The sequence below is a fragment of the Mizuhopecten yessoensis genome, unplaced genomic scaffold, assembly GCF_002113885.1.
Source record: "Mizuhopecten yessoensis strain PY_sf001 unplaced genomic scaffold, ASM211388v2 scaffold213, whole genome shotgun sequence".
Classification (NCBI taxonomy): domain Eukaryota; kingdom Metazoa; phylum Mollusca; class Bivalvia; order Pectinida; family Pectinidae; genus Mizuhopecten; species Mizuhopecten yessoensis.
Genome location: NW_018403434.1, coordinates 1,287,395 through 1,431,573, shown reverse-complemented (window position 1 = coordinate 1,431,573; position 144,179 = coordinate 1,287,395). Strand labels below are relative to the sequence as shown.

Genomic DNA, 144,179 nt, shown 5'->3' with positions numbered 1-144,179 from the left:
TCCCTCCCAATCCAGTGACAGAGCGTCCACGACCCAAGCCCTTGGATCTGGAACCGGAGAGACAAACGTTGGCAACTGATTGTTCAGTGAAGTGGCGAACAGGTCTATGTGAGGCCTGTCCCACACCTGACAAATTCCCTCGAAAAGCGAGGGATTCAGTTGCCACTCTGTCAAAACCGGCTGGCGGCGCCTGGAAAGATTATCTGCCAGAACATTTAACCTGCCTGGTACATCTTGAGCACATTGCTGTGCTCAGAGAGCCGTCACCAGACCACTTTCCCTCGAGATAAGCTCCCCATCCAGTCATGGATGCATCCGTGTACAGGGTCATAGTGGGAACCGGCTTGGACAAAGGAACCCCTCGGATAACATTGTCCTGATGAGTCCACCAGCGTGCGTACTCCTTGACCGACTGGTTCAGAGGAAGCCATGCTTCCCAATCCCTTGAAAAGTGGCCCAGTCGTCAAGGAGAAACATCTGGAGGGGCCTGATGTGAAGTCTCCCTAAGGGGACCACATCGGCCAGGGCGTTGAGATATCCCAGAAAACTGAGAAACCAACGTACCTGGACTTGAGACCGGCCGATAAAGGTCAGAGCAAAAGCCCTGGCCTTCTCGAACTTCTCCATCGGTGGAAGGGCGATGCCCTGAACCGTATTGAAACGGTTCCCCAGAAAAACAAAATCCTGAGATGGGGAAACCTCCGACTTTTCTCTGGAAGGAATGAAGCCGACCTTGAGTAAGAGTTTCAGAACCAACCGGGTGACCTGTACCAGAGACTCTCTCACTAGGTGGAGCATGAGGGAGTCGTCGAAATAGATGTGAACATCTATTCCTCGAGAGTGCAGGAATCCCACGACCACCTGCAGCAGCTTGGTGAAAACCAAAGGTGCAGTCGTGAGCCCGAACGGCATGGCCCGGAACTGGAAGACCTTTCCGTTGCAAGTAAAACGGAGGTACTTCCGTGCCGACTTCTTGATGGGGATGTGGAAGTAGGCGTCCTTTAGATCTACTGAAGTCGCCCACATTCCCTCTCTCACGGAGGCGATAATACCCCGAGGAGTCTCCATCTTGAAGTGAGGAGAATCTACGTGCTTGTTGAAGGCACTTAGATCTATGATGGGACGCCACGCCCCGGACTTCTTTCGAACCAGAAACATTCTCGAGTAGAACCCGGGAGTGCATCCCGACATAGGAACCTCCTGGACCGCGCCCTTGGTAAGCCTGCTCCGGATCCCCCGGTGGAGTAAAATAAATTTGGCTCTGACGCTAAGGGCGGATCCCGCACCAACGGAATGCCTATTCCCTCCTTGATCACAGACAAGGCCCATGCGTCTTCCGTAATTTCCTTCCACTCTGAAAGGAAAGCAGAAAGACGACCCCCCACAGGAAGATTTGGTCGAGGCAGATCGAGACCTTGCCAGGCAAGAGAACCGTCTGCTGACCCGAAGCCTAATCCTGCGGGAGAAGAACCTAAGCTTTAGCCGAGAGGACTGCAGTCCTCCCGGCCAAACTAGTTGTCTGACACGACCAAGGAGGGAAGAAGAAGGTAAGGAACCCTTTTTCTTACCCCCAGGAGGGTTCTTACCCTTCTTACCCTTCCATTTGTTGCCCTTGAAGGGAGGCTTATACCTGGGCTGCGCAGAAGACTGCGAAGCCGAAGGTTTAACCTTCTTCTTAGGAGGCGCTGACCCCTGCGAGGTACTCGCCTTCTCAGCCTGAATCCTCTTCACCTGAAGTGCAGAGGCGACCGAGTCCTCCTTCAAATCCTTCTGAATAGAAGAAAGGGCCCCTCCAAAAAGAGTGGACCCTGAGAAGGGGGCAGTCAACAATCTGGAGCGGTAAGGCTCATCGACCGGGCGGTTTTTCAAAACTGAAAACCGCCTAGCCAACAAGACATTGACGAGCGATGACACCTGCGAAGCTGCCAGCGTTCTCAATGCCCCGTTCATGACAGAGGTCACTCTGTCCTGGATGTCGGCCTGCTCTGTTTCGATAATCCGACCCTCAGGCAAGTCGGATACCCTATATAGACAAACCGTCAGGTAGTCTATATAAGACAGAATCTCGATGGAGAGACGCAGCAGTCTCTCCTTGTGGTGTTCTTTGGGACCGAACACCACCTGGTCCACCGATTTACCGGGCCAGGCTGCAAGTTCCCTCGATTCCAGCTTAGCTGGTTGAGGGGCAAGCAGGCCATCATGTGTGGCATAGTCAGTGGCGTGCACTTCTGACAAATCGCCAACACTGAGCTGCAACCCAGCAAACCCAGGACAACGGATTGAAGAAGAATTCTTCTCTAAAACCCGAGACTGGGCGGTGGCCAGAGCTGAAGACACAGTAGTGCCTTCTGGCAGAGAGCGGTCCGACCGAGCGGACACCCGAGGAGCCACAAAAGAACCCAAAAGGGTGGTGGGCACGGGGACAGATGACGCCGAAGGTGGTGGGCAACCCCCCTCCCCAAAAACCCGGGAAACGTCGTCCCTAAGGCCCCGCATACCGGACAACACATGCTGGGCCTCAACCTCAGCATTATCAGGGTCACCCTCATCCTAGGCGTCCTCCTTAGAGGGCAAGCATCAGACGACTCGTTAAGACCAGCGTCTATATCCGAGCAACCAGGTGAAAGATGAACAACATCATCGTCCTCTGCCATACCCGCGCCCTCAACGTCCATAGCCTCCACACCATCCAGACCAAAAGCCTCGGGCGGAGGAAATGGGCCAGCTAGAGGGGCCAACTCGAGAGAAGGCTCCCCGTACCGGTATTTAGGTGCAGTGCGGCTAACGGCCGTGGCTGTAGGTTTACGCTTAGTAGCCAAAACCCTACCCTTGGACCCAGAGACCAACGAGCCGAGCCTGCCTGAGAGGTAGAAGTCCTAAAGGTCCCACACACCTTCTTAGGACCGGTCGATAAGGCCCCCGAAGTAGCAGAATGTTGGTGGCGGGGAGGGGGGCATGGGATTAAACCCATATCGCGGGCTGGGAGTGACCCCAGAACTGGCAAAACTGGCCGGATGCTGCCGCAACCTAAAACCATCCGCAGGCTGGTAAGGGCGGCCCAAGGATGGTTGCCCGCAGGCACCCGTATACCCTAAGCCAGGCGAAAACGGAGACCGGAAACCGGCCCCTTGTCCAGCAAACCCCCCAGGTTCCCGGAAGAATGAAACTCAAGACCGGACCTAATAGGACCGGGTCCGGGTAACTGACCGGGAGGATAAGCCTGACCAGCATTGGTGGCAGGATTAGTGAGCTGCGCGTCACTAATCCCGGTAGACACAGACAATCCCGAAAGAAAGTCTGTGGTCACACCAGGACCTGAACCCGAAAGAACAGGCCCGGCACCAAGACTGTCCCCAACGACAGCACCAACTGGAATGCCGGGATCACTGACAGTCAGTGACCGGCGGCCGGTAGTCCCTACCCGAAGGCAAGCGCGAAAGCTTACGGGCGTTCCCGGCCAATTCGACCCTGGGCTGTGCCAAGCCAGGGTCGGGCTGCCCCTCCCCTACTCCAGGGAGTTCCTGGACAGGAAGGGCCACCCCCTGCTCACGAGAGGGACTCGCCGAAGCGAGACCCCCCCCGACAGGAACAGAGACAGTACCACCAGACCCCAGAGAGCTAGTGGCACGACCCCTACCTCTCTGCTTCCCTCTCTTACCGGATTAAACAGACGAATCTCTCTTACGGTAAGTTGAGGGTAGCTTTGGAACAATGAAGTCCTTGTCTTGAGATTTAGTCTGTGAACAAAGTTCACAAGGCGAAACCTCACTGCAAGGACGGCACCTGGGACAAGCATCATGAGGGTCCCGTTCCACAAAGAAATGGGAACACCCATGAGCTCTACCACGTCGCTGTCCCGACCGAGACATACCCTCCAACGCGAAAATAAACAAAAATTTACAAGCAGATAAACACGGGAAAAAAATAATAAAATACGATAGTACAAAATACGCAACGTAGAAAGAATTTCACCCGTATTATAAATCAGAAAACGGTTAAAATAAATAACGTTTGCCGAAACAAACAACCGTCACCGAAATAAACAGATGTCGGAAATTAACCCACAATAATGACGGACCGTGGCACACCACCGGCACACGTGGAGTAAAATAACCGGCCGTAAAAGGCACAAAAATAATTTTCAACAACAATTAATTGTATTAACAAGGGCAGATGGGTATAAGGCACACAAACTGCGCAATAAATTGAGTTGACACTCGAACCAAACCGACAAAACAAGGTTTTGAAATGGAGCTAGCTCCGGGCGTCAGCAGGCAGCAGGCGCCATAAACGGAAGAGGGAGTGAGATTACTCCTTGGCTCTGTCGTCGAGATATGGGTTACGTCACGGTAGGGAGGGAGGGAGGGATATTTGAATCTTTTGTTTTTGGGCTTCAAAGATGGGTGTAGGTATTGTACATGCATACTAAAGTTATGGTAATTATTACTGAAATGAAAAACACTGTAAAAGTTGACCTTCATAAAAATGAAACACAAAAGGTTTAAACGTGTAGAAAAATGCATCAAAGTAGAATGATTTGGTTGTAAAATACATCATATTTTATCGATTGAGCGAAAATCATCATGTATTGATTGCAAAAAGAACTATATCAATTTAACTTTTCATAGACGGTACATCATAAAATCTATCATGTATTTGTTGAAAAGCAACGCCTTCAATCAAAACGTTGGACTGTAAATAGCTGATCACATGCAAGGAAATGAGGTTGGTCTTCCTTACTTAAAATGCAAGAATGCTCTACTGGAAGTTGTTTGTGGAAATATATTGACTATGATAAATAGGAAGAAGATTAAAAGTATGTATAATCATGTTATTGTATTGTTGGTGTATATATGAGTTTATGCTTACCACTGCCGTATAGATAATAGCCGAAAAGGCCACCACCAAAACAGATGCCCACATCGGGAAGTTGGTTACTTTAGGAAAAGAAAGTTTCAATGTACAACTCATAAAAAATACTAGTATAAACATGTTTATATGAACGTCTATCAATAATTACATTTATTCAAATAAATGATTTTATTTTTAGTATGTTTGTGGTCTAGTTAGAACATATTCTTTTTTTTACTATTTATGTTTTGATTTTGTTTGTTATTAATATTTATACAGATTTCTTCTTTCTCTTACCTGTTTCGATAGCAATTCCTGGTCCAAACAGTACAATCCCCATGTAAAATATCTTCATATGAAAATTTTAATTCAATATAAATGCACGAAAGTTAATCGTTACGAATCACTGGTTTGGAGCGATTTCTATCGTAGTATCATGGGCCAAATAAAATCCTACAAAGTAGGAGTTGTATAAACAACTTTATATTAATGATTTAAAAAATATTCTGAATAAAGATAAAGCGAAAGAACGTTTCTGTATTCCCATGGCTATTTATGTTCCGCTTGGTACTCAGTTTTCGTTTTAGTAATCTTTTGCTGAATCATTTGTAATATATATAAAAATATGATTGTAAATCTAGCGTAAAAAAACCTGTTATATTCAAAATGTACTTTACATGAATATTTTTGTAATATTTACGTCATAGAAAATTGTAAAAATTGTAATTTGTTTTATGTTAATAAAATAATATTACTTACGTTGTATAGAATTCCCATAATAGTAGCTAGGATTCTGGGTATTCTACTGTTAAACCTTCTCTGGAAATACTAGAAATATACAAATACATGTATGTAAAAAGGTTAAGATACAAATCATTATTAGAGATCATTATATTTTGTTATATTTTTTAGTTTAGAATCAAACTATATCAACTTGCTGGATGTGTCTTCTAAAAGATACAAATACAATCTGATTATTGTTCTCGTTATATACTTCCTTCTCCAAATATTCAGCGAGAAGCTGATAATGGAGGAAAACTTTAAACGAAGCAAAGGACAAAACTGATAACCTAACCTGCATTTATCAACACTTTTCCGGGTTTTTTTTGTTTTCAGATTACGATACTTTCCTCCAGTAACACATAGATGCGTTCCAAACTTACAAGAAGCCATCCAGAAACCCTAGCTGCATAATTTAAGTACTTATATATAATCTATTCTATCACTAACATAATCGGGATAAGGACTAAACAATGCCTTTTTACCTGATGTATTTACAAGATCTTTCATCTGAAGGAAAGAATGAAGCGTTAATGCTAGGGTAATCTCAGTATGTGCAACTGTATTTAGTAGAACAACGTTATCTGCATCTTTGGGCAGGCATAATTGCAATCATTCTAATTACCCAGATATGAACGACAGGACTCATGTCGATTTGATATATGGTTAAGACCATTTCATCTTATCAAAGCTACTGCGGCGTAAAACGTTAAGCTCAAATTCAGCATCATCCGCATCATCTTTTCAAGATAGCAACCATAGATGTATCACTGTTAAACAATTCTTCTTAGCCAGATTCACGGACGGATGTTCAGACGCATATACATAAATAATGTGTCTACACAACTTCGTTGACAAAAAATTATCATCTTCGCACTTTCAGTTCTACCATTCTTTTCAATTACAACATTTCCCTGGTATTATTATAGATACGTCAACATGTCTACCATGTCGAAAAAAATCAATTTTAGAAACCTTTACATGAATGTTATCACATTGGCATCAACAAACTAGAATAATTTGAAATGTATTAATATTGTTATGTTAGTGAAAATCTGCTTGGTATTTTGAAATTCCAAATTAATGAAAATGAAATGTTCTTTCTAAAACGCATGAAAGAGGACATTAAGTTATGGTGCTTTCAAAAGACAGGCCCTTACACCGAATGTCACATATTCCAGCACCAATATATGATCACGGTATGACACGACGAGACAATGGCATTGCTTACTCTGCATATATTTGGATATCCTATCCTATTGTATGTAATATAAACAAAATATCAAATAAATAAAAGCATATTCATAGCTCTTTATCATATAATATGATTGTGTTGGTATTGATATCATCAGTAAACCTCTTTTATTTCCACACTATGGTAAAACAGTACACGAAACTCGCTATTAAACTACGGACATCTAACCTTTACAGGTGAAGTAGAGAGTTTGTTTGGTCAAAGTCGTCGTTTCTCTTGTTAATCGTTGTTCCCCTAATTGCAAAGCGTAAGTGCTAATATAACAAAACAATGGGTACGATTAATCTTTCACATAAATCATCCATTGTGCAAATGTAAGATTCAAACAAAGGGATACAAATTGCGGGTACTTCTATCGCCGAATGTAACAAACCTATTTATCATTGCTCCTATAAAAAGCTTTCAACTAAGTAATAATGGTATAAACACATTGTCGTCGACGTCGGTAAGATTCGAATAAACACCAGTTAGATAATTGTCCGATTGTTCTTTTATTTTGTTCCTATTTTGCCCTTGTTATATCGAGTGTGGGTTTTGTTCCTATTTTGCCATTGTTATATCGAGTGAGATTTGTTCCTATTTTGCCCTTGTTATATCGACTGTGAGATTTGTTCCTATTTTGCCCTTGTTATATCGAGTGTGAGTTTTGTTCCTGTTTTGCCCTTGTTATATCGAGTGTGGGTTTTGTTCCTATTTTGCCCTCGTTATATCGAGTGTGGGTTTTGTTCCTATTTTGCCCTTGTTATATCGAGTGTGGGTTTTGTTCCTATTTTGCCCTTGTTATATCGAGTGTGGGTTTTGTTCCTATTTTGCCCTCGTTATATCGAGTGTGGGTTTTGTTCCTATTTTGCCCTTGTTATATCGAGTGTGGGTTTTGTTCCTATTTTGCCCTTGTTATATCGAGTGTGAGAATATGGCGCCCTCATTTTCCAGTTTAATAAGACACCTCGGTGTTTGAAATATACAACGTTTTATGTCAGTTAGATGTTAGATATGTGATGAGGAATTCATAAAGGTCTTGTAATTCAAATCAATAATAAGGAAACTTTCTTAATATTGTGGAACTGACGGCCGAATACAGGCGATATTTTATCTATGTTTTCTTCTTCTATTTCCGTTGCTGGAATGTTTTGGTTTTCTCGTAATTTTCTTCAAAAAAAAAGACAATCACTTACCTCATAAAAACTTGTTACCTTCAGTGGATAAATCAATGGTACTATTGAGACCAGCGCAAAGAGATTTGACACCGCCAATCCAACCGCTTACCAGATGAAAGGTATGCCATACACGTATATTTCGGTGGGATTGCCCAGAAGCATAATGGAGGATTGGAAAGAAACTGTCAGAGACAAAGCCACCGGAAATATTTTAAGTTTCCTGTTTCCCAGAACGTACTGCTCTAGATTGTTCTGTTTTGGCCCCCAGCATGCATGGTACACACCTATTCCGAGGGAAACTAGAAGCGTTGATATAAAGACGACGTAATCCATCGTCGCTAGTTTCTCCATGTTGAATCTGTCAATATCTGCTGTAAAAGACACGTTAGATTTATTATTTATCTGTTGTTTTGTTTCAGAATAATGTTCCTATATCGTATATTCACATTCGGAACGGCTTTGAAAACCAACAGATTCCGAAGTACACCTTTATTCGCACTAAAACATATATAATTACTCGTTTCATAAATCTCATATGAAATGGAAACTCCTGTAAGATCCTATAGATGTGCTGTCATATCCAGTAATCATAATGTTACTATATCCCATGCAGGTTGGGGAAAGAATAGACCTGCTGTACCAGCAACTTATCGTTAAAGGCGACCAATGTGGGGCCTCAGCGGAATCAGACATTCTTCAGTGTCTTCTGCTAAAGGAATATTGAAGAAACCGCAATTGATCTGCTGCCCCCATTTCAACATTTAGGAACTTTATATTTTCAATCTACTTCTAACTACCATTTGTTTCCTAGCGCTTTGCTTGGCAACATCACACTTCATAATTTAGTGTTAAACGTTAGCACAGGTAAGGAAGGCAATGGGTTCTGTCATCGGTCCGGGACATACAAAAGTTGCTATTCCCTTCTTCACGTTCAGCATTGGCGGTAATGACAACAACTGGTTCACCCGGATGCCTTCGGTAGTGTATTTCAGTGAGTTCGCACTATAAAATCGGCATCAGATCCGGCTATTACAAAGAGACATATACATCAACATACCCTGCCTCCTGCACACACACCCACATACAGGCATACACATGGAGGCAATTAAACGACCTTAGCTGTTGATAGGACGTTAAACCCTTTACACCTAACCCATAAATCGTCACTGGTGGCGAACCTATCGTTTGTGCTGTTTACAGGTTTCGCGCAAGTAACGTTCAAGCGAGGTGGTAACAAATATCTAGCCGTTGACGTGTATTTAAAGTTACAAACGCACTAAAACATCAAAACGACATTTTCTAAAATCTTATACTTTTCTTTAAACCTGGACAGTTCTCATCCTAACACTCCGTTGCTCGCCATTTTCGCCAGTCTCTCATAGCAGGTAAGAGCTCTTGCCGTTCGACATATGAAGTATTTGCATGCACGTTTATGAGAAACACCCACGTCGTTGCTGTGAACCACCACCGTCACATCAGAATTCAGTTTGATATTAGCATCCCAGGTCTACCTTCATCTGGAAACATTTGTGACGTATCCCGCATTGACCTTTTTTTCGACACTACACCCAATCACAAATCTAAATGTACGTCTTGATGCACTGTAGACATTGTCCCAGTACACTGTCAACTATCTACATTAACTGAACTGAGATGTTTACCACACGGCAGGTGGTTAATTCCTCATGGTACAGTGCTTGTGACTTGGTACACTGCACACTGTACTGCAATCTTACTGGTATATGTGATAGCGCGCTATTTCTAATATGAACTGTGGCAAAGCGGGGGACATGATGGATTAGTATTAGAACATATAAAATATGCTAGTAACACTATGATGGAGATAATTGTACATATAACATTATCGAAAGCGAAAGCTATCCAGAACATTATAAATATGGTATTGTGATAACTTTATTCAAGGGCGGGAAACGAGATAGATTATTAATGGATAATTACAGGGATATAACGTTAACACCCGTTTTACAGATTTTTTTAGAAAAGGTTCTGTTCTTTAGAGTTATAAAGAAATGCAATGAAATTAATTTCCCTCACAAATTGCAACAGGGGTTTAGAGAACAATGCGGTAGCATTACGGCTGCTTTCATTGTGAAAGAATCTATCTCTTATTATATTGAGAAGAGATCGAAAGTATATGCAGCTTTTCTTGACAATCAAAAAGCGTTCAACACTGTATGGATCAAAGGGCTAATGTATAAAGTGTATAAATTTGGATTCAATGGCAAATTTTGGAGAATTTTATATACCTCGTTTATTGATGTTAAAGCATCAGTGCTTTTCGAAGGCAAGAAAAGAAAGACGTACACTATAGGACAGGGGGTAGGTCAAGGTCGAGTTCTCTCTGCTTGGTGTTTCCTTGTTATGATAGACGACCTTGCTAGTGAGTTAGACAATTGAGGTCTTGGACTTACGATAAAAGATATACAGGTACCATGCGTGTTATTAGCGGACGACACATTAGTATTGTCAACCTCTATAGGGCTACTTCAAAAAGAATTAGATATAGTATATACATACTCTACTCGTTGGCGTCTCAACTATAACTCCACAAAGAGCTCTCTAGTAATATTTCAATCCCCACGTCGACGTGTGATGTCAGAAGAATGTGGGCCTATACAATGTAAAATTGGTTCCGATATAATTCCAATGACATCACAGAAAACGTACGCTGGGATAACGTTTACCCATAACCTACAATCAAGCAATAGTATTTTTGATGCTTGTGTGAAAGGAAGGACTAACCTAAATTCACTTTTAAGTATTGATATTCATCCCAATGGGCTGAACCCTGTATTAAGTTTTAATATTATTAAAAGTGTTATATATTCAAGTATGCTGTATGGTTGTGAGCTTTGGAATTCATATACTAAGAAAGATGTAGAAGAGTTGGAACGTACACAGAGATATGCATGTAGACGTTGTATTGGTCTTCCTAAAACTTCCTCCACAGCAGTGACTGCTCAGTGTTTAGGGTCATTTGATATGTGGAGCGAAGTGGAGAGAAGGAAACTATTATTTTGGAACAAATTGTGTTTAGGTGGTGCTAAGTTTTTATGGAAAACACTTTTTATTATTAGACTATGCCAATTTATGTATGGTAGTTCATCAACTACTCAAATAGGATTTCTGCCTGATATATATAACATAATGGTTAAATTTAATATAGAGAAATTTATCAATGACTATGTTCTAAATATATTCGTACCACCGATGTTATGCTGGAAACGTTTCATTAAAAGATTTATATATGATTTTTATTACATAAGGTCGACAGATAAACTAAATACACGTGCTGAACATAAGAGATATGCTGCTATCCATAGTGATCCGGGAATAAATCCAATATTGCAACTAAGCACTAAACAAATTTCTCAACAACATGTATGGAATCTAGTAGAGTTATTTAAATATTCAATACCTTGTGAGAATGAATTGGATATATGTAAGATATGTGAGAAAACAAGTAAAGATATTGTGTTGCATTTTATATTAGAATGTCCAGGTTTATACTTAAGCCGTGATAAAATGATGGATGGTGTTGTAAATGCTATAGAAGTATTGTCATATGTACAGTTTTCAGAACTAAGCATTAAAGACCAGTGCAGTTTTTACTTGGCGATCATTCATCTGTATACTTGACTGATATAGAGTGGGAAACACTAATGATAAATATGACTGGAAATATCAAAGGAATGATATGTGAGAAGGAGAGTTTTCTATAATTAACCTATTGATGTATATATAAGTGTATACGTATATATGTAAAAGATGTATGAGGAATAGGTATTGTAGTGAACATTTTGTAATATGAATTATATAATGCAGTTATATGAATGTCAAATACGTCATTATTTGATACATTTACTTCTCAAAACTGTTTATATATAAATTAAGACACATTTTGTAAAACTGATTTGACATATGAAATCTCCTAAAGGAGGAAATAAAGAATGTCGGTCTGTCTGTCTGTCTGCTTACCTTTGTTATCTTCTCTAGCTTGGTTCCTTTCATCTAAGTGAATTAAAATGAGTCCCATCCCCAGTTGGAGACCTAGGCATTAATACAATATGCATGTAAATGAATACTTCCTTTAGCTGGCCAATCAAATCTCTAAAATGATGAACCTATCAAATTAATGCCAACATGAATTATTGATTTTTATAACCATTGCTGCTTAGACTAAGTTATACGCCTGCGATATGGATATGTCTCACGCTTATTTCACTAAGTATAACAAGAGACCCATAGGCCTTAACGGTCAACTGACATCCGATTCAAATTAGGACTGTCATACAGGGGCCAATTCATACTTTTCGTCGGTCCGAGTGACCTTGCTGCATCGTCCATTAATCTTTCCTTGTGAACATAATAACTTTAGTAAAAATCAACCGATTTTGATGAAACTTTATATGCAGCTTTGTATCAATGAGATCTTGGATGAGTTTGAATACCGGACCAATTTGACCATAACTTACATGTACATATTTATTCCCCTTGGTAATTTTATTATTGTTGGACCCGGTGAACACGATAACTGAAATAAATGGGTGTGACTCCAATTTTGACCCAAGGGGTCTGTTTTGAACAAACTTGGTAACTGTATGTCTTCTGTTCTTGGTTAAAAGAAACAAGTAAAAGAGTAAATGAAAGATTTATTAAATATAAATCTACATTTTAATTGCACCTTGTCAGTTGCAAAAATTCGTCATGAATGAAAAAAAGGTTTACCACATGAATTTACATCTATTCTTGTGTAATGTCAATCAACATCACAGGGACAAATAACAAGAGGTCAAGAGGGCCTGTATCGCTCACCTGGATATCTAAGCAATCATGGCAAAACAGTCTCCAAGTGAGATCCAAGGGAATATGCCAGACCCAAAGGCCAATCCTTGTAGCATATCTGTATTAGATTTTTCATGCCCAGCAATTTTATGTATGGTTATTGGGTGGGGATCTCAACTGTTTCCAAACTGTGACTCTGAAACTAGGTCCCTTGGGTTGTGGCCAGACCCCAGAATCAATTCTAATATCTTGACCGATTCGTCTCTTTATGCCCAGCATATGTATATATAGCTTTGGGGTGGGGATCTCAACCGTTTCAAAGTTATGACCCAGGGGTTAAGTCTGCAAGGGTGGGGCTGACCCTGGGATCAATTCTAATATCATTCGTCTCTTTATGCGCAACAATTGTATATTATAGTTTTGGGGTGGGGATCTTAACCATTTCGAAGTTATGACCCAGGGGTTAAATCTCCAAGGATGAGGCAGTCCCCAAGGCCATCCTGGAAGCATATGTGCATTCATCTCTTTATACTCAGCAATTGTATATATGGTAATAGGGTCGGGATCTCAACTGTTTCCAAGCTGTGACTAAGAAACTAGGTCCCTAGGGTTTCGGTCAGACCCCAGGGTCTATTCTTATATAGTGACTGCATTCGCCTCTTTATGCCCAGCATTTGAATATATAGTTTTGGGGTGAGGATCTGAACCGTTTTAACGTTATGGCCTAAGGACTAAATTAATTTGTCTCCAAGGATGGGGCCAGACCAAGGGCCATCCTGGACGCAAATGTGCATTCTTCTCTTCATACTCAGCAATTGTATATATGGTTATAAAGTGGGGATCTCAACCATTTCCAAGTAATACATATTTTGTTTAGCCCCACCCCTTAGCCCGGGGGGTCAGCCCCACCATTTTTACAATTTTGATCCAGGCCTTCAATGAATGCTTCCGACCAAATACGATCGATATCCATGGCATAGTTTTACAGAAGAAGTCGTTTATAGCAATATAGCCAAATTGCCCCCTTTTTGCCCCGCCCCTCAGCCCCCTGGCGGGTCAGCCCCAACATTTGTACAATTGGACCAGGTGAGCTAATAATATAATGACAAAGGGCAATAACTCTGCAGGTTACTGTCAAATAATTACCTGACAAAGTTTCATTGAACTCCGTCAACATTTATTCAAGTTATCGTATTTACAAGGTCCAATAATATTATTATTACAAAGGGCAATAACTCTGTAAGTTACTGTCGAATAATTCCCATTTTCGAACTCGTCCGAGATGTTATTGACGTATGGCTGCATACAAAGTTTCATCAAACTCGGTTTAACATTTACTCAAGTTCTCGTGTTCACAAGGTCCAATAGTAATATTATTACAAAGGGCAATAACTATGTAAGTTACTGTCGAATAATTCCCATTTTCGAACTCGTCCGAGATCTTATTAACATATGGCTGCATACAAAGTGTCATCAAACTCGGTTAACATTTACTAAAGTTATCGTGTTCACAGGGTCCAATTATAATAATATTACAAAGGGCAATAACTTTGTAAGTTACCGTCGAATAATTCCCATAGGTTACCATGACCTATGGTCAGATAACCTAAAAAGTGATTTTGAATGTCTTTGTTTAAACGTCCTCGCAACTACCAGTGATATGAGGACGACAGCCTATGGAGACACCGCCGAAATTATATCGCAGATGGAAAAGAAATATATAAAAGAATATGGTCCCAAGTGATGTATTAGGGGCAGCAGGTCAACTTTGGGTTCTTGTTCCTTCCATGTCCTCCAAAGGGATGACAGGAAAAAACTTTCAGGGGGTCCACATTAGACGTCTCTTATAATATATATGCAATGGGACAGTAGGTCTATTCTTAGTTTCTCAATGTCCCCTTAACAGAATACGAGGAAGAAACCATCGCTGATTCTGCAGGTGTTCTCATTAGTCGCCTCTTCCGATTATGTGGTATGATACGGCAGGCCTATTTTATCCCCAAACCTGTACTAGTAGCCTGAATATACGTTATCAAGGAGAGGTCTGTTTGGCTCTCGGCAAGAACTGATTTTTGCATACATAATCAGTTCTTCCCCAAAATGCTTCAGTGAGGTAGCACTATAAATTCGGCATCAGTTCCGCGCTATCACAAGGAGACAGAAACGAACATATCGCAGCCTTCCAAATACACACATACACTACACGCATGCATCTTGCACACAGGGGAGGCCGTCCTTAAATGACCTTAGCTGTTAATAGGACGTTAAACAAAATCAAACAAACAAACTAAAAATCTTGCCCATTCATTTCTTGATGGCAGGGGTGAACATGCAGCGAACATGCAGCAAATCTACAAAACCACATATTCGTACAATATATAACATATTCCATACTTGCAGTTCCGCTCTAGAATTTTCCCAAAACAACAGTTCCCTACGTTCAGTTTCCAAGAGTATTCTACCATTTCTATGGTTGTAGATAACTCTTGGAAACTGAACATAGTAAACTATTGCTTTGGATTATACTCCATCCCTATGGTAATGGCAACAACTGGTTCACTCGTTGTCAGTATAATGTGACCGGGCGGGATGCTGTGCTGGCTGCCTTCAGCATGGTATTTCAGTGAGATAGCACTATTAAGTCTTTATCAGATCAGCGCTATCATAAGCAGTTGCACCAACCTGTCCTGCCCCTTGCACATACACACACACGCAAGCATGCATACACAACACACATGGAGACACGTCATTAAGTGTCCTTAACTGTTGAAAGAACAATAAAACAAAATAAAACTACATCATAGGTATTGTGTCGTATAATGTTTTCGGTACGCCCAAGTAGTGTCTCCATACATACATCTCGGTCTTGCAAATTTTCATAATGTATGTACTTAATGTACTCATTTTGTCAGGGTTGAAATGTGCTGTCTGCTTTTGCCTAATTCCAGGATCGTTCGACTCGATTGTAATTTTGTTTTCAGCGAAAGGGTGAATGCACCAAAAACAACCTCTCCAAAATTACAAATGAACACTTCTTGGCTACATTAGAACGCTATTAGATTACAGAATGTCGTTATCTAATTATTCAAAAATTGAGAATTAAATAGCTAATTTATCTATAAAGATATTTAAATACAGTAAATATTTTATGGCCATTTTGTTCAATATTCATCAGTGAGTGATACTTAGGTAAATAGTATGGAAATTCTTGTCCAATATGTTACAAACATATGTAGATAAACATCCAAAGGACACAGGTGTATGGCATGTATAAAGTTACACATATACTACTTTAGGATACATGATAAATCATTATTGAAACTACAGTTTTACGTAAACATATCCAAAATAAGTTCCTGCTACAAGTCACGGCAAATATAATGGGTCTGCTGCTTCTCTAGCAGAGTCAACCACCTTTTCAACCACCTTTTCACGCAACATATTCACAGTAAATACGAAGCAATAAAGGAATTGTTAAGAAATTTCGATTCCATGGCGAAAGCAAATCAGAAATCATTAATAACTAACATTATTTCCATTACAAAACATATGTTTATTCAGCTTACATCCAAACATAATCCGACCCAGGTCTGTGCTGTATCCATTAAAACGGTAGGACTCGTTTACAGTCACTATAAAATGCTCTACGTAAGCGGCAGTTGCGTGAATTTAATATTGCAATGACAAGTTAGTTGACAGATAATTGCCAATACGCCATATACTACATAGATATTTAAAATGGGTATTTTTTTTAAATTCATAGACCGTGTATTTATATATAATTAGTTCCCTGTTCCCTTAGATGTATATAACCATAAATGATGCCCTTTCAATCCTTAACAGGAAAGCGAGTTCTAAGGGCATTTTTTCTCTCATGATAATCATGGTCATGGTCTTGAATACTGTGAAAAAGTGTCGTGATTAAAATTCATGGTAGAGTCAAATTAGTGTAACCCTTTCCAGCTAAGCAACTTATGATACACCATCTGTTGTAAAAATCAGTACTGCCTAGACAAAATAATATATTCCAGTGCTGTAAACAACTTATTACCGACACATCAACCATGGACCCGAGCCTTCACGGGCTATCCACAAGTTAAAGATCATTTTATGAATACTCTATTTTATGTCTTTATCCTGGCTGATATATAGAGAATTAATGCATGCCTTTTCCCATATCACGCCGAGTATCAACCCGATACTCCAATATCAGTCCGAGTTGATACTGGGTGTGATATGGACAAAGGCATGTTTTATTCTGTTTATTACATACTTACTAATAAAAACCGGATATATTTACTATCTTGTGATCTATTGTACTTTTGAAATATTGAAAACGAAAATTGCCAACGATAAACACAACAAGAACTCGATTAGAATATATTTATTACCTTTGAAGTGATTTTGATTCAATGTAAAAGTTTCCCTAATTTAATACGAATCGCTGTCGCTGTAGATAATTCTGCTGTATCGCCTCTATGGGGCTTTGTCATTGTGATCTCTGGCAAAGTTGAAGATAATATTTTGAGTGACATTGGCACCAGCCAAGATATTTCGCGCTTGGTCTTGTTGCCGAACATTTGCAATAGGATTTGACTTGTACAGTTGTTATATTCTTATAAGCCTCGATCTCCCTGAAGGTTTCCGCAACTATTTCCTTCGAATATCATCTGGATTACCCGACTCCTGTCAATGTTCTCTAAATTTTCTGAGCTAATGGCTATATCTGAAGATGAATCGGGTTTATTGTAATTTGTGAGTATAGGAAACATTTCTTTCTATTGCTGGTGTGAAGCATGACTATAGTTGTTGATGAAATTTACATTCATAAGACCGGACGGTTGCTGGACTACTGTCGAAGGAATTCCTGAATGAACAAGGGACGTAATTGCTGTCTTGCATGCACTGTGGTTGAACTGTCTGCCCTCTATCCTAGCCTCACTACACGCAGTTTCTACAATGCTTCCTATTGTGTTTTAACCAATTGGCTGATTGACAAACCATCTATATCCCTTTTTCGCGGTTGATTGATAAATACAATTATTTCCTATAAATATTCAACATTAACTCCTGTAGAACGCTGTACATACTTCAATATCAGATACATGTATTCCAGTTTAGGCTGAAACTCATAATCTCCAATGATGTTAAAAGCCATTCTTTTCTCGGATAAGTGCCGCTGTATGCTTTCTTTGAATAATTTCAGGGTCTCGGGCTCATAATTATTTCTGTCAGATTTTTTCGCATTCATAAAACACCTTGCAAGGTATGTATTTAATTCTTGTTTTGGAAAGTTTTATGGATTCTGTGTCATTGTTTACTAAAATGAATGCCTTTAATTTCCTCACATCCGACTCTTTCTTTCTGACAGTATTTATGTTCCTCATGCTTGAAACAAAGCCGTAGATATCGTCTGCTGAAGCTGTAACGCTGAAAGCTTGAGGCTCTGTTTCCTTTGCCGTCACATCGTCAATTGTACCAATGACGGCAGACACAATCAGATATTCACAAACTCAAGAATTCTATTGCAAGAGACGCCAATGCTCGCTCCCCCATTCGTCGCCGTTTTTTCAGCATCAGTTATTGTTGAACTGATGGTAAACAAGGGTTCCAAATGACGTTGTTGGTGATAGATGGGGAAAAAATAGAAGTGTTCCAAAGGGGGTGTTATGCGGGTTTTGCGGGCTGATACGGGGTTTGGGGTATGATACGGCGAGGGCTGATATGGGTTAGAATAATTGTGTCGTATCACATATGCAAAAAAAAATGATATTTATTAGTAAGTATATAATACAAAACAGAATAAAACATGCATTTTTCCATATCACACACAGTATCAACCCGAGACTCCAATTCGGCCTTCAGGCTCATATTGGTCGAAAGTTGATACTGGGTGTGATATGGAAAAAGACATCTGTTATTATCTATGTATCTATTTCGCTGCATGACCTCTATTGAAACCTTGGACTGGTGTTGTCGTGTTGATGGACCATTCATTTGCCGAGTTTGCCGCGTTAGTTGTCTCGGACATAAGCTCTCAGTCCGTCTAGTATTTGCGTTCATTGTGTAATCTTTTGATAAAAATTCCAACAATGCTACTCATTTTTTATCCCAAAAAAACACTGGCGCTAATTTTGCAAGCAGAACATGATTGGGTCTTATTCTCTGGACCAACTCATTGACAACCTAGGTTCAAAGTAATGAACACATATTTTACCCACAGACACAACACGAATCCTGAATTCAGTTTTTGGGCTTATATAATTTTAAAAGTTCATCTTCTCACTGAAGCCGTTGTTGCCATTTTGTCTGCGTCGTCCGATTAAGGAACCCGTCGTGAGATGTCGCATGCCTTGCTGAAGTTTGATGAAACACTGCCATCTGAAAAGCTAAATATATCCACTATCTCAGACACATGAAAACGCCTGTCAGCATATAACAGCATACGTATTGTTTTGATCGCATTATATTTTATTTTAACGAATTGTTACTGGTGACAATAGCTGGCCGTCCTGACTGGTCTGCATCTTCTGTTGAATAATTGATACCGAAATATATGCGCGGCGGATGGATCAAAACTTAACACATTTGTTTAAACAATAAAAGGAAAGCACACAGGTTACAGACGTATTCATTCACCCTCGTAATATTAAGAATTGCTGAATTTAAAATTATAAGGCACGCAACAACTGAAATCACTGTATATGTGTGAAATTTGCCAGTATGTCGAAACCTGGTCAGGTGGTTGCGGATGATTATGAGTGCTAATAATTGTATGTGTGATAGTATATTGGCGAACGCTTAAATGAAATGGTTATAATAACGTTATCAAATATATATACCGTGTGTGTTCGAAGTGTGTGTTACCGCTGCTATAGGTCCCTGCAGGTAGGGCGTAAGAAATGTACCTGCTGCCTCCATTGTATGCTCGAAAGAGGCGACTGAATTTGGGATCTTATCTTTTCTTTCTAATGTTTCCATTGACAATGTCTCACTTTTGGCCTTAAGTTGAACGTTCGCCCCTGTGAGAAAGGTTTTTGGTTCTGTCCCCTTGCCGAAACATACCAGAATCTGTATAAATGGTAGTTTCTACTCCTGCTTAACGCTTAGCAATTTAGAAGTGGGACGACTGGTTCGCCCGTTGTCAGTATAATGTGACTTGGTGGGATGTCTTCGGCAGTAGGTTTCAGTAAGGTAGCACCATAAAGTCGGCATCAGTTCCGCGCTATCACAAGGAACCAACACGAACATATCGCAGCCTCCCAAAACACACAGGCGTACACTTCACGTATGCATCTTGCACACAGGGTAGACCGTCCTTAAATTACCATAGCTGTTGAAAGGATGTTAAACAATACTAAACCAAACCAAACCGCTGCTATTGGGACTTTGTGTTGTTATCCGGGTTAATTCTTAATCTAACTTCCTGCCGTACTTCACTAAACTGTGTTATCATTTGATAATCCCTCCTCTTGTAAACCCTTTCTTATTGGCTATACTTTCTATCAAAACATTCGTGCATATGTGAACTCCTGAAGTTGTACCGGTAGCTTCGGCTGGGTAGCTCCTTTTCTCTTTCTATCCTGTCTTGTTTTGTCACTGCTCATGACCGGTCCGTGGACCTAAGTTGATGCATTTGTGTTACTGTACTGTCCGGGAAATGCCTTACTGGGTGACAGCTGTGTATGCACTGCCATGTAGTGTGTGCGGGATATTTGTGTTACTGTAATATCCGGGGAAAGCCTTGCTGGCTGTCCGCTGTGTTTGTAGCTGTCATCTAGTGAGTGTTTACAGTTTTCCCGTATATGTCCAAGTAGTAGCCATGTTTGGGGCTGAATAGCTTGTGTCGTCTCTTAATGTACGTTCCCATGTCCTTTTTAATGAATGCATTAAATGTTATAAACTATGTGAGTTGTTAATGTCTCCGACTCCTGGCGCAATGAACCTGGGTAGGACTCGCTTCTATTACATATGTATATCCAAATACCGGACTAGATATGTTTGAAGTTGTTAAACATACAGATAACGCCATATGTCGTTTTACGGCCGCATATTATTGTCACTGAAATCTATCGGTTATATTAACATGTAGCATGTAATACTCGTCATGTGGTGAATCATAATAAGTATAGAACCATTCAATCAGTACATAAGCGCCACAACATTTCTTGATACATTGTCAGAACATTTCAGATTTGTTACAACTTCTTTAGATAAGTATAATCAGACGCATTCGGTCATAAAATCAAAAATACTGGAAATGGCGTGCACGAAGACAATTTTTTAAGTGTGGCATTAAAAAGTAGTCACATTGTGCTACATTGTCGGAACAGGCAGGGTAAGGTATATATTTCACCATACAACCTCTATTGAAACATTGACTTTTATTTGCCGTTCATTGTTAAAACGTACGGCAATAATACATCATATGGGACGCCATGGTCAATCGGTTAAGGCGTCTGACATTCTGCTACCACTAGCCCGTCACCACTGCGTCGCGGGTTCGAGACCTACGTGGGGCATTCGCCAGGTACCGGCTGTAGGTCGGTGTTTTTTCCCCGGGAACTCCGGCTTCCCTCCACCACCAAAACCTGGCACAAACAAACCAAACAAATACTTCATAAAAATTCATTACATGATACAGTGGTAATAAGTAATCTAGCAGATAATTTGGTCTTTACATATTTTTGCCACAGGAAATCTGCACCAACCTTTTGACGACTTTGTTGTTTGGTCTCAGGTTCGTAATGAGGAGCCAATGCTTCATACACAGCCAATGCACTTTTCATGAAAGGATAGTTTTTGGATTTTAGTATCTTCAAACTGAAGCCAGTATTGATCAGTGTCGGCAGATTTGGGTATCAATCTGGTCGTTATCTTCGTGCAAAATCCCTGAAATAAAAAATACCAAAATATATTCGCTATCTCAGACCCAGGAAGACATCTGTCAGACTATACAACCTTGTGTACTTTTAGGCAACACCTTGGCGTCCAGGTCTGCATCTTAAAAACGTGTTCTTCACTACCCCGTTTAAATTCAGATACATTTAATTAAGCGTCTGCACGACAGATGCAGATGGAGCGAAACCATCAATAGCTGTGGCATTTATTTCTTTACACTTATTTTTAGGGGGGAGGAGGGTTGTAGTTTGTTTTCCAGAAACAGTAACGGAAGGAAGGAACTCGGATAAAAGCTAAAATTGGCACCTGCCATGATCATAGTTATTGCTCTATAGAATGAAAACAGAAATGAAAGAATTGTTTTAGAGATCATGGCTTACTTCCTGACACTGTTGTTGAAGCAATATCAGAAAGCATATGAGACAAGTGCAAACTGGTTAGGCTGAACAGTTTTCGAATCACCCAATAATGATTGTAGTTCGTTAAAAGAACAATTGTACTATGCTACAAATTGAAACACGCTACATGTTAACGTGAATTCAGATTTTAATATATCTAATATGTGTTAAATATACAAATAAAACCATATGGCTATAGTGTATTACTAATTAAACCTAACAACAACCCATTATGTGATATGGACAAAAAATGTGAACGAAACTAACATTTTACGTAATATCCGTTGATGTGCTGAATCATAATGAGTTTAGAACCATCCCAGCAGTACATAAGCACGATTTAATTTCCTAATCCACAGGAAGTAGAATTAAGAATAGTTTCAATTCATTAAACGACTACGTTCATACAACGACAGTAAAGTAAAGAATATGTTGCAGACAGGTATAAAATGGGTTTACATATACATGTATATATGCAAAGTGATTCAAGTATCACTGATACATTATTGCATAGCGGAATATTTAATAAAAAGCATCAGCTATTCACCTAGTTTCAATATTCAAATTGAAATTCAACCCAGTATATATTAACATAGTACAACTTTAAAGAGCGTCGAGCTGAACGTGAAAGCTCCCACTTACTAAGCTTCGTATAACAACAACAAATATTGCGTTTTCCAGTTTACCTTTGTCACCAGAAACCTATCATGGATTTAAGGGGTTTTCCCCACGAAAGCATTTATAACATACGCCAAGTTTGTTCAATAATGAACCTGGGAAGGACTCGCTTTTATTACATATGTATATCCAAATTCCGGACTAGATATGTTTGAAGTTGTTAAACATACAGATAACGCCATATGTCGTGTTACGGCCGCATTTTATTGATATTGATACCTAAATTATGTAACGACATATGTGTTCGGTTATATTAACATGTAGCATGTAATACTCGACATGTGTTGAATCATAATAAGTATAGAACCATTCAATCAGTACATAAGCGCCACAACATTTCTTGATACATTGTCAGAACATTTCAGATTTGTAACAACTTCTTTAGATAAGTATAATCTTGAGGTTTTTGCAGTAAAACCAATTTTCATGATGTAATACTTTAGTATGCATATACAATACCTACACCCATCTTTGTAGCCCAAAAAACAAAAGATACAAATATCCCTACCTCCCTACCGTGGCGTAACCCATATCTCGACGTCGGAGCCACGGAGTGATCTCCCTTCCTCAAACCCCCTTTTATGGAGCCTAAAGGCAGCCGGGATGAGGAGGCAAGGGGAGGAATACAGGGTGGGACTCCATAAAGTTATGGTAAGTATTACATCATGAAAATTGGTTTTACTTCAAAAACCTCAATTTCATTTCAGTAATAATTACCATAAGGTAGGGAAAAGGTTCAAGGACCCCCCTAATAAAGCCCCGAAAGTAATTAAAAAGTGGAAAACCTCCCCGTGAAACGAGCAGGTGTACCACCGTGGTGCCTGATAGCATACTATTTAAAATCACTGAATTACTGTGGAGTAACAGCCACACACTGTGCAACCACCACCGGTCCAAGGGAATTCAATCCATCAGAATGAGAAGCCAAGGACCGGAGATAAAAATCCGTGAAGGTAGTCTGTCCGCGCCAGAAATCCGCGGACATGACCTCCTTAAAGGGGGACCCATTGAGGAGGGCCCATGACGCAGCAAGGGCCCTGATCTCATGAGCTCTCACCTTATACAACGCCCGAACCTGATCATCCGAGTGGTCGTAACCGTACTTGATGACCTGACAGATCCATCTAGACACTGACTGAGAAGAGATATCCTGTTGACCCTGCTTAATGGGCAAAAACAGACGAGATCGAGGACCTCGCCCCCCCCTGGTTTTATCGAGGTAAAACCTAAGCGCCCGACAGGGACAGAGCAACCTATCCCGTTCCTCAGCTCCAACGAAGGCAGTCAAAGACGGAATCTTAATCGGATCGGGCGAGAAGCCAGGAACCTGATTCTTAGCCATAAAGGCAGGATCAGTGAGAAGGGTAACGGCAGAGTAATTCCAGGACCACCGGAGGCAAGAGGGGTGAGAAGACAAGGCATGAATCTTACTCCTCCTTCGACCTGAGGCCAGGGCAATGNAGTGAGAAGGGTAACGGCAGAGTAATTCCTGGACCATCGGAGGCAAGAGGGGTGAGAAGACAAGGCATGAATCTCACTCCTCCTTCGACCTGAGGCCAGGGCAACAAGGAATACCACCTTGTAAGTAACAAACTTCAAGGAGGCAGACGCTAAAGGCTCATAAGGTGCCCGCATCAGCGATTCGAGCACCAGTGGCAAATTCCACTGCGGAGCCAACTGCCGGACCCTAGGCCTGTCCAACCCAAACCCCCTAATCAAGGCAGAAAGAGAGGAGGACGAGCCTACCTCCGACCTACCATGAACAGAGAGAACACTAGCAATGGCCGTGCGATAACCAGCGATAGTGCCAGGGGCAAGATTGCGGTCCCTAAACAGCCAAAGAAGGAAGTCCGCAATCACCTGGACAGTAGCCTTGATCGGATCAACCTTCCTGCCGACACACCAATCACAGTAAATCTTCCATCGTGACTGGTAGACGGCAGATGAGGAAGACCTAATTGATCGAGCGATGCGATCTGACACGTCCCTAGAAAAGCCTGCCTGAGCGAGGCCTCCTGAGATAGCTTCCAAGAGTGCATCGTCCTGGACCGAGGCTGGCGAAGGAGGTTCGCTCTGAGAGGAAGAGCCAGAGGCGACAAAAGCTCCGGAAACCAAGGCTGCCTCGGCCACAGGGGCGCTATCAGGAGGAGGGAACACTGATTCTCCCGAAACTTTTGCAGCACCCTGCCCACCAAGTTGAAGGGCGGGAATGCATATGCATGCATTCCCTCCCAATCCAGAGACAGAGCGTCCACGGCCCAAGCCCTTGGATCTGGAACCGGAGAGACAAACGTTGGCAACTGATTGTTCACTGAAGTGGCGAACAGGTCTATGTGAGGCCTGTCCCACACCTGACAAATTCCCTTAAAAATCGAGGGATTCAGTTGCCACTCTGTCAAAACCGGCTGGCGGCGCCTGGAAAGAGTATCCGCCAGAACATTCAACCTGCCTGGTAGATGCTTGACACAAATTGTCAACTGCATTTCCTGACAAAGAAGAAGAATGCGAATAGCGAGGGCACACGGGTGTGAGACCTGGTTCCCCCCTGTCTCTCCAGATACGCGACAACCGTAGTGTTGTCCGTAGCCACACAAACCACCTTGGAATGCAGGATCTCCCGAAAAGACTGCAGAGCCAACAGAACAGCCCTCATCTCGAGCACATTGCTGTGCTCCGAGAGCTGTTCCCCAGACCACTCCCCCGACTGGCAACGCCCGTCGAGATAAGCTCACCACCCTGTCATGGATGCATCCGTGTACAGGGTCATAGTGGGAACCGGCTTGGACAAAGGAACTCCTCGGAGACCATTGTCCTGATGAGTCCACCAGCGTGCGTACTCCTTGACCGACTGGTTCAGAGGAAGCAAGGCTTCCCAATCCCTTGAAGAATGGACCCAGTTGGCAAGGAAAAACATCTGAAGAGGCCTGATGTGAAGTCTCCCTAAGGGGACCACATCAGCCAGGGCGTTGTGATATCCCAGAAAACTGAGAAACCAACGTACCTGGACTTGAGACCGGCCGATGAAGGTCAGAACAAAAGCCCTGGTTTTCCCACGAAAGCATTTATAGTATACACCAAGTTTGTTCAATAATCATTACTAAGTACATTAATTACCAGCTCCTATTTAATAATGCAGTTACGTTTACTCATTCGTGCCGGCCCTCGTGCATGTCTGCGTGAGTGTGTTTATGGTGTATGTGTTTACGTTAGTGTGTTTACGTGTGCATGTGTCTGCGTGAGTGTGCTGTTTTATAGTTTTCCCGTTAATCAAATGTGTGACTGAACATTCAAATACAGACAGCGATAAAATGAGTTTTTGTGGCAAAGGTCACTTACTGATAAACCGTTAGCTGTTTTTTTCTATTCATTAGTTGATACAATTTTAACTGCCGAGCAATACAAGCACATTGAACACGGACAAACAAACAATATTTGAAATCTGTAGATTTTAAAAATATGACTTCAAAGTTATAATAAAAAACGTCAAAACGAGAAAGATAACAGGCATGACAATGCACACATCATCTTAAGTTTTGTCTCAAACATGGTCATTAAAGCGAGGGAAAACCGAGTGATTCTACGTTAGTCGCCTCAAAAGAATACTTTGTACGTTTCATCAGATTTTTTTCTGAAATTGAAGTTGACTTCAATGCGAGATATAAGTAAGTTTAACCGAAGACGCGATATTAAATCATGTTTCAATCACAAATCTAAAACATTATAAATTGCATATACATAAACCTGTTGATGATCGTCAGTAAATACTTATTCTCCGGATTATTAGCTCACCTGGTCCGCAGGACCAAGGTGAGCTTATGCCACACCGTGGCGTCTGTCGTCCGTACGTCCGTACGTCAACAATTCCTTTAAACGACCTCTTCTTCTTAACCACTGATTGGAATTCATCTAAATTTGACTGGAAGCATCCTTAGGTGGTGGGGATTCAAAATTGTACAAATGGTGGGGCTTAGGGGCGGGGCCAAAAGGGGTCAATTTAGCTATATTGCTTTAAGCGACTTCCTCTCTGGAACTAAGAAGTGTATATCAACCATATTTGACTGGAAGCATCCCTAGGTGGTGAGGATTCAAAATTGTACAAATGATGGGGCTGACCACCCACGGGGCTGAGGGGCGGGGCAAAAAAAAGTGTATTTCTTGGAAATGGTTGAGTTCCCCACCCTGTAACGGTATATACAATTGCTGAGTATAAAGAGATGATTGCACATATGCTTCCAGGATGGCCTTGGGGACTGCCTTGGGGACTGCACCACCCTTGGCGACTTAACCCCTGGGTCATAACTTTGAAACGGTTGAGATCCCCACCCCAAAACTATATCTACTAATGCTGGGCAAAAAGAGACAAATGCAGTCACGATATTAGGATTGATCCTGGGGTCTGGCCACAACCCTAGGGACCTAGTTTCTGAGTCAAAGATTGGAAACAGTTGAGATCCCCACCCCATAGCCATACATAAAATTGCTGGGCATGAAAAATCTAATACAGATATGCTACAAGGATTGGCCTTGGGGTCTGGCATATTCCCTTGATCTCATTCAGAGAATATTTTGCCATGATTGATTTGGTATCCAGGTGAGCGATACAGGCCCTCTGGGCCTCTTGTTAATTGATGTAAAACTGCTAAGTTTACTTTTTTAATCATATTTTGATAGCCCTTATTTACCTAGGGTTCAGGAAATGCTTTATTCAATCAATTTTTAATTTAAAATGTTCCTTATAAAAGTCAACGCACACATGTTAGCCCAAGCTTGGAGAATGGAAAAACTCGAAATGTACCGAAGAGGGTTTCAAACAGGGAATGTGGCACGGACCTTGGAATGCAATACAGAGTAGGATGATATTAGTTAAAACATGTGTGTCATATCAAATATTAAAAGAACAGGTTTATCAATACATGTAATTGCAAAATGATAAAACAACTGTTGTTTCAACCAACTTACTATACTTTTTGGTCAACATATATTTCAAGCTTTTTAATACTTGAAAATCAACAATAACGTTAATTATCCGTGTTCTTTTTGTGTCGGGATTAATTTACTGTATTTGTTTACTTTGCTCTTGAGCTAATAACTTTTAATATTTGAAGTGCAACACTAATGAGCTATGCCTAGATTTATACATACATACATATACTGACTTTTGACCCAATATAAATCCGACATCTCATATTTAAATCGACTCAAACATTGTTAGCTCCCCTGCTCTAAGGGCAAATGAGCTTTTGCCATGGTGCGTCGTCCGTCCGGCGTCATCCTTTTACTTTAAACAACTTCTTTTCAGTAACCAAAAGGCCTAGGATGATGATATTTGGCCAGAAGCATGCTGGGATGAAGAACTACGAAATTTGTCTTTATTAGAGGGCTACCACGTTTGTTCAAATGAATGACCTTGACTTATATTCAAGGTCACAGGGGTAAAAAAAAAAAAAACGTTAAACATCTTCTGAATAACCAAGAGGCCAAGGGTGATGATATTTGGCAAGTAACATGCTGCGATGAATGGCTACCAAGTTTGATCAAATGAATGACCTTCACCCATTTGCATGGTCACAGGGGGTCCAATATCTTGAAATGTTTAAACAACTTCTGAATAATATAAAGATACAGGGTAATGCTATTTGGTCAGAAGCATGCTGGTATGAAAGGCTATAAAGTATGTTCAACTTAATGTCCTTGTTTGAATTTCAAGGTCACATGTGTGTCACATGTTTAAATCTTTCAATAGATTCTTTTGAATCAAACACTGGTATTTTGCCTGAAGCTGTATTTTAATCTACTTTTAAGATAAAAAGTATAATAATAATACCAGGTGGGCGATTTAAGCCCATTGCGCCTCTTGTTTTTATATCCGTAGATTTCAGACAAAAAAACAACATGTCAACAGATACATATTCGAATCGCTCAGAGACACTGTATTTAACCGTAACACATTTTAGGTAGGGATTAAAATTGTGTGAAACACTTGCTGATTGGCTAATTTATTTTGGTCAGTCATCGCCTTTTCCGGATGTTATTTAACTGGTCCCTTCTGCCAGATAAAACACAAAGACACACACTGGAAATCCAAGGTGACATTTCTACAGTTTGATGGTCCGTAAGTGTAAGTTTTAGCAATGAACAGTTCCTATAATTATAAGTTATGTAATTCTCATGTAAATGCGACGCTTGTTGTTCTCAGTCGACGATTAATTAATCTTTTTGTGTGTTTGTTTTTAAATCATTAATTTGTACTTTCGCTTTAAATAGACTTATGCTGACAAAGTCCAAATGTGTATTATAACTATTTTGATGTCAATTCTGACTGATATAACTCGTAACTAAACGTTATTGTACCATTTATCAACATGTTCCGTGTCTAAATTGGTTTGTATAACAGTTTTATGCATTCTGATTATTGTCAATGTCATTGTGTATGTGGTCGTAGTCTTGGTGTTACATGTAGTATAACTCATGTAACTGTTTACTGTGTTTTTGAAGTGATTAACACTGCCCTCATCGGCAATTATATATAATAGTCCAGATTGAATAATAGTATATTGCGTGTATTCCATTCAAAAGTGTTACATGTGAATTTCAATAAAAATGCATTCTGTTACAGGAATGTGTCCCACTTTATTTCAAAAAATGATCTTCGTCAGTGGTTATTAAAGTATATATGAATGTTTCGGTATCTTTTCTTGACCGCATAAAACGGGTTATAATACATAATGTTGCTGCCATTGTAATAACGTAATAATAGGCCTTGTAGCTGAATGTTTCATCAGAGGTCGGGGTTAGTCATTGTTTGTGGTGATTAATCCTGACCTCCTCAGCAATTAAATCTATGAGCCAACTTTAATTAGTGTGCGTGATATTGCTTGTTCTCATTCAAAAATGATAAAAGTGATTGTCAGTCAAAAGACATTCTGCTACACAAATATGTCATACAGGCGGACAACCAAGCTCTAACTATCAAATCGTGTTAGGTTTACAAACAGTTTCTGATGCATTCTTTATCGTGCTTCACATTGATATTACCCAGTATTGAAGACTATTTTGTTTGACTCGGCTTTGTTGTGGAAATCTGTTTTCATATATATGTATATGTCGATTACACAGCTATATTGCGTGACAATCTATTTATGGGAAGGTAATAAAAGATTGCATTTGTTTTATTATTGTCGCCTTTGTGCCGTATGATATGTAGGGGACATATGACGATAGCATCTAAATATAGCTCAAATAAACGTAGATATGTGGATAAAAACGGGTGTGGGTACATAAGGTTCATGAGTGTGTTTTCGAAATATCATTTGTTTTAGTGAAGGTCGTGGATCGAGAAACAGATACTCCTGCTGTTACTTACCGAATGTATCGTAATAGGCGACTAATGTAGAAACCCCCTGCAGAATTACTTGGGATCTTTATCTTTCTCTCTATTTCTACATCCTTTCATTTCCTAACGCCTTACTTGGCAATACCTCACTTTTGGCTTTAAGGTTAAGCGTTCGCCAAGGTGAACAAGATAATGGGTTCTGTCCCCAGGCCGGGGACACCAAAGTTCTTTAAATTGTAGTTGTCATTCCCTGCTTAACGTTCAGCAAAATGGGTAATGACAACAACCGGTTCACCCGTTGTCAGTATACTGTGACCGTGCGGAATGCTGTGCTGGGTGCCTTCGGCATGCAATTTCAGTGAGATAGCACTATAAAGTGGGCATCATAACTGCGCTATCACAAGGAGGCAAGTACGCCAACATACCCTGTCTCCGGTACACATACACACATGCACGCTTACACAACACATATGGAGACACGTCCTTAAATGACCTCGGCTGGTGATAGGACGTTAAACAATATAAAACCACACCAAAACCAAATTCCTATAGTGGCAAATTAATGGCCAGACTCAAATAAATTATTATCTATATATAGAAGTATGTTTCGATATATTTTCTTGACCATACCTCACGGATTTTACTACATACATGTATCTTTCTCGTATTGTTGCTGTCATGGTAATAACCTAACAATATGCATTGCAGCTAGATTGTTTCTATGTGAGGTAGATCGACATATATTGCAAATAGAGCCTACGGATTTGTTTAATTGACGAAGCTGGCAAACGTGCAACTAACAATACAGAATTCATAAATTCGGAAACTTTGTTGAAGATTTTTTAACGTGTCACATATTGACCAAAAATGCCAGTTTTTATCAGTCCTGAAAAGATCCCCCATATATTAAGACTTGTGAACACATATCGGAGATTCCTTTAAAAATAGTAGATATAGTAGTGAAATTGCCACTGCATCACCACTATATACTACCAACCACGGGTTAGAAATACATCTAAATTTGTAAACGGTTTGTGTTTGATATATAACAAATGGTAACAAATGATACAAACAGTTATTACATTAAATTAGTCAACTTATTAAGAGGCCCTTTGTTAGACAGTTAGTTCGGTCCAAAATTTATGTATTGTGCAAATTAATTCCTGTTAATATTCGGTTCGGAAAGAAACTTGAAAATATACATCAATATGCAATACTATTGTATAGAAATTTGATGAACTAGAGCTATAAATACGATCTTTCTGTTTTTCATACTTTTGTAGACTGTTTGAGACTTTGCGATGGATACAGAATCATTTGAACATCGGAAACTGATTCAAAGACGGGAACAGTCAGTGCAAGTATTATTCGACGAACTTGATAATACTGAGCTTGATGGATGCAAATTTCTTTGCGAACCGTACATAGAATCTGCCTCCCTGGAGGGTATCAGAAATGGAAGCGAATTGGTCCCCTTGCTTGCGAGAAAAAGGAGGATTGATTTTGAGCAGCCTCACTTTGATTTTCTGGTTGAGCTTTTGTACAGAGTACACCGACTTGACCTCGTCATGAATCTTGGTTCATCTGCTGAAAATGTAAGGACGAAATATGGCAACATACAACACACAAATATGATTGCATTCAGGTAAGTTATTTTAATTATACGGCATGTGAATATATACATATTTCCTCTCTAGGGTTTCCCCCATTCATATACTTTATGTTATGAAGTTTTATAAGAAAAAATAAATCTCGAACACCATCTTTTAACTGTGATTCTGAAGCTGTAACCTTACGTCATCCGCAAGGCAAAAATGTAATGTTTTATCTTGATGTGTAAATGAAACCTGTAACTTAAATACCATTTGCTGACTTGTCACATCTTAAATATATGTTCTAGGTGTCTGTTACTATCCTTATCGTACGATCTGACAAATAAAAACCTGGAAGCAATATTGGAGATATTGAGAAGTGATGATGATATAGGGATTGGGAGGCTGAGCAGAATAAAAACAGTCCTTGATTTGTTTCGTCTCTTGATGAAAGAAGTAAAACTCAAACACGATGACTTTCAACAGCTCACCCAGATCGTTGACCTTATTGGACGCCAGGACCTCTTGTCAAAGATCCGTCACCATGAAGATAAGCTATTAGCACGTGTCAATCAGTGTCTTCTGATCTACTTAACATAGCATAATCTAGTGCGGTTTACTGTTAAGAAACTTTTTATAAGAAAGTAGTGACTACTTGCAATGATCATTTCTGCAGATAATGGGTAAGAATAAAACATGATGTACGTCAATGCATGTAGTCAAAAGTATGGGACCACTTGAAAAATCAGGAGTGTTCTTTTATGTCTATCGTTAAGGGGTCATTCGGGAAAACAGTATTAATCTTCTGCCTCATCTCATTTCTATTTCCTTCTTTACACTGTCAGGTGTTTCCCAAGGCATACGTCTCCATATGACCATTCTGTTGTGAGGACGTGAAAACAAAAAGGTTTAGAAAAGAATATAATGAAATGTGTATGTACAAAAGTGAAAAACGTTCATGATTCTTCTTTATCGAGAACTTATTCAGTTAAGGCTTTGCCACTCCTTAAAATTTACCATAAAAATGGTTTACATATTTAATGATTGTGATCACCTTTCGTCCATCGACCTGTAACTTTTCTAAAATTGTTGACCTCTTCTGAAGAACTGGTGAGTGGAAAGTTTTCAAACTTGGCAGAATTATCCTTGGTAGAAAACGCTATCAAATTGTAATATCGGGTTCCTACCCAGGCGGCAAGGCTCCAAAGCGGGGCCCCAAAGGGAAAATAAATAAAAAAAACAGTAAAAGGGGGAACACCCGTTCTTCTTTAAGAAAGGGGTACATACTACTTTTGCATGTATTTTTTTCCATTTTGAGCAGAAAATCGTTCAAAGTTGGTTCGATTAACTGTGATGATATTGTAAATTAGATAGTAGGTGCAAATAAGAGTATGCCTTGCCCCAGGGGCTTGCAGGTCCTCAGACTCAGATGTACAATTGTACTAGAATCAAATACTATTCATGAATGTAAGAATCCTCGGTAGCTTTATTTGAATTATAAAATTTAGTACCCCAGGGTCTTCCGTTGTCACTAAGGAAGGGGGTTAAAATCACTAAAGTTTATATAAATTTATTCCAACTTGATTTAATTATAATTGGATTGCAGTAATATGATATACGCAATAGGANGGGGGGGGGGGGGGGGGGGGGGGGGGGGGGGGGGGGGGCCAATAGGGAAAATGGCTAAAATTGAAAAACAAAAAACAAAATAAAAAAAAGAGCCTCAGATGTAAAGGAACATATATCATATTTCTTAAAAGCAAAATAGCTTATTTTAAGTGTGTTAACGGTGTTTTTTTTATTTACATGCTGATTTACTTTTTAAACCTTAAAGATGAAATGTACCTTTACTATTACACAGGTGACCGATAAGGCCCTTGGACCTCTTGTTTACTCTAGATGACTATAATCATATACATATAATGTGTATTTTTATCGTATTACCCCTAAGTTTTTCTACATCTATATCCTGGCACCAGAATCACAAGAATTATGTGGCAACATAGGGTATCCTTGCCTATTTTTGTGAGGTAATTGTAAGACATCAGTGTTTCTGACAACCACATAAAGATTATGATAAAGCCGTTCTTATATTCTATTTAAGCCGAACAATGTATGATGATGTTTCCAATAACCTCGATACAAGTGTACGACAAATCTAAATTAAACTGCATAATAATTTCATCTTGCTGGTAACAAGCATTTTAACTGGCTTAAACAATTATGTTATCAGCCCATATGGCGTCGCCGTTTGTAACGTCGCGTTTGATTGGCTGATACAACGGCGTAGCAATTTCAAAGAGAAAAAGAGTCTATCAACAAAAAACCGGAGTGTACTCTAATCATAGTTTATTTAGAGTAAACTCCGTTTTTTGTGTTATATCTCCATAACATTAAAATTATATTCAAGTTATTATACCTCTACTTTATTTACACTATATAAAAGTAATTGGTTAAATCGAATTTATCCCCACTTTTGCCTGACTGTTTTAGTCCTGTGTGTTAGTCTGGGAACTAAAACACACCTACACTCGGGTGTTTCCGCCGAGCCAATCAGGCGAGAGTTGGGCGGAGCTTGTTACCGAACTCGGAAGCGACGCGCGAGGTGGGCGGAGCTTGCTACCGAACTCGGAAGCATTTGGCTCCATTGCTAACAAAGGGGTAGTTGCGACGTGAAGCTATACAGCTTATGGTTTACAAATATTTTCTAGTTAAAACAATCTATCCAGTGTGTAGCGGTATAATAAAACGGTTAAAGTATGGGGTTGAGGCATATAGCAAGTTTCTGGTGTCCCTTGACCATGCCTATTTCCCTCGGCTTCGACTCGGGAAATAGACCTGGTCTCGGGACAACAGAAACTTGCTATATCCCTCAACCCCATACTTTAACTGTATATTAATCCTTAATTAGCATTGCTAACTACCTACAGAGATTGACCCTATATTTATTATTATTTAAACAAGGGTCATAGTAGGACATCATTTAAGTTATTAAACAAATGTCAATAGTGTTTTCGATGGTTTTGTTATTTCGTTCTGTTATGTTAAACCTTTCACGCTCTCGGCTTAATTATTCTAAGTGATATTCAAAATATGTTCCACATAATTTCATGAGCTCGCAAAAATGAAAAACCAGACCAGGAAGGTTCACTTTATACCATATTACTTCACATATGTTTGCAGACAAAAGTAGGCGCGCCATCACTCTCCACGCCTCCATCGATTCAATGCGTTCATCATATTGCAACGACACAGGCCGCAAAGGTGCGTTCTCTATAAATAACATATATTGTAACTAAAAAGACGAAATAAGGTTAAGACAACCAAATTATTTTATCAAATAAAAAGAAACGGATATTTGATTGTTAAGAGTTTAAATTACTCAAAGAAACCCCATAACTCCTATTAATTGTTCCGAATTAACATCAGCTGTAGGTTTAATGTCTCATGTATATGATGTTGATACTGTTTCAGCTATTTTCCCATGTCGTTACTCTAATGTATGAAATTACTTTGTGTATCTTTCAAGATGCCCATTATGTTTGATAACTTGAAAATTCTGGCATATTTATTCAAAAGTTATGTTAATGTGCTGTAGCTGATCTCTGTTTCTTGTTTTTTACAGCTTACAAGGACAAAGAGGTAAACACAGGTTTGATACACATATATAATATGGAAATACATAGGCCAATTGCGTGTATACCGGTGTATTGAACACAATGTTTTAGTCCCGTTTCAAGGTAGTTGTATCACTCGGTAAGATACTTGACCCCAGTTGCTTATATCTGTTGACCTACAGCAGATTATAATCAGGTCGGGGTTCAAATAGGGGACATGAAATTATTTTCTACTTATAACTGTATTACATAACACAGACTACGATTCAAATCAGGCATTAATGAATATGAACATGGATGTTAACGTGGGCATGAATGTAAATGTGACTTAAATGTGAAGAATTGACACGAATTTTAATATAAACATGAATTTGAACATCGACATGAATGTGAACATCGACATATATGTAGACAAGAGCAGGAATGTAAACATTAATAAACATGAATATATAGTTTGATTTAATATAGTATATAATGTAATATTTAAATTTCATAAAACTGCTTTAGCTAAGATAAACAATAATAAGAAAGTAAAATGAATGACTTATCGTAATTTTACCACTTTTGCTGTGTTTTGTTTCTTTTAATTGACAGACGGTTTTCATGATGGAAGAACCGTTGGTTTTAAAATATTCAAAACAAGTAAGTATTCTGCTCCATATAACAATTTTTTCGAATCCAAAATATATCAAACATGATCACCTGGAATTCAGATTAATAAAATCGTGGTTTTCTGGACATACTTTTTTAAATATAAATATAATCTTTTTTATATGCTTAAAAAATGTAATTGAAACGTTATTTTCTACATGTATATGGTAAATAGTTTTAATTTTGATGTTGTTTTGGGTCTATCCGTATCGCAGCCTTCCAAAATACACACACATACACTACACGCATGCATCATGCACACAGGGAAGGCCGTCCTTAAATGACCGTAGCTGTTAACAGGACGTTAAACAAAATCAAACAAACAAACAAACAAATTTGACGACGGGGACGTTTATATTTCAGTTCACATGTGTAAAGGAAATTTACCCTCACAAGGAGTGTTCGAGCCCCCTTCCGGGTCTACAAGGTTGGTAGTTTTTCCTTATCCTAGTAATAATCTTGCTTCTTCTTAGTACTAGTAGCTGAGAAGAATCTATCTCACTGGATCTTTTGGTTTGGTTTGATTTGGTTTGGTTGTATTTTGTTTAACGTCCTATTAACAGCTTAGTTCATTTATTGACGTGTCTTCGTGTATGTTGTGGATGCGTGCAATTGTGTATGTATGCTGGATACATGGTATGTTGCTGTTCTTGTCTCCGGATCTGATGCCGACTTTATAGTGATATCACACTGAAATACCATGCCGAAAGTACCCAGCACAACATTCCGCCCGGTCATGTTAACCTTGAACAGGGATAACAACTACACCGTATACATTTTAAGGACTTTGGTATGTCCCGTCCTAGGGACAGAACCAATTGCCTTTCTCACCTAGGTGAACGCTCAACATTAAAGTCAAACGTAAGGAATTGTCCAGCAAGGGACTGGGAAATATAAGGTAGTAAGAAGTAGAGAGAAATATTAAGGTCCCAACTATTGAATTTGTGAAGCAGATTTATTTTGGTCGCTTTTGTGTCCTCAAGTAGACGGCAAAAAGCAAATCCTTAATTCTGCAGGTGGTTTCCACATTAATCGCCTCTTAAGATACAAACAGAAGGTGTATTCTATTTCGATCACCGACCTGCAGGAGTGCAACTAAAAAATAACAAGTAAATGTTTTATCCCTGTGTTTTATTGGTTTCACCGTTCTTATTGTTAATTTATATCTACAAGAACTTTGAAATGATGTAATGTTGCACTTTCCCTGTTTTGTACATCCATGAATGTATGTCGGTAAGGAGCAAACATAATCAGCATGTCTCAATGGTATTTTCCGAGTAAAAATTATGTCATGATACTAAAGTATGGCTATCAATTAAAGTTTCTCATGGAGAAAGCATTAACAATATATTGTATCATCAATATGCATATTTAGCTTATCTTTGATGTAGGGTATCCATAAATGAATTCTTAATCCCGTGACAGGAATATGCAGAATTGCTTGTATGATATCTGAAATTTGATTTCTTCTAATTCAGGTTTCAACAATTTGTCAAGTTTGTTAGGAAAACAATATGGAAAAGAAACGCCAGCAAAGCATTCGCCAAATTTGTCATCGCAGGGCTTTGTAGCGTCGATAGAACATTTTGGTTTGTATTTTTCATTTCTTAACAAAAAGTCTACACATTTTAAATTTATATTGAGGTATTCTTGGTGCTCAACTTTTCAAAATGTTTAATAAACACTATTACAAAGCTACTTGCAACTTGTTATATATTTTAAAGATGTATTAAACATTTTCTTTTGACAATCTAAATTGTTTCCGTTTCACATTGCTCTGTGTTCATTTGCGCCAGACACAAGAGCTCCAGATCTGATGGACAGCGAACTACTCAGCAAAATGCCATGCGAACTTCCTGAACCAATGTTACCAGCCTATGACAAAAGTCAGTCAACCTTAATTAACATATACCTGATATAATCTCCATCAAACTTTATCTTCGACGAAAATAGGTTGAAGTGCACTCAGTTAAATCGTATTTCGGAGCAGTAGTTTATAAAATATTGAATTAAAAATACCGATATCTTATTAGTATAAGATTCTTTATATCTTTTTCTGCGGTCTGCTTGGCTTAGACCAGATACACTGATTATTGTCTATAACAGTTGGGGTTTTTTTGCAATTTGATATGCTGAGACTTAATTAACAGATATTTATACATTAATATTACATGTATATAAATCTCAAAAACTTGATATAACAGTTTATAACATTCCAAATGAAACTTAGTTTATTGATACACAAGGTTTTCAGGCCATGTACTATAAGGTTCTGCAGTTCAAATTTTCTGCGAATCTTAAGTCATCTTTAGTCCATTGTATTACTTTTTGAATAATTGCAATGTGCATCAATGTCGGACAAAATGAAGGTGAGAACTAAATAATGCCGCCATTTTAAAGAACGTTAAATGGTGCTGTAATGTACGGAAACCATTTTTATTTTACAATTCCTCGATTTGATTATGCGATAAAAACCAGTGAAAAAAGAAGTTTGGTCGCTGTGGCAATACAACATCGTGTAATATCACAGTGTGAAATCAAGATCTTGTATAACGTAACCTGAAAATTGGTTGCATCAATATTGTAGAATTTAACAAGAACGTAAAAAAACTTTAACAACCATCAAAAGACTATGCTCCCACGGACTTTGACCTTTGGATATATGATAATTCTCAGGGATCGACCTCAACGTAGGTAACTATTGTATCATAACTAGTAAAGGTCAAATTTTAACACTTGACAAATTGCAATAATGAATTTTTGTTATCTAATTATTTCCTTTTCTTACATTTTCCAAAGAGTGGTTTTCAAGTTCATCGATAAGAGACCAAGATGGAAAAGACACTCAAGAAGTAGCATCACCGGAGGTATCTCAGTTTCGATGAAGTTTTGTATGAACGACAACTTTCCACGTGTTGAAGTATAGATAATACATTGTGAATCAGATAAAAATGCGTGTCAGAATAACGATATGCATCAAAGCCTTTCTTCATTTATGACAATATGTTTACAGATGTATAATTACGAAATACGTACCTCTCCTATACCATTATATTTTTCATTTATTCAATGTATTCAATAACACAGGTACACATTGTATCAGGTTCTCTATTTTTTTTCTATCATCAGCTGAATTATTAGAATATTATCAGATAAAAACCATTTGATGAAGAAAATCTTAAGTTAAACTAATTTATTTTTTCAGCAAATTGTGTCTTTGCCACCACAAGGAGCGTCCTTCCTGTGATACTTTGAACAGTCAAATTGCGATGGTAATAAAATCATTTTTAAACAGCAATGAATGGCTGTTAACTTACAAGAGCTTGAAGTTCAGGGAATAAGGCGAGGTATTTTCTTTTCGTGGGGAGATGGATAATGTTTAGAAAAGGTTATGGTTATTAAAAATACCCTATATGGTAACACCGACACACACACTGTTGTAATTGATAACAATGTAATTATTGTAACATTTTCTTCCGTTTTCAATTCGATAACATGCTGGCTAATATAGCATTTTCACTAGATTTAGTTAACAACCACTTCCTCAACCTCTTTTAGCTCCGTACTCACTTTGTAATGAACCTCAATAATACTTAAAAAATAACTGCAAGCAAAAATGTTCCAATTGACAAATGTTTGTTTGGTATCTTAACTAATATTTAACTCAAACTGTCCTTCCACATGGCACTGTGACGATCTCTGTTGATATTTATTAGACACTAAGGTTCGTGATCAGATGGATAGAGAGGTGCTCAACGAAATGGCATGTGGGCTTACGGAACCTCAGTTATCAACCAGTGAGAAACGTAATACGATATTTCCATTAATCTCCCTGACATCGGTACGAACCAAACCTTAAACATGACGAGGTACATATGTATGGATGTCCGGTGTGAAGGAATCAACTGCATCATGTTGAGCAATATTACGTTATATAAGCTAAATAAGAAGCACAATTTGACAAGATACCAAATAAACTCAAGAATTGAGGCCGTATTTTCTGATACAAATAAAAAAGGAAGACCTGAATTGAGGGGCAATTGGATCCCTCTCTTAATGTAGAATAATACATAATTTCAGCTTCATATGCATCATTTATTCTTTTAGACACTTTCAGGTTCAAACTCCATATTCCTTCACTAATATTATCTTGTTATCATCTATCAGGTCAAAAAGACAAACTATTGATATGTCTTTCACCATAAAACAAACATATACACATACATATGTTTCGTCACATCTCCATATCCACAAAATCATTCAGTTGATAGAAACATTCTATCACATTAATCATTATTATCAAAATGCAAAAAGTACCATATATTTATACATTGTTTTTTTCTTCCCCTTTTTTATTTTGCTATTTTCTGCTCTCATCTTTTACAGTGAAAGACAAAAAGGAGTCCAAAGAAATAACACCGATGGAGGTAGCCAATTCTCAATAATGTTTTTCGCAAATTTAATTTTCCACATATTTAAGGTAAAGATAACGAATTAATATTCTAAAATCCGTCTACAGATATTTCTCGAAAAACCACGATGAAAAGCCTTGTTGAAGCTATACATCATGAAGTTAGAACGTTATCATGCGTGTTAAAGGCGCTTTTGCTTTTCGCGGTGGTCTGTATTTTGTTACTGTTTTCTTAAAACATCCGGTTATCTAATGACAATATTCAAATACAGAAACTCTATAAGTAACACGAATTTAAATTCTTATTCAGCCAGTTATGTCTCTGCCAACTCCAGGAGCGACGTTCCTGGGACACACTGAAGATCCTTCCAGTGGTAATTAGTTATCGTACTTTGTAAACGTCAACAATTTTATAAACATTAATTATCATATTTTATTACAAAATGTCTCGGATGTAGAACGTACTTGACGTACACAGCCAGTAATACCGATATATTATTTTATTCATGTTGGTTTCACACTATGGTATGAAGTTATTGTGTGATTCGTGAGGACAACGTTTATTTACAAGTAAGTTTGATTGAAAATGAACAGACGAACGCAAGTAAAGTTGGAAATTATCTCCCGTTGACTGTCAGTTTTGCTAATATAAAACTTCCTTTGTATAATATAGTACCGTCAGTTAGAGTTATTTTACAAAACTAGTAATATACTATAAAACAACTCTAACTGATTTAAGTGCAATGTTGACAAAGTTTTATATGCACATGCATTGTCACGTTACTAAGTAAAACAGGTTTATCCGAATTATTACAGAAGTAGTTAATAATGTGCTGATAAACATCTGTTAGTTATAAACAGGCCATATCACATCGGGTAATTTTTTGAATAACTATGTTTAACTTATTTGCCTCGATCACTGCTTCCTACTTAACTGAATGACGCGCGGGAATTTCGATTTACGAGGAAGAACATTCTTCTTCTTGGTGGTGATACTCGATCTATGGTGTTTAGATGTTACAGTCATTTCGATATACAAATGCTTCCTCCAAATATCACGATTGTGTATAAATAGTTGAACATCGATGGAATAAGATTATAATTGAAGGGTTTCTTCGAATAATAGATAATGAGGCTCCAGTCGGGTTTTATGGCCGCCCTCATGCTTTCGTTTGGAATTTGTCCCTCTCTTGGTTGGATACAAAGTTCGATACTCAATACCATGCTCATAAGTGTGACGTGTTGGTTTGTTGTCACCACCCCGAGTTGAAGAAGGTGACATTACAAGGATTCGATCTGAAGCTGGTATTGTTAATATCGCAGGGTTTTTTCATATTTCAAAGATATCTATAGCCAGTTTTATTATTGTAAGCATTTTGTATTCTTTTGTTTTACCTAATGGATAGTATATTTATCCTAATTGTAAAAAAAAAAAAACTTCCTATGTAAAATTGTAAAATGTTATAGGTTATGATAATTTGCGTCCTTGCGAAAAAAAGCTCGTTTGAATTTAGTAAAATCACCATTAAAACCAATTACAATCCAACTTTAATAGAATATATTTCTATTTCATATTTCAATAAACTTAACGATTTGTCATGTTATATTAAGCTCACCTGGCACGACGGAGCTTATGCCGTGGCGCGGCGTCCGTCGTCTAGCGTCAATATTTTACTTTAAACAGCTTCTTCCAAAAGGCGTAAGGTGATAATGTTTGGCCAGAAGCAAACTGGGATAAAGGGCTACCAAGTCGGTTCAAATAAATGACCGTCACTCATATACAATGCCACAGGGGGCAAATATGTTAAAAACTTTAAACAGCTTCTTCTGAATAATAAAAATGCCCAGGATGATGATATTTAACCAATATCATGCTTGAAGGAAGGGCTACCAATTTTGTCGAATAAATGGCCTTAACTCATATTCAATGTCACAGGGGGTCGGTTGCCTTAAAGCACTTTTAAACAACTACTTCTTTATAACCAATAGGACCAGGATGGTGATATTTGGTCAGTAGCATGCTTGGATGAAGGACTACCAACTTTGTTCAAATAAATTACCTTCACCAATATTCAAGGGCACAGTGGTCAAATATGTTAAAAACTTTAAACATCTTCTGAATAACCAAAATGCCGAGGGTGATGATATTTGGTGAGTTGCATGGTGGAATGAAAGTCTACCAAGGTTGTTCAAATGCATGACCTTCCCTCATAGTCAATGCCACAGGGGTCAAATATGTCTAAAACACATTTGAACAACTTCTGAATAACCAAAAGGCCCAGAATATTGATATTTGACCAGTAGCATGCTTGGATGAAGGTCTGCGAAGTTTGTTCAAATTGATATCTTTAAATTATATTCAAGGTCATAGGGATCAAATATGTTTAAATCTTTAAACGACTTCTGAATAACCATGAGGCCCAGAATCGCGATGGCCATTAGCATGCTTGGATGATTGGCTACCATGTTTGTAAAAAATAAATTACCTTGACTTTTATTCAAGGTCACAGGGGTCAAATATGTTTAAAATGTTTAAACGACTTCTGAATAACCAAAAGGCCAAGATTGTTGATATCTGGCCAGTAGCATACTAGGATAAAGGGCTACCAACTTTGTTAAAATTAACGACCTTTAATTTTATTCAATGTCACAGGGATCAAATATGTTAAAAATATTTAAACGACTTCTCCTAAATAACAAAACGGCCCAGGGTGATGATATTTCGCCAGTAGCAACCTAGGTTGAAGGGCTATAAAACTTGTTCAAATGAAATACCTTCAACCCGATTCAAGGTCCAAATATGTTCAAAATCAGTAAGGATATTTGGCCAGTAACATGCTTGGATGAAGGGTTATCAAACCTTTTTCATTTGAATGACCTTGGCCCATTTTCAAGGCCACATTTAGTCAAAATTGTATATACTTTTAAATGATCTAATCTCAATTAACACCAGATCTAGGGTGGTGATATTTTGCAAGTTGCATGCTGAGAAAAAGGGTTTTTGTTTTTTGATTGACTTATTGTTATTTACACTGATATTGTGTGCGTAGCTTTATCTAAGATCACTTTTAAGGTTACATATGCTAAATTAATAGCAGGTGAGCGATGCAGGCCCATTGGCCTCTTGTTTTTGTTTTAGGATACGTTAGTTCTGAACGTGAAAAACAACTCCCACGACCTCCTCCAGTATACAAGTATACAATGAGCGCCGAACCTCGAGGTACATTACTTTCATCCAGTTTATCAAACCTGTAGTGTAATAGTATAATATATGATATGAAGTCGAGTATCTGTACATACATAAAGTGTTTATAAAAGTGAATTGTGCGACTATGACTCTTCTCATGTCAGCTTTCTATCTCCTTTTGATAACCACTCGAACAAATATGACCTTTTCTAGCAATGCTTTAAAAAATATGCCTAGAAAAGGGTAATCATTTTATATATGTCTTTTGGCTGTTAAGGTTTCTGCTGGTATTGTTTTTATATAATACTCATGTAGTACAAAATATTGTATGTTATGTGTATCATGCTAGACAGGGGAAAATCTACATTTCCCACTTTTAATAACTAAAGCAATAAAACATAGTAAAGTGGTGTAAACTAACTAACTTACTGTATATTTTCAGGAAAATGCCTCGTTGTAAATAATCAAACGTTTAAGAATTCGCAAGGTCGGACTCACGAACGTAAGGGATCAAATATTGATGCAGGTACTGTGCTATTTTAGCTCTAAATAGTAAGTACATCTCAAGTAAAGGATCTTATTGAGGTGGAGAATGTATGCATTTATTATCGTCGTTAATCTTCACAAGTGACTCATACTTCAAAGACAGACATTTACTACCGTAGTTAATACCATGTTGCAATTACAAATATGAATACAAAGACAGCAGAAAGTCCGCCGAGCATAGCGTTTGCGGATTCCATCTAAACAGAAGAATAGTTAACATTGTTTATTTAAGTCACTATTGAATTAATTATACTTATTTACGCCATATGTCATCATATACAAATTAACTTGGTAGTATTTTTATGCTATATTAAACAATAAAACTGCATTGATTAATAAGTTGTATTTTTTTTCTTACAATGTTTCTAATTTGATGATGTTTGTCGTTTACAGACAGATTGATGAAAACCTTTTCCAGCTTAAAATTCGAAACAGAGCTATGTAACAACTTGTCCGCATTGGAGCTAGTACGTCTGCTTTCAGAAACAGGCAACAAAGATCATACAAACTTCGATTGCTTTGTCCTATGTGTGCTGACGCATGGCAGCAAAGGTCAGGTGATTGGTAGAGACTGGTGGGAGCCTGTCGACATAGAGGAACTGACGAAATACCTACAATCATCATATTGCCGATCTCTGGCTGGAAAGCCAAAGATAATCATCATACAAGCTTGCCAAGGGAAAAAACGACAACTATGTAGGTCTTGCCTTCAATTGATCAATAAGAAAGGCGTATCATTTAACAAACGGATGATTTTCTTCAAAAACGGAAATATTGTTTTTATGATGCGTTTTGTATGTAATATTTGAATTCATATTATCGGTTTCCTTGTATTGATTATATGTTGTATAAATGAAATTAGTCTTAAAGTCTTAAAGGACGAATTAGATCTAGAGGAAGTATTCCTTCAACATATCTGAAACAAAAAGGGTTACGTAATTTAGAAATGTACTGATTACTCAATATATAATAGATATACGCAACTTTTATGTCTAACTTATGATCCACTATGAACTCCTTTCCATCGGCCAATTTTGCCATCTGCTTAATATCTTAATAAGTAAAAAAAGATTTTGATTTATCTAAAACGTATTTTATATCAAGACTTATTTTACTACAGGTGGTGATGTGGAGGAAGATATTGTTCCTTTTGCAGCGCGAGTTCTTAGACCAACGACGAACACCGGGTATCATGGGGACACAGCAGACTTTGTCATAGTTAATAGTACTTGCCCGGGGTATTCATCGCTCAGGTCGCCACGCGACGGAACCTTCTTCATACAGACACTGGCGGATGCATTAGATCAACACGGGCAAAGGTAACATACACGTTTAGACAACGGTCGTTTTTATGAATACCTGTTCAAACACTTCATATACTATGTTTTATGATAAATGTCTCATTTTTAACGACATTATTGAAAAAGAAATGCCGACAAAACTACAACAAAAACCACAAATTCACACTCGTTAAAATGCCACATCTATGATAACGCAGTGTGCCGTAATTGTCCATCGCAACAGAAGTCTGTCCACACGTTCTCTGTTACGCCCTGTCTCATCACTAAAGGGACCATGTTTCTTTCGAATTTCGAGAACTTCACTGCTATGTTTGACAAGAATGAATTGGGCGTCATTAGTTAACGGCGCTCTCACTAACAATATAACTTGGAATTGATGCAGAGTAATGTGGCATACTGTATCTATTACCAAATAAAAGTGAAATCATGTGTGTGTTCATCTTATATTCCCACTTCCTTCTGTTATAATCAATATAAGTACTGGTTCTCAAAAAGTAGAAATGCTTATAATGCTTGACTGGGTACTGATATCTTCTGAACGACCGAATATTTTTCAACGAAATTTATATATATATAAAAGTAATATGACTAGTCAGTAGATCTGGCTGAACTCCTATTCCTAAGGTGATTTGCGTAGTGAGAGGATCTTACTTACGCCCAAAACATTTAATGCTTGTTGGGACCATAATGTCTGGACGGCTATATATCTAAATATATATCAGTAATTTCATTTTGTCGAGAAAGAACAAGATAAAAAAGATAAAGTGTTTAAGTGCATTACACGCGTATTTGTTTAATAGCTAGTAAAAGATATTTTCCAAATATGCTGATGCGTTATAAAAGTGGCTGAGAAGACCAATATTTATGTATTAACTTACTGGATTTTGATCATAACACGACAAAATATAAATTTTCATTCAGAAGTCTCAATCACGCCGGATAAATCTGAAGGCATAGCTTAATAAAGGGATAAGATGTACACCTGATTGTTTTTTGTATTATTATTTTACAGGTAAAGAGAGTAAAAGATATAAACTTTATCTATTTTACAATAATTATGAAAAGGTAATTTCAACTTTGGCCCGGATTTTACCACGTTACTGGAAGTACCATACTGTATTTTCTTTAAATTAATTAGATGATTTATTTAAACACATGTAGGTGGGATTTCATGACCATCCTTGAGGACGTGAACAAGAAAATGTCAAGGCGAATCACAAGGAAGGACGGCCGTGATTACATTCAAACACCTTCGCTTCACTCAACTCTGACGGCAAAGATCAATTTCATCTAAAGTTACCCGTACAAAAATATCGTCTGAGCACTGTGTGCAGATCACATTAACGTGTATTACTTTGTTATAGTTTTTATTACTTTTCTCATTTGAGTGTGTATATTAATTCACATGTTAATCAATATGTATTATTCTTAAAGTGTAAGATTCATACAATTTACTTCAATCACTTTTAACAACACTACCTTACTTACTTAAAGCAATACACTTTAGTATGAGGGCTGGATAATTGTGTCATTTTTAGTATACTTGTATTTGTACTTTTTATGTTCGCTTGTAGTTTAACTAATAATTGATCTTTGCTCGATTTTATTCCTAATGTATTTACGTGTTTTCTTGTTATTTTTAGTTTTAGTATAGCCTAGGAGCTTAGATCATAACAATTCAATGGTATTTAGTATCCTGATTTTGTGATTGTTTTCAAAAAGTGCGAACTCGTACAGAATTTGAAAAATGTACGATAACAATTCCAGTCTGGTATCGTTAGTCTGATAACTGTGAAAAAATCCAAGGTTGAAATTTTATAGTGAAAATAAGAATGCAACGTAATACTTTCATCTTGTTAGATATCCAACTAAAGTATAGCGATTATCAATTATCACTGTATCCATGTTTTTGTTGTCATAGTCCTTTGCTTTGTATGTTTGTAAAACTTTATAAGTGATAAGGTCGCATAGGATTTTTTTCATAGTGTCCACTAAGGTTTTCAAACAACAACGAATGCACCTGTACCACCTGAGGTAAACCATTCACATATAGCCCTCAAAAATTCAAAAAGTGTCTTTGATTCACATAATTGATAGCCATGTTAAAACATCCCTGAATGTTGCTGAGGAAAATTGTCTAAACTGTAAAAATTTAAACGTTAGACAGTTACGAAAGTAGAGAGATTGGGAATCTTGGCCTATGTCGAAATTTGTTGAGCGTTCGCCCCTGTGAGGAAGGCTTTGGGTTCTGTCCCCTGGCCGAGACATACTAGAGCCTGTAAAAAGGGTAGTTTCTTCTCCTGCTTAACTCTCAGCAATTTAGGAGTGGGACGACTGGCTTCGGCAGTATTTTTCAGTGAGGTAGCACTATAAATTCGGCATCAGTTCCGCGCTATCACAAGGAGACAAACACGAACATATCACAGCCTCCCAAAGCACACACGCATACACCACACGCATGCATCTTGCACACAAGGGGTGGGAGGGGGGTCATTAAATTATCATAGCTGTTGATAGGACGTTACACAATGCTAAACCAAAGCAAACCAAACACAAACCAAACCTAGCATTAACCGTTTACAATCAAATTAATTATCCTCATACTCACTGATATATACTCAATGACAGAAACCCATTTCGGAATATGTTTTTACCATAAATATTGTGTACTGAGGGACGGGGGCTAAAGACTTAGCTACCTATACCTCAACTGTACATCGGGTTTATTTTATCATAAAATATCTTTTTCTGTAAACACTACAAATTTGCTTGCGCTCTTTAATGATTCACATAGTTTTAACATGTATAACTAATATTGTAATGCACGTATGTGACAGTTTTATACGCATTTGACAAAACTGTGAGACGTGAGATGAAACAATTTTATCATGTCATAACTAAAATTTAATTGTTTCCTATTCAGCAAAAATGAATATTTCACGATAAACAAACGATATTTTAGTTTATTACTTCGATAATAAGTTCGAAATACGAAATAAAAATGTCAATAAATTTACTATCACGCACAAATGTATATTTGCTCAAAATATTAAATTCAACTAATGATCAAGAACCAGTAGCAGTGCTAACTTTGGCTTACTGTATCAAACAACGAAATTTTTAGAAATGTTCTTCCTTTACGTCGAATTCATAATTGTTTTTATTTGACGTTCATCGGAAAACCATTAAATAGTCTATTTATTACATTAAATGAAGCAAAGAATGATTAAGTTAATGATGTCGTTGTCTTTTAACACGTATACCTACTGCTGACAAACTTAATACAAAAATATTAATAAAGTATGAAAATTGTTTTGTTTGTTAATTCAGCGGTTGTTAATTCAACGGATTATATTGCGAAGGTGTAAAAACACGCTTGGTGAAGCATTAAAAGTGGCCCTCTCAGTGTTGTAAGAGACGTGAAACATATACATATAAATGTTAGATCAACATCATATATAATAAACGTCGAATAATAGTTATGCATTCATTCAATTTCTTATTTTGGCTATGTTTCGGGAAATTACACTTGTAAGTTACCATTTTAGATATGGCGATATCTCAAATTGAACTTAATACCACACTGTATATGACATTTACATATTTTCTGTGGTAATCCATTCACTTCGTAAAGCATTTTTTCACATATCATCTAAACAGTGACAAAAATAGAACATGTTGACACAAGGCAGCCAATGTTTTATGCTTATCAGTTAGCATAAGAAATATAGGGCCGGTGAAATTTTATTTAAGTTCTAGTCTACATTTCACGTGTTAGTATGAAATCGATCCAGGACTGGTACGATGATGTCATTGAAACAAAGTTGTACCCATTCGCATTAATAAATCGTTTTACATATTACGTGTAATATACTCGCAGGAATGCTTACAAAAGAGGTTTTAAATATAAATGAATTGCTAGGCAGGGGTTTATGATCCATCTTATCTATTTTTTCTTCAAAATGAAAATATATTTGCAGTATTATAAAGCTTCTGTCGCACTTTAAAGAGTCAAACAGTATTCATTTCAACCAATGGCCGCTTAAATAAATACGTTGCAAAAGTCAGAAATATTCTTAAGTTATGGAAACACGGATAAGGTCTCAACCATTAGCTGCACTGTTTAAATGGTTAAGAAGGAGACAAAAGTACCTGAATTATTGAAGTCTAAAACCAAAGACAAAAAAGAAATTAAATCACTTTTGAAAAACACGATTCCAGAAATGAGAATAAGCCTGACATTTTGGAATGTTACAACTGAAATCATAGAGTAAAAATTGCCAATAGCCATAAGAACCACATCTAATATTGGAATCGGGGTATATAGTGTATCCATAAATAGATCGTGGAACCATGAGATCAAGCCAAGGAGAAATGAAATGAAAATCTTAAAAAAAAGAGGTATTCAACATGAGGTATGAACTGTCCTACATTCAAAGCATAGTACATTTAATATCATGTATATGTGTAAATATATATATATCTAATTAACAATACAAAAAAGGGTTCACTTCTTTCTTTATCTATAAAATAGTTAAAAAATCTATAAAAGGGGTTTACTTCTTTCTCTTTTTTCTCTTAAAGTTCTTTATTTCCGTTGAAACAATTAAAATGACTATTTTTCGAAGGAATTGATGTATGTTCTTCATCTTCAGTTAATTTGTTTGATAATTGTTTTTTAATCTCATATCATATCATTCTTAAATATATTCCATGTTTTGATCTTGTTGTCGATGTTCATGTTTATTTTCTCTGTAACGTTGTCACTGTTGACAAAAGCATTAATAGATCATTTATGAAAGGAACTCATACCTCGTGAAACTTTTAAGAAAAAAAACAAAAGATGATCTAAACAAACAAGATGTCAGCAACAATGTTCTGAGAGTAAAGTTGCGACGGTGCCAGGCCGAGATTGGAACGCGCACCCTAACTGATTTAGCTACCTGACCAGCGGTAGTTTCTCTTACAAGTCTACATTCTATCAAAATTGAACCTAAGGCGAGGTAACTATGACAAATACAGTGGAATGCTTCAGTAATAATACTGAAATGAGACAGGTATCTTTAAACATCAAACATCAAAGAGTTAAGTTCTTGTAACAATAAGTGTAGATGTAGATTTCCAATCCGATATTCCTGATTCTTTCAGTTCTGTTAATATGAAACTCCGAATGCAGTAATAAATATATTAATTTTATTCAGCCTACAATTGGGAAACCAAGAACTGAATACCAAACTGGACAAAATGATAGCACAGATGACACAGAGGAAGGGCATAGGACTTAGTTCCCTCTTAAAACACGTAAAACACAAAAACATGAGGGTAAACAATAGACAAATGACAGCTACTTCAGAGGGTATTTATAATAACTCGAATTAGTCATGTATGGTGCAGTTATATGTTTACTTAGTTAAGCTTTCTGTGTCTAAAAACAAATTTTCTGTTTAAAAAAAAAGGTTATATTTCTTCGAGATTCTAGTGATTATTTTCCATATCATACTCTGCATAAAATAGTTTTAAAACAAGTTTTTATATATATATATATATATATATATATATATATATAAGTTCTGCGATAAGGCTGTTGATACAAGTAGAATATATCTGTCTTAACGTTTGTTTTAAATATCTTTCTATATGTTTTCTGTCAGGAACGAATTTCACTGTAATCTCCGGTAGTCATAGAGATATACATTAGCCATTTTTCTCGTGTAGCGTTAACAGACTTTCAGCCAATGAAATTCGCCTGTTCGACAAACCTTTTACAGGTAGGAGCAACTAGATCAATTAAGTATACAAGACATAGACATATTACTATCAATATCGTACACAAACATCCGAGTGTCTAAATGGCTCACTACCTGTATTAATCTCTGTACATGTTCTTTTATCTTAAAATATAATCTTATTAAAGGAACAGACAATTCATCGATATGCACATCTAATTGACAGCACGTGTCTAAAAATAGACATTATACATTATAGCCTACCTCTACCCGGATGTGAGACTTCCTAATTCATTTCGGAGAAATACAGCTTGTGTGTTAACACGTCTTGGATTAATATGTAACGTTATCTAACACTAAGGCCCGTGATGGATTAGTATATCACTGTAAACTGTCGGATGTTGTGCCGGTACAGGTAAGAATATCACATTTTAGTTTAAAAACAGTTAAGTAAAAGTTTAGAGGAAGTTTTCATACGTAACTATCACTGCATATACTGTCGTTTGTGTACATATGTGAGTATTATGTAATATTGTAAAGGACCACCCATTGTAGAACCTTTTCAACATAAACAAATTATTACAAACATACAAGATGATATAAATATGAAGTATGTAAAAACTAGTGGAGTGTAACTTCATAAACTACAATACGTATACATATCAACATGTTCATTACATACAATACCCGGGCACCTGTTCATACTCAATTGAGAAAAAAAGGTCATTCATTTGTCATACAAATTGTGTACCCTGCCGATTTTTGTCTTACCTCGACGAAGGGGCGATATATAGTACAACTAATGAATGTAGTGTCTTTCTGATGACAGCGACGGCAGCTTCGTCAAACATTAGCAATTAGTTGTTGTTTTTCTTCATTGACATATAAAGTTGACACGGCAAGACATATCCCGCGAAAACTTTGTTCATATTTATGTATCGCAAAAAGACCATTTATTAGCATACATTAAATATTGAATAAAGAATCAGGAGAAATATTACAGATAGGAGTAGTTTCATTAATCAAAACGATATTGTATGGCGAGGAGATATATTGATCTAACTTAATGTTACCTGTGACATGTTACATGTGAATGTTTACCTGTATGAATGCTTTGTTAATGTTAATTTTACCCGTGTTATATTTACCTCTCGATTTTTCTACAATTGTACATCAAGACGATCATACCTCGCTGGAAATTTCTGATTTGTTTTTTGTGCGTTTGTTGGTCTCCATTACTTGTATCACATCCTAATCATTATATTTGGCGTTCTTCTAAATACGAGTCTGCCATAAGTGTGTATGTATCTACGTAATCTTAAATTTGCTTCATGCTTGTGTATTAGATAAAATCATCTATAATTTTATGATATAACGAATATGACAATTATATATACATATTAGTTAATGGTTTTTTCTTAAGAAGCTAGAAAATAACATCATATATTTTCTAGCTTCTTAAGAAAAAACCATTAACTAATATTTATATATTATTGTCATATTCATTATATCCTAAATTATTTCCATAATAATTTCCATCAAATAAATACTTACATGTATCATATATTACTTTACATATGATATGCAGTTTCCAGGCAGTCCGTCAGTATGATTAGTTTGTATTTATACACTATTGATAAGAATAGTAGGTGTATCTCAAACATATGCCTAGTTAGTGCATTACCAAAATACTTGAAAACTGGCCAATATGTCCATGTTGGTAGTAATTTCAGTTTTGGTGTTGGTACACCGGATTTAAGGTGACTAGGTGATAGGAATACCAGATTAATGTTTGTAGGTTTGGTGTTGGTACACCGGATTTGAGGTGACTAGGTGATAGGAATACCAGATTAATGTTTGTAGGTTTGATGTTGGTACGCAAGATTTATGTGACTAGGTGGTAGGAATACCAGATTGATGTTTGTAAGTTAGATGTTGGTACGCAAGATTAATGTGACTAGGTGGTAGGAATACCAGATTAATGTTTGTAGGTTTGATGTTGGTACGCAAGATTTATGTGACTAGGTGGTAGGAACACCAGATTAATGTTTGTAGGTTTGATGTTGGTACGCCAGATTTGGGTGACTAGGTGGTAGGAATACCAGATTGGTGTTGGTGTACCAAATGTTGGGTGTCTAGGTGGTAGAAATACCATATTAAAGTTTGTAGGTTTGATGTTGGTACGCCAGATGTAGGTGACTAGGTAACTATCACTGCATATACTGTCGTTTGTGTACATATGTGAGTATTATGTAATATTGTAAAGGACCACCCATTGTAGTACCTTTTCAATATAAACAAATTATTACAAACATACAAGTTGATATAAATATGAAGTATGTAAAAACTAGTGGAGTGTAACTTTATAAACTACAATACGTATACATATCAACATGTTCATTACATACAATACCCGGGCACCTGTTCATACTCAATTGAGAAAAAAAGGTCATTCATTTGTCATACAAATTGTGTACCCTGCCGATTTTTGTCTTACCTCGACGAAGGGGCGATATATAGTACAACTAATGAATGTAGTGTCTTTCTGATGACAGCGACGGCAGCTTCGTCAAACATTAGCAATTAGTTGTTGTTTTTCTTCATTGACATATAAAGTTGACACGGCAAGACATATCCCGCGAAAACTTTGTTCATATTTATGTATCGCAAAAAGACCATTTATTAGCATACATTAAATATTGAATAAAGAATCAGGAGAAATATTACAGATAGGAGTAGTTTCATTAATCAAAACGATATTGTATGGCGAGGAGATATATTGATCTAACTTAATGTTACCTGTGACATGTTACATGTGAATGTTTACCTGTATGAATGCTTTGTTAATGTTAATTTTACCCGTGTTATATTTACCTCTCGATTTTTCTACAATTGTACATCAAGACGATCATACCTCGCTGGAAATTTCTGATTTGTTTTTTGTGCGTTTGTTGGTCTCCATTACTTGTATCACATCCTCATCATTATATTTGGCGTTCTTCTAAATACGAGTCTGCCATAAGTGTGTATGTATCTACGTAATCTTAAATTTGCTTCATGCTTGTGTATTAGATAAAATCATCTATAATTTTATGATATAACGAATATGACAATTATATATACATATTAGTTAATGGTTTTTTCTTAAGAAGCTAGAAAATAACATCATATATTTTCTAGCTTCTTAAGAAAAAACCATTAACTAATATTTATATATTATTGTCATATTCATTATATCCTAAATTATTTCCATAATAATTTCCATCAAATAAATACTTACATGTATCATATATTACTTTACATATGATATGCAGTTTCCAGGCAGTCCGTCAGTATGATTAGTTTGTATTTATACACTATTGATAAGAATAGTAGGTGTATCTCAAACATATGCCTGCCTAGTTAGTGCATTACCAAAATACTTTAAAAGTGGCAAATATGTCCATGTTGGTAGTAATTTCAGTTTTGGTGTTGGTACACCGGATTTAAGGTGACTAGGTGATAGGAATACCAGATTAATGTTTGTAGGTTTGATGTTGGTACGCAAGATTTATGTGACTAGGTGGTAGGAATACAAGATTGATGTTTGTAAGTTAGATGTTGGTACGGAAGATTAATGTGACTAGGTGGTAGGAATACCAGATTAATGTTTGTAGGTTTGATGTTGGTACGCAAGATTTATGTGACTAGGTGGTAGGAACACCAGATTAATGTTTGTAGGTTTGATGTTGGTACGCCAGATTTGGGTGACTAGGTGGTAGGAATACCAGATTGGTGTTGGTGTACCAAATGTTGGGTGTCTAGGTGGTAGAAATACCATATTAAAGTTTGTAGGTTTGATGTTGGTACGCCAGATGTAGGTGAATACGTGGTAGGAATACCAGACTAATGTGTGTAGGTTTGATGTTGGTACACCAGATTTAGGTGACTAGGTGGTAGGAATACCAGATTAATGTTTGTAGGTTTGGTGTTAGTAAGCCAGATTTTAGGTAAATAGGTGGTAGGAATACCAGACTAATGTGTGTAGGTTTGATGTTGGTACACCAGAATTAGGTGACTAGGTGGTAGGAATACCAGATTGCTGTTTGTAGGTTTGGTGTTGGTACGCCAGATGTTAGGTGACTTAGGAATACCAGATAAATGTTTGTAGGTTTGATGTTGGTACACCAGATTTAGGTGACTAGGTGGTGGGAATACCAGATTGATGTTTGTAGGTTTGGTGTTGGTACACCAGATTTAGGTGACTAGGTGGTGGGAATACCAGATTAAAGTTTGTAGGTTTGATGTTAGTTCACCAGATTTAGGTGACTAGGTGATAGGAATACCAGATTGATGTTTGTATGTTTGGTGTTGGTACACCAGATTTAGGTGACTAGGTGGTGGGAATACCAGATTGATGTTTGTAGGTTTGGTGTTGGTACACCAGATTTAGGTGACTAGGTGGTGGAAATACCAGATTAAAGTTTGTAGGTTTGATGTTTGTACACCAGATTTAGGTGACTAGGTGGTAGGAATACCAGATTGATGTTTGTAGATTTGGTGTTGGTACACCAGATTGTAGGTGACTAGGTGGTAGGACTACCAGATTAAAGTTTGTAAGTTTGGTGTTGGCACACCAGATTTAGGTGACTAGGTGGTAGGAATACCAGATTAAAGTTTGTAAGTTTGGTGTTGGTACACCAGATTTAGGTGACTAGATGGTAGGAATACCAGATTGATGTTTGTAGGTTTGGTGTTGGTACACCAGATTTATGTGACTAGGTGGTAGAAATACCAGATTGATGTTTGTAGGTTTGGTGTTGGTACACCAGATTTAGGTGTCTAGGTGGTAGGAATACCAGATTGATGTTTGTAGGTCACAGGGTGGAAGTTCTTTCACATTGTAGATAACTGGATGGTGAAACATCAAAAAAAGATAATATTGTTTTTAACAGAAGCAAATGACCATTATAAAATATAATAACCTGGCTCATATATTGATGATGCAACGACATATTAAAGTATATTTTTAAGTATACATTATTTCAAAGTCTCGTGTTGCATTTTGTTTGACTTAAGAAATATAACCATACTAGGAATCAATTAAATGGTATGACTTCAATGCGTAACACTACATAACTGGATGTTTCTAAACATTTTCTTCAGGTTGGTAAGTATGGATTATGAGAAGTTCTTTTAACACAACCAATGAAATTTTCTATGTGACGTTTCGATGACTAGTACGATATGTACACTGTCACCTTCATCAGACATACGCTTCATTGGTCATTTGTCTGATGAAGGTGACAGTGTACATATCGTACTAGTCATCGAAACGTCACATAGAAAATTTCATTGGTTGTGTAAAAAGAAGTTATCATAATCCATAACTGGATGTGTTTCGCCCTGACCAACCTATGTAACAAATAAAAAAGCGATACTTATATTTTCCAATGTGTCGAATTGCAACGAAATAATCCTACCTTATTTTGATGGCTTTCATATCAGCTATGAATGTTACGATTCACGTATTGGTGTCATCATTATCATTATAAGCACTCTTTCACTACTCCTTAACCATGTAATAAGTAATGGTGTGAAATGTGTATCTCTATCGTACCAATGACAGACATACACCTGTATCTCTTAACGTCCATGTGCTTCACAACTACTATTTTAAGAAATGGATTGACTGTCGAGTTCAACCCTTGTGAAACGGTAAGAACAAAGACATTTAAAATCGATAAATATGTCTCGTCAACTTAAGTGTGCTATTTAATTTCCGAAACAAGTCCGGTTGCTATGGAGTGTAGGGTTAGGCCATTACATAGTTGGGAAACCAGTGGGAATGCCCCCATCTTCCCAGCAGACGACACTATTGGTTGGTCACTTTGTTGCTTGGTAACATGACCGCCACACGACTGACTGGATGTTTATTGACGAAGAACATTTGTAGATATATATCAGTATCCTATTATAACGTGATAGCTTGAAATAAATGTATTTATGACTTTTAAAACCAATCTGAAAATATTTGTGCCACAAAAATTGGAAAAGAAATACGTATTTCCTAAATGAGCATAAAAAGTAAAGATCTATCACATTTGGATCATTTTAAAATATTAAATTAAAAAGACTATAACATTTTGATCATTGCTGTGTGCTTTTCATGATTTAATTTCCATTTTGTCTGTCAAAATCTATTAAAATTACATTATCAACAGTGTGTCAGTAATCTGTCGGTACGTGTAAATATCAAACGCAATAAACGAAGGGTATACTTGTTTAAATGTTTTGTGCTAGTCATAGTTGATAGGTAAGGTAAATATATGTATTAGTGATTGCACCTGTCTTTCACGGACTATGTATTGACCTTTGTAGGCTAGCGTGTGCTGCATGGGGTCAACTGTGTGCAAGTCTGTGAAGGTGAAATCTTTTTCGCCCGATAACGGTAAGTTATAAACTTTAAAGCGACATACGACAGTTAGTTTTTTTACAACAAAGGATAGAAACAAAGTAAAACTTTTACAATCATTCCGTCGGTATTAAGTGCATTGAACATAGTAAAGTTGTGACGTCATTGCTTGATTCTAGCATTTTATAGAAAAAAGAATACGATATTTACCTGCAGTTTTCCTTTCCAGTAATAAGCAGTGACAGTCCATTTTTCAGTTGAATAACGGAGCGTTACTGGAATAAAAACAGTTACAAATCAGAAAAATAATTGTTCACACAAATCAGCTAAAGACTAAAATCCACAATTTAACCACAAACAAAAATGTTTTACTAGATATCTGTACATGAAAATATCAATCAAATCTAATAGTAAAATATAACATCTACTGGAATATCACCGATGTTTATATTTGATCCAGGAAAATTCCAACCGTCCAACACTGTCGAATTTGTTAGAAAAAAACTAAATCTTTGGGAACATTTCATTATTATATCGACCTGTTATAAACGTATTTGATTTGAGAAATAATCCCATGAACATTACAAATATCTCTGAAGGAACGGACAAAACTGCAGCTGCTTTCGGAATAATCGAACCGATTTTCACATACACCGTTCCATACTTAAATGCATAATGTATTCAACAGAGACTTTCTGGAGGATAATTAATCAGTGTTACGAGTAAAATTGGTTTATGTCCTGGATGTTGCACGACTTAACTGAGACCAGTGTTTGTTACGGCGTTGGCTGCTTCACTCTCTGTTCCAGTAATTTCTTTATATCTATATCATCAATCATGCAATCTAAATGATATTATGATGTGTAATTTTTCGGTGTTTTTGCTCTGTTGAATTAATCAACATGACCCAACGTTGGTAGTCGTTAAACAATCGTGCTAAAAGTAGGATTGGCATGCCGTTTCAAAGTCATGTTTAGACCTATATTGTCATCTCCTGAGAATAACATCTATTCGTTTACACTGTTAGATCTGGACTGATTGACATATATACCCGGATTGTATTTTATAACCATTCGACATGAAAATCATGTTGTTCACTTCATAAGCAGTACATTGTTATATGTAAGTTATGTAGCCTTACCAAATACAGGTATCAGTGATCGATACAAGGGGATACTGGGTTTTAAATACGAGGAAGGCCTCGCTTTCCTGTTCCTATTCTAACTACAGTACCTTTTTATTCCTAGCGCCTTGCTTGGCAACACCTCAATGTTGGTTTGAATGTTGAGGGTTCGCCCAGCTGAGGAAGGCAATGGGTTCTGTCCCCAGGCCGGGACCTACCAAAGTCCTTAAAACTTTTAGTTGTTTTTCCCTGCTTAACGTTCAGCATTAAGGGAAATGGCAACAACTGGTTCACCCGTTGTCATTTTAATGTGACCGAGCGGAATGCTGTGCGTGGTGCCTTCGGCATGGCATTTCAGTGAGATAGCACTATAAAGTCGGCATCAGGAGGCAAAGTAAACCAACATACCCTGTCTCCTGCATACACACACGCAAGCACGCATACACTAAACACATGGAGGCACGTCTTTAAATGACCTTAGCTTTTCAAAGGACGTTATTTTTTTTAAACCAAACCAATCTCATTCCTGTATTTATAGTGCTATATTTTTTTATCATACTTATAGTTTTGAGATGATATTCCACATGGATACTAATCTCAAATGATATTTATCAGGAAAGGGTGAATAAATAATTCACAAAATTATTTATATTTATGTGTGCATATGTGATATTTTAATCAGATAATATTATCTTAAGTATACAACTTTATGAAATTTAAACCATATAAGAAGTAAGTATATCTACGTGGACCGTGTCGATAAAATTACCGGAAACCTGACGCATAAGTTCATTCAGGAGACATCACTTACAGCCCCCATGGTATAGTTGAGTTTTTATTATAATGTCACAATCCCACGCAGTATGTTTCGATATCTCAAATGATACATCAGACACCTGGCATGCAAGAAACGTATGTTTTTTTGGTAATGAAATGTTATATGATCAGTGTAATGGGACCATGCTTTAACGTTCTGTTTATACCTAAATATCGGAGACTGCATTTTTCATCTGACGGTTATGCCGTATGCTAAAGTTATTTCTTTATGATTGGTATTTTATCTTTTCTTGAACAAGTTACAGTAAAATTATAGTAGTACATCATAAGATACTGACACTTTGCATGGTAAAAATAACATGGAATGAAAGAGGCAATGTTTCAGAAGGGGAAATACATCTTCATAAACGAGGGCAAAATATAAATAAAGTCAAGCTTTACTTCGAAACACTAAAAAAGTGAAAGGAGAATAAGACCAGGTGATCCGGAAGTGTAAGTGTCTGCTGATTCACCGACCACACCCGCCATGTAAACCTAGGTCAAACCAAAGTAGTTATAGGAAACCGGAGACGTGACAACAAACGATTAGGTACATTAATGATCATAATAAAAATAACGACCTTCATATCACTCAAAGAATCCAAATGAGATCATGCTGGCGTCTGCTGATTCACCGACCACACCCGCCATGTAAATCTAGGTCAAATCGTAGTAACGTCACGTCCTCACATTGAGAAAAATCGGGAAGTGACAACAAAATTATCAGCTACTTTAATAACCATAATCACAAACATCGACCTTCATATCACATTAAAATATTGCATTTTCCCCCGAGAGATCCTGATGACAACCATACAAGTTTACTTCAACAATCCTCATTTTTGTTGTTTTTCTTTTTCTTGTTCACATATCAGCTTCTCACCTATACATGATTAAATTATTTATATATTTTAATATAAAGTGGTATTCCTACTAGATATCCCTACTAGTACAATATATGTTAGTTCGTTTATCACATCGTCATTATATTGGCCTACTTCATTATTTAGCTTGTTTTATGAGAACCAATTTCTGCCTCTATTTTCCTTTCAGTAGGCCGTTTTTACACAAGTATTTGTACAATTAATATGTTGGCAATGACCTTGCATTTTCATTACAATCGAGTTGAGAAACACCATATTTTTGTCTATACTACCTTTGATAATTTCCATAAGTACGCTCAATTTACTATTGTCATATATATTCCTACTCAAATCTTTAAAAACACACAATTATCACCATATCCCAATTTCCGTCCAACAAATTAAATATTTTTATTTATCTTTGGATATCAAATGTTAGTCCTCCAAGGTCGTCATATATCAGAAAGCATGCAGTGTTTTCTCTCCAAAATACGAATAGTGTTTAAAACATTTGTTTGCATTTTAATATCGAGTGCATACGGTGCGGTATGTTTTATGTGTTTGCTGCATCGACTTACTGTCTTTTTAAATTAGTGTTTCCTAACATGGACATTCTAGTGAAGATTGATACTCTAGCTTAGCCTGAATTAGTTTTGAACATGCACTATCTAACCCTACTAATGCTGTGTTAGCGGCTGCATTGACAGTGTACCTCTCTCTTAGCGAATAGTCCTTGACCGTTATGATCGTTGAGGTGGCATTCCAATTGTGTGTGCACATCATGGGTAAATGAGTCACTTGGTACTTCCCTGGTACAGCACTGTAGTAAAAATCTTTATTTTACCTCCTTACCTGTACAACAATATCATACAAACAAACAACAGGTAATATAATGCGTTACATGAATTAACCCGCTCGGTCGTTTATAAAATCTAAATCCAGCGTCGTGGAAAATTGTCCGGATTTCTAAACAGGGTTTTACAATAAGTGTATAAAAACTGTGTATTTCGTGGTAGCCCTCGATGAAAGTGTCTATTTCACTTGTAAAATGTAGTGTTGAATATCTGTGTTAAATATTCACTGACTACAAAACTATTTGTTATTATATATCCTGTTATACACATGAGGTAAAAATACACAAACTAATTTTTTAAACATTTCTTTACAAATATTGAAAGCGTACTAATCGCGGAAGCGTCGTATTTCATGTTATTTTATTGGAATTCCCTTTAACCATCGTTTCCATTAAGATATATTTTCGGTTAATTTATTTTTCTTAAACGGTAATATGTTATGTGAACAATGCATCCCAGCAAATTCTTCCCGACGTAAATAGTTGATTCCACCGTTACACAGCCACAATGAGACGTGTTTCTCAACTAATAAAACAGTTTTTCATCACATAAAAGAAGCCGAAAACAACTATCCAGGAAACCCAAGGCGTACAATATTCAAGTACATTAATATGTATAGAAAATGCAAAAAAAAGAAAATGCCGAAGTATCAACAAAACCATAATTCAGACTCAAAACCGATACAACTGGGGCAAACTATGAACAAAGGGAAGATTTACATGGAGACCCTAAAAAAGTATGGGGAAATAAGACGGTGTGTTCCGGAAGGGTAAGCATCCTCTGCTTCATTGATGACACCCGTTATATAAATCTAAGTTGAATCTAAGTAATGTCCCATCCTCATATCGGAAACTCGGGCAGTGACGACAAAACCACAAAGCACTTTACAGAGCATAACCAAGATGTTTACTTATAGTTAAACACCCAAGCAGTTGCTATACACGACTAATGATGTGATTACAGAAAAAATAACGACAATCATATAAAATATAACCGATCTAAAATACAATACATTTGTAAAAGTTAAGAAACAAGATAGAAGTTCTTTATTAGTATGAAAGACATTGCCATTCAATGCATCAATATTTCAAGCAAGCTATTAATAGATGTTAATAGAACCCAAACCATGGACGTTAGGCTTGTACAAAGCCTATTGTGGGGGTCAAATTCGAATACGGGTTTTTTAATATGCATAGTGGGGAAAAGTGACATTTCTAAATATTCATTAAAATAGGTGATAATAGATGGTTATATTCTTTGTTATTCTACAATTCATGCTCATGACGAGGTATTATCTAGGCTTTGACGGTTTAACATGCCGTATTGTTCGTGCCCTGGTGCTTGCTGGTGTATTACTTCCATCTCTATAATACCCGAGACTTAAATAAAACGTGTTACATGCTCTACAACTTCGATATGTGCTACGGAGTAACACCGTGAAATACAAGGAAGACACTCCTTCAATACAAATGTAACATATTCTGATCATTTAGCTGCATATGCGTAATAAGCTATTCCAATAACTAACATTATGCTCAATTATCTTTTAATTGTGATTAATATTGTTTATACAAAAAGGTTTTAAGCCTTGTGGTTAAAAGGGAATATAAATGATATATGTTTTAAACTTGATATAGAACTCATAGTTTGAAAATACGATATGTAAATGGGTGTGGAATGTGAGGAACACGTTCATATAAAATTCTATACATATATGAGTATGTGGCAGCCCAATATCTAACTTTTATAATAATATGTTTGTTCATGTTGATATTATATAACATAGACCGTTACAGATTTATATAACAATCGTTTCATGTCAAACTCTGACTCCTTCACAACACAGTCTATACTGTTAATCAATGTAAGGTGAGGAATAAGAAACATTTATTATATAAAAAGAGAACCTTACCACAAATGTACACATTTTTAGAATGCTTCCTTATCGATTAAACGACATATTCAATGCTCTTGACACTTCTTGCGTTCATAGCGCTTTAATAACGGCTTCGGTTTGGTTGCTTTATATAGTGAAAATGATTTGAACATTTAAATATCTATATAATACCTATGGTGGTGCCGTGTAAACGCATGCGTCACAAGATGAGTCTGTATTATACATTAATGTTCGAAAAAAATCTCCATATAAGAATATTTTATCAACGTAGTTTAATACCACACATTTACAACGATACAACACTTTTGTATTAAATGCCCATGAAAAACTTCAACGTTATTTCTTTAATGATTTTCAGTATCAAAACATGATGATTGTATATAACGAGATCTCGTTAACCCTTTCACCCCATGTAGCTTTATTAGACTCTGCCATGCATTGATATGGATGAGTCCATTGTGGTATACAGCGATGAAAGGGATAATGAGATTATTCACTGGAAGTAAGTTGGCTGCAAGTAACGTTGTAATGGCTATGAGTCATTGCCTTTCATAACGTCGTGAATGCACTTTTTTCACAGCTCAATATACATTTATACACATGACAGATTTCTATTATATAGACTATTTTAGGCATTAAATGAAGTACCGTTTCAAGACCGACACATCGTTGTACAGGTAAACAACACAAATCGTTCACTCGGTCAAAGCTCGACAAAGGGACATGTCGGACTTAAAAGAGCATTGTTTTGGTTAAAAAATAAAACGTTCTTTAGACAAAATAATTAATCTTAAGTTAAACAAAAATAAAGTTCGAACAATTTAAGGTTTGTTTGGCTTTCTGCATCACAAAACGTTGTTGTTTTCAAATAAGTGCTTCCTTTTCTGCATGTGTTCGTATTTATAGTGATTATATTAGTAGCAAAGTTGTTGACTTTGCTGTTGGACCATTGATTTAAGCAGGTCGGATGAAGCCTTGTGGCTGGAACCTATTTTGTCAGAGTTTTCATGAAATATTATTTTAAGTATAACGTATCAGTTATAGCCAGTTGTTGTAAATGTGTAACGTTATAAAAGGTGTGGCGCCTTTTACTAGGCGGTTTCAGGACGCTTCAGACATGGAGGTTTCATTCGGTATTACTGATAAGTCCCCGACGACGTAGCCTTATGGTGCGGTGTGGAAAAGGCTTGCTTTGTTTGGCTCTCTGCATCTACAAACGCATAATTCCCAAACAGGTACTTCGTTCCTTCGTATTTCTAGAGATTATTTTTATACGATCTCATCTCCTTCCAATCTTTAGTCACTATGTCATCGTTTCTCACAAGTTATGAGCATTTTTTTTGTTAAGAATTTGTTTTACACATGCCTAGCATTGATTTATACTTGATTAATATATATGCTTTTTTTTAGTTTCCCGTGATAGGCAAAGTGAACCAACGTTAGTAGGTGTGAGGCGGGAACCTGTAGAACACGGACATGAGGAAAGTTTATCGATAGAACTTAAGGATGCCGGGAAAACAGGTACTGTACTAATTCTACAATACGGGCATGCTTCTCAAAGTTTTGATGCCTCTCCTGAACAAGAAGGCGAATTCAATATTGAGGGACCTAATGTGGAAGACGACATGTTTCGTGATAACATAAGATTTTTAACGCGAAAATATATCATCGACTGAATCAACAAGTTATCACAGGTTTACGTTAACACGTATAACGGCAAGTATGCACAATAAATACGTTCTTGTACCTATTGTAAATGATGATAGGTAATCCAGATACATTTAAGAATGTATGAACAAACATGAAACATTCAACAAACATAATAAATAAGGCAATACACGATACTTTCATTAACAATTGTTCTAACTAACCACTTCAAAGGCATAAACACGCTATACAATTATAATCACAGACAGACAACACCTGTATATATTTCAGAGCACACCACATCATAACTAAATGTAAGTTTTTGAACTCATAGCTGTTATCTCCATGTATAACTTAGGCGTGTCAGAAACGCACCCGCCGATGTAACACAGGTAGCCACTGGCACTCAGAACACAGCTCCTGTATTAACAGTGTGTGACGTTTCACTTCTGACAGGCACTCTGTTTACTCCATAGTGTCTATGACCCTACATACCTAATATCGTGAGCACACGCAGATTTAGCAAATGTTTCTGTTTAAACATCTGGATCACTTTTACTAAATTATCATGTAGGTATTCTGTATGAACGAGAGAAACTGCAGTAAAACATCTGCATAACAATATCCACCCTTAGCTAATGCAACTTATCGTGCTTTCAAACTATAAGGTTAGAGTCGGTAGAGGTGCTCAAAGGTAAGGTGATCAGGCTATTAACGTTAGATGTGTCAGGTTGGTGGCACTAAGTGAGGTTAGCGATAGTGTTGAGAGGTTTTTGAGAGTTGTTAAACGTACAGATAGTTAAAAGAGGTTAGTGATAGTAATGAGAGGTTAATGATAGTTATGGAAGGTTAGCGATAATTATGACCTGCTAGCGATAGTTATGGGAGGTTACCGATAGTTATGAGAGGTTAGTGATAGGTATGAGAGGTTAACAATAGTTATGAGAGGTAAATGTTAGTTATGAGAGGTTACCAATAGTTATGAGAGGTAAATGTTAGTTATGAGAGGTTAGTGATAGTTATGAGAGGCTAGCGATAGATATGAGATGTTAGTGATAGTTATGAGAGGTTAGCGATATATATGAGATGTTAACGATAGTTATGAGAGGTTAGCGATAGTTATGAGAGATTAGCGATAGTTATGATAGGTTAATGATAGTTATGAGAGGGTACCGATAGTTATGAGAGGATACCAATAATTTTGATAGGCTAGCGATAGTTATGAGAGGTTACCGATAGTTATGAGAGGTTACCGATAGTTATGAGAGGTTAGTGATATGTATGAGATGTTAGTGATAGTTATAAGAGGTTAGCGATAGTTATGAGAGGTAACCAATAATTATGATAGGCTAGCGATAGTTATGAGAGGTTACCGATAGTTATGAGATGTTAGTGATAGTTATGAGAGGTTAGCGATAGTTAAGAGAGGTTAACGATAGTTATGAGAGGTTAGCGATAGTTATGAGGTTATAAGCCGTATACAATGGTATCACAACAAGATTTTTACAGTATACGTGAAGGGGACTTTTTTTGTTACATACGGAATAGTTGCTTGTCTAAGTATAGAGTACAGTAAATAGAGTGATTAATTGATGTGTAACACTAAATGGATTTTTACCACACAAATAGCATGGCATATGATATGTTTTCGGTTATTATGAAAAATAATTCTTCATACAGAAAAAAATTACTACAACGTTTTCCATCTTTCCAATACAATAATAATTGTCGGACATTAGCGGGAGTTACTCGTTTAGCCTTGTAGATGGTTAATACGAATAATTCTAAAAGATTGGAACCTCATATCTTGATCAACTATCAGATGTTGCCTATCCTATATACCCGTGCATTATACCATAAAAAGAAAAATTAAAGAAAATTACCATTCAGTTAAGGAATTATGTGTGTTGTCTAAACAGTGTCAATATGTACCAATGCTTCACTAGAGAACAAACAGTTATCAGACTAGACATCTCGTGACAGATGCATGCACCTTGTGATAGGTCACCTTTTTATGAATGGCCACTGATACAGCGTTTCTTCTATATCCGCAATCCTTGGGTATCCGAGTACAAATGGAATAAGGAACAATCCTTGACCTTTATGTCAGGTTACGATAGGTGCACTCAGTGTCCTCTGATTATCTCAAATTACGCCAACACTCATTGTACTGTAGCTATATCAGATTACTCTACTCTAAGTGTACTGTGGCTACCTCAGATTATTTCTAACCTCAGTGTATTGTGGCTGCATCAGATTACACCTATCCTCAGTGAACTGTGGCTACCTCCGATTACCCTAGCCTCAGTGTAATGTGGCTACATCAGATTACCCCTAGCCTCAGTGTACTGTGGCTACCACTGATAACACCTATCCTCGGTGTACTGTGGCTACCTTAGATTACCCCTAACCTCAGTGTACTGTGGCTACATCAGATTACCCCTATCCTCGGTGTACTGTAGCTACCTTAGATTACCCCTAACCTCAGTGTACTGTGGCTACCTCAGATTGCCCCTATCCTCGGTGTACTGTGGCTACCTTAGATTACCCCTAACCTCAGTGTACTGTGGCTACCTCAGATTACCCCAATCCTCAGTGTACTGTGGCTACCTCAGATTACCCCTATCCTCAGTGTACTGTGGCTACCTCAGATTGCCTCTATCCTCAGTGTACTGTGGCTACCCCAGATTGCCTCTATCCTCAGTGTACTGTGGCTAACTCAGATTGCCCCTATTCGCAGTGTACTGTGGCTACATCAGATAACCCCTACCCTCAGTGTACTCTGGCTACATCAGATTACCCCTATCATCAGTGAACTGTGGCTACCTCAGATTAACCATATCATCAGTGTACTGTGGCTAGATCAGATTAACCGTATCATCTGTGTACCGTAGCTACATCAGATTACCCATTCCCTCTGTGTACCGTAGCTACATCCGATTACCCATTCCCTCTGTGTACCGTAGCTACATCAGATTACCCCTATCCTCGGTGTACTGTGGCTACCTCAGATTACCCCTAGCCTCAGTGTACTGTGGCTACATCAGATCACCTCTATCCTCAGTGTACTGTGGCTACATCAGATTACCCCTATCCTCAGTGAACTGTGGCTACCTGAGATTACACCTGCCTTCATGGTGTTGAGGCTACCTCAAATTACCCCTACCCTAGGAGTACAGAAGCTACAGCAGATAAACCCTATCCTAAGTGTACTGTGGCTACCTCAGATAACCCCTAGCCTCAGTGTACTGTGGCTACCACTGATAACCCCTATCATCAGTCTATTGTGGCTACCTCAGATTACTCCTAGTCTCAGTGTACTGTGGCTACCACAGATAACCCCTACCCTCAGTGTATTGTGGCTACATCAGATTACCCCTAGCCTCAGTGAACTGTTGCTACCTCAGATTACACCTGCATTCAGGGTGTTGAGGTAAACTTCGATTACTCCTACCCTAAGAGTACAGAAGCTACAGCAGATAAACCCTAAGTGCACTGTGGCTACCTCAGCTAACCCCTAGTCTCAGTGTACTGTGGCTACCACAGATAACCCCTACCCTCAGTGTATTGTGGCTACCTCATATTACCCCTACCCTCAGAGTAATGTTGGTACCTCAGATATTACCTATCTAAATGCAGTGTCGCTAACTCAGGTACCCTCTAATCTCACACTTCAGAAGCTACCTAAGATAACCACTACCCTCAGAGTACAGAAGCTACCTCAAATTACCCCTACTCTCGGAGTACAGTAGCTCCCTCAGATTATCCCCACCTTACGTGCACTTTTGCTACCTCAAACTATCCCTACCCTCAGCGTACAGAGGAAACCTCCTTTAACCCTTAGCCTCAGAGTACAGTAGCTACGTCAGATCACCCATATTCTCTTTGTACCGTGGATACCTCAGATTACTCCTACCCTCAGAGCACAGTAGCTACCTCAGATTTCCGCTACCCTCAGTACACTGTGGTTACCTCAGATAACCCCTTCCCTCTGTGTACCGTAGCTACATCAAATTACCCATTCCCTCTGTGTACCGTGGCTACATCAGATTACCCCTTCCCTCTGTGTACCGTAGCTACATCAGATTATCCATTCCCTCTGTGTACCGTGGGTACATCAGATTACCCCTACCCTCTGTGTACCGTGGGTACATCAGATTACCCCTACCCTCTGTGTACCGTGGGTACATCAGATTACCCTTACCCTCAGTGTCCTGTGGCTACATCAGATTACCCATATACACAGTGTACTGTGGCTACATCAGATTACCCTAGCCTCAGTGTATTGTGGCTACCTCAGATTACCCCTATCCTCGGTGTATTGTGGCTACATCAGATTACCCCTAGCCTCAGTGAACTGTGGCTACCACAGATAACCCCTATCCTCAGTGTACTGTGGCTACCTCAGATTACCCCTAGCTTCAGTGAACTGTGGCTACCACAGATAACCCCTATCATCAGTGTATTGTGGCTACATCAGATTAACCCTAGCCTCAGTTAACTGTGGCTACCTCAGATTACACCTGCATTCAGGATGTTGAGGTTAACTTCGATTACCCCTAACCTAGGAGTATAGAAGCTATAGCAGATAAACCCTATCCTAAGTGCACTGTGGCTACCTCAGATAACCCCTTGTCTCAGTGTACTGTGGCTACCACAGATAGCCCCTACCCTCAGTGTATTGTGGCTACCTCATATTACCTCTACCCTCAGAGTAATGTGGCTACCTCAGATATCACCTATCTTAATGCAGTGTCGCTAACTCAGGTACCCTCTAATCTCACACTTCAGAAGCTACCTAAGATAACCACTACCCTCAGATTACAGTAGCTACCTCAGATAACCCCTACTCCCGGAGTACAGTACCTACCTTAGATTATCCCCACCCTTAGTGTACTGTGGCTACCTCAGATTATCCCTACTCCAAGAGTAAAGTAGCTACCTTAAATTACCCCTACTCTCGGGGTACAGAAGCTACAGCAGATAAACCCTATCCTAAGTGTACTGTGGCTACCTGAGATAACCCCTAGCCTCAGTGTACTGTGGCTACCACTGATAACCCCTATCATCAGTCTTTTGTGGCTACCTCAGATTACTCCTAGTCTCAGTGTACTGTGGCTACCACAGATAACCCCTATCCTCAGTGTATTGTGGCTACATCAGATTACCCCTAGCCTCAGTGAACTGTTGCTACCTCAGATTACACCTGCATTCAGGGTGTTGAGGTAAACTTCGATTACCCCTACCCTAAGAGTACAGAAGCTACAGCAGATAAACCCTAAGTGCACTGTGGCTACCTCAGCTATCCCCTAGTCTCAGTGTACTGTGGCTACCACAGATAACCCCTACCCTCAGTGTATTGTGGCTACCTCATATTACCCCTACCCTCAGAGTAATGTTGGTACCTCAGATATTACCTATCTAAATGCAGTGTCGCTAACTCAGGTACCCTCTAATCTCACACTTCAGAAGCTAGCTAAGATAACCACTACCCTCAGAGTACAGAAGCTACCTCAAATTACCCCTACTCTCGGAGTACAGTAGCTCCCTCAGATTATCCCCACCTTACGTGCACTTTTGCTACCTCAAACTATCCCTACCCTCAGCGTACAGAGGAAACCTCCTTTAACCCTTAGCCTCAGAGTACAGTAGCTACGTCAGATCACCCATATTCTCTTTGTACCGTGGATACCTCAGATTACTCCTACCCTCAGAGCACAGTAGCTACCTCAGATTTCCGCTACCCTCAGTACACTGTGGTTACCTCAGATAACCCCTTCCCTCTGTGTACCGTAGCTACATCAAATTACCCATTCCCTCTGTGTACCGTGGCTACATCAGATTACCCCTTCCCTCTGTGTACCGTAGCTACATCAGATTATCCATTCCCTCTGTGTACCGTGGGTACATCAGATTACCCCTTCCCTCTGTGTACCGTGGGTACATTAGATTACCCCTACCCTCTGTGTACTGTGGGTACATCAGATTACCCCTTCCCTCTGTGTACTGTGGGTACATCAGATTACCCCTACCCTCAGAGCACAGCAGCTACCTCAGATTACCCCTTCCCTCTGTGTACCGTAGCTACATCAGATTACCCATTCCCTCTGTGTACCGTAGCTACATCCGATTACCCATTCCCTCTGTGTACCGTAGCTACATCAGATTATCCATTCCCTCTGTGTACCGTGGGTACATCAGATTACCCCTTCCCTCTGTGTACCGTGGGTACATCAGATTACCCCTACCCTCTGTGTACCGTGGGTACATCAGATTACCCCTACCCTCTGTGTACCGTGGGTACATCAGATTACCCTTACCCTCAGTGTCCTGTGGCTACATCAGATTACCCCTATACACAGTGTACTGTGGCTACATCAGATTACCCTAGCCGCAGTGTATTGTGGCTACCTCAGATTACCCCTATCCTCGGTGTATTGTGGCTACATCAGATTACCCCTATCCTCAGTGTATTGTGGCTACATCAGATTACCCCTAGCCTCAGTGAACTGTGGCTACCACAGATAACCCCTATCCTCAGTGTACTGTGGCTACCTCAGATTACCCCTAGCTTCAGTGAACTGTGGCTACCACAGATAACCCCTATCATCAGTGTATTGTGGCTACATCAGATTAACCCTAGCCTCAGTTAACTGTGACTACCTCAGATTACACCTGCATTCATGATGTTGAGGTTAACTTCGATTACCCCTACCCTAAGAGTATAGAAGCTACAGCAGATAAACCCTATCCTAAGTGTACTGTGGCTACCTCAGATAACCCCTTGTCTCAGTGTACTGTGGCTACCACAGATAACCCCTACCCTCAGTGTACTGTGGCTACCTCATATTACCTCTACCCTCAGAGTAATGTGGCTACCTCAGATATCACCTATCTCAATGCAGTGTCGCTAACTCAGGTACCCTCTAATCTCACACTTCAGAAGCTACCTAAGATAACCACTACCCTCAGATTACAGTAGCTACCTCAGATAACCCCTACTCCCGGAGTACAGTACCTACCTTAGATTATCCCCACCCTTAGTGCACTGTGGCTACCTCAGATTATCCCTACCCCAAGAGTAAAGTAGCTACCTCAAATTACCCCTACTCTCGGGGTACAGTAGTTACCTCAGATTATCCCCACCTTACGTGCACTTTTGCTACCTCAAACTATCCCTACCCTCAGCGTACAGAGGTAATCTCCTTTAACCCTTAGCCTCAGAGTACAGTAGCTACGTCAGATCACCCATATTCTCTTTGTACCGTGGATACCTTCGATTACTCCTACCCTCAGAGCACAGTAGCTACCTCAGATTACCCCTTCCCTTTGTGTACCGTAGCTACATCAGATTACCCTTCCCTCTGTGTACCGTAGCTACATCAGATTACCCATTCCCTCTGTGCACCGTAGCTACATCATATCACCCCTACCCTCTGTGTAGCGTAGCAACATCAGATTACCCCTACCCTCTGTGTACCGTAGCTACATCAGATTGACTATTCCCTCTGTGTACCGTGGGTACATCATATTACCCCTACCCTCTGTGTACCGTGGGTACATCAGATTACCCCTACCCTCTGTGTACTGTGGCTACATCAGATTACCCCTACCCTCAGTGTACTGTGGCTACATCAGATTACCCCTATACTCAGTGTACTGTGGCTACATCAGATTACCCCTAGCATCAGTGAACTGTGGCTACCACAGATAACCCCTATCCTTATTGTACTGTGACTACATCAGATTACCCCTATCATCAGTGTACTGGTGCTACCTCAGATTACCCCTATCCTCAGTGTACTGTGGCTACCTCAGATTACCCCTAGCATCAGTGTACTATGGCTACCTTAGATCACCCCTATCTTCAGTGAACTGTGGCTACCTCAGATTACCCCTTCCCTTTGTGTACTGTAGCTTCATCAGATTACCTATTCCCTCTGTTCTATAGCTACATCAGATTACCCATTCCCTCTGTGTACCGTAGCTACATAAGATAACGCATTCCCTCTGTGTAGCGTAGCTTCATCAGATTACCCCTACCCTCTGTGTACCGTGGCTACATCAGATTACCCATTCCCTCTGGGTACCGTGGGTACATCAGATTACCCCTACCCTCTGTGTACCGTGGGTACATCATATTACCCCTACCCGCTGTGTACCGTGGGTACATCAGATTATCCCTACCCTCTGTGTACTGTGGCCACATCAGATAACCCCTACCCTCAGTGTACTGTGGCTAAATCAGATTACCCCTATACTCAATGTACTGTGGCTACATCAGATTACTCCTAGCATCAGTGAACTGTGGCTACCACAGATAACCCCTAGTCGCAGTGTACTGTGGCTACATCAGATTACTTCTAGCCTCAGTGAACTGTGGCTACCACAGATAACCAATATCCTTAGTGTACTGTGGCTACATCAGATTACCCCTATCCTCAGTGTACTGTGGCTACCACTGATAACCCCCTATCCTCAGTGTACTGTTGCTACCACTGATAACCTCTATCCTCAGTGTGTTGTGGCTACCTCAGATTGCCCCTAGTCTAAGCGTACCGTGGCTACCACAGATAACCCCTATCCTCAGTGTATTGTGGCTACATCAGATTACGCCTATCCTCAGTGAACTGTGGCTACCTCAGGTTACACCTGCATTCAGGGTGTTAAAGCTAACTCATTAAACCCCTAACCTAAGAGTACAGAAGCTACAGCAGATAAACCCTATCCTAAGTGTACTGTGGCTACCTCAGACAACCCCTAATCTCAGTGTACTGTGGCTACCACAGATAACCCCTACCCTCAGTGTATTGTGGCTACCTCATATTACCCCTACCCTCAGAGAAATGTGGCTACCTCAGATATTACCTATCTAAATGCAGTGTCCCTAACTCAGGTACCCTCTAGTCCCACACTTCAGAATCGAAGCTACCTAAGATTATACCTTCTCTCAGAGTACAGAAGCTACCTCAGATAAACACTACCCTCAGAGAACAGTAGCTACCTCAGATTACCCCTACTCCCGAATAACAGTTGCTACCTTAGATTATCCCCACCCTTAGTGAACTGTGGCTACTGCTGGTACCTCAGATAACCACAACTCCTCTGTGGCTACTGTTGGTACCTCAGATAACCACAACTCCTCTGTGTACTGTTGGTACCTCAGATAACCACAGCTCCTCTGTGTAGTGTTGGTACCTCAGATAACCAAAACTCCTCTGTGTACTGTTGGCAACTCAGATAACCACAACTCCTCTGTGTAGTGTTGGTACCTCAGATAACCACAACTCATCTGTGTACTGTTGGTACCTCAGATAACCACAACTGATCTGTGTACTGTTGATACCTCCGACAACCACAACTCATCTGTGTACTGTTGGTACCTCAGATAACCACAACTCCTCTGTGTACTGTTGGTACCTCAGAGAACCAAAACTCCTCTGTGTACTGTTGGCACCTCAGATAACCACAACTCCTCTGTGGCTACTGTTGGTACCTCAGATAACCACAACTGCTCTGTGTACTGTTGATACCTCCGACAACCACAACTCCTCTGTGTACTGTTGGGAACTCAGATAACCACAACTCCTCTGTGAACTGTTGGTACCTCAGATAACCACAACTGTTCTGTGTACTGTTGGTACCTCAGATAACGACAACTGATCTGTGTACTGTTGGTACCTCAGATAACCACAACTCCTCTGTCGCTACTGTTGGTAACTCAGATAACCACAACTCCTCTGTGTACTGTTGGTACCTCAGATAACCACAACTGATCTGTGTACTGTTGGTACCTCAGATAACCACAACTCCTCTGTGTAGTGTTGGTACCTCAGATAACCACAACTCCTCTGTGTACTGTGGCTTCCTGATATTACACCCAGCCTGACAAAGCCTGATGTCGTGAGGTAAATATTGAAACATGAAAACTAAAATTGTCGGTATGCTCGTTCCATTGATAAATGTGTTGTTGTTTTTTTGTTAAAAATCCAACATTCATCATCTTCTATATGTGTTCACAGAAATCTTTAAGTGTTTTTACAATTAAAAAATATAGATGTTTTACTCTAAATAAAGGGATTGAAATTTCGTGAACTTTTATTTTTAATGGTTTGTTTTTAATGTTTTATTATAATGGTAACCCTACCCCTTAATTTTAATTAAAATTACTAATTGATATATAAAAGTCTGATGATTAGGGGTTCCGTGTTTTTCTTTCCTGTCGTATTATTTTTTGTGTGTAATTTTCCACCTTTTGTTGGATCAAAAATCAAAAAGGGTATTATATTTAACATCTGAAAATGGGGAGGGGGGGGGGGGGCTATACAAAATGGTTGATTTTTTAGAACATTGTTTTCTTCTTTTTCCTTTTTTTTTTTAAATTTTTCTTTTTCTTTTTTGAATGTGTGGGCTTTTTTAAAAATAGTATAAGGTGCATGTTGTTTGTTTTAAAAATGGATCATATGTTGTACTCATACTTAATATTACTCTTAAGTGTCGATTCTGACTAGATATTCAGTCTTGGCTATAGCCGTTTTCTTAGGATCTGCCTCTTCATTCGATGAATACACGTACTCGATCCTAACGTGCGTTACCCGTGTCATAATAAGTACAGATTAGTTATGAATTGGAATATTCTACTCCCTACCTTGTTATGAGCGTGATCACACAATGATATTTACAGCTGATAATACAGTTTAAATATTCTATGGACTTATCAACACGCAACCATAAACGACCAATGATAAAGCAGTTTCTGTACATCCGCTTTCTTTGAATAAGGTGTTATTGTCAGCCTGTTTACTGTACAACTTGCAATACTGGAGTTTTGACAGAGAAGCCTCAGTCTATTTTAAGACATTAACGGTCATTATCGAATTTCCAACACGTCTATATTTAAAGAACTTTAATTGTGGTTTAGTTTTGCCATCGAGTTACGTATGTCGACATAGTCTGAAAAGATATCGACATTTTGCAGACTTTGTCGATATATAAACGCATTTTCGAGAAAAGTTTCGTAAGATATCTCTTCAGTTCATGATGTTGTCTTACAGTTTGCTTTGAGCTCAGATTTCTTTTTTTATTAAACGAAATGTAGTTTGTTTTCACTTAATCTCATATACAATTTGTTCTCATAACATTGATAAAAGTGTATGTTGAACATGATTATGCATAACTTCCAAACGAGTTTGTTTTAATTTAAAGATAACGAATGCCAAAAGCAGGTTCTCACACCGACCCGACGAAAGCCCGATGCTGTTGAACATGGTAACGATATTTTTGATTTTGTTTGTGCTTGCCTTTATATCTTTGCATCTGAAAAATAATGATGAAAATCATTTCTCTATTACGTATTAAGCACAAATGTATATCACGTACATTTGGCAATATTTGTTTTAAATATTGGCAAGATGTGATCACCAATAATTATTGTAAAAAATTCACACAAAGACTGTGTAATGTATTTTTAGTTAAATTAGCAAAATTTAAGCTTTGCGAATAAAATGTGTAAACTACAACCACGAAAATATCAATTTGGAAAGTTAATTTTTGATTATGATTTATGTATTTAAATGTAGTATTATATCTGGTAATGGTTAATTAATGGACAGGCAAACACGTGTTTACACAATTTTCAATGTTATTAATTTCTGACAAACAAAAACAAATGCGCGTATTGATATGTAGTCATTATTAAACCAATATAAAGCGAACATTTACAAAAACGCGAAAAACGATGTTGTTTTTGAAAAGCTTCATGCTCAAAACCTATAATGTTGCAAAATTAATACCTCAGAGAGGAGTCAGCATATTTTCAATAATTATTGTTTCCTTTGCTAAAACGAAATTGTTTTTAAAGTCAGGTTTTGGAGATAAAGTGACATAAATAAATAAATAAATAAATATATAATATTTGATATAGCGCCCTTAGCTAACATAAGCCACTCTAAGGCGCTTTACAGTACATAGATATACAATTGTATACAATCAATGCAATTAGCATATACATTAATCAATACAATATTGGGGAATTCGCAGGAGCTGCCGTCTCAGGCGCGTTTACACGTTACGTCAAACCTGATTTCTAATTCTGAAGATGAAGTTTCGAGGATAGTTGTACTTGTACTTGGAATAAAAGTGTGAATAATGTTAAAGCCAGCTTATTTATGAAATTTCCAGAGGAAGCAACGAGCAGCCAAGGAAGTCTTGGTTCTGTCAGTGAAAATAAACTTGGTACCTCTCTGAAGTCTACTCCTCGGGAATGTTAGTATCGCAAAGAATCAAACATACAATAATCATCATATAAACAGGCACAAACTCTCACAAAGTAAATGTCATACAAAACAAAACAAAATACTCGTACAGAAAACATGCAAAAAACTAAAAACTCACCGTAAACATCATACATACAATTGCAAACTCACGCAGTTTACATCATACATTGTACATACAATTGCAAACTCACACAGTAAATGCCATACAAATAAATATTACTCACACAGAAAACATCATACAAACAACTACAAACTCGGTCAACATCATACACACAGTGTTAGAATAACTTCAAAAACAATATGTTAGTAGATAAAACAAAACACAACATACGAAACAATATGATATTATTCGGAAATTCACATTTATCCTATCCCTGTGATAAATCTGATTTCATACACTAACAGTTGGTGTAAACCTCTGATAGGATTATTTGGGATCTACCACCCACTTTAAATAAGTTCCTTTAAATAAACTTCCTGGTTGAAATGTTGACATAGGGCGGGTACAATGTGGCTGTTAGGGATTGGCATACATTAGACAATAAATCAGGCTTATATCGACTGGTTGTAAAGCTAAGGATATCATGTCAATCATAAAGTGTACACTGATAATTTCCACTTTTATTTGTGTTGTAGTATTCTTATTCGTCTAAATCTACCTTAAACAGATTTAGTAGGACCCTAATGAAGAAAGATGACTTAATCTCATAACGGTAACGTAATTTTAACGTGACATTGCTGCAGAACCTCATCAATGCGGCACCGTTAATCTGTCTGTTCCTCTTTCACTTATCTGCTTACAATCTGATTCCTCTGTTGGCTCATTAATTTATATATCATGTTTGGTTAATGTAGGAGAAACAACATGGAACTTATGCTGCAGACAAACTTTGGTATAGAAAAATTAACAAAGGACCATATCTCTTTATGTAGTGCGGCACGAGACCCGATTTTAGAATGTGACACTCCTACTTCCCAAGATACATAATTATAGCAAGTTTTGTCAACGTAGAAGAAATAATATAGAAGTTATGCCGTGGACAAACTTTGGTATTAAAAATAAACAAAGGGCCACAACTCTGTATATAGTGGGGCACCAGACCGGATTTCAGTGCGAGAGATTCCGCTTTCTCAAGATACATAAATATGGTAAATTTGGTCAACGTATACGAAATAACATGGAACGTATGCTCCGGCCAAACTTCGGTATTAAAATTAAACACGAGACGTAGTTCCAGTGCATTGCACACCTTCTGTGGGTGATGCAGGCATACCTCAAGTTTTATTAAGATATCTTTGACGGTTTAAAAGTTCTGGCCCGAACAAGTCCGATTAGAAGAACCAGAAGAAGAGCCAGTACTAATACAATATGTCTCCCTTCATTCGAAGGGGCGACATAATAAACCCAGCGCTACTTATGTGTTTAATCCAGCTGATAGACACGGTGCATAATATAGAGCTACGATTTTGTGTTAAAACCTGCTGATAGACATGTTGCAATAAATTCAGAGCAACTGATGTACTAAAACCTATTGATGTACATGTTAAATACAACCTCAATATACGTATGCGTTAAACCTGCTAATACAACAGCTTAGTAACCCTAAAGCAACTGATGTGTTAAAACCTGCTAATACACATGTGAAGTAAACCTAAAGCTACGAAAATGCAATATGCTAAAACTTGCTATATAGATATGTTAAAATGGTAAAACCCGCTTATAGACATGTTAAATAAACCTAAAGCTGCAAAAATGCAATGTGTTTAAACATAAAGCTACAAAAATTCAATGTGTTAAAACTTGCATATAGACATGTTAAATAAACCTAAATCTACTGATGTGTTACAACTTGCTTATAGACATGTTAAATAAACCTAAATCTACTGATGTGTTACAACTTGCTGATAAATATGTTGAATAAACCTAAATCTACTGATGTGTTACAACTTGCTTATACACACGTAAAATAAAACTAAATCTACTGATGTGTTACAACTTGCGTATAGACATGTTAAATAAACCTAAATCTACTGATGTGTTACAACTTGCTTATAGACATGTTAAATAAACCTTAATCTACTGATGTGTTACAACTTGCTGATAAATATGTTGAATAAACCTAAATCTACTGATGTGTTACAACTTGCTTATACACACGTAAAATAAAACTAAATCTACTGATGTGTTACAACTTGCGTATAGACATGTTAAATAAACCTAAATCTACTGATGTGTTACAACTTGCTTATAGACATGTTAAATAAACCTTAATCTACTGATGTGTTACAACTTGCTTATAGACATGTTAAATAAACCTAAATCTACTGATGTGTTACAACTTGCTTATAGACATGTTAAATAAACCTAAATCTACTGATGTGTTACAACTTGCTTATAGACATGTTAAATAAACCTAAATCTACTGATGTGTTACAACTTGCTTATAGACATGTTAAATAAACCTAAATCTACTGATGTGTTACAACTTGCTTATAGACATGTTAAATAAACCTAAATCTACTGATGTGTTACAACTTGCTTATAGACATGTTAAATAAACCTAAATCTACTGATGTGTTACAACTTGCTTATAGACATGTTAAATAAACCTAAATCTACTGATGTGTTACAACTTGCTTATAGACATGTTAAATAAACCTAAATCTACTGATGTGTTACAACTTGCTTATAGACATGTTAAATAAACCTAAATCTACTGATGTGTTACAACTTGCTTATAGACATGTTAAATAAACCTAAATCTACTGATGTGTTACAACTTGCTTATAGACATGTTAAATAAACCTAAATCTACTGATGTGTTACAACTTGCTTATAGACATGTTAAATAAACCTAAATCTACTGATGTGTTACAACTTGCTTATAGACATGTTAAATAAACCTAAATCTACTGATGTGTTACAACTTGCTTATAGACATGTTAAATAAACCTAAATCTACTGATGTGTTACAACTTGCTTATAGACATGTTAAATAAACCTAAATCTACTGATGTGTTACAACTTGCTTATAGACATGTTAAATAAACCTAAATCTACTGATGTGTTACAACTTGCTGATAAATATGTTAAATAAACCTAAATCTACTGATGTGTTACAACTTGCTGATAAATATGTTAAATAAACCCAGAGATGCTTATGTGTTAAAACCTGCTAAGTGTCATGTTAAAACCCCAATTGTTTGGGATTTTTTTAATTTTAATATCCAGATGAAAGAAAAGGGACAGTCAGTATATCTTCTGAAGACGACGGTGAACGCCTAGGCTTAAGTTTAAACATTTAATACTACGCCCAGTCCGAGACACATGTAATGGTTAGGTTTTTAACACGTTTGACCCCTCGTGTTCTGGTGAATGCGGTATCGCCTTCGGCGCCAGGGGCAATTTATTTAGGACCGCTGAATGCGGGGTTAAGAGATGAAAAGTAGTTTTAGTGAGTGAAAAATGCTATTGGCATTTACTGGAGAAATAATAATAATAAGGAAAACGGTATCACTTTGCCCGAGAAAGTATACTCGAGAAATCAAAATAAGAAAAACAATTTTATCAGCATATTTTAACAATTATAATAATAACCAATATTTAAATCATAACACAAATCATTTAGACATATATCTTCACAAATATGGAATATGTAAATGAAACTGGGACAAAGACGTTAAACCAAAAGGACAAAATTACAATTTAATTATCTTTTCAAGATGATGAAACCGTTAGTCCTGAGAGCGAAGGCAGGCGGGCACGTGTTGTCGAGCCAGTGGAGGAGACGTTACAAGAGGAGAGTTCAGTGATAGCGCGGGAAAATGAAGCTGTTCCGGCAAAGGGTGATTATAGTAGGCCTATATGTATTTGTGCGTGTGTGAGTGCGTGCGCCATTTTTTCGACTCATTATAGTGTATATTTCATTGAAACACAATTCAAAAGAAGTCATTGCATTCTTTTTAAATAATTTTACTTTGAATAATGCATCGATGAATACATACAGTAAAAAGTGGCCACGTCGACAATACAGATTGTGAAGAGAAGTATTGTAAACATATAGCAATAAAGAATGTTATTGCTTAGGAAATGCTGGAAATGTACTAAGATCTTTTATTAAATGTATATCATCGACAAACACCCAGCCAGGTCAAACAGCAGAATGCCAGATATTTCATAAATAGCCCGATTTCTGCTGTTTCAAATTTAGGAAAGTGCCAGCACTTTTCATATATTGCAGTATTCCAGCATATTCAAAAATAGCTTTGTATTGGTGGTTTCATAAATAGCAGTTTTCCAGCAGTTTAACAAATAGCAGAGTGCCAGTAGTTTCATAAATAGCACAATTCCTGTTTCGACATATTAGAGACCGCAGCGATTACGTTTGATATCTGATCAGAAAAAAATGAAATGTTATGCACATCCACACCTAGATACCATACTCACGTATGCTAAAAATATGAAAAAGAAGATTATTTAGAAATGCAACAAAAGAAGTAAGAAACTCGTTTGGGGGACACAAATGGTTAAAGCTACACATGGTGAATAGTACTCCCTTTTTTTAAAACATCTTTTTTTATGAACAAAACCAGGATCTGAAGCAATGTATCGGTCACCTACAGAATTGAATCGAAATTTTCAAAAGAAAACATTTTAAAAATGAGAATATATATATACACATGTCTGTCGTATGATGCTTGACTTTTATATCTAATTATGAAATGGCTTTTTATTGGAATATAGTGGGTTAGACATAGACTGAGCATGAATGAATGGAAAGTCATTTGTAATAATTCAAGGTTGGTGGGACAAGGAAGATGTTATAATTGTATATAACAGTCAAGATAAATGTGTGATAAGGTGTGATAAGGTGTAAGGTGTGGTAAGGTGTAATAAGGTGTGATAAGGTGTGATATGGTGTGATAAGGTGTGATAATGTGAAAAGATGTGATAAGGTGATAATGTGTGATATAAGGTGATAAGGTGTGATAAGGTGTAATAAGGTGTGATAAGGTGTGATAAGGTGTGATAAGGTGTAATAAGGTGTGATAAGGTGTGATAAGGTTTGATAAGGTGTGATAAGGTGCATAAATCCAATTAGATGGTTAACAGTGATACGTCTTTTATATATGAGGAAATGTATGCATTGGATATATTCATGGAAATCCATATTGAGAAATGATAAGTAAAGTAGCAGCAAGTGATCCAAGCCAACATGGAGTCTGGACCTGTTAGGGAATGTCAGGGTGCATGTAGCAGAAACATTTATTAAAGTATTGATGGGGGAAGAAATAGAAAAAAAAACCAATTCACAAGGACAAAATACAAATTTTAACTGTTTCTATTGGTCGGTATTTAAACAAATTAAATTCTGACATGCTAAGAGGTACACATGTACTGTATATACGAGCTATTGATGCTCAAAGTATTATATTAAATGGAACGTATGCTCAAAGGATTGATTATACGACGAAATTGTTATAACATAAGTACTTACTTTAGCTGGCCCAAAGTTTTTCATATTATCGAATTTTCACAAACTAGCGCATTGGTGAATTGGCGCACTCAAACTCAAAACATGTGCAAATTTAAAATTTATAAAAAAAACTAGCACAGTCATAATTTAGCACAAAATATGAAGCGCGAGGAGTGCTAAAATTGTAATACCGCTAAAATATGTGCATTTACAGTAGTTCCTGTACATTCTGATAGGAAATATAAAGCTTGTCATAGACTGAAACACGTACGTTTAGAAATACAAAGCGTGTCATCGACTAAAATATGTACATTAACAGTAGTTCCTGTAATTTCTGATTAGAAATATATAGCTTGTCATCGACCAAAATATGTACATTTACAGTAGTTTCTGTAATTTCTAATTAGAAATATAAAGCTGGTCATAGACTAAAATATGTACATTTACAGTAGTTCCTATAACTTCTGATTAGAAATATACAACTTGACATAGACTAAAATATTTACATTAACAGTAGTTCCTGTAATTTCTGATTAGAAATATATAGCTTGTCATAGACTGAAATTCTATGAAACATTTCGCGAAATATTGATTGTGTGAAACACAGTTTATTTAATATCCTTGTTATTTTTTTGTTACATCTCCTGCATTTGTTTCAAGTTAACTGTTAAGATATACATATTGACTTAACGTTACCTTCTCAAACAGGAGACCCGGATGGCAAAGCTTATTGTATCAACCCAGCAGGGTCTGCCAAACCTCCGTTCAACGAGGAACATCAGAACGTGGCTCAAGGTCATGGACGACCAACAGAGGGCTCTGGCGATACCTACAATATCTATGTAGCTAATAGAGAGATCCGACTTAAAGGTAATTTCTACGCGTATTCTGCTAATTGGCTCATCCGGAATTTAATTATGTAGAACTTGTTCCATGATCTTAATGATACGTTGTTATTTTTCTGACTATTTACCATATAATCTGTTATCCATTTGAATTCGATTAATTTGTCTGTGAAAATATATAACGGATCGCAAAAAATATAATTAGTTCGGATATTAGTTTTTATCGTAAATTGAACAGAAGTAATCACTAACAGTTATGTAGTCCTTGAATAAAATACTTGCGGTTCCTGAAAGAGAAAAATAGAGTATATTTGTTTACACCATGAGTATCTTAAATAGATTTCGAAATGCGAATTTTGGAAAAGAAACCTATAAAGTTACGTATGTTTTTTTCTTTGTTTTTTTCTTTCCCTTTCTTTCCTTTTCCTGGGGTATTTGGAATGCCCGTATTGTAGCAAGTTGTATGTAAAAATGTAAAATTGTAATCCAATAGCATCAACATTAGTAACATGAAACTCTACACTGCTTCCTGTGATATAGATGTAACCGATATCGTCATGAATGTTTACAAAGAAAACAAGCACTTGTTTAAAGATTTATCCATTTACTTCACCATATGGCTATCTCGCCCATTTAGGACTTATCAATAGAACTGATTTATTCTTATTTTATAGGTGTTATATCGAAATGCTGTCAAAGCTATCTGAGGGATGACGTAATGTTTGTTAAAGTACCTGCTTACAAAGCTGCCAGAGATCATCTTCTGAAGGACAACATGCTGACCTTGACGGGTACACCTGGTGAAGGCAAGACCTTGTTAGCACGCCACCTTCTACTCGACATGGCCAGGAATGATAACCCAGACATCCGGATGGATGAGGTGATTTTAGCAAGTACACCAGATGACTGGAAGGACCATATCAACCCTAACAAACGCCAGTTCGTCCTGATTGAGGACATATTTGGAATATCCAACCTGTCTAGGTATCGTCTGGATATGTGGCGACCTGTTCTTGACACCATCGCTAGAGTGGTGAGGGAGCAGAAAGGTAAGCTTTGTGTTGTAATCACAAGCAGAAGGCATATACTGGAAGAAGCAAGAGATCTTATCAAGGACTGTCCGTTTCTTTCTGATAAGGATATCATAAACTTGACAGAGTTCCCGTTAAACTCTGATATCAAACGGGAAATTCTTGTTAAACACGTTCAAGACTTGACGGAAGAACAAATTCAAAACATTATTAGTTGCGATGTTCCTCATGGGTTTCCATACTGTTGCAGAATGTTTTCTTTGAACACTCATTTGAGACTAAAAGGTCCAGCTTTCTTTAAAAATCCCGTAGGATACATCAAAGATGAAGTGGATAGCCTTCGACGGACAGATGTGGTAAAGTACTGTGCACTCGTACTGTGCATGCTTAACGATGGGCATATTGAAAGATCGGAACTGGACATAACACAGCTGGACGAAGCGGGGAAGACAAGGCTTCGCAATATTTTGCAGCTGACAGAGATTCCACTCGAGATCTCCACGACAAGTCTAATTGATGCTCTCGATAACCTTACATGTCTTTATTTGATAAACTGTGAGAACACCTACCGTTTCATGCATCCGTGTCTCCTAGAGGTAGTCACCGAGATGTGCTCTAGATATATTCCGGGTGCTATAGTCAAACACTGCAGTCCAAACTTCCTTCATGAACGAGTGCGTATTCGTACCAGGCAAACACGCTGTGGAGAGGGTTATGTGGTTTTACTTGAGCAAAAAGAATTCAAATTTCTGGCAAGTCGATTCTATGAAGAGGTGAAGGCGAAAAGAATTAAAGGTGCTGTTCAACATGAAGCATGCCGAGATGACAATTTCGTGAAGTTCTTTACAGGTTTTCTGGAAAAAGAAAACCTAGGTACAGATATCGTATGCCATTTTGACAGCTCTTCCCGATCTATTCTGTACTGGTGTGCATGGACAGGCAGCTCCCAACTGCTCGCCTATCTTCTACATGGACTTAACCCAGGTGACATACCTACACCGTATATCAATCAGCAAAAGTCTATGTCTCTTGTAGCGGCTTCTTTTTTCGGATTTTCAGACATTGTTCAGACATTACTGCAGTCCGTTACAGAAGTGAACTTCTGTGACTTTATACAAGACAGGAGAATAAATTCCAAGTACAAGAAATTTGGTTTTTCATTGGGCAGATTGATGTACATTTCACCAACACCACTACACGCGGCCGTCTGTGGTGGTTCCAAAACCATCGTTGAGAAGCTTCTGTACTACCAGGCCAATATAAATGCAAAGACAACAGATGGAGATACTCCTCTGCATATTGCTGTTTGTACAGGTAATGTGGACATAGTTGACGTCTTACTAAAGAACGTTCCACGCGCTGACGTGAACGCTGTCGACGTTTACTTGAGAACGCCCTTGCATGTAGCTGCAGGGATATCGGGTATTTTTGACGTCATACCTAAGGAATATGCAATGGAAATGATGACGTGTGTTCGAATCAAGGATCCACATATTAGAAAACAAAACACATTACATATTGCAAAATCACTGATAGAGAATGGAAGCTCCGTGAACTGTCAGGATTACAGCTCAGACACTCCCCTCCATACGGCTTTGACAGACAAGAACTTCCACTTGGCAGAGACACTCATCCCCAACAATGACACCGTGGACATTCACAATGTTTGTGGTGACACATGTCTCCACCTCGCTGCTAAGTTTGGACAGACAAATATCTGTAAATTACTTATTGACCGTAACTCCGACGTTAATTCCGTCCATCAGACCGACAAAACGACACCACTACACCTGGCAGTGGAATCTGGAGAGGCAGAAACAGTAAAGTATCTAGTCGACACGGCCGGCGCGAGTAGGGACGTTCGCAATAAGGAGGAGGAGACACCCCTTGATATTGCAAAGCGTCTTAAGTTCCACGACGGAGTTGCAATATTGGAGATTGAAGCAGATGAAGTGACGTCGTTTTGAATAACTATCAAGAGGTGCAATAATATAGCACAAAACTTATACACTATTCAAATGCATGACGTCATTTTTTTTCTCATGATACTCGACCAAGTCCTAAAATGTTGAGAAATTCCAATATATTGTTTGAGTGGGGTTATCGTCCTCGCAATAGTTTATAGGGACACAGGGAAAGGCTATACAGATCATAAATTAATTCTTTTTGTGACAATCTGCTACATTTTAGTTTATTGATATTGACAAACAAATGCAATACATCTGTATTCCTCATTCCTGTATTTCACTTAATTGGGGAAGTGTTATATATTGAGGAATACTGATTTTTTACGGATTTTAAACAAATAATTTAATTATATGTTGTTCGGCTAGCCTTCAATTATTTATCCCGACATTTTCAAAGGGTTTAGATATTCTTACAATTCAATTATCTCCCCTCGACAACCATAATAAGGTAAAGTTTAGAAATCTTGGGATTAACATAAATAATATTTGCTAAAGTTGAAGTTTCTAACGTTTCGTTTGTTGTGTTGCAACAGATAACTTGTGTGTTATAGGAAGCTGTTTATGTATTTTTTGTAAATCAGATACGCTATCGTGTAAGTAGTGTACACGTTAACATTATACCAGTTCTTTAACTCCTTAGAGGATAACGCCTTACACGAGAACAAGTCCGTTTCAGATTTGTATCTGTAGTTTATTTAATTTCAAGTTCTAGATAAAAAGATATTTTACCGACAAAACATCTTCAATATCATCTGAATGTGACATTAAAGAATGTATATGTCCTTTAAAAAATCACCTTGGCAACTATATTTTATCAAGTCTTATTATATTTCTTTGAACTTTTTTAAGACATTATATCTTAGCTATCATTAATAAAATCAAAAGAAAATTAAATTTATTTATTTTACCACTCACTTATGTTATAAATATCGTGCTCTCTATTATAATCAACCTTTATGTTAAGGGAGGCGTTACTTTTCCCGTTCAATCGGTTCGCCCGTGTTTGTGAGCGTTAGAAATCGTCTTTCCCTTTGTTATGATGTCCAATTTCCCGCTGTTGTTTTCGGGTAGTTTTCGTGTTCATTAGCTGGTAATGGAGCGCATCAATATAGGTGTTCATGACAGTTGAAATAATTATTTATTATGTACTTTGTATTCTTTATCACTGGTTAAGATGCAGCGCAACATACAATTGGAATTAATTTATCTTAGCTACACACAATCCGTGCCAAACTTAGTGTACCGCACAAGAATGCTTCCATTAATAGCGTGTACAATTCATTGTTTAGCATGCATGCTACTACTTACTTACTTCATACTCTTTGTCCCGTATGGGACATAAGGCATCAACAATGCGTCTCAATTTGTGTCTGTGGTTGGCAGCGTGTTGTGCCTCGCCCCATGAAAGTCCCATCTCTTTCAATTTCTATTTGATGGTGCTTCTCCATGTTGTCTTTGGACGCCCACGTTTTCTTTTCCTATGTGGTGTCCATTTCAGTGCAAATTTGGGGGTCATGACTGGTCCACTCCGAGAACGTGGCCTAGCCATCTCATTCGGCGCCGCTGGATTTTAATGGTGGCGTCCTGGCTGTTGGTTGTTCTGTGAACAGAAGATGCGACAGGTTCTCTTGGGGCCAATATTGTCGAGGACACTGTATGATAGAAGTGTTCTATAAAGACCCTGTTAAGATATCATCCTTTTCTTGTAATATCCACAGTATATTTACAATAATTTGTGGACTAGTAGATGATGCGTCGTCCATTCCTTGCTTCACATTTATTCCAAATACAATTGTGTAGTTTAATCTGTCATGATTGAATCTATTTTCTCCGTGTTTTAAATAGTTATCTTTCTGTGTCTGAATTAATAGAACGGTCTATTGCTGAACTGAAGGAGGTCTTTCGCCGATTTTGTTTTTAAGTTCACACAGCACGAATATTCCGTACTAGTAATCGACAAGAGATATCATGACTACCTGTGTATCGCTATTGCGTTATAATATTGCCAGTTGATATTTACACTGTGGCATTATTCTTTATTTATTACTTAGTATAGGATAAGGCATGTCCGCGTTTTAACTCTTCAAACTAATCGCAGTGTGGAAGTTTTCGAGTTTACAATAGTTCTGAAATCTGAATATATTATCAAGCTGTACAATATGATCTTAATTTCTTCGTATTTGGATTGTGAATATTTTCGCGCTTATTTACTCTTCGCGAAAAAGCGAGCGTTTCCACACCGCTATAATTTCTAGTTCTATACTATCTACATCGATTTACTTGACCAAACTTCATTTTTTTAAATGGGGTTCAATGTATTCTATTGGGTTTATAAATATCATAGTTATAGTCAATTGGAAAATACGACTAAAGGTCGAGTGTGATCTGAAGCATTTTACATGACAGCTGTCTCCTCTTCGTTATGCGTGTATTATTGTTTCTTTTTATTGGAATTACTATTTGTTCATTTTTTCTTACATTTAAAATATCCATTTAAGAAAAAGTTGTATTTGAAGACAAACTGAAACGCTTCAAAAATCTGTGACTGGCTCATAATGAAAACATAATGTCGTATAATGTTACTAGTGTTTTCCCCCTCCCTAGATGGCCTAGTCTGCATAATCAGGACAGATTGGATATAAAATATAGGAAAATTAATTTACAGATATAGTTATATGATGATCATAGGTTTTAATCTATTACAAAGAAGAATATCTGAATTCACAATTTCATCAGTAAAACAAGCAGATGGTCCCCAATCAAATAGAAGATGTCCTCATCTTCCACTGGCTCCCATTTACATTCACGTACACCTGTTCAAACGAGTATTAACGTTCTAGCAACATCACTTTTATCAACACTTTTAAAATGAAGGACTGGTAGTGCATAAGTCCGTTTTTTTTAAATTTCAAATAATCTTAAATCAGTCAAAACTTAAATGCTTGGCAAGATGCCACTTGTATGGTATTATTCTATAGAAAATTCAAGACAGTGACAATAAAATATTTTAACCCGATGCCCTCCTTACCATAAGCTCAAACCCAGTTTTAGGTACTCATGTGTTGGTGATATTAGATTCGAAATAACTTTTGTTTATTTATATGAAGATTGCATTGAGTGACTATTGTATGACGAAATGTGTGATATCATTTATGTATAGAAAATTGATGTTTACTAAACTCAATGCATACTGTTTCCTATCTAATGTTTTGATATCTTCTGATGAACATGTTTACAATACCAGCACATGTATTGTAACTCTCCTGATAGCACACTTGTAACTTTATCAAATCCAGCCAACCAATCACAGAATATTAATATCCCTAAGGCTAATCATAGTTTGATCTGTTCAGACTACAATGAAAACTACTAGACTGATTTCAACACCTACATTTAAATAAGACCCCCATTATTGCAGTATGACATCGTCACTTTACACATGACACATGTTCATATTTCTACAGTAATGGTCAGTGTATAAAGAGAAAAGAAAACTTTAACAAACTTTTCAGTCCTATTTACATTCCTGTAAATCACAAATGTCCAAGTCCACATGGAATTTTCACTCACAATACCAATACTCCAGTTTCACAGCCATCTTCAAGGGCCGTAGTCAATACTGAATATAGATATCGTCCAATCATATTAATGATACCTATAGATAGACTTGCACATTAAGGAGGCTATCAGGCTGAAGTGTTGGTATTGTCAGTGACAGTGGTGTTACCATTCATCCTTTTCCCTGTGGACATCACTTGTTGTATACTGGTGATATCTTTTACTTGCCATTTAATATTGAGTTCAATCAAATACAATGTATACAAAAACAGATTACAAGGTATGTATGACATCAATATGACGTAATACTTGTTTATTTAGATATACATTTACATACAAATAGATAGACCAAGTTACTATAATGTACATTAAAAAACAGCTTCTTACTGTCAATACATCTGTCTTCAATGTAAATATGAAATTGTAAAATTCCATTAACATCACACTATAAAGAGTCCATACACTCATATACACACAAAACAACTAAATCATTAATGGCAATGTCCAACATTGGTAAATTAATTCATTTGTAGAGAAATTTCAATTTCTTTCATCACTTCTCACATTATTTGTACCTGTGATAATCAGATCAGCTGTATTGGCTTCACTTGTTTACCATGTAGTGTTATCAAGTTCTACATATTTAGCCAGCAGTGCTTCAATGACCTATGACCTTTTCTTCCGTGCATCAACAAAACAAGACACACAATCTCCCTACTAAGCCAGTAGCACTCGTTATAACACACAGATAGATATTTTGGTATCTCATGCTAAACATTGTGACCTTTTGAAGATTCACACACATTCCATTCTAAATGAGTTTTCATTTCATGTCAGATTTATATAACAAGTCTAAATGATTTAAGGGAGGTTCTGTTGAGCTGAAAAGAAAATCTACTGGACCAGTTTCATATATCTAATTTGAAATACATACAATCTCACGATCCTTTTCATTGCATTACTAAGAATCTGTAAGAATCTGTCCTGATTGTTTTCTCTGACCAGTGTTATGTCTAGATCTCCACTATCACCACTTTGACCTCATGTCTATTGTCTACAGCGCTACATCACAATGTCATCATGTTGTGTCGATTGTCATAACTTTTACATCACAACAACAGGTAATACATAAGAAATAGTACATGTGTTTAACGTATAACATGGCATGCAGTCATGTAATTAATGCGCACATTCAGTACCTCTTAAATATTTATCAAAAACTTTGCATCAGACTGGTTTGCTTATCGTAGTTTTTCTACTCTCAGTTAGCCTTTGCTTCAAAAGTGTACAGCCTATATAGCTTGCCGACATACTGTCTAAAGGTAGGTAATCCAGTCTAACACTGCATTTGAACATTGAAATCACATTGTTCCCTGTTATTACAACATATACCAGTTCTTCTATGAGGAATACTTGGTCTGTGGGTATACACAGCTAAACATGCTAAGAACATGGCTACTGTGCTGTTTTACTTAAAATAGGAAAATTGAACTTGGTAGTAAATTATGATAATATATTGCAAACAGATATTATAATTAAACATGATTCTGATTTCTGTAGCCAACTATCCGATCGTTTATAAAATGAGCTACTCATAAGTATGATTTATACTCTTACAAGAAAAACAATGTGATTTACATATTGCAAAGTTTAGGTGAACAGTTGTTTAATACGACATCATTTCTGGATCTATACAGGGATTAACTACATGTCTGAAAAATAATGTTTCATAGAATAGACAAACTGCATGTTCTTGTACAAAATTTGTCATGCAATGATTAAAATGCAGCAGAATCTCAAACGTGATAAAGTCATCAAAAGATATTTTAAAAATACCATTATGCTTTGAAACTGATAAAATGAGTATGTTAGCTCGTGTATGTTACAGCTGTCATTTATGTTAGAGTTATCTCCCTTAAAATTTGCAATATGTTGCACTCTTTTTAAAAATGTTTAGAAGTATGCTGCATTATCTGATCATAATAAAACAGAAATGTTTTTTCCTTTTAATTTCACAAAGTAAAAAGACAGTGAATTCAAAGCAGGCAAAAACCATAAAATGCAGATGTCAGCATCAGTATATAAAAACATGACCAGGAAAAAGGCCGGAAGCCAATATGGTCCATATTACAGTTTTAGAGTGTGATATATGTATTCATTCAACAACACTAGTGTGTCCATTTAACTAATTCCACAACTACTTGTACTTACCTATAATCTTGCTTAAAATCATGTGTGTGTGCAAGAATTTCATTTGCTGAAGGGGAACAACAAACATCGTATTAATCGGTTGGTGTTTATCTGTTTGCAACATATTTTCAAATTTGAAAAAAAGTAATATATAGTTTGTGAAATATAGGAATTGTAATTATCAGTATTATATAATATATAATAGGGCTACATCTTTGATTCCTGTCATATTTCACATTAAAAAGATTTTCAATGAGTTTATGTCTTGATTTGTACTTTGTTTTCCCAATTTGGTATAATAATGTTTTCGGTAAAAAAAAAACACAACAGGGGAAGTAACTCTGTAAACAGGAACATGTCTTTTCATTGTACAGACCTAAAATATACTTCAGCTGATAATCAACAGAAGATGACAATGATGGCTGAATGTGTAACAACCATCACTACATAAGCTCACTATGAATAGATTGGTATTATTTAATACCCGGTGAGTTTTTTATACATTGATTATTCAGTCATGCTATATCAGCATGTTGACGACCTAGGAATACACGACAGAGATAAAGCCCTCCCTATATTTCTACAATTAAAACTCTAGTCTGTTTCAAATGCGTTTCTTCAAATACAGTGCATTTTAAATTTAAAAAAACACTCAAGAAAATTGTTCAATTTCACACATTTTCACATTTCTTCTTCATTTACATTTTTCACATAAATCAAAGTCAAAAGACTGTCTTAATGATCATTTCTATTCAAAGTGAGGTACGTGTATTTATCTCTGGAGGATATAAATATCCTGATACTTATGCTTTTTGAACATGGACTGGTTTTCACTAAACAAAACTTCAATTATTGGCTGCTATTCTAAAACACCTTGATAACAACTGCATGGTTTATAAAGTATTATATGATGCTTGGAATCTACATCCAAAACATTTCCTTATCCTTCCAAAACCAAACAAATATCCAACATGATCTAGTTTCATTCATGGTGGCATTACTATTCAATTTAACACATGATTTTATAACTTTTTAACTTGTCTTCGTGTATTGTCTTGGTAAAAAATCATAATACACAAATATTGTCACACGAAGAAATAAATAAATCAAATGATTTGCTTTTGTTCTTTCTTTGTATTAATTACATTTGCCCAATCATTACACACACATATCAAATATAAAAGAGAATGTTATTATGAGTTGCGGTAACTGCCTTACTGGTTATAAATAAGTATACCTAGGCAATTAGAAAACTGGGCTATTTAGAACAAAGTTGGGATCTCGGGGGAACAAAAATATTATTTTCAATATTAAAATGAGGATGAAATTCCTATTCATTTAAATATTTCAACAACAATATCATTTTTTGTTCAGAAATGGAAAAAAAATAAACAAGTTATAATTTCAATAACATGATTCCCCCAACCTGAAATATAAATATAAACCCTTTACATTGTGTGTATCCTTATGTTCAACTCGTCTAATTTTTGAAGAACAATGACTTTTGTTAAGATGAAAATATATTCATCATGAAGCAGTGTGGATGAAAAAAACCCATTGTCCTTAGAAATCGGTTTAATATTGACAAAGTATTCAATATTTACAACATATACATGTATATAAAACCATGTTTTGAGGTTTTGATAAGGAAAAAATAGCTCTTTTCAGATTTGGACTTCAGTTTCAACTCTTTCATGATCTCAGTGCCAACTGGGTTATATCAAAATAATCTCAAATCAACATCATGACATACACATTTGGTGGTGGAAACCAAATTTAAAGCTGATGAATGAGCTTGAATTAGCCATTATGTGTATATATATATATATATTTATTGCTTCTGTATCATACATTGTGTTGAGTGAAGACTAATAGACATGAGGAGATGGCAGATTGCATTAATTAAATCTCAATCATACTATGGACATTGATGAATGTTAAATATACTGACAGTACTTACACAAACTGATCCAAATTATGGGAAAATATACAAAAGATGTTGGAAATTGTCAAAGAAAATATGAATTTCCGGAATGTTTGTTTCATTTTTTAAACCAAATATATCCCTGAGATTCCAAACTGGACCTAACCGACTGTCCATGTACTCTTTTGTCTACCAAAATGACATGCACAAAAACAAGTCCACTCAATTCTGTTGGTGAAATATGCAATTCCTGAGCTTGATGCACTAAATTTGAAATGTTCATGAAATATCTACTGAACTTGATTACAAAGGGTTTCAATACTCCTAACAGTAGAGCTAGTCTAGTCTATAATACTGTAGTAAGAAGCTACATGTTAAATGAATGTTAGTTATAAGGTTAGCCTGCACCGGTTAGTGAAATCTACAATCAGACGAACAGTATGCAAAAAAAAGTCCATATAGCAGCTTGACAAAGTGTAGACTACGTTCAATATTGTCACGTACGACAGCTCATCAACTTAGGGGGAGTCGACCTGCTCCCCGAGCATACAGAGAAGTCGGCTCGGCCACTCTACAATGCATGTTCACAACAATACAACTGTCCCCATAAAGTACAGGTAGATATCCTGTTACAATATAACAAAAGAAGAATAAGTCTGTGTAAAAGGCTTATAGAGACTGTGCCACTGTTTTTATTTTCATTATTACAGATCAATTTATTTAAACCACAAATGTTGTTCTATTTCGAGAGAATTGAAAGGTATATCTCCATTGTTGCCTAGTCTCCCTAGTTAGGAAGGAGACCTCTATTTATTCTGCCATTTTTTACAGTTGAAATCAGCAGAATATCTAATTCCCTTCATCTGATTGTTTGCTTAAATTCAATAACTGCACAAAGCAACTTAAACTCTGGCATTTTACACTAAATGTAAAATTGAGGTCATTTAAGTCACTGTCAAAAAAATTCATTTTATATTCTGCTATAGTTTCTCTCCGTTATAAATTTGAAAGGTTAGCAAGTATGCCCCTTGTTTGAATTATCTTATACATTTTTTTATCTAGTTATTAAATTACTGATCCAAACATGAAGAACTTTTTTTTGCTTGTATCTTTCCCATTACTGATCCAAACATGAAGAACTTTTTTTTGCTTGTATCTTTCCCAAACAGTTATCTATTTTTCAGTTTTTTTATGACTTAAAATTGTGCCAATGATATGTTTAGAAAAGGAGATACTATGCCCGTTCATAAAAGAGATGCACAATCCAAAAGGACTGGCCTGTTCAGAAATATTAGCATGGTCAACAGGGTGAAGCAACACAAACATGTTCCGAGTGAAAAGGCATCTGTTTAAAAGTGAGGTTTGATTCTGTGTAACTATATAATAAATGCTAATTAGTAAAAGGAACACTGGACACTGTTTACAGGTTTGATTACATGCAGTGTTAATTCATAAATTTGCAGAATCACCCTACCATGAAATTACAGAATAAAAGTCATTCAGTAAGCAATTCTTGATTAATTATACCAGAAGGATCAACACTATGACAGCACATCATGTACATTTACTAGGGGTGTCACAATACGCCATGAGTGTATCACAATATATTGCAATACAAAATGAATATATTGCGATTCTTATCCAGATATATATTGTCATAGGAAGGATGTGCTTAATTTTATAATAAGTTGTTGTCAGAATGTTATCAACCTTAATCAAATGTAATAAGGATTACATAGATTTAAGATTTTTGTCAAACCAACCATCGATTATAAAATTTGAACTATTAAAAGCCTGCTTTATGCTTATTGGCATATCTGTTAGAATTTATAGTAATTTGCAAAGTTAAAACACCAAGCAGATACATAAAAATATGCTTTTGTATATCTCATCTCTGTATTGTACGATACGATATACCCGCGCATTGCAATATACCTGTTTTCCGATATATTGTGACAGCCCTAACATTTACTGAAGTTATTTTCTTACATGAGTCCCACATGAGGTGTTTTACTTCCCTTGTAACTCGAGTAAAGAATTGATACACAACTGCATGAATATGAAGTGGCCAAAGTCAAGGGAGGTAACTTGTGCATTTCAGGGTGTACAATTCCACTTGCCCGACACCAGCTACTGGATATAACATCAGGGTGAAAGAATTTTCAAATATTTAATATTTACTTTGAATGGAGCCAATCTTTTATTTTTCATTAGCGTGTGGGTTACTACTCAAGATACGGAATTGTTCACCCCTGCCTCTACACCACATGATGGACACACCCTACAAGTTCTACACGGACAAGTGTTCACTCACATTCTCTCATCCACACAACAGTTCAGCCTTAAAAGTCTATGAAGCACTACTGGTCCTATCTAGCAGTATACACATGTTGTGCACATGTGGTTTTGTGTTTAGTTTTTCACTTGTATGTCATGTTGTTTACATGTGCCGACTTATGGTACATGTTGATGGATTAGGCACATGTGTTGATATAGCATTTACTACTGTATACTTCACATGTGCTGATGGTGATATGCTACACACCTGTATTAAGGCTTAAGTGCCGACAAAGTGACTCCAAAATGAATGGAACCAAAGTGTCAATATGACTGTTCTCAGTATGGTCAGTCCAATTCATTCATATGCTTGTCACAACACAAGTCACATTCACTGAGATGCTAGTCAGAATACAATTAGTTATAAATCCTACTAAAACGTGTGGTAGTGTGTCATCCATCCAGCGGAGGACCGAGGTACACCATCGACACCTCCGTGTTTCCGTAAACAGCAGACACGGACGGGTACAGTGGAGTGTTCGGCAAACCTCGAAATGCAACCCCTGTAACACAAAACATGAACTAGCAATTAAAATCTGTGAGAGACATAATAATATAATAACACAAAACATGAACAAACAATTAAAACTATGAGAGACATAATTACACAAAACATAAACAATTAAAATCTATGAGAGACATAATAATATAATAACACAAAACATGAACAAACAATTAAAATTATGAGAGACATAATCTTAAAACGTAACACAAAACATAAACAAACAATTAAAATCTGTGAGAGACATAATAATATAATAACACAAAACATGAACAAACAATTAAAATCTGTGAGAGACATCATATTATAACGTAACACAAAACATAAACATACAATTAAAATCTGTGAGAGACATAATAATAGCCAGAGGGCCTGTATCGCTCACCTAGATATCTTAACAATCATGGCAAAATATTCCCCAAATTAAAAGAGAAGGGTATTAATAGGCCCAACCTCAAGGCCAATCCTTGTAGCATATTTGTATTGGATTTTTCATGCCCATCAATTTTATGTATGGTTATGGGGTGGGGATCTGATCACTGTTTCCAACTTGTGACTCAGAAAACTAGGTCTCTAGGGTTGTGACCAGACCCTAGGGTCAATTCTAATATCATGATTGCATTCCTCTCTTTATGCCCAGCATTTGTATATCTAGTTTTGGGGTGGGGATCTCAATTGTTTCAAAGGTATGACCCAGGAGTTAAGTCTGTAAGGGTGGGGCAGACCCTGGGGTCAATTCTAATATCATGACTGCATTTGTCTCTTTATGCCCAACAATTGGGTATATAGTTTTGGGGTGGGGATCTCAGCGGTTTCTAAGTAATGACCAGGGGCCATCCTGGAAGCATACAGCTGTATATGCATGTGCATTCATCTCTTTATACTCAGCAATTGGATATATGGTTATAGGGTGGGGATCTCAACTGTTTCCAAGCTATGACTCAGTAACTAGGTCCCTAGGGGTTCGTTCAGACCCCAGGGTGTATTCTTATATCAGGACTGCATTCGTCTCTTTATGCCCAGCTTTTTTATATATAGTTTTAGGGTTGGGATCTCAACCGTTTCAAAGTTATGACGCAGGGAGTTTGTCTCCAAGGATCGGGCCAGACCCCATGACCATCCTGGAAGCATATGTGCATTCTTCTCTTTATACTCAGCAATTGTATATATGGTTATACGGTGGGGAACTCAACCATTTCCAAGTTATAAACTTTTATTGGCCTTACCCTTAGCCCGGGGGGTCAGCCCCACCATATGTACAATTTTGAATCCCCACTACCTAGGGATGCTTCCAGTCAAATATGGTTGATGTCCATATCTTAGTTCCAGAAGTCGCTTAAAACAATATAGCCAAATAACCCTTTTTGGCCCCGCCCCTAAGCCCCCTGGGGGGATAAGCCACACCATTTGTACAATGTTGAATCCCTGCCTCCCATGAATGCTTTTGATCAAATATGATTGATATCCAGTGCATAGTTCTACAGAAGAAGTCGTTTGTCGCAATATAGCCCCCTTTTGGCCTGCCCCTCAGCCCCCTGGGGGGTCAGCCCAACCAATAGTACAGTTTTAAATATTTATTATCTAGGGATGCTTCCAGTCAGATATGATTGATATCCATCTCTTAGTTCCAGAGAAGTCGCTTAAAGCAATATAGACAAATTGCCCCTTTTGGCCCCGCCCCTCACCCCCTTGGGAGGTCAACCCCACCGTTTGTACAATTTTGAATCTCCACTACCTAGGGATGCTTCCAGTCAAATATGGTTGATATCCATCTCTTAGTTCCAGAGAAGAAGTCGCTTAAAGCAATATAGCAAAATTGTCCCCTTTTGACCCCGCCCCTTTACCCCCTGGGGGGTCAGACCCAACATTTGTACAATTTCGAATCCCCAACCCCTAGGGATGCTTCCAAAAAAAAAAAATCTATGAGAGACATAATTACACAAAACATGAACAAACAATTAAAATCTTTGAGAGACATAATAATATAATAACAGAAAACATGAACAAATAATTAAAACTATGAGAGACATAATAATATAATAACATAAAACATGAACAAACAATTAAAATCTGTGAGAGACATAATAATATAATCTATCACCTCCTTGTGGGTGGGATAGGGGGATCTCAACCTGAAGAGGAAGATTCATAATCTGCCAAACATGCGGCTTTGTCAAGTGTTTTGCAACATAAGAATCTTTCCCCCCTGAGTGTTTAGAATCCCCTATCTCACCCTCAAGGGGGTTGAATCATTCTTTTACTGTTACCCTGATGACCCATTGTGTATCGTATACATAATATAATGATAACGTTACAGGCTAAATGCAGGGTTGATGTGACGTAAACTCACTTGGCAACTTATATATAAGGATCTTCCCCCTCAGGTTGAGATTCCCCCATCTGATCTCACCCCCAAGGGGTGAGAAATTCTATTAGTCTCACCCAAGGGTGGAAAAAGCTTAGACAAAAACATATCAACAGGTTGAGGTACCTGTTCAGAAATTATATATGAAAAGTTGTGCAGGAAAAATAATAACAAGTATGCTATCTTTCATTTTCACCATCTCAAACTGTAGTGATTGAAGAAAATGAAGGTTTTCTCAAAGCTGAGATTTAGCATTTAATTGGGTTTGTTTGGGATTTTCTGAAATAAACATTTGAAGTACATTACAATTAAACTTTCCCATACAACAGAGTCCTGTACAATAGGGGCTCGGCCTTAAAACCTCAGTTCAGGTAAATACATTACCAGGACTACAAGTTTATACTTACCTAAAAATTCATAATTTTTCTCAAAAGCTAGCGTATTATCATCACAATCTAATATAACTCGTATTCGTTCCCCAACCTGAAAACATACAAGATGCAAAATATATATTGTCATGAAATTAATTGTTTATAGGATTTTTGTTTGTTCTGCAATTCAAAAGATCATGCAACAATTTATTTAAAGTAGATACTGGTATGGTTATAACCTGTTGTAGCTGTACTTTTTTCATACTATTTTGATAAGGGATGTACAAATTCTGATTTAGAGTACTAGCCTTAAGGCACATTTTGGAAATTTCCACTTGGAATGGACATATGAAGCATAATTCTTTAAAAAAAACAAACTGTTTCCAAAAAGTTTATTTTGGCCTAAAGTATCAAAAATAATGGCAACAAAATTACTAACATACCAAAATACTAAGATGTATGAAAAACAAAAGTATTTCTACATGAGGATGAAATGTATTTGAGAATGTTTCTGAAAAAAAATTAGAATGATGAACAAACGATGAGTATAATACAGTGGTTTCCAGTTCTTCATCTCCACTAGAGATTGAAAAATTGACACCAGATTTCCTGTTTGTAAAATTAATGTACCACAGAGCTAAATGTCCATGCCCTATAGCTGTTTCCTAGTTTGTCAATCTACCACAGAGCTAAATGTCAATACCCTTTAGCTGTTTCCTAGTTTGTTAATCTACCACAGAGCTAAATGTCAATACCCTTTAGCTGTTTCCTAGTTTGTTAGTGTACCACAGAGCTAAATGTCAATGCCCTCTATCTGTTTCCTAGTTTGTCAATCAACCACAGAGCTAAATGTCAATGCCCTTTAGCTGTTTCCTAGCTAGTTGGTCAGTGTACCACAGAGCTAAATGTCAATGCCCTCTAGCTGTTTCCTAGTTTGTCAGTGTACCACAGAGCTAAATGTCACTGCCCTCTATCCGTTTTCTAGTTTGTCAATCTACCACAGAGCTAAATGTCAATGCCCTCTAGCTGTTTCCTAGTTTGTCAGTGTACCACAGAACTAAATGTCCATGCCCTCTAGCTGATTCCTAGTTTTTCAGAGTAACACAGAGCTAAATGTCAATGCCCTTTATCTGTTTCCTAGTTTGTCAATGTACCACAGAGCTAAATGTCAATGCCCTCTAGCTGTTTCCTAGGTTGTCAGTGAACCATTATTCATAATTAAATAATTAAAATCAGGTACAGAGGCTAATTAAGGTGATACAAATATAATTAATACCCAAAATGGAATACCAAACCATCATTTTATTCCTTCATTGAAAATTCAGAGAATGATTTATATTCATTTATAGTTATACTAAGTTTATAGTAAGATTATTTTTATTTTTAGGTGTTCTTATAAATTTATGAAAAACTAGATTTTGAAATTGGTGGGAGTGATGGGCATGTGAATTGGAAGAATCAAGTGAAGAGTTTATATACTGCAAGTCTCGCGTTATGTAGGTCAGCGGTGACGGTAGAGGTCACAGTGATCTACATATGGCACGCGACACACCGTCTTCTATGAATGTACCTACAAACCAAGATTCATAACCGTAGGTGAATTAGTACGCGAGATATGCTCTGGAAATCTTTCTGACAACATTATGTAGGTCAGAGTGACCTACATATGGTACGCGTCACACCGCCTTCCATGCTTGTACCCAAAAACCAAGATTCATAACCGTAGGTGAAATAGTAGGAGAGATATGCTCTGGAAACCTTTCTGACGACATGATGTAGGTCAGAGTGACCTACATATGGTACGCGTCACACCGCCTTCCATACTTGTACCCAAAAACCAAGATTCATAACCGTAGGTGAAATAGTACGGGAGATATGCTCTGGAAACCTTTTGGACGAACGGACGAAGCAAACTCTATACACCCCCTACTTCGTCGAAGCGGGGGTATACAAAAAAAAAACAGTCCCATGGCTCGTATGATCATGAGATGTTCATTTAACAAGCTCTGAAACCACCAATTTGCAGTTCCATTTTTGCAAATATGCCAGTTCCGAAATCAAACCACAGCTTGAATTTTGCGATATCTTCAAATAATTACAAATCTTTGCCTGTTTTTCAAGAATAATCATGACCTCTGCAATCTGTATGAGTACTACTTATATTCTATAGACTATAGTCATTGTTTCTTTGGTCCAAAACAAAAGGCATTGCCCTTACACTCATTGTTTTTTAATATGACTATTTTTTGAGTTTGAAATACATCTTTTGATGTTATATATCTTAAACTCGTAAATTAATCATCTGTAGGCAAGAAATGCTGCATGGCTAAATGGGCCACATACAGTCAAACCTCGTTATCTCAAACTCTTTTAACTCGAAGACCCCGTTTATCTAAACCCTGTTGAGTATTTCTCCGGTTCCGGCAAAGTCTCTTCTTTATCTTAGTAACTAAAACTCTAAATAATGTTGATCAACAGTATTCTGTACTTACTGCGAGTATGATTAATGATTTGTACAACCAAACAGACAGTCCAGATCGGAAAATTGGTCTCAAACAAAGCGTGGTCATGCATAAAAGAGTTCCACAGTTAAAATCACAACATAAAACAGCTTCACAGGTTCATGTTTTTACAGGAGCCAGTATGGCTTTGAAATTTGATCGAGAGATTTAAGAACAATACGATAATTGGTGTTGATTATATCGAGTTGAGGTGTCAGGTGTCACATTTAGCTTTAATGAATTAACGTGTTACATGTACGATATAATAGGTTTGGGTGTGTTTTCATTTCCAGAATCAACTATGCGTAACACTCCATTACAGTGATTTGTTTTAGACTTGCGCACTTTCATTTCCACATTGTATAGTAAATGGACGAAGACAGCTTGATAGTTCGATTTTTAAATGTAACACATCAGAAGTCAAACTTAACGGACTGCAGACCTGGAAAGACTTTGCCAAGTTCTAGACTAGCCAAAAACAACATTTAATGATCACTAAGCCCTTCCACAACACAGTATAGTGATAATCAGCCCCGAGGATACCGATTGTCTGGCTGTGCACTCGGGTAACGAACTCACAATATGGTCCAACTGTTCTGATCGCGTGAAACGAAAGTAAGTTTTTCGGAAATAACTTACTCAGCAGTATTTTTGTAAGCATGTTTATTGTAAAATTTCATACCTGTATTTGTTATATTTATTACGTATATCATTCATCGATTGATTATAAGCATTGGTTATTAATCAAGTCAACAACTGTTAGTGCTATGTCCAGCGGCATTTCATACCAAATTTATGAACGCGCATAACTCGAATACTCGGATAAGTTTTCCTACGACCCTGTCGACTTCGAGATAACGAGGTTCGACTGTATATATATATATGCTTTCTTACAGGAACTGTCGACAAATTTCAAGTGTCGAAAGTTTTGTTCTGGGAAGAGTGATCTGGTTTGGGTACTGATCCAATCTGGGTCCTCACTCCTTAGGCACATTGCAACAACCAATGAACCATACTGTACCCGAAATACACGATTCAAGTTACAATGCTATAAACAGTTGTTGGGAGTAACTACCTGGTATTTAGGGGCATTGTTTAACGTTGGATAATTTCCTTGGTTATCTCCATTGTGAATGAGATGATTGTCTACAAGGTTCCATCCCCAGCTCTGATCATCGCTGCCTAGTAGACTCACGTAGCCCTGACACTGAATGGGAGAGCTTTTGGTTGCTAGACCTATCACAGCGACTGTTCCCAGAGGCCCTTCCCACCAGATCTCCCAACAGTGTCGACCGGCTCGGAACCCTATCTTACCCCGTGAACCGTCCGTACTTTGTGCTACAGGGTTCCGATGCACTGTGAATCCATTTTGTTTTACATACATATTCCTCGAACAGTCATTTGGATTCCACGCATGGTAAAATGCCCGTAATTTCGCTTTGTATGTGGGGACATTTTTAAGAACGTCCGATTTCAATGCTTCTTCTGCGAGTTTTCGCACACAATTGAATCGCCATACATCGTTGTTCTCATCATTTAGATATTTGTACCAATTCTTACACACTAGAGCACAATTCCGTAAATCAGATATGTCTATATAAGAAAACAATGCTTCCAATACTTGCGGTGGAAGTTTAGCAGCAGCCATATTATTACGGTGTGACAGGGTCAACTCGCGCGAGAGCGAATGTGATTCTACGAGATTCAATATGTCAGCGCCCATCGTCGGAACTGGTAGTTATAGATAGCGTGTAAGTTAGGGTTTATGGGATCACGTCATGTCGTATACCTACTATAGCACTGATTTGCACGTTTAAGCTTGATTGTAGTTAGATATTTTCTAATGCTAAGCGCGTCAATTGATTGCTTGCCTAAGTGGTATCGTTTGACAGTTAGATCTGGACCGTTTTCGTCCATGGGTAGGACCACAGGGACCTGATAATTTGTTACAGCTATATTTAGACCTAAACTAAGGTGTTCACAATAATTTTACATAATTAATGTGTTAATATCGACATTCGGTAAAAATGACACCACCCAATGATCATATATTTGAGAAGGGAGGAAAGCTTTCGATGTCGAAATGTCGACCCCACCTAACTTTCTTGCATCAAAAACAACATTTCTAGTTGATCTACAGGAAAATGCTTAGTACCGTTGGAAAGATGGATAATTTTTCTTTTGCAAACATGCTATATGCACGTAAAATGTATTCTCCTTCCGCGCACATGGACTCAATTTCCTCCAAAAGGAATTTGCAAGTCCTTAGTTAACGTGCTGGTAGCGGGTTAGTGAATATGTTAAGCTACCTCTACACGTCTGCAACTATATATCAGGAATTTTAATTGTACAGAACTTTGATTTTTAAATCAACACACTAAAAGCGTTAGTGTGAACTTTTAACTTTAAAAACTTGTCACCAACAAATATGCGCATACCATAAAGTATAGTTGACAACAAGATCCATACAATAAATTGTAGGACAGTCTCACAAGTCGAAGACTTACAACGACTGGGAGAACAGTGCGAACAATGCGAAAAACACACACCATTTCAGAGTTTCAAAGTTTTTCGTAGTAAGCCTGCCACTTTTTCGAATATTTATGAGGTTGAGGTCAGCGCATGCTGAACCATGCGGTGTTGGTTGGTTTAGCGAAAAAATGGCTGCAATTCCAGCAAAACACACCACGGGTCTCGGCATGCGGCTGATGGATCACTTTTTGCAAAAATACTTTTAAATATAACAATGATGTAAGCTTAGAATAGATAGCCATGCACCTTTTTTTGTCTACAGATGATTAGTTTTTAAGTTCAAATAGCACCAGAAAATGTCATTCAAACTCAAAAGTCAGTGTTTTGTTTCGTTTTTAGAAAATGGTGTGTGCGATGGCTATATATGCATTCTGTTTTGTACAACAGGAATAAATTCACCCTATTAAAAATACTTGTTTTCATATAAATTCCAAAGGTCATCATAAAATGTCAATATGCTGACAAAAAAATTTGAACTTGAAGAAGTGTAAGATACTGCAAAATTCAAGCCTTGATCCGATTTAGGTCCTGACATTCCCGAAAACCGGAAACGCTGACTAGGTGATGTCAAAGCGTTCTAAAAATATTTCTCATGAGCCACGGGGTTAATCTTTTTTTGTAAGAACACCCATCGATATTCTTCCTTTGATACAACCATAAATTAATATAATTCATCCTCAGAATTTTCAATGAATGAATCAAATGATGGTTTGGTTCGATTTGGGTACTGTCACCTTAGGAGTAAAAATAAAGATTCCACAACTCAGCCCCCTAAAAGATAGCCGCTACATGTATGTGGCTGGAATAGGAATTATATCAAACTGGAGCAATTGCAAATACATACATACTTTCCAACCCTCCCTATTTAGGATGGAGACTCCCGATTTTGGACCCTTAAATGTAGTAATTTGCTTAACTGCTCCTATTTTCTAAGATCTAATGATTATTTCATCTGGTGGAACAACTCTATGATGTCTTTTTAAAGGGTTATTTTGTCCCTAGGGGGTGAATTCACACATTTTATTAATGTTTTCATTTTGAGCATACAGGATCTCCCCCATGGAAATTTAAAAAAGTTGGCAAGATCTATGTAAATGCATGGCCATACCTGGATTCAAACCCGGGACCACCCGAACTAAAGACGGAGGCCAATTCAGAGCTGTCTGGTCGCTGACGATCAACAAAGGCCTTTTTCTAGGTCTTTATGCCCTTCAAAACACATCTATTTACAACCCAGTTTTGGGTATCCTCAAGTCTTCACTGTGTGTTTGAAGCAAGAGTTATCAAGTTTACCAATTTTATAACAGCGAGGAAAAATGCACATCCAGTCCAGGATTTGAAGCCAGGACCCTCTAAACGATAGGTGGACACTCTACCAATTGAGCTGCCTGGTCGCAGATGGTTGACCCAGTCAGTTCCGCTACATATGTATTGATCTGTTGCCCTCGTAGCAACAGCAGAACACCAGGGATTTCTATCATTTCTTTTCTCGTCTACCTTCTATTTCTTTTCAGTAGATGCTCCTCATATCCAATAATCCCTATATGATTCATGTGACAGCAGGCTGCTGTAAGGACCTTAAGTTTAAGCCAAGTAATGAAAAATATTAAAAATTATATTAATGTAGTCATGTGTGCAATATCATTCAAACTGGTTATAGGCAGTGCAGTTTCGTTACTGCAAAATATTATTCTTTTTATGGTAATTTTTTTAAATGGTTTCAATCTGCACGGTAGTCTAGCGGTAGGACACTGGGCTCGTGACCGAAGGGTTGCGGGTTTGAGTCACATCACGGCACTGTGTTGTATCTGTGAGCAAGATACTTTACTCCGCTTGTTCCAGTCTACGCGGCTGTAAATGAGTGCGTGGTTGGGCAGTGCTAGAATTGTTGAATGCTAGCTGTTAGTGCCGAAATGGCATCTCCGGCTGTATACTCCCCATGGACTTGAGAAAGGTATTGGCCAGTTGCAAAGGCCCTATAACCACAGATAATAATTTGTGAACTGCTTTGAGATGACCTACGAACTAGGTTGTGATAAAGCGGTATATAAGAACCTCAAATTATTATCATTATTATTATTACATGTATATTTACAGGAGGATATATATCCTGTATGAGTTATTACAGGAGGATATATATATCCTGTATGAGTTATTACAGGAGGATATATATCCCGTATGAGTTATTACAGGACGATATATATCCTGTATGAGTTATTACAGGACGCTATATATCCCATATGAGTTATTACAGGGCGATATATATCCCGTATGAGTTATTACAGGACGATATATATCCCGTATGAGTTATTACAGGACAATATATATCCCGTATGAGTTATTACAGGACGATATATATCCTGTATGAGTTATTACAGGACAATATATATCCTGTATGAGTTATTACAGGACGATATATATCCTGTATGAGTTATTTGTATAACATTCTGCTTCTTAATATGTTGTAGATTGGACATTGGACAGCCATGTGATAAGGGGAATTCTACAGTTAATATTTCATGAAAAAAAAGAGGCAGAATCCTGAAGGAAAATGGCAGCTTTCTGTCAAAAATGTTTAGTATCAAGGCACTTAAAATCAAAACTTGTCTTCCAAGGCCGTGGTTTGTTGTGTCAGAAGAAATGTTTGTCATCGTTGACTACAAAGAGGCAGCTATCAACATTGTCAGCTCCTCTTGCTGCGGCCTTCAATACCAAGCCAGCCTACAAGCTCAACTTTAACTTCGGAGTGGGATGTGTAAGTGTGATTCAAAAACATTTAAGTGACACTAATGTGGTGTGGGAGAAGAAATTTCTAAAATGCTCAAACAGTTTTCTGAAGTAGAACTGGAAATGTTGGAATCAGGATACATCCTCGTCCATTGTTGGGGTGGAAGGCTATCACATTTGTTACATCCTCGTCCATTGTTGGGGTGGAAGGCTATCACATTTGTTACATCCTCGTCCATTGTTGGGGTGGAAGGCTATCACATTTGTTACATCCTCGTCCATTGTTGGGGTGGAAGGCTATCACATTTGTTACATCCTCGTCCATTGTTGGGGTGGAAGGCTATCACATTTGTTACATCCTCGTCCATTGTTGGGGTGGAAGGCTATCACATTTGTTACATCCTCGTCCATTGTTGGGGTGGAAGGCTATCACATTTGTTACATCCTCGTCCATTGTTGGGGTGGAAGGCTATCACATTTGTTACATCCTCGTCCATTGTTGGGGTGGAAGGCTATCACATTTGTTACATCCTCGTCCATTGTTGGGGTGGAAGGCTATCACATTTGTTACATCCTCGTCCATTGTTGGGGTGGAAGGCTATCACATTTGTTACATCCTCGTCCATTGTTGGGGTGGAAGGCTATCACATTTGTTACATCCTCGTCCATTGTTGGGGTGGAAGGCTATCACATTTGTTACATCCTCGTCCATTGTTGGGGTGGAAGGCTATCACATTTGTTACATCCTCGTCCATTGTTGGGGTGGAAGGCTATCACATTTGTTACATCCTCGTCCATTGTTGGGGTGGAAGGCTATCACATTTGTTACATCCTCGTCCATTGTTGGGGTGGAAGGCTATCACATTTGTTACATCCTCGTCCATTGTTGGGGTGGAAGGCTATCACATTTGTTACATCCTCGTCCATTGTTGGGGTGGAAGGCTATCACATTTGTTACATCCTCGTCCATTGTTGGGGTGGAAGGCTATCACATTTGTTACATCCTCGTCCATTGTTGGGGTGGAAGGCTATCACATTTGTTACATCCTCGTCCATTGTTGGGGTGGAAGGCTATCACATTTGTTACATCCTCGTCCATTGTTGGGGTGGAAGGCTATCACATTTGTTACATCCTCGTCCATTGTTGGGGTGGAAGGCTATCACATTTGTTACATCCTCGTCCATTGTTGGGGTGGAAGGCTATCACATTTGTTACATCCTCGTCCATTGTTGGGGTGGAAGGCTATCACATTTGTTACATCCTCGTCCATTGTTGGGGTGGAAGGCTATCACATTTGTTACATCCTCGTCCATTGTTGGGGTGGAAGGCTATCACATTTGTTACATCCTCGTCCATTGTTGGGGTGGAAGGCTATCACATTTGTTACATCCTCGTCCATTGTTGGGGTGGAAGGCTATCACATTTGTTACATCCTCGTCCATTGTTGGGGTGGAAGGCTATCACATTTGTTACATCCTCGTCCATTGTTGGGGTGGAAGGCTATCACATTTGTTACATCCTCGTCCATTGTTGGGGTGGAAGGCTATCACATTTGTTACATCCTCGTCCATTGTTGGGGTGGAAGGCTATCACATTTGTTACATCCTCGTCCATTGTTGGGGTGGAAGGCTATCACATTTGTTACATCCTCGTCCATTGTTGGGGTGGAAGGCTATCACATTTGTTACATCCTCGTCCATTGTTGGGGTGGAAGGCTATCACATTTGTTACATCCTCGTCCATTGTTGGGGTGGAAGGCTATCACATTTGTTACATCCTCGTCCATTGTTGGGGTGGAAGGCTATCACATTTGTTACATCCTCGTCCATTGTTGGGGTGGAAGGCTATCACATTTGTTACATCCTCGTCCATTGTTGGGGTGGAAGGCTATCACATTTGTTACATCCTCGTCCATTGTTGGGGTGGAAGGCTATCACATTTGTTACATCCTCGTCCATTGTTGGGGTGGAAGGCTATCACATTTGTTACATCCTCGTCCATTGTTGGGGTGGAAGGCTATCACATTTGTTACATCCTCGTCCATTGTTGGGGTGGAAGGCTATCACATTTGTTACATCCTCGTCCATTGTTGGGGTGGAAGGCTATCACATTTGTTACATCCTCGTCCATTGTTGGGGTGGAAGGCTATCACATTTGTTACATCCTCGTCCATTGTTGGGGTGGAAGGCTATCACATTTGTTACATCCTCGTCCATTGTTGGGGTGGAAGGCTATCACATTTGTTACATCCTCGTCCATTGTTGGGGTGGAAGGCTATCACATTTGTTACATCCTCGTCCATTGTTGGGGTGGAAGGCTATCACATTTGTTACATCCTCGTCCATTGTTGGGGTGGAAGGCTATCACATTTGTTACATCCTCGTCCATTGTTGGGGTGGAAGGCTATCACATTTGTTACATCCTCGTCCATTGTTGGGGTGGAAGGCTATCACATTTGTTACATCCTCGTCCATTGTTGGGGTGGAAGGCTATCACATTTGTTACATCCTCGTCCATTGTTGGGGTGGAAGGCTATCACATTTGTTACATCCTCGTCCATTGTTGGGGTGGAAGGCTATCACATTTGTTACATCCTCGTCCATTGTTGGGGTGGAAGGCTATCACATTTGTTACATCCTCGTCCATTGTTGGGGTGGAAGGCTATCACATTTGTTACATCCTCGTCCATTGTTGGGGTGGAAGGCTATCACATTTGTTACATCCTCGTCCATTGTTGGGGTGGAAGGCTATCACATTTGTTACATCCTCGTCCATTGTTGGGGTGGAAGGCTATCACATTTGTTACATCCTCGTCCATTGTTGGGGTGGAAGGCTATCACATTTGTTACATCCTCGTCCATTGTTGGGGTGGAAGGCTATCACATTTGTTACATCCTCGTCCATTGTTGGGGTGGAAGGCTATCACATTTGTTACATCCTCGTCCATTGTTGGGGTGGAAGGCTATCACATTTGTTACATCCTCGTCCATTGTTGGGGTGGAAGGCTATCACATTTGTTACATCCTCGTCCATTGTTGGGGTGGAAGGCTATCACATTTGTTACATCCTCGTCCATTGTTGGGGTGGAAGGCTATCACATTTGTTACATCCTCGTCCATTGTTGGGGTGGAAGGCTATCACATTTGTTACATCCTCGTCCATTGTTGGGGTGGAAGGCTATCACATTTGTTACATCCTCGTCCATTGTTGGGGTGGAAGGCTATCACATTTGTTACATCCTCGTCCATTGTTGGGGTGGAAGGCTATCACATTTGTTACATCCTCGTCCATTGTTGGGGTGGAAGGCTATCACATTTGTTACATCCTCGTCCATTGTTGGGGTGGAAGGCTATCACATTTGTTACATCCTCGTCCATTGTTGGGGTGGAAGGCTATCACATTTGTTACATCCTCGTCCATTGTTGGGGTGGAAGGCTATCACATTTGTTACATCCTCGTCCATTGTTGGGGTGGAAGGCTATCACATTTGTTACATCCTCGTCCATTGTTGGGGTGGAAGGCTATCACATTTGTTACATCCTCGTCCATTGTTGGGGTGGAAGGCTATCACATTTGTTACATCCTCGTCCATTGTTGGGGTGGAAGGCTATCACATTTGTTACATCCTCGTCCATTGTTGGGGTGGAAGGCTATCACATTTGTTACATCCTCGTCCATTGTTGGGGTGGAAGGCTATCACATTTGTTACATCCTCGTCCATTGTTGGGGTGGAAGGCTATCACATTTGTTACATCCTCGTCCATTGTTGGGGTGGAAGGCTATCACATTTGTTACATCCTCGTCCATTGTTGGGGTGGAAGGCTATCACATTTGTTACATCCTCGTCCATTGTTGGGGTGGAAGGCTATCACATTTGTTACATCCTCGTCCATTGTTGGGGTGGAAGGCTATCACATTTGTTACATCCTCGTCCATTGTTGGGGTGGAAGGCTATCACATTTGTTACATCCTCGTCCATTGTTGGGGTGGAAGGCTATCACATTTGTTACATCCTCGTCCATTGTTGGGGTGGAAGGCTATCACATTTGTTACATCCTCGTCCATTGTTGGGGTGGAAGGCTATCACATTTGTTACATCCTCGTCCATTGTTGGGGTGGAAGGCTATCACATTTGTTACATCCTCGTCCATTGTTGGGGTGGAAGGCTATCACATTTGTTACATCCTCGTCCATTGTTGGGGTGGAAGGCTATCACATTTGTTACATCCTCGTCCATTGTTGGGGTGGAAGGCTATCACATTTGTTACATCCTCGTCCATTGTTGGGGTGGAAGGCTATCACATTTGTTACATCCTCGTCCATTGTTGGGGTGGAAGGCTATCACATTTGTTACATCCTCGTCCATTGTTGGGGTGGAAGGCTATCACATTTGTTACATCCTCGTCCATTGTTGGGGTGGAAGGCTATCACATTTGTTACATCCTCGTCCATTGTTGGGGTGGAAGGCTATCACATTTGTTACATCCTCGTCCATTGTTGGGGTGGAAGGCTATCACATTTGTTACATCCTCGTCCATTGTTGGGGTGGAAGGCTATCACATTTGTTACATCCTCGTCCATTGTTGGGGTGGAAGGCTATCACATTTGTTACATCCTCGTCCATTGTTGGGGTGGAAGGCTATCACATTTGTTACATCCTCGTCCATTGTTGGGGTGGAAGGCTATCACATTTGTTACATCCTCGTCCATTGTTGGGGTGGAAGGCTATCACATTTGTTACATCCTCGTCCATTGTTGGGGTGGAAGGCTATCACATTTGTTACATCCTCGTCCATTGTTGGGGTGGAAGGCTATCACATTTGTTACATCCTCGTCCATTGTTGGGGTGGAAGGCTATCACATTTGTTACATCCTCGTCCATTGTTGGGGTGGAAGGCTATCACATTTGTTACATCCTCGTCCATTGTTGGGGTGGAAGGCTATCACATTTGTTACATCCTCGTCCATTGTTGGGGTGGAAGGCTATCACATTTGTTACATCCTCGTCCATTGTTGGGGTGGAAGGCTATCACATTTGTTACATCCTCGTCCATTGTTGGGGTGGAAGGCTATCACATTTGTTACATCCTCGTCCATTGTTGGGGTGGAAGGCTATCACATTTGTTACATCCTCGTCCATTGTTGGGGTGGAAGGCTATCACATTTGTTACATCCTCGTCCATTGTTGGGGTGGAAGGCTATCACATTTGTTACATCCTCGTCCATTGTTGGGGTGGAAGGCTATCACATTTGTTACATCCTCGTCCATTGTTGGGGTGGAAGGCTATCACATTTGTTACATCCTCGTCCATTGTTGGGGTGGAAGGCTATCACATTTGTTACATCCTCGTCCATTGTTGGGGTGGAAGGCTATCACATTTGTTACATCCTCGTCCATTGTTGGGGTGGAAGGCTATCACATTTGTTACATCCTCGTCCATTGTTGGGGTGGAAGGCTATCACATTTGTTACATCCTCGTCCATTGTTGGGGTGGAAGGCTATCACATTTGTTACATCCTCGTCCATTGTTGGGGTGGAAGGCTATCACATTTGTTACATCCTCGTCCATTGTTGGGGTGGAAGGCTATCACATTTGTTACATCCTCGTCCATTGTTGGGGTGGAAGGCTATCACATTTGTTACATCCTCGTCCATTGTTGGGGTGGAAGGCTATCACATTTGTTACATCCTCGTCCATTGTTGGGGTGGAAGGCTATCACATTTGTTACATCCTCGTCCATTGTTGGGGTGGAAGGCTATCACATTTGTTACATCCTCGTCCATTGTTGGGGTGGAAGGCTATCACATTTGTTACATCCTCGTCCATTGTTGGGGTGGAAGGCTATCACATTTGTTACATCCTCGTCCATTGTTGGGGTGGAAGGCTATCACATTTGTTACATCCTCGTCCATTGTTGGGGTGGAAGGCTATCACATTTGTTACATCCTCGTCCATTGTTGGGGTGGAAGGCTATCACATTTGTTACATCCTCGTCCATTGTTGGGGTGGAAGGCTATCACATTTGTTACATCCTCGTCCATTGTTGGGGTGGAAGGCTATCACATTTGTTACATCCTCGTCCATTGTTGGGGTGGAAGGCTATCACATTTGTTACATCCTCGTCCATTGTTGGGGTGGAAGGCTATCACATTTGTTACATCCTCGTCCATTGTTGGGGTGGAAGGCTATCACATTTGTTACATCCTCGTCCATTGTTGGGGTGGAAGGCTATCACATTTGTTACATCCTCGTCCATTGTTGGGGTGGAAGGCTATCACATTTGTTACATCCTCGTCCATTGTTGGGGTGGAAGGCTATCACATTTGTTACATCCTCGTCCATTGTTGGGGTGGAAGGCTATCACATTTGTTACATCCTCGTCCATTGTTGGGGTGGAAGGCTATCACATTTGTTACATCCTCGTCCATTGTTGGGGTGGAAGGCTATCACATTTGTTACATCCTCGTCCATTGTTGGGGTGGAAGGCTATCACATTTGTTACATCCTCGTCCATTGTTGGGGTGGAAGGCTATCACATTTGTTACATCCTCGTCCATTGTTGGGGTGGAAGGCTATCACATTTGTTACATCCTCGTCCATTGTTGGGGTGGAAGGCTATCACATTTGTTACATCCTCGTCCATTGTTGGGGTGGAAGGCTATCACATTTGTTACATCCTCGTCCATTGTTGGGGTGGAAGGCTATCACATTTGTTACATCCTCGTCCATTGTTGGGGTGGAAGGCTATCACATTTGTTCTTTTCTTGTCTTTTCTTATTTATGATCTTTACCATATAGTTCCATGATTAACGTAAGTTTAAATTTTCCAACTAAGATCAATAAAGTATGGAGTAAGGCTCTTAAGTTTAGCATGCTTGCTAACAAGTTTTCATACAAAAATTTGACTCTGATCAATTTTGAACGATAACAAATGTGTTTGTGAACAGAATTGAATAACCAGTAAGCATTTCAGTTCTATTAGGCCTCTTGCTGGTTCACAAAATGTTTTGGCCTCTTGTTGATTCTCAAAATGTTTTGGCTTCTTGTTGATTCACAAAATGTTTTGGCCTCTTGTTGATTCACAAAATGTTTTGGCCTCTTGTTGATTCACAAAATGTTTTGGCCTCTTGTTGATTCACAAAATGTTTTGGCCTCTTGTTGATTCACAAAATGTTTTGGCCTCTTGTTGATTCACAAAATGTTTTGGCCTCTTGTTGATTCACAAAATGTTTTGGCCTCTTGTTGATTCACAAAATGTTTTGGCCTCTTGTTGATTCACAAAATGTTTTGGCCTCTTGTTGATTCACAAAATGTTTTGGCCTCTTGTTGATTCACAAAATGTTTTGGCCTCTTGTTGATTCACAAAATGTTTTTGAAGTGCTTCTGTTTCTCACACAGGGTTTATTCCGGATCATGGAATTGCAAGAATTCAGTGGTTTCCACATTCTCAAGGAACAAGCTGAGGCCGAGGTTGAATCACTAGTTGAGGAAATAACAAGCCCTAACCGCACCAAGAGTGTAGTGACCCTCTTTGATGAACTGTCTGACTGCCTTTGCAAAGTTGCTGACCTGGTCAGTAGTGGAATTTGATTTACATTTTAATGTTTGCAAAAAAGAGAAGAAAAATATATATAAAGATACCCAACTCTACAGACAGATTTACAAAGGGTGTACTATCAAAAGAAAAATAAATGAATAAGATAATACAGTAATTAGAAATGTTGAAATATTGAACACCACTATATTTTCATTTTCACTGCAAGTCTTGCAGGGCGATAAAAGCAATTAAATCTGTGTTTAACCTCACATAACAAGAACCATAAAAAGAATCAGTATTAAGATGGTGTCAGGGTGTTACAGGAATGTCGTTTGTACTGACAATACAGATACTTCTATATATACTATGATAGTACGGACTACCTATATTTCGACCACTAACAACTATTAGGGTAAAATGTAAATATGAACAGGAAAGTGATTTTTAACAGTCATGCCGTAGATAAGACGGACATAACACATGGATATGCCACCATACATATTTTAAGGAAAGACTTATTTTGTATCCTATATCTTTCGAAAACAAAACAGGATTAACATATGTTTGCTGTTTGATCTTTCAGGCAGACTTTGTTCGAGTATCCCATCCAGACCCCATGTTTGCTCAAGCTGCAGAAGACACCTGTGTATACCTATCAGGCATTGTAGAAAAGTAGGTAGTATGTATGTGTTATATTGATGTCGGTATATATTAGCTATTAAGTAAAAGACGGTAGTGTTTTCTTAGAATTATCACCTCTACTCTACATCAAACCTTCGTCCTTGTAAGAGTGATTCCTGTGTGTACGGCGGCTGATATCCTCTGTAAAGGATCTACTGAACATAACAAGTTAAAAATAATTAGATGTTTTCATATGTACAACATTCACATTGTTACCATGACACGACTAAAGTTAACACATGTTCTCTAGGTCACCTTTCTCTATACAAATACATAGATCAGCCATACAGTGTTTGCTATCTGTACACATACACAGATCAGCCATACAGTGTTTGCTATCTGTACACATACACAGATCAGCCATACAGTGTTTGCTATCTGTACACATACACAGATCAGCCATACAGTGTTTGCTATCTGTACACATACACAGATCAGCCATACAGTGTTTGCTATCTGTACACATACACAGATCAGCCATACAGTGTTTGCTATCTGTACACATACACAGATCAGCCATACAGTGTTTGCTATCTGTACACATACACAGATCAGCCATACAGTGTTTGCTATCTGTACACATACACAGATCAGCCATACAGTGTTTGCTATCTGTACACATACACAGATCAGCCATACAGTGTTTGCTATCTGTACACATACACAGATCAGCCATACAGTGTTTGCTATCTGTACACATACACAGATCAGCCATACAGTGTTTGCTATCTGTACACATACACAGATCAGCCATACAGTGTTTGCTATCTGTACACATACACAGATCAGCCATACAGTGTTTGCTATCTGTACACATACACAGATCAGCCATACAGTGTTTGCTATCTGTACACATACACAGATCAGCCATACAGTGTTTGCTATCTGTACACATACACAGATCGGGCCATACAGTGTTTGCTATCTGTACACATACACAGATCAGCCATACAGTGTTTGCTATCTGTACACATGCATAGATCAGCTATACAGTGTTTGCTATCTGTACACATACACAGATCAGCCATCCAGTGTTTGCTATCTGTACACATACATAGATCAGCAATACAGTGTTTGCTATCTGTACACATACATAGATCAGCCATACAGCGTGCTATCTGTACACATACATAGATCAGCCATACAGTGTTTGCTATCTGTACACATGCATAGATCAGCCATACAATGTTTGTTATCTGTACACATACATAGATCAGCCATACAGTGTTTGCTATCTGTACACATACATAGATTAGCCATACAGTGTTTGATGAAATGTTTTACCCCTAGGTTGAACACTAATCCTGACATATACCACACCCTGAAGAATGCTGTAGAGGAAGGAGATGTGGTACCCCTGGACGACCTAGACAAGCGAGTCGGAAAACTGTTCCAGTTTGATCACGAACAATCTGGCATCCATCTTGCTGAAGATAAGGTACAGAAATATATACACATTGAATTAAAAATTAGTCAATCTGAATGAGTCAAATTGCTTTCAAGATAGGTAAATTATTTATCGGCCAAGTTTATTTTTACTTTAACAGAAAGATGTTTTTTTAATTGTGAATTTTACTTCAACTGGCACAAAGTGCCTGTTAGGTTATACCTTGGTGCGATGTCAATCATCCATCCAACTGGCTGTATTTCTTTTAAAAACTTCTTCTTAACTCATTTACTCCTGAAGACACATTTGAGCTCTTCCAATTCAAAGGTTGGATTAGTCCATTATGAAATTTCAGGGGTGAATGAGTTAAAAAACAAAAGGCCAAGGGTCATGATATTTGACTTGATGGTGTGGTGGTCCAGAATGTTTGTCTTCGGAAAAATGGAAATTGGGACCACAGAGTGCAGCTGTAATCCACTGATCATAGTGTACAGTTATGCAGATTTCAAGTGGTTTACTTGGCCATACAATGGCTACAGAAAGTAATGTGTACCAGGAAATATTCATTTAAATTTTCGCCTTTTTTGGCCTCATACAGAGGGAAAATTCATCCTAAAGGAGACTATTCGTATACAGCATACTTAACACAGTTTTCACTGTGAATGGTGAAATTAAAGCTAGGCATCAATTGATTTAATCAGTGACTGGCAATATTTTACATACAGCATCTTAAAGTACAGTAGGGGGAAGATCAGTCAACTTTTGCTGGAAATAAGTTAACAAAGTTGATCAAATTATATATTATAGTTATTTTCTGATAAAAAGACCATTTTCAAAATTATAAAAAAAAATGCATTTAAATTTCTATTCTTTTACATTGAGTAATTTATTATGAGGGTGTATACAAAAAGTTTATAAGTCTTGAGCAATATTTGATATATATTTATTCTTTCTTACAGAGGGCAGCTTTTGTAAAACTGAATGAGGATGTCATGATGATTGGAAATTTCTTCATGCAGGGTACACATGTAATGAGGAATGTTCCCAAGTCTATGTTACCAGAGAATATCCGCCATTTGTAAGTTCTGTACCCAAGACTATGTTACCGGAGAATATCCGCCATTTGTAAGTTCTGTACCCATGTCTATATGTTACCGGAGAATATCCGCCATTTGTACGTTCTGTACCCATGTCTATGTTACCGGAGAATATCCACCATTTGTAAGTTCTGTACCCATGTCTATATGTTACCAGAGAATATCCGCCATTTGTAAGTTCTGTACCCATGTCTATGTTACCAGAGAATATCCGCCATTAGTAAGTTCTGTACTCAAGTCTATGTTACCAGAGAATATCCACCATTTGTAAGTTCTGTACCCAAGTCTGTGTTACCAGAGAATATCCGCCATTTGTACGTTCTGTACCCATGTCTATGTTACCGGAGAATATCCGCCATTTGTAAGTTCTGTACCCATGTCTATGTTACCAGAGAATATCCGCCATTTGTAAGTTATTGAGGACCTAGCTAATTTCCTTGATTTGATAAACAGGTGCCACATGTGGTACAGGAAATACTGTTTATTTTTTCAGATATTATGTGGGAGCTAAGGATGTCTTTCCTTTAGTTTTGGTGTCTCCTCACTTCCTTTTCTTGTTTTTTTATATTGAATTTCAGCACCCATTTTGTTTTGTGAATTGTTGTTATAGTCAAACTTTTACTTCCATTACATAATGATGCTTGAAAAGTTCTTACAGGAAACTGATATGCCTATACTTAAAGCTATGTATACATCAAACTATACCAAAGCATATACTTCAAAAGTAAACGCCCTGTGTATTATACAGTGTCAAGAAAGCCAGGGAAATTGTGTTATAGATACAGGCGATAATACATTTATTGAAGCAAGGAGGGTCTAATTGGCTGTGATAAATATGCTTTCATGTATAAATATTAATATCTTATGTTACAGTTTAATATTGATGGTGACTGTGTATATATTTACACTTCATGTTTCAGTTTCAATGTTGATGGTGACCATGTACAAGTCTACAGCCTACACTCCGACCACTATAATGAACGGGTACCATGTTATTTTACTATGTTATGAAGAAAAAAACAGAAATTAAAGTTCTCCTTAAGCCCAGGGCCCACTTGTATAAAACATCTCAAAGTTAAGGAAAATCTCAAGCAATGTATTGTCTATGGGAAATATTAGACTTGAGGAAATCTCAAGAGTTGAGATGTTTTATACAAGTGGGCTCAAAAAATTCTTAACTCCAAAAATATTCATTACTTAAACATATATCTGAAATTTGGCCACTGTTTCCAATCAACAGGTGATTTTTTTCTAGCATTAACAGAGTCTACAATGTGAAGGTAAGGGAGATCAGGAAATTCTACTTTAGAGTGTAGAATTTGGGTCAGAACCTAGGAACACAATACATCTCCAACACACACACAGGCATACACACATAGGGAGATATTAGCCAGGTGGCATATATGCTTGGAGGATTATTTGAGCATATACCTCTGTTCTCTTCTACAATAGATAAAGCGTAACTCCCAAACTTAAAGTCCACTTTTATTTGTTTGTAACTTTACACCGTTTTAAAATGTACCCCCTCCCTAGGGTAAATGGGTGACAATGAATGTCACAACACTGCTGGATCGTTACAGTGCAGCTGACGCATCACTAAAGCCTGCAGGCGAAAATGATTCCAACGTGTATTCCTCGTAGATGAGCGAGCACTGTGTTCCACTGTGAGCACAATTTTTACAGTCTTTGCATACAGTAGTGATAGGACTAGTAGTAAGCACCTGATAAGGCAGCTCCTCCAAATTCCTCAAAATTGTATTAATTAATGTATATGCTAATTGTATTAGATGTATCAATTATATATCTACGTACAGTAAAGCACTTAAGACTCATTTAGAGTGGCTTATTCTAGCTATACAGGGCGCTATATCAAATGTTGTATATTTTATTTATTTAGGTTTTGCCGAATTTTTATTACACACGACTAACGTCATACAACATTGAGATGATACAACACTAGAATTATTACATTATACAATGCCATTGGTCATATAATTTAATATTGTTTGTAAAACACTTTTTCATTGGTGTAAAAATTGCTTGTTCCCAAAAGAGAAGTCATCTATAACACTTAAACAATCATCTGAAACCACGTTTCTATACATCAATAGACCAATCTATAATCTAGTCCAATCCTTAATTATCTGATTCAAAACTTAAATTTTTGAAAAATTGAATAATTCTAATTTTCTTTTCCTGTAAGATGAGGGAAGCTGCGTATAAGATCTACCTTTATCCTGACAAACACCAGGAACATCTTTTAATGAGTCTACTCCATAGTCGACACAAACTGGCGCAGGTCGTGGGCTTTGAGACATTTGCCCACAGGACAATCAAGGGCACAATGGCAGAAACTCCAGGTAAAAAACATAACCTACTACTGGAAGTACAGAAAGCAGCTCTCCATTCGTTTTGACCAGTTGAATTTTATAAACGAGCCTCACTCAATTAAAAAGGTTTTGTTAAAGATAAACAATGTTTAAGCTCTTGTTTTCTTTCTTTATAAATATAAAATCCAACAAGATAACAAACGTTTGATTATCAATCCTGTTTAGAGTGTCGGACACTGAAACATGATGATCCTGTTTCTGAGATCCCATCATCGAGACGACAAACATACTTCAGTTTATTGTCAATGTTAGCTTATGCAACTGGTTTGTTAGCTCATCTGCCGGAGTGCAAGTGAGCTTATGTCATGGTGCAGCATCCGTCATCTATCGTCGTCCTTCAACTTTTCCTTTAAACAACTTCTTCTGAAGAACAGACAGGCCTAGAGTCATGATATTTGGCTGAACACTTCCTTGGATAGAGCCAGACAAAGTTTGAGAATGAAAATGACCTTTACCTACTTTAAAGGTATCATGGGTCAAACGTGTCAAACACTTCAAACAACTTCTACTGAAGAACTGAAAAGTATTGAATCTTCATATTTGGCTGGTGACTTCATGGGATAGAGCCTGACAAAGTTTTAAAAAGAAAATGACCTTGACCTACTTTCAAGGTTACAGGGGTCAAATATGTCAAACACTTTAAACGACTTTTTCTGAATTATCTAAGAGCATAGATTTATAATATTTGGCTAGTAGCTTCCAGGGATGGCGCCTGACAAAGTTTGCAAATGAAAATAACCGGGATCTCCTTATATGGTAACAGGTGTCAAATATGTCAAACACTTTAAACAACTTCTTCCTAAGGACTGAAAGTTATAGAATCTTAATATTTGACTGGAAGCTTTTGGGGTGGAGCCAACAAAGTTTGAGAAGGAAAATGACTGACCTACTGTCAAGGTCACAGGGAAACAACTTGTGTAAAGGAACCAAACAGCATAGAATGTCATACTGTCGCGTCTGTCGTCTGTCCGTCCGTCGTCCGTCCGTCAACAATTTCTTTAAACTTGTGTATATATAGTTTTGGGGTTTTGAGACTTAACCCCTGGGTCATAACTTTGAAATGGTTAAAATTCCCACCCTAAAAATATATATACAAATGCTGGGCAAAAGGAGACAAATGCAGTCATGATATTATAATTGATCCTGGGGTCTGGCCACAACCCTAGGGACCTAGTTTCTGAGTCACAGCTTGGAAACAGTTGAGATCCCCACCCCATAACCATACATAAAATTGCTGGGCATGACAAATCTAATAGAGATATGCTACAAGGATTGTCCTTGGGGTCTGGCATATTCCCTTTGATCTCATTTGGAGAATATTTTGCCATGATTGTTTAGATATCCAGGTGAGTGATACAGGCCCTATGGGCCTCTTGTATAATAATATTCGGCTGGTAGTTTCAACAGATGGAGAATATTTTGTTATGACTGCTTAAATATTCAGGTGAACGATACAGGCCCTCTTGGCCTCTTGTTGTTACCTCATTATTCACATGCGTATGTATTGTATGACAGGTGAAGAAATGTTAAATTTCAGTACAAATCAGTGACTTTCCTTATGACTTATGATCAAATAAAATTAAGAAAATTGTTGAAATATATATTTTGCTATATGTCATTTTTGTACATTCTTGTCATGTGTTATTCCACAGAAAATGTCATGGATTTCCTTGAAAACTTGGCAGACAGCATTAGACCAAGGTGAGAGTTTATTTATTCTGAAGACTTAATTACACAGCAGGGGTGTCCAGTTTCCTATTTAATGTGCCAGCCAGTTGTCAGATTTTGACTTATCCTACCAGTCCAGTCTATGTTTTCTCATTTTAATATTGAAATGACACACTACCGTAACATCTTTGTTTAAAATGTTTCTTCCTGTACTTACAGAGCTGATGCTGATTATGCGGACATGCGTCGTCTGAAACTAGCTGAAGGAGGAATAGAAAACGTGAGAATAATCACATCCATGCTATATTCCTTCAAAATACTCTCTTTAATTAGACGTTGACAAAAATGACTTTCATTTCAGTGATAAGATCAACTCATCATATCTTCATAGAAATTATTGTTGATTAACTAATTTGGTTGGATCATGTCAGATAGAACAGCATGTCATTAAAGTCAGGTGACAGTAAAGTCAGGTTTCACTGTTTATTATGGGATGTCGTGAAAGTCAGGTGTCGGTACAGTCAGGTTTCATTGTTTTTACAGGATGTTGTGATAGTCAGTTGTCAGTCAAGTCAGATTTCACTGTATATTATGGGATGTTGTGGTAGAAAGGGGTCAGTAAAGTGATAATTCAGTGTATATTATGGGATGTTGTGATAGAAAGGTGTCAGTAAAGTCAGATTTCACTGCATATTATGGGATGTTGTGATAGAAAGGGGTCAGTAAAGTGATAACTCAGTGTATATTATGGGATGTTGTGATAGAAAGGCGTCAGTAAAGTCATAATTCAGTGTATATTATGGGATGGTGTGATAGAAAGGTGTCAGTAAAGTCAGATTTCACTGCATATTATGGGATGTTGTGATAGAAAGGGGTCATTAAAGTCAGATTTCACCGTATATTATGGGATGTTATAATAGAAATGTGTCAGTAAAGTCATAATTCAGTGTAAATTATGGGATGTTGTGATAGAAAGGTGTCATTAAAGTCAGATTTCACCGTATATTATGGGATGTTGTAATAGAAATGTGTCAGTAAAGTCATAATTCAGTGTATATTATGGGATGTTGTGATAGAAAGGTGTCAGTAAAGTCATAATTCAGTGTATATTATGGGATGTTGTGATAGAAAGGTGTCAGTAAAGTCATAATTCAGTGTATATTATGGGATGTTGTGATAGAAAGGTATCAGTAAAGTCACAATTCAGGGTATATTATGGGATGTTGTGATAGAAAGGTATCAGTAAAGTCAGATTTCAGTGTATATTATGGGATGTTGTGATAGAAAGGTGTCAGTAAAGTCAGATTTCACTGTATATTATGGGATGTTGTGATAGAAAGGTGTCAGTAAAGTCATAATTCAGTGTATATTATGGGATGTTGTGATAGAAAGGTATCAGTAAAGTCAGGTTTCACTGTATATTATGGGATATTGTGATAGAAAGGTGACAGTAAAGTCATAATTCAGTGTATATTATGAGATGTTGTGATAGAAAGGTATCAGTAAAGTCATAATTCAGTGTATATTATGGGATGTTGTGATAGAAAGGTGACAGTAAAGTCAGGTTTCACTGTATATAATGGGATGTCGTGAAAGTCAGGTGTCGGTACAGTCAGGTTTCATTATTTCTACAGGATGTTGTGATAGTCAGTTGTCAGTCAAGTCAGATTTCACTGTATATTATGGGATGTTGTAATAGAAAGGTGTCAGTAAAGTCATAATTCAGTGTATATTATGGGATGTTGTGATAGAAAGGTGTCAGTAAAGTCATAATTCAGTGTATATTATGGGATGTTGTGATAGAAAGGTGTCAGTAAAGTCATAATTCAGTGTATATTATGGGATGTTGTGATAGAAAGGTGTCAGTAAAGTCATAATTCAGTGTATATTATGGGATGTTGTGATAGAAAGGTGTCAGTAAAGTCATAATTCAGTGTATATTATGGGATGTTGTGATAGAAAGGTGTCAGTAAAGTCATAATTCAGTGTATATTATGGGATGTTGTGATAGAAAGGTGTCAGTAAAGTCATAATTCAGTGTATATTATGGGATGTTGTGATAGAAAGGTGTCAGTAAAGTCATAATTCAGTGTATATTATGGGATGTTGTGATAGAAAGGTGTCAGTAAAGTCATAATTCAGTGTATATTATGGGATGTTGTGATAGAAAGGTGTCAGTAAAGTCATAATTCAGTGTATATTATGGGATGTTGTGATAGAAAGGTGTCAGTAAAGTCATAATTCAGTGTATATTATGGGATGTTGTGATAGAAAGGTGTCAGTAAAGTCATAATTCAGTGTATATTATGGGATGTTGTGATAGAAAGGTGTCAGTAAAGTCATAATTCAGTGTATATTATGGGATGTTGTGATAGAAAGGTGTCAGTAAAGTCATAATTCAGTGTATATTATGGGATGTTGTGATAGAAAGGTGTCAGTAAAGTCATAATTCAGTGTATATTATGGGATGTTGTGATAGAAAGGTGTCAGTAAAGTCATAATTCAGTGTATATTATGGGATGTTGTGATAGAAAGGTGTCAGTAAAGTCATAATTCAGTGTATATTATGGGATGTTGTGATAGAAAGGTGTCAGTAAAGTCATAATTCAGTGTATATTATGGGATGTTGTGATAGAAAGGTGTCAGTAAAGTCATAATTCAGTGTATATTATGGGATGTTGTGATAGAAAGGTGTCAGTAAAGTCATAATTCAGTGTATATTATGGGATGTTGTGATAGAAAGGTGTCAGTAAAGTCATAATTCAGTGTATATTATGGGATGTTGTGATAGAAAGGTGTCAGTAAAGTCATAATTCAGTGTATATTATGGGATGTTGTGATAGAAAGGTGTCAGTAAAGTCATAATTCAGTGTATATTATGGGATGTTGTGATAGAAAGGTATCAGTAAAGTCATAATTCAGTGTATATTATGGGATGTTGTGATAGAAAGGTATCAGTAAAGTCATAATTCAGTGTATATTATGGGATGTTGTGATAGAAAGGTATCAGTAAAGTCATAATTCAGTGTATATTATGGGATGTTGTGATAGAAAGGTATCAGTAAAGTCATAATTCAGTGTATATTATGGGATGTTGTGATAGAAAGGTATCAGTAAAGTCATAATTCAGTGTATATTATGGGATGTTGTGATAGAAAGGTATCAGTAAAGTCATAATTCAGTGTATATTATGGGATGTTGTGATAGAAAGGTATCAGTAAAGTCATAATTCAGTGTATATTATGGGATGTTGTGATAGAAAGGTATCAGTAAAGTCATAATTCAGTGTATATTATGGGATGTTGTGATAGAAAGGTGTCAGTAAAGTCATAATTCAGTGTATATTATGGGATGTTGTGATAGAAAGGTGTCAGTAAAGTCATAATTCAGTGTATATTATGGGATGTTGTGATAGAAAGGTGTCAGTAAAGTCATAATTCAGTGTATATTATGGGATGTTGTGATAGAAAGGTGTCAGTAAAGTCATAATTCAGTGTATATTATGGGATGTTGTGATAGAAAGGTGTCAGTAAAGTCATAATTCAGTGTATATTATGGGATGTTGTGATAGAAAGGTATCAGTAAAGTCATAATTCAGTGTATATTATGGGATGTTGTGATAGAAAGGTGTCAGTAAAGTCATAATTCAGTGTATATTATGGGATGTTGTGATAGAAAGGTATCAGTAAAGTCATAATTCAGTGTATATTATGGGATGTTGTGATAGAAAGGTGTCAGTAAAGTCAGATTTCACTGTATATTATGAGATGTTGTGATAGAAAGGTATCAGTAAAGTCAGATTTCACTGTATATTATGGGATGTTGTGATAGAAAGGTTTCAGTAAAGTCAGATTTCACTGTATATTATGGGATGTTGTGATAGAAAGGTGTCAGTAAAGTCAGATTTCACTGTATATTATGGGATGACATTAAAGTCAAGTTGATTTAAAAATTCAGGTTTCATTGTGTTGTTATTTTGATATTTAAATAAAATGGTTGTTACATTCATGACTACTGCCATAACTTTCTATTGAGTGTGTTCTATTTATAGAGTATTCTGGCATGGGACCCGCCATACTATAGTGCCAAGGGGAGACAACTTGTGTAAGTGATCATTTTAAAACATAATGACTCGCGAAGATTTTCAGTACCTGAGTAAATATATCAGACATTGATATATTCTTTAACATGCTGTTAGTAAGCTTAAGAAAGCCTGTCAACAGAGTGTTCCTTATTATGGTGTTAATGATCTAGACAGAATGGAAAGTGCTATAAGTCTGAACAGGAATGCGGACAATTTGAATAGCATGCTTTTGCACTTAGTCTGTTTTTGAGAATTGAGAATGTTCTCAAGATAACAACTTTTGTTAAATTTAGTTCTTTACATGTGAGTCATTGATATCAATTGCTATAGAAAGATGATAATATTTTACAGAAAAAAATATATTCAAATTATTATGCAAATGGTTTATAGAACACTTTAAGATAATGCTGAAAATATTTTAGTTTAGAACACACAAGTTAAACATTATTTCATTCAAAAATTAAACAAATACTGTATAAATATTACATCAAGATGTGAATACAAGTGTATCAGTTAATTAGTAAACACATGTATTATGTTATATGTCTTGTATCTTATAATCTGTAAGGCTTATAGAATAAACAAATCGAATTGAAGTTGTGAAAGTTTAGTGTTTCCTCTCTCAATCCAGTAAATATATCCTCAGTCTTACTTGTTTACAGCTCCAACCTAAAGAGCTATGAGGTGATGCCATATTTCTCCATCGGAGGTTGTATGGAGGGGCTCAGCAACCTATACAAATGTCTGTTCAACGTCACTCTACAGAATGTGAAGCTTGAAAATGGTGAGGCCTGGGCCAAGGACATCCACAAACTGGTAAATATCTGTATATACATGTTACAAGCCATGCCCAGTGATAAGCCCACTCCTTGTTGATCAAATCTTACAGATGAGAGTTATAATTTACAGCCCCTGCATTGGAGATGCAAGTGTCCTATAGTGTCCTATAGTGTCCTATATTGTCCTATAGTGTCCTAAAGTGTCCTATATTGTCCTATAGTGATCATGTCTGTCCTTCCACAGTTTCATTTCAAGATATGGTTTCAGAATGCAAAAGACTAATATTTTTTAAATGATGATACACTGTGATATGTAGATATGCAATAAGGTCAAGTTCAAGGCCACTGTTACTAAATATAGACCACATGTGTATGGTCAAGCCCATGGATGTGCCCTTGATGACATGTCATTGTTCTAGTTTAGAATATGTGCTTGTGTGTACAGAATCAGGTACCAAAGATATACCATTTTCTAGGTACAAGTGATAAGATCTCCTAGATCCTTGTTTATATCTTATACAGATGAATGTTGCATCTTGAAATAAGATCTTTTGGTATTGAAGAACCTAAATGAAAATAAGACCTTTGGCTTGCATTAACAAGTTTATCCCATTGTTAAGATTCAGGCTAGTAGTATATATATGATACCTTTCCAATTAGTACGGATTATAGGAGACATTGTTAAGGACCCTCTTTGCTAATTACAATGAGTAAACATAAACAGTACATTACATAAAAAGTAGCAAGACTTGAGGCAAAACATTAAACTGTTCATGTTGTTTTGAAGAGAATAAAAAAGATAAATAGAAACAAGTTTTGTATAACTCTATATATCAACACTAATAATTCTGTTGTATATATATATTTTTGCCTAAAATTTCTCGTAACTTATGCTATAGTATTTATAAAACATTTGATTGTTTTCTAGCTAACTAGATAAAGAAATAAAAGACAATATGGCTATATACATTTGGATTGGATTTTCTCACTTATACAAAAGTGAAAACACTGCACCTTTGGAAAGTTCTCATTTGATAAGAACTGTGTTTGCTGGATTATCAGTGTAGACCTGACAGATTACATGTGTACACTACTAGTCTGATTTCTACGACAGGCTGTGGTACACGAGTCGGAGGGTGTGCTGGGCTATATCTACTGTGACTTCTTTGAGAGACCTGACAAACCTCCACAGGTAAAGTGTTCAGAACATACCCTTGTTTGACACCTACTGCATGTGTGTGTACAGCTGCTCCTTGTCAGAGGGGGTAATATGACTTTTTATTTTAGACAATAGTAACAGTTTCTTATACAATGCATGGAGGTTTCACAGCTACATCAACAGTGTAGTAGCCTCGATACACTGTATATGTAGGTGTGACATCTCCAAGTATTATGGTATGCATTTACTAAATATAAACAGTAATTAAAAATATGTAATTCTAATAAAAATCTGTAAATTTTCTAATACTTATCATTAAAATATTTATTGCAGTTAAATTTTCTGTTGTTTTCATTTAATTAAGAGTACATTATCTTGATTGCATAATGCTTGTAAAATTCTCTTTGTTAAGCTATGTGGTGAAAGAGACGTTTATCAAAATTGGGCTTAGCTGAAATTACAATAAAGTTAAAGGTTGCGATTACAGAGAATGTGTTTGCTCCAACAGGACTGTCATTACACCATCCAAGGAGGTCGACAGAAGCAGGACGGCCAGTACCAGCTTCCCATTGTGGTGTTACAGCTTAACTTCTCAGCCTCCCGGAGTAATGTCCCCTCCCTACTTACCCATGGTATGATGGAGAACTTGTTTCACGAGTTCGGACATGCCATGCACTCCATGTTGGGGCGGACAAAATACCAACATGTCACAGGTACATAGCAAGATGTTTCTAACAATGCCTAAAACTTACTTTGGCATTTTAATGAGAATGCACCTCTACAATAGCATAGGCCTGAGTTTGTTTATGTCCACAATAGTGTTAGCTTAAATCCTTCAACCCTCTCAATAGTTTAGGTCTGAGTTATCTTTCAATTCCAGCTCCACCTCCAGATTAACATAGGCCTGACTCTTCATTCAAGATATAGTCATAAGTTAACTTGTTTGGTTTCAGGTACAAGGTGTCCAACAGACTTTGCTGAGGTGCCATCTATACTGATGGAATATTTTGTGTCTGATCCAAGGGTATGTATACCTCATGTACTGTTAGCCTATGGGTATATTGTACATACAAAGAACCTAAAAGAAGGGTTCCTAACCAATAGTAAAGATTAACTGATACTTTAAAAAGGTGTTTTCCTTCCAGCAGGTGAGTTTTCTACCTAACAGTAAGTTGGCTTTACCCTAAAACAACAATTCAACATGCTAAAATTCATTCTAAGTACCAATTTCTCCTCTATAGGTGCTGTCGACGTTTGCATTCCACCACAAGACAGGTGAGCCACTTCCTATGGAGCAGATACAGAAACTCTGTGAGGCCAAGAGGTTATATGCAGCATCAGTAAGTTCCTTCAGCTAAAAAATGGTTTTTGTGGATCAGCTCAACTGGTTTTCACATATTTACCCACGGTACATACACAGACCTCAATACAGATACATATTTAGAGTCTGCAGGAACCAAATGCCACAGGCAGGATAATTTAATAGTTCAGGCAAATAAAAATTAGTAGTAAACTGTTTATTTTGCTAGCGCTTCCAAAAAAGGTGTCATGGTATTATTTTAATTCAATTCCTAACAAAATGCATCTTTTTTATATCTATGATGGTATGCAACACGATTCCCTTTTAACATATGTTTCATTATTTCATTTTTGAAATTAAGAAAATATCCTTTCTCCTGGATTTGAAATAAGTAAAATTTAAGTAATCTGAATTTAAAATAAGAAAAAATAATTCTTTAACCAAGTTATGTGATATAAATGTTACTTTATAGGTAAATTATTTAAGCAGGAAATATTTAAATTTCTGTTGTACAGTGATAAGATAAACCTTCCTACCAGAAAAGTTTTTATAAACCAAAAACAGCAAGAACTGTTGCACATGAATGTTTTCTGATGGAAAAGTGTTCAGGCCTTTCCATCTTACTGTTAGCATAAGCAGAGACAGATTATATGGGGTGATGTTAAACTCAAATTATGATGGAAATTTTTTATGGTTTTCAATTGATGTTTGTAATCTGACAGAATTGTTAACCACAGCAAACTCGACCTTGGTCCCGCAAAAAACAGCAAACAAGCTTTACTTACAGGACATGCAGGTCCAGGTGTTATCCTCCATCACTGACCAGGTGTTCCACAGTCGCTTCCCGTTTGAGAAAAACAAGAGTACGACACAGGTGATGGCCGATCTACATAAAAAATACTACAGCATTCCATACGTCGATAATGCAGTAAGTACTACATGACACCGGTGTGGTGATGTCTGAGTGACAGAAACATACTACAGTAAGTACTACATGACACCGGTGTGGTGATGTCTGAGTGACAGAAACATACTACAGTAAGTACTACATGACACCGGTGTGGTGATGTCTGAGTGACAGAAACATACTACAGTAAGTACTACATGACACCGGTGTGGTGATGTCTGAGTGACAGAAACATACTACAGTAAGTACTACATGACACCGGTGTGGTGATGTCTGAGTGACAGAAACATACTACAGTAAGTACTACATGACACCGGTGTGGTGATGTCTGAGTGACAGAAACATACTACAGTAAGTACTACATGACACCGGTGTGGTGATGTCTGAGTGACAGAAACATACTACAGTAAGTACTACATGACACCGGTGTGGTGATGTCTGAGTGACAGAAACATACTACAGTAAGTACTACATGACACCGGTGTGGTGATGTCTGAGTGACAGAAACATACTACAGTAAGTACTACATGACACCGGTGTGGTGATGTCTGAGTGACAGAAACATACTACAGTAAGTACTACATGACACCGGTGTGGTGATGTCTGAGTGACAGAAACATACTACAGTAAGTACTACATGACACCGGTGTGGTGATGTCTGAGTGACAGAAACATACTACAGTAAGTACTACATGACACCGGTGTGGTGATGTCTGAGTGACAGAAACATACTACAGTAAGTACTACATGACACCGGTGTGGTGATGTCTGAGTGACAGAAACATACTACAGTAAGTACTACATGACACCGGTGTGGTGATGTCTGAGTGACAGAAACATACTACAGTAAGTACTACATGACACCGGTGTGGTGATGTCTGAGTGACAGAAACATACTACAGTAAGTACTACATGACACCGGTGTGGTGATGTCTGAGTGACAGAAACATACTACAGTAAGTACTACATGACACCGGTGTGGTGATGTCTGAGTGACAGAAACATACTACAGTAAGTACTACATGACACCGGTGTGGTGATGTCTGAGTGACAGAAACATACTACAGTAAGTACTACATGACACCGGTGTGGTGATGTCTGAGTGACAGAAACATACTACAGTAAGTACTACATGACACCGGTGTGGTGATGTCTGAGTGACAGAAACATACTACAGTAAGTACTACATGACACAGGTGTGGTGATGTCTGAGTGACAGAAACATACTACAGTAAGTACTACATGACACCGGTGTGGTGATGTCTGAGTGACAGAAACATACTTCAGTAAGTACTACATGATACAGGTGTGGTGATGTCTGAGTGACAGAAACATACTACAGAAAGTATTACACGACACCGGTGTGGTGATGTCTGAGGGACAGAAACATACTACAATAAGTACTACATGACACCAGTGTGGTGATGTCTGAGGGACAGAAACATACTACAGCATTCCCTACGTCATTGACGCAGCAACAATATATACTGTAAATCACATTTACAATGCATACTTTAATTGTGTACGGGCAATCTAACAGTTTATATTTAGAGACAGTTAACAGAAGGACCATATGACATTTTGTTCACACTTTTGCAGGGTCCCTTGTTAAAGCTCACCGGTACCACTGTGAAAAACCTCTAACGTCCGATACTGTGTATGAAATGTATACTCTTTGCTATTGATATCAAAGATCTTATAGCTTTTTATACCTTCACCTGTGCCATTTATTCCTGAACCAAACTCATAACGTATTTGATTATATGGATATTTCAGTATGACTCCATAACCCTGATTGTATGGCACCCCAACACTGATTTTATGCTTATTTTGAATTATCAAAGGTCTACCAATTTATTTTGCAAATATCACAATCCTTGTGACCTTTAAAGTGCAATTAATGGGACTGGTTCTGCTAAGTAGAAAGTATAAAAAATGTGAGAATATAGTTTAAGTGATTTTTGCTTTTCCATACACATTTGTACACACTTTTTATACATTATTAGGCATGGCAGCTGAGGTTTGGTCACCTTGTGGGATATGGCGCTAAGTATTACTCCTACCTCATGTCACGGGGTGTGGCCGCACGTATCTGGCATAAATGCTTTAAAGACGACCCCTTTAACAGGTAAGACAGAATAAACCAACTCTTTACACAAGTAAATTATAAATTGGACAACAATTTTAATTACATTCGATTCAGATAATGATATGCTTATTAATAGTACATATTATATATACAAAACGCAAACTACCTTCTGATATCCATTCAGATATAATTATTGTAAGACATTTTATATGTTAAAGTTAAGTAAACATGACCCTTTGTGTAATTTTAGGCTTTTATCATATGAAATGAAAAGAAAGTTTCAACTCACAATCTTTAGATTGGAATGGCCTCAGCCTGTCATCTCTCCTATTATTATGCCATGATCAATAAAAAAATTTTTTTTTATTATTATTAATAAGAGACTTTTTTGTAACATAATGTGAGTCTTGTTAATGATTTCTGCTAGAATATCACATATCACATTCCATGGCTTGTGGTAGAGTTATTTCCCTTGAAAATCTTTTATTATCATGTCAGAACTCAGAATTACACAAATAAATCATTGTGTACATTATTGTGTACCGGTATGTTATAAATCAGTCATCATTAATTTACCGAAGTCCCGATTGTCAGTCCTGTAATCTATTGGTTTGTGAGTGTAGGACTGGATAGAGGTGTACATGAGGCTGACATGTATCTTTAATGCTATGTAATTTTGATGTTACAGGCAGATGGGTGAGCGGTTCAGGGAAAAGATGCTGTCTCATGGCGGGGAGATAGCCCCAGGACTATTAGTCCAGTGTACGTAATATTTCATCTTTTATATATCTCCTGAATGGAATTCAGACTTCAAATTTTGGATAGAAAATAATGTCAGTGGCATAGAAATCCAGGTACACTGACTGAAACTATCTTACACTCAGGTACACTGAAATTATCTTACACTCAGGTACACTGACTGAAACTGTCTTACACTCAGGTACACTGAAATTATCTAACACTCTGGAACAATGAAATTATCTTACACTCAGGTACACTGAATTATCTTACACTCAGGTACACTGAAACCATCTTACACTCAGGTACACTGAAATTATCTTACACTCAGGTACACTGACTGAAACTGTCTTACACTCAGGTACACTGAAATTATCTAACACTCGGGAACAATGAAATTATCTTACACTCAGGTACTCTGTAATTATCTTACATTCAGGTACACTGAAACTATCTTACACTCAGGTACACTGAAACTATCTTACGCTCAGGTACAATGAAATTATCTTACACTTGGGTACAATGAAACTATCTAACACTCAGGTACACTGAAATTATCTTACACTCAAGTACACTAAAATTCTCTTACACTCAGGTACACTGAAATTGTCTTACACTCAGGTACATTGAAATTATCTTACACTCGGGTACAATGAAATTATCTTACACTCAGGTATACTGAAATTGTCGTACACTCAGGTACACTGAAATTATCTTACACTTAGGTACAATGAAACTATCTTACACTCAGGTACAGTGAAATTATCTTACACTCAGGTACATTGAAATTGTCTTACACTCAGGTACACTGAAATTGTCTTATGTAAACTTCTTTTCACATTTGAATATGTATCCTTAGATATCAGGACGTATGTTTATAATAGTTTGGCATGACAATCTTACTGTATCATGGTATACAAATTCTGTTACAGTTTTAGAATTAGATCAAAAGGACATGCATGTCCAATATGTTAACTAGTTAGCCTTAGTTAATCCAGAAACTTAAATAAATACTAGCAAAACCCTTACTTATAATTCAAATGTTAGTACATTCAATTTCGTGTTTTTATGTAAACGGTTAATGTGTATACCAGGTACATGAAATTAAGTTTATTTATACCAACAAATTATAATTCATATGCTGTTGTAATCACTGTAGACTGATTAGCTGAATCAGGAAATAATCACAGGAATATTTTTTTACAGCCATGCTTCAGGAAACACAGGAGTTGACAATGAACCAACTAGTTGAGTCCCTTATCCAGGACTTGGACAGTAGCTGATGAAAATAGATCACATGGCCTGCATAATGTTATAGTGGAAACACGAAAGTTAGGTCATCTCAAAAATCTGTTTTCATCTTTGTACAAAATAACAGTAGCTGGACAGTTAAAGCTGTGAACCACCAGACCTCCAAAACATTGACTTTTTATTCTGATGTGGTATTTGGGAGATGAAACATGAGATACTTCTATAAGGATCTGTGTTCCGCTAAAACAATTGTCAAGTGATATTTGGACAACGATTGTATTACAGTACAGTACAACACACTTCTTATTTTCAAGGCAGCAAAATGATGGAATTCCTCACTATGATATCCTGACCTTGACAATGTGGAACTTCTCACTCGTGACCTTGACCTTGTAAACATCTCACTCTTAGTCCTTAGATTTTGTGAGCATTTTCACCTAATCTGTAATAAGAGTGTAGTCAATCACAGAACTTGTGAAAGATGCCAAAACAGTAATTTTATCCAATGTAATGTTTGATACAGTTTGAAGCCCTGTATAAACAAGTATTTTACACATGTGCTATATAATGTTGTGATACTAATAATCATTAAACTTGTGATTGGACATTAACAAAAAATGTCAGTAATAACTGTACATTTCTTTTATGTTTTAAAACTTGTTAATTATTTGTTGTTTAAATTGTTTTGAGAACATTTGCTTTTCCCATGCTGTCAGATGAATTTTACCTGTTTCAATGAATCATGATTTTGTGCTGATTGAAATAAATAAATAGATATGTTACATATCCATTTTGCCTAAAAAAATCAATTATCTTGCATTTATGTAAAACAGGAAAATGTTCACACTTCTGATAGCCATCATTCAAAGACTGCCTACATACATTTACCACCATGATGAGACCTACATACATTTACCACCATGATGATCAGACCTGCATACGTTTACCACCATGATGATCAGACCTGCATACATTTACCACCATGATGAGACCTACATACATTAACCACCATGATGAGACCTACATACATTTACCACCATGATGAGACCTGCATACGTTTACCACCATGATGAGACCTACAGATGTTTACCACCATGATGAGACCTGCATACATTTACCACCATGATGCGACCTTTATACATTTACCACCATGATGAAAACTGCATACGTTTACCACCATGATGAGACCTGCATACGTTTACCACCATGATGAGACCTACCTGGGGGAGGAAGATCCTGGTAGTTGAGCAGAGTCGGAATCACTGTCAAACTCTTGATAGGAAGGAGACATGATCCGATATTCTGCAACATACTGCTTTGGCTTCGGACTCTGGGTAGATGAGAGATGATATGGGCCCTCTATCACCAATGGGCTGGTCATGCCGAGCCCTTGGTATACATACTTCAAAGAAATCGCGAGAGTATACTATTCCAAATTCTATGTATCTTCGACACTTTGGCACTGGACATCCGCGTCACACCAGTGTCCCTTTGTTGGGCTCCGTGGCGGGTGGAGGCATAGATCGTGAAACAAACAAAAATACACAGGGGTAAAGATAAAAACCACCAAAAACGACGGACATACCAAAAACCGGAACGATGACTCTAGCTCAAAATCAACACAAAACTCAACACAGAACACCCAATTCCCGCAATTCCTTGTGATGACCTCCACACAGAGCGGCAAAACAACGGCCGCGTTGTTGCCACTTCTGTTGAGGAAGGGCAACCAGGGAATTGCTGGGGATGTGAAATCCTTTAAGCCATTGGGATCGGGCGATCTCCTTATAGAGGTTTATCGCCAACACCAGGCGATGAACCTTCTTGGAACAACCAGTTTTGCCGGCATCGGTGTCAGTGTGAAACCACACTCATCGCTTAATTGCAGCAAGGGGGTAATTAGGTGCCCAGCCTTGCGCAATGAATGATGAAGACATACTGGCATATTTCCAGGAGGAGAGCATCCCAGGTCCCGGTCTCTGAGGTGAGGCGGAAGGTAATCAGGAGAAACAATGACACTATAAGAACAAACACCTTCATCATCACATTTTCAACACCAACACTACCCCATATACTAACAATCGGATACCAGAGGTACAACGTTTCCATCTACATCCCAAATCCATTGCGATGCCGAAACTGTCAGAAGTACGGTCATCACGAAAAGCAATGTAGACGAAAATCGATCTGCCAGTATTGTGGCCGTGAGGGTCACACCAAATAAAGTGACTATGACATCGCCAACCTGCGCTGTGTCAACTGTGAGGGGAAGCATGCTGACTCTTTTCGCGACTGCCCTTCCTGGAGCCGGTAGAGGGAGATATTACGGGTTAAATATACCCAAGGTGTCTCTTTCCCCAAGGCCAGGAGGATAGTCGGGAGTGCAGACATTGCTACACCCTCTTATGCACAGGTGACTCGAGGCAAGGCGCCGGTTGACAATGTCACGGTCAATGATGCTTCGGTTCAAGTATCTGAAGACATACCTGCCGGGGGCTCACAAGTCCCAGACATGGCTGGTCAACAGAACTTGAAAAAAGCATCACCCTCAAAAACAGCAACTTCATCAAAACCAGCACCACCATCAAAAACACCTTCCTCTTCAGGAGAAAACCCTCCAAAAGTTGGCCCATCTAAGGCACAGGTGCGGTCGCGTGATCTCGCTCACTTACATCTGTTCCACGATCCCAATTGAGGTCAGAGGCAAGAAAAAAATTAAAATAGTGAGGGGCAAATCTGATGGACCCAAACTGAATATCACCTTTGGCAAAGGATCAGAGGACCCGACAAACGGGATCAATGTCCTACTAGGTTTCGATGATGAGATGGAGACGAATGCCTCAGCGCTTCGTGCTTCGACTCCATCGAAATCCAGCCAAAATAGCAAAACAAAATTAATACAATTATCCAATGGAACATCCGCGGATTAAAGGCAAATATAGAAGAATTTCAGAATCTATCAAAAGAATTTAGACCCGCCATGTTTTGTCTACAAGAAATCATGCTCAAAAACCCAATCACGCTTAGAAATTTCTCACTCTACACTTACATTCCAACTGTAGTTAGCAGAGAAGCAGGTGGCGCAGCGGTAGCTGTACATAAAAATATTCCTCACAGAATGATCAAGTTAAACACAAATTTACAGGCTGTTGCTGTCTGTGCCACATTACACAGACAAATAACCGTCTGTTCAATTTATCTCCCTCCGAGTATTGTTTTCACTTGTGAGCAACTCAATAACATCGTCTCCCTGCTCCCAACACCATTCATAATCCTCGGTGATTTTAATGGTCATAATAGCCTGTGGGGCTCCCCCAACACAGACGAGAGAGGAAGACGAATTGAGAAATTTATAGATAAAAACAACTTGTGCCTTTTTAACAACAATACCCCAACCTATTTACACCCTGCTACAGGCTCTCGTACCCATATTGATCTATCATTATGCCATCCATTCATTCTACTTGATTATGATTGGAGGGGTAAATGATGATCTTTGTGGGAGTGACCACTTCCCAATTTTTCTTAAGAATATTGGGACTCCTCTTGATCAATCTGAATAAATACAGCTGTTCATTATCACGTACCGGAGCTTTTTTTTTTTTATTAACATCTGATTTTAATGAGATTGCCTCTTGATGATCCTCTACCTCGATAGAATATGCACAAAGCAGATTGGGTCCAATTCCAACACATGTGCATTGAAAAACTAACCATAGACAATTTTACTAACCTCAACGACCTTATCAAAACTTTTACTGAAACACTGACTTCTATTGCCTAAAAGACAATTCCAAAATCCGCTCCAAAACCTACGAAGTTCCTTTTATCTGAAGAATCTTTTAAAACACAGTAATCGGGCAGCTGCTCTAAGACGCTACTTCAATTGCCCAACTGCTTCAAACTACAGTGAATTTAAAATTTGGCGGGCAAAGGCTCGGCGATCAATTAAAATTGACAAAAGAAACAGCTGGAGAGAATATGTATCCAAGATATCATCAAACACGTCCTCAAAAAAAGTATGGGATATGATTCGGAAAATAAGAAAAAGGCAACATCCTCCCACCTCATTAATAAAAACAAAATGTTTTCGTCTATGTCTGAAATTGCTGATGCATTTGCAAAAAAACATAGCTAAAAACTCAACCCCCTTTAAACCACTCCCGAAAATTCCAGTCTTTAAAGAAAAAAAGAGAAGACAAACGGCTCAATTTCAAATCATCAAACAAAGAAAGTTATAATGAGCAATTTACCCTACCAGAACTTGTTGATTCGCTTAGAAAATCACAGGACACTGCTTCAGGTCCTGATGATATCCCATATCAATTTCTAAAGCACTTACCGGACTCGTCACTAACATGCCTTCTTTACATATTCAACCAAGTTTACACTTCTGGAAAGATTCCCGATTCGTGGAAGAACTCCACATTTATACCTATCCCAAAACCGGGAAAGGATGCTACTGACCCAAACAACTATCGTCCTATCTCTCTGACTTTAAAGTTGTGTATGAAAACTTTAGAACGAATGATAAACACTAGACTAGTTTGGTTTCTTGAGGCCAACGATATGATATCCCCTCTTCAAAGTGGTTTTAGAAATAGAAGAGGGACAAATGACCATCTCATCAGATTAGAGACATTCATTCGAGAGGCTTTCACCAAGAAGGAACACCTTGTCGCCGTGTTCTTTGATCTTGAGAAGGCCTATGATACTACATGGCAGTATGGCATCATGAACGATCTTCACGACCTAGGCGTACGTGGAAACCTTCCCAGTTTTATATCTAATTACCTATCAGATAGACACTTCAAAGTCTGTGTTGGTTCAACTTTTTCTGAAACGTCTAAACAGGAAATGAGAGTCCCGCAGGGTGGAATCCTATCAGTCACACTGTTTGGTCTTAAAATCAATGATATAGTCAAATGTCTTGGTCAATCAACAGAAGGGTCGTTATTTGTGGATGACTTCTTGAGCTGTTACAGATCTAAGAACATGCACACGATAGAACGACAACTTCAACAGAGTTTAAACAAACTACAAAATTGGGCAGACGGAAACGGCTTCAAATTCTCTAAATCCAAAACTGTGTGCATGCATTTCTGTCAAAAACGAAAAGCACACAATGACCCAAATCTAACACTCGATGGCACTAGAATTCCTGTTGTTGAACAGACTAAATTTCTCGGCCTCATTTTTGATTCGAAACTCTCTTTCATACCACATATAAAGTATCTGAAGGATAAGGGTTCCAAGGCGTTAAATATTATACGAGTCCTTTCTCACACTGATTGGGGAGCGGACCGTGAAATGCTTTTGCGCCTATACAGATCACTTATTCGAACACAACTGGATTATGGTTCTATGGTATACGGGTCGGCGCGCAGTTCGTACCTGCAGATGCTAGACCCAATCCATAACCAAGGGCTTTGTCTAGCCCTTGGAGCTTTTCGAACAACACCTGTAAAAAGCCTGTACGTGGAAGCAATTAATGAACCATCCCTTTATGACAGAAGAAAACAACTTTCATTATAATTTGCAGCCCAATTAAAATCAAACCCTAAAAATCCTGCTTTCAAACCAAAATACCTAAACATATTTACGCAAAACCAGAAACTTCTGCCAACATTTGGTATCCAAATTTTAAATTTCCAGCAAGAACTCAACATGAAGTTGACGGACATAGCTGAATTTAACATACATATCCGATGTTCCTCCGTGGACCATCTAAACCCCTGATTTTAACTTTACATGAGCGAGGGAAATCAAGTGTTATGCCCGAAGAACACAAATCCTCCTTTCGGGAATGCATTTCGAATTACCCTTTTATACACAACTTTACACCGATGGTTCCAAAGAAGGTGAGAAAGTGGCAGCAGGCTGCTGTACTGCTAATACTTGCACTTCAGTCTGACTACCAGATGGCGCCTCCATCTTTTCTGCTGAAGCATAGGCACTTGACCCTTTGTTATATGTCAGATTTTTTTTTTTCAAAATTATTAAAAAAAGAAATGACAAAGAAATGACAATTTTTTTAAAAAAAAATTATGCATTCGAACCAATGAATTGGTTCGAATGCATGTACATTAAAAAAATAAATTAAAAAAAATGTCCTTTCTTTTTTTTATTCAGATAATTCTCAGATAATAATTTTGAAAAAAAAAATGTATAGAACTTATAAAAAAAAAAAAAAAATCTGACATAACAAAGCGTCAAGTGCCTATGGCTGAAGCATGCGCCATTGGTTTGGCCCTCGACCATATCGATGAACACCGCATTAAAAAGGCAATTATTTGTTCAGACTCTCCATCTGTCCTACAGGGTTTACAGTTACGAGATCCTAAAAACACACTCGTACAAAACCTTGGTCTTCGAATATATCGTATCTTAAAAAAGTCTAAAATAACTTTACTATGGATTCCGAGCCATGTCGGAATTAAAGGCAACAAATTTGCTGACAGGGAAGCAAAAAAATACATTGAATCTCGAACAAATTCGTACAGCCATTCAAAATGAATGGCAGCAACGCTGGTCTCTTGAGACCACCAACAAACTTTTTAAGATACAACCGAAACTTAAAACATCTATTCCCAGTCGGAAAGATCGTAGAGAGGAAGTTGTCCTCGCTCGGCTCCGTACTGGGCACACATATCCTATTCATTCGTACCTTTTAAAACGAGAAGAGCTACCTTCATGCCACGCATGTGACACTCCATTTACAGTGGAACATTTTTAGGTCACCTGAGCTTTAGCTCAAGTGACCTATTGCTATCCGTTTTTGTCCGTCGTCGTCCGTTAACATTTTACATTTCAAACTTAAAGTCAAGTTCTGCTGAGCCGATTGAACTGAAAGTTGGTAGGAATGATCGACTCATGGTCCTGACAAAGTGTTGTTATTTTTCGGGTCGATCAGAAATCCTATATNGGCCGCCATTTTGAAAAACTATTTCAAACTTAAAGTCAAGTTCTGCTGGGCAGATTGAACTGAAAGTTGGTAGGAATGATCGACTCATGGTCCTGACAAAGTGTTGTTATTTTTTCAGGTCAATCAGAAATCCAATATGGCCACCATGGCCGCCATTTTGAAAAACTATTTCAAACTTAAAGTCAAGTTCTGCTAGACTGATTTAACTGAAACTTTGTGAAATGATTGACTCATGGTCCTGACAAAGTGTTGTTATTTTTCGGGTCGATCAGAAATCCAATATGGCCGCCATGACCGCTATTTTGTAAATACCTATTTCAAACTTAAAAACAAGTTCTAATATAGGCCGATCTCACTGAAAATCGGTCTAGGAATGATCAGCTCATGGTCCTGACAAAATTAAGTTAACATTATACTTAGCTATTTTTTACTCAAATTGGTACATATTTCAACAACAAAAATAAATACTGTAGGACTCAGGTGACCGTTAAGGCCCATGGGCCTCTTGTTTAATAGAATGTTCCGATTTTAAACACATTCGTGATAACTACTTTCGAGTCCCGGATATGAAAACTCTTTTCAGTTCCGTGGACTCAAAGGCATTATTTAACTATTTGAAAGACATCAGTCTGTTTTATAGACTCTGATGTCTTTTAACCCACCTTATCCATTTTGACGTTATATATATATCACATATTCCATATCATCTATTCGTTATATCTTTTATTATTTTAACCCCCTTTTTTATTTTTTATTATCTACACATACAATGCGAATGCTTTTAAAATGAACCATTTTATCTGATTTTATCTTCGCTACTCACATGTTTGTTAAAAAAATAAGATAAATAAATAAATCACCATGGCCCTAAATGACCATAGCCGTTGATGGGCCGTTAAACATAAACAAACAAACAAACGACTTCATAAGATTTTCATACAGTAGAAAAGAGGTGGGACTGTACCTAGATGTTGATTCATCTTTTGCAAATTGAATTTCACAGTATAAAAGGTAGCACCACTAAGTACTCACCTCAAACTTGTGACTTATAATTAAAACCAAGCTGAGCCAGTAGAAAGTAGCTTGTCAAAAGTTACCTTGTGACCAAATATTATGACTGGTGCTTTTGATATTCAACATCAACTAGATTAAACTTGAAGCTTCCCAGATACCCCACCCCCGCTTCTTGCATACTTACAAATTTTAGAGCTTATTCATGAAACAGTGGCTAACATATGCCAAGATATTATTAAATTAGCACTTGAGGTGAAGGTCAAAGGTAAAATTGAGGTCAGAGTGACCTCGTTTTAAGGTTATAACACACTGGTCTTCCCATGATGTACCTCTATTCAAAGTTTGATGCCCATTCATGAAACAGCTGCTGTTATATGCTCTAGAAATTATAGTCAGCATGGACATATACTATATACCACAACCTTATCGAAGGGAGGGTCTGAAAAATATTTTGGACGATGGATGCAGCATCATAACATAATCTCACAGACACTTCATGCAGGTGAGCTAAATATCAAAACATAACCATTTCAAGTTTTTAGTTATTTAATTTTAGCATTAATCAGCAAGACATTTTTACTGTACATTTATGCACAAACAAAACATACATTTTTCAATATTATGCAGCAAAATTGTTTGTATGAAACTGACAATCCACTTCTAGGATGTAACCTGAAGTCACTGATCTCATACTCTGATGATCTGTGGTAAATAATGTAGTGTCACAAGTCCAGCTCTCACCACAGTCAAAACAGCTTTCTCCCATACCTGTGTGAGTGGGATAGCACTAATATACATATTAAATAGGCGACAGACATATGTATTCACTGAAATTAGGAGATGATGTGATCAGGCAAACTCCAACAAATCTTAAATACATGTATGTGATGTCTCCCTATTTTGTAGGAATTTCCCTATTTACTCCGAAATAACATGATGAAAACGTATCTATAAATATCAGTAAGTGAATTTCTTGGTTGGAAAGCACTGGATCAGTAACAATTATAAAAACAAGTTTTAATTTATGAATACTTCAAAATTAAAGATCAACAGGCCAAAGGCCCTGTGAAATATAAGGTTGTGAGATATATCATTTCTTATTTTCTTACTTTCACATTTTAGAGGACAATTCCATGTCATATTGAGTCCTTGTTATTAAAAAGGTCCTGGTCTCCAAATTCTGTTTTTTAAAAATTTGTTTAATGATGAGTTATCATAGTCCTCTTTAAAAACAGAAATTTTTTGGCCCTCTTTTATTTCTTGGTCATTTAACCCTTGGACAAAAGGACATTTTCAACACTGTTAAAAACTCAAGTAAATATATGTTTATAGTTATGTAGCGTTAAAACCATTGAAGGGCGACTTTAACAATGAATTTTTTCTCAAAGACCAGTCGGCAAAATTATTATGATTTATAGTAGAATGTAATTCCTATTAACAGCACTAAAAATGTTCATATACACAAAATAGTGCCAATACTTTCAACCTCAACAAATCTGTCTCTAACTAATTGTTAGCATAAACAAAATAACTGACTAGTTAATAACGGAAATCAAATCAAATGGAAACTCACTTCGTTTGGGACATCATCAACTTGTTTTTGCCCCTGGTACCTTAATTAAGTCTAGTACCTATGTTAAGTACAGTACATTTCTTTCCTAAGTCTAGATACTGCCTGTACTCCAACAAGTTTGTGTCAAATAATATGATTGCACGACTTTTTAACACTCATAGGTCCACTCACCCTAGACAGATAAATAATAGATATACTCTTTCGTTAAAAT

At 37.6% G+C, this 144,179-nt stretch overlaps 6 protein-coding genes and 1 pseudogene across 11 annotated transcripts in view; 4 read left to right on the top strand and 3 right to left on the bottom strand.

The window, feature by feature from the left end:
* Positions 1-8,394, bottom strand: part of LOC110464773 — an 18,555-nt pseudogene extending 10,161 nt beyond the window's left edge.
* Positions 8,395-28,845: 20,451 nt separating this feature from the next.
* On the top strand, positions 28,846-40,776 carry LOC110467135. 5 transcript variants are annotated; one of them, XR_002464828.1, is made up of 13 exons: positions 28,846-28,944; positions 31,443-31,804; positions 32,060-32,301; positions 34,935-35,015; positions 35,377-35,393; positions 35,963-36,010; positions 36,383-36,446; positions 37,498-37,608; positions 37,816-37,905; positions 38,819-38,886; positions 39,225-39,291; positions 40,406-40,446; positions 40,741-40,776. XR_002464828.1 is itself a non-coding variant. In XM_021524236.1 (12 exons), the coding sequence occupies exons 2-11, from the start codon at positions 31,461-31,463 to the stop codon at positions 39,264-39,266; spliced, it is 1,107 nt and encodes a 368-aa protein (XP_021379911.1). In that variant the 5' UTR covers positions 28,846-28,944; positions 31,443-31,460; the 3' UTR covers positions 39,267-39,291; positions 40,406-40,518. The 5 variants fall into 5 exon arrangements, 4 of the variants coding, with proteins under 4 accessions (XP_021379911.1, XP_021380080.1, XP_021379791.1 ...); XM_021524236.1 differs by lacking the exon at positions 40,741-40,776 and having other exon boundaries at positions 40,406-40,518; XM_021524405.1 differs by lacking the exons at positions 40,406-40,446; positions 40,741-40,776 and adding an exon at positions 39,736-39,823 and having other exon boundaries at positions 28,846-28,934.
* Positions 40,732-47,851, top strand: LOC110467369 (caspase-3-like). The gene is made up of 6 exons (XM_021524523.1): positions 40,732-40,804; positions 43,570-43,650; positions 44,060-44,143; positions 44,557-44,859; positions 45,284-45,482; positions 46,626-47,851. The coding sequence occupies exons 1-6, from the start codon at positions 40,747-40,749 to the stop codon at positions 46,756-46,758; spliced, it is 858 nt and encodes a 285-aa protein (XP_021380198.1). The 5' UTR covers positions 40,732-40,746; the 3' UTR covers positions 46,759-47,851.
* A 3,271-nt stretch (positions 47,852-51,122) lies between these two features.
* On the top strand, positions 51,123-95,165 carry LOC110466994. Its single transcript, XM_021523878.1, has 8 exons — positions 51,123-51,605; positions 57,551-57,620; positions 64,548-64,658; positions 75,990-76,052; positions 76,965-77,048; positions 80,783-80,905; positions 83,245-83,406; positions 84,056-95,165. The coding sequence occupies exons 2-8, from the start codon at positions 57,566-57,568 to the stop codon at positions 86,377-86,379; spliced, it is 2,922 nt and encodes a 973-aa protein (XP_021379553.1). The 5' UTR covers positions 51,123-51,605; positions 57,551-57,565; the 3' UTR covers positions 86,380-95,165.
* A 695-nt stretch (positions 95,166-95,860) lies between these two features.
* Positions 95,861-103,789, bottom strand: LOC110467068 (F-box/SPRY domain-containing protein 1-like). The gene is made up of 3 exons (XM_021524001.1): positions 103,203-103,789; positions 99,663-99,738; positions 95,861-96,891 (listed from the first exon to the last, which is right to left on the bottom strand). The coding sequence occupies exons 1-3, from the start codon at positions 103,773-103,775 to the stop codon at positions 96,782-96,784; spliced, it is 759 nt and encodes a 252-aa protein (XP_021379676.1). The 5' UTR covers positions 103,776-103,789; the 3' UTR covers positions 95,861-96,781.
* A 21-nt stretch (positions 103,790-103,810) lies between these two features.
* LOC110466918 (mitochondrial intermediate peptidase-like) lies at positions 103,811-135,247 on the top strand. The gene is made up of 20 exons (XM_021523757.1): positions 103,811-103,878; positions 107,128-107,414; positions 114,788-114,961; positions 115,510-115,598; positions 116,898-117,045; positions 117,954-118,072; positions 119,012-119,075; positions 120,295-120,451; positions 122,134-122,182; positions 122,369-122,429; positions 126,201-126,253; positions 126,896-127,049; positions 128,127-128,204; positions 128,680-128,884; positions 129,125-129,195; positions 129,413-129,511; positions 130,259-130,399; positions 132,385-132,506; positions 133,156-133,229; positions 134,412-135,247. The coding sequence occupies exons 2-20, from the start codon at positions 107,211-107,213 to the stop codon at positions 134,486-134,488; spliced, it is 2,139 nt and encodes a 712-aa protein (XP_021379432.1). The 5' UTR covers positions 103,811-103,878; positions 107,128-107,210; the 3' UTR covers positions 134,489-135,247.
* A 7,681-nt stretch (positions 135,248-142,928) lies between these two features.
* Positions 142,929-144,179, bottom strand: part of LOC110466776 (FUN14 domain-containing protein 1-like) — a 6,509-nt gene continuing 5,258 nt past the window's right edge. For both annotated transcript variants that reach the window (XM_021523564.1, XM_021523648.1), the window contains exon 5: positions 142,929-144,179. This exon is cut by the window's right edge and continues 1,311 nt beyond it. The gene's annotated coding sequence lies outside the window, so the exon portion shown is untranslated.

What these genes read in the sequence shown, in the direction of transcription:
- LOC110467135 (XM_021524236.1), top strand. Translation starts at nt 31,461, where the DNA reads ATGGATACAGAATCATTTGAACATCGGAAACTGATTCAAAGACGGGAA. An exon ending in ACAAATATGATTGCATTCAG is followed by an intron (nt 31,805 to 32,059) that starts GTAAGTTATTTT and finishes TATATGTTCTAG; the next exon opens with GTGTCTGTTACTATCCTTAT. An exon ending in AAGAAGTAGCATCACCGGAG is followed by an intron (nt 38,887 to 39,224) that starts GTATCTCAGTTT and finishes TTATTTTTTCAG; the next exon opens with CAAATTGTGTCTTTGCCACC.
- LOC110467369 (XM_021524523.1), top strand. Translation starts at nt 40,747, where the DNA reads ATGTCTCTGCCAACTCCAGGAGCGACGTTCCTGGGACACACTGAAGAT. An exon ending in AATGAGCGCCGAACCTCGAG is followed by an intron (nt 43,651 to 44,059) that starts GTACATTACTTT and finishes GTATATTTTCAG; the next exon opens with GAAAATGCCTCGTTGTAAAT. An exon ending in AGGGAAAAAACGACAACTAT is followed by an intron (nt 44,860 to 45,283) that starts GTAGGTCTTGCC and finishes ATTTTACTACAG; the next exon opens with GTGGTGATGTGGAGGAAGAT.
- LOC110466994 (XM_021523878.1), top strand. Translation starts at nt 57,566, where the DNA reads ATGGGGTCAACTGTGTGCAAGTCTGTGAAGGTGAAATCTTTTTCGCCC. An exon ending in TAAGGATGCCGGGAAAACAG is followed by an intron (nt 64,659 to 75,989) that starts GTACTGTACTAA and finishes TTTAATTTAAAG; the next exon opens with ATAACGAATGCCAAAAGCAG. An exon ending in GCCCGATGCTGTTGAACATG is followed by an intron (nt 76,053 to 76,964) that starts GTAACGATATTT and finishes TGAAATTTCCAG; the next exon opens with AGGAAGCAACGAGCAGCCAA.
- LOC110467068 (XM_021524001.1), bottom strand. Translation starts at nt 103,775, where the DNA reads ATGGCTGCTGCTAAACTTCCACCGCAAGTATTGGAAGCATTGTTTTCT. An exon ending in ACAATGCCCCTAAATACCAG is followed by an intron (nt 99,739 to 103,202) that starts GTAGTTACTCCC and finishes GTATGTTTTCAG; the next exon opens with GTTGGGGAACGAATACGAGT. An exon ending in GAAAAATTATGAATTTTTAG is followed by an intron (nt 96,892 to 99,662) that starts GTAAGTATAAAC and finishes TTTGTGTTACAG; the next exon opens with GGGTTGCATTTCGAGGTTTG.
- LOC110466918 (XM_021523757.1), top strand. Translation starts at nt 107,211, where the DNA reads ATGGCAGCTTTCTGTCAAAAATGTTTAGTATCAAGGCACTTAAAATCA. An exon ending in CTGAAGGAGGAATAGAAAAC is followed by an intron (nt 122,430 to 126,200) that starts GTGAGAATAATC and finishes TTCTATTTATAG; the next exon opens with AGTATTCTGGCATGGGACCC. An exon ending in GCCAAGGGGAGACAACTTGT is followed by an intron (nt 126,254 to 126,895) that starts GTAAGTGATCAT and finishes ACTTGTTTACAG; the next exon opens with CTCCAACCTAAAGAGCTATG.